Here is a 144,179-nt window from a genome sequence, read left to right as displayed (position 1 = left end):
CTGGCGGAGTAGAAGATATTTTTGGGGCCTTACGCTCAAAATGGGGTTAGTGCAGAAACCCACCTTGCAGTCCTACTGGACGACTCACACGGTTTGGGCAACTCCCATCTTCGCACCATACATGAGCAGAGATCGTTTTTGCTACTGCAGTGCATGCTGCATTTCAATGACAATTCTGCTGCATTGCCCCGGGACCATCCAGACCATGACAGGTTGTTCAAAATTCGGCCTGTCGTGGAACATTTGTCTGCCAGGTTTCCAGAGATCTATACTCCTGGAAAGAATATAGCAGTCGATGAGTCCTTGATCCTGTACAAAGGACGGCTGCTTTTCAGACAGTACATTGCGAGCAAAAGAGCTTGCTATGGCATAAAGCTGTGCATGCTGTGTGAGAGCTCTTCTGGCTATGTGTACAGCTTGAGAGAGTATACAGGGAAGGATTCTACCCTAAAACCTGTAGGTTGCCCTCCCGCGTTAGGGGTCACAGGTAAGATTGTATGGGAACTTGTCCAGCCACTTCTTTACAAAGGTCATAACCTTTATGTGGACAATTTCTATACAGGAGTAGAGCTGTTCAGTGAGCTCTACAAAGCTGGCACTGTGGCCTGTGGTACAGTTTGTTGTAACCGCAAAGAATTCCCGCAGGAGCTTGTTTGCAAGAAGCCCCAGAAATCAGAGAGTACTGCATTGCGTTCTAACGAACTGCTCGCAGTCAAGTTCTTAGATAGGCGTGATGTATACGTGCTCACTACAATTCATGATGAGAGCACTTCTCCCATCACGGTTTGGGGTCCGATGGCCGAAGTCCACAAGCCCATCTGTATACTTGATTATAATAAGTACATGGGCGGAGTGGACAAGAACGACCAGGTTCTTCAACCATACAATGCATGTCATAAAACTAGCACTTGGTAAAAGAAACTGTTTACCCACCTGATTCAGATGGCAACAAATAATGTGTATGTTGTTTACCGTCAGACAACCACAGGAAAACTCATGACTTTCCTTGACTTCCAGTTGTCTGTAATTGAAAGCCTCACTTCTGTTACAGAAGCAACAGCAGCCTCCACCTCATATGTTTTGGAGGATGTGGCAAGGCTGCAGGAGCGACACTTTGCTGATCGCATTCCTAAAACACCCAAAAAGGATCATCCATGTCGACTGAGGTTGAGCTGCTGTTGTGTAATCCTTTGTGGCAGTGCATGGATACCAAACGTCCATGGGCCACTGCTTCGTTAGGCAAGGAGCCACAGAATTTTCCTTCATCATGGACTTCCTTTCGAACTGCTTGAGAGCTAAATCCACCGTCAGAACGTGGTCGGTGTTCTGTTCAATTAACATGCATTATATTCCCCCTAATGCATATACTAGTGGACAGAACATATGCTACATTGTCACGGAGTACCCTTTCTTCACCAGCATGTCTACCTTACTTTCAACGGTAGATATGCTCTCTCAGTTCGAGGAATCACTTTGTACGGCATACTTGGAAACCCCCAACTTGCATCCACAAACTAGTGTAGGTTCACTTGGCAATTATACAGGATTAGCCAGGACTCTGATGAGAACAGAGACATGAATGGGTAAGGAAAGCTTATGGTAGGTGTGCCTTCACAGGGTTATTGCACAGGTAGAAGGCAGATAGTAAAGGTAGTACAGATGTACATTATCTACACCTATGGATTCAAACCCATTGGTGCCATCCCAGCACTGAAGGAGAATGACTTGTATAGGTCAGTGTTTGACCTGCTTTTCATGTTCATCCTCCATCAGAACTTAGTAGATGTTCAGTTTGCTGTATAAGTGCATTACAGTCACATCACTGCACATAATGTTGGCTGGGACATATGCTACGTTCTCATGGGCTCCCCTATGTACCAAACACTACCCTTTTTCATAGCCTATGACCTTCTCTTTAGGGAACATCATGAGAAATCCCCAGCATGTCTCCCTTAGTTTCAAAGGTAGATAAGCTCACTCAGTTTGAGGAATCGCTTTGTACTACATACTCGGACACCCCCAACTTGCATCCACAAACTGGAAGGAGTTGGATTTAGCACAGAGAGTGCGTTAAAGGCGCATGATAAACATGTCTTCCTGAGCCTCAGGTGGCTGTCACAGGAGTCATTAGTAAAGGTTCGTTATGCATGCATTTGGTAATGTTAAGGAAGAAGGAGGCAGTTACTTGACAGGTGGTAAAATGTAGTCAAACTTATTCCGTTCTGTGGCGTGTGTGTATGTGATGGGCCCTTGTCTGGCAGTGGTAAGTTAATGTGAGTGCAGTGATTGGTTGGAGTGGGCCCGTGGCTGGCGATATGAAAGGGTTGTTTTGTTGTGCGTGAATGGCGTGTGAATGGACCATAAAAAGGTTGGTGCGTGGACGCGGCTTTATGGCCCACCTTCAGAAGGCTTGGTTTCAATATTCAGATAATTTGATAAGTATTCATGCTTTGAAACAATAATTTCTGGAGGTTCTAAAACCAACCAGTGTGAGTGGTGGGTTAACTTTAACAAACTAGTACCAGGGGAGTCCAAGGGTGCAGGACTTCCGTGGCTCTCACCAGTTTTCCTTCGCCCAGAATCCCCTTGAAATCACAAAATGTGCTTAAAAAACACATTTGCCTTGCATTCCAATGAGCAGAAGTCCAGGGATCTGCAGGCAGCCATTAAAATTACCTACCACAAAACAGCCTCATTTTTTAAGACAGTCACCTAAGTATTTGGACCTGGGCTCGGCAGCCATATAGGGAAACCTACCAAACGCAGACATTTCTGAAAACTAGACACCCAAGGCAGCCCACGTAAATGTGGTGTGTTTGGATTTAACAAACTTTTCTTACCCAAAATACCCTGCAAAAGTGAAACGTTGATAAAAACCACTATTTTTCCTTTCTTTTTTATCACAGAAACTACAGGAATGTGCAGGGATCCTCAAAATTCCTACCACCCAGTATTTCCCCACTTGTCCTGATAAAAACACAACACCGCTTGTGTGCCTGCGCCTAGTGCCTGCTTCAGGAATGAATCACTCCAGGGTTAACAGTAGCCCTCATGCAAGGACTACCATTGACCATTGTGTGATCCATTCCTGTTGCGGGCACTAGGCCTACCCACACAAGTGAGGTACCATTTTTATCGGGAGACTTGGGGGAATGCTTGCTGGAAGGAAATTTGTGGCTCCTCTCAGATTCCAGAACTTTCTGTCACCGAAATATGAGGAAAATTTATATTTTTAGCCACATTTTGAGGTTTGCAAAGGATTCTGGGTAACAGAACCAGGTCAGAGACTCACAAGTCACCGTATCTTGGATTCCCGTAGGTCTCTACTTTTCAAAAATGCACAGGTCCGGTAGGTTTCCCCAGGTGCCGGCTGAGCTAGAGGCCAAAATCTAAAGGTAGGTACTTTGCAAAAAACAGCTCTGTTTTCTGTCAAAAATGGTATGTGTCCACGTTGTGTTTTGTGTCATTTCCTGTCGCAGGCGCTAGGCCTACCCACACAAGTGAGGTATCATTGTTATTGGGAGACTTGGGGGAACGTTGGCTGGAAGGAAATTTGTGGCTCCTCTCATATTTCAGAACTTTCTGTCACCAAAATGTGAGGAAAACGCGTTTTGAGGTTTGCAAAGGATTCTGGGTAACAGAACCTGGTCAGAGCCCCACAAGTCACCCCATCTTGGATTCCCCTAGGTCTCTTGTTTTAAAAAATGCACAGGTTTGGTAGGTTTCCCTACGTGCCGGCTGAGCTAGAGGCCAAAATCTACAGGTAGGCACTTTGCAAAAAACAGCTCTGTTTTCTTTCAAAAAATGGGATGTGTCCACGTTGTGTTTTGGGGCATTTCCTGTCGCGGGCGCTAGGCCTACCCACACAAGTGAGGTATCATTTTTATCGGGAGACTTGGGGGAACATTGGGTTGAAGGAAATTTGTGTCTCCTCTCAGATTCCAAAACTTTCTATCACCGAAATTTAAGGAAAACCTGTTTTTTTAGCCACATTTTGAGGTTTGCAAAGGATTCTGTATAACAGAACCTGGTCAGAGCCCCACAGGTTACCCCATCTTGGATTCCCCTAGGTCTCTATTTAAAAAATGCACAGGTTTGGTAGGTTTCCCTACGTGCCGGCTTAGCTAGAGGCCAAAATCTACAGGTAGGCACTTTGCAAAAAACAGCTCTGTTTTCTTTCAAAAAATGGGATGTGTCCAAGTTGTGTTTTGGGTCATTTCCTGTCACGGGCGCTAGGCCTACCCACACAAGTGAGGTATCATTTGTATCAGGAGACTTGGGGGGATGCTGGGTGGAAGGAAATTTGTGGTTTCTCTCAGATTCTAGAACTTTCTGTCACTGAAATGTGAGGAAAACATGTATTTTTAGCCACATTTTGAGGTTTGCAAACGATTCTGGGTAACAGAACCTGGTCAGAGCCCCATAAAGTCACCACATCTTGGATTCCCCTAGGTCTCTAGTTTTCAAAAATGCACAGGTTTGGTAGGTTTCTCTAGGTGCCGGCTGAGCTAGAGGCCAAAATCTACAGGTAGGCACTTTGCAAAAAACAGCTCAGTTTTCAGTCAAAAAATGGGATGTGTCCACGTTGTGTTTTGGGGCATTTCCTGTCGCAGGCGCTAGGCCTACCCACACAAGTGAGGTATCATTTTTATCGGGAGACTTGGAGGAACGCTGGATGGAAGGAAATTTGTGGCTCCTCTCAGATTCCAGAATTTTCTGTCACCGAAATGTGAGGAAAACTAGTTTTTTTAGCCACATTTTGAGGTTTGCAAAGGATTATGGGTAACAGAACCTGGTCAGAGCCCCACATGTCACCCCATCTTGGATTCCCTTAGGTCTCTATTTAAAAAATGCACAGGTTTGGTAGGTTTCCCTAGGTGCCGGCTGAGCTAGAGGCCAAAATCTACAGGTAGGCACTTTGCAAAAAACAGCTCTGTTTTCTGTCCAAAAATGGGATGTGTCCACGTTGTGTTTTGGGGCATTTCCTGTCGCAGGCGCTGGCCTACCCACACAAGTGAGGTATAATTTTTATCGGGAGACTTGGAGGAACGCTGGATGGAAGGAAATTTGTGGCTCCTCTCAGATTCCAGAATTTTCTGTCACCGAAATGTGAGGAAAACACGTTTTTTTAGCCACATTTTGAGGTTTGCAAATGATTCTGGGTAACAGAACCTGGTCAGAGCCCCAAAGGTCACCCCATCTTGGATTCCCCTAGGTCTCTATTTAAAAAATGCACAGGTTTGGTAGGTTTCCATAAGTGCCGGCTGAGCTAGAGGCCAAAATCTACAGGTAGGCACTTTACAAAAAACTAGTCTGTTTTCTGTCAAAAAATGGGATGTGTCCACGTTGTGTTTTGGGGCATTTCCTGTCGCGGGCGCAAGACCTGCCCACACAAGTGAGGTATCATTTTTATCGGGAGACTTGGGGGAATGCCGGGTGGAAGGAAATTTGTGGTTTCTCTCAGATTCTAGAACTTTCTGTCACTGAAATGTGAGGAAAACATGTATTTTTAGCCACATTTTGAGGTTTGCAAAGGATTCTGGGTAACAGAACCTGGTCAGAGCCCCACAAGTCACCCCATCTTGGATTCCCCTACGTCTCTAGTTTTAAAAAATGCACAGGTTTGGTAGGTTTCTCTAGGTGCCGGCTGAGCTAGAGGCCAAAATCTACAGGTAGGCACTTTGCAAAAAACAGCTCTGTTTTCTGTCAAAAAATGGGATGTGTCCACGTTGTGTTTTGGGGCATTTCCTGTCGCAGGCGCTAGGCCTACCCACACAAGTGAGGTATCATTTTTATCGGGAGACTTGGAGGAACGCTGGATGGAAGGAAATTTGTGGCTCCTCTCACATTCCAGAATTTTCTGTCACCGAAATGTGAGGAAAACACGTTTTTTTAGCCACATTTTGAGGTTTGCAAAGGATTCTGGGTAACAGAACCTGGTCAGAGCCCCACAAGTCACCCCATCTTGGATTCCCCTATGTCTCTATTTCAAAAATGCACAGGTTTGGTAGGTTTCCCTAGGTGCCGGCTGAGCTAGAGGCCAAAATCTACAGGTAGGCACTTTGCAAAAAACAGCTCTGTTTTCTGTCAAAAAATGGGATGTGTCCACGTTGTGTTTTGGGGCATTTCCTGTTGCAGGCGCTAGGCCTACCCACACAAGTGAGGTATCATTTTTATCGGGAGACTTGGAGGAACGTTGTATGGAAGGAAATTTGTGGCTCCTCTCAGATTCCAGAATTTTCTGTCACCGAAATGTGAGGAAAACATTTTTTTTTAGCCACATTTTGAGGTTTGCAAAGGATTCTGGGTAACAGAACCTGGTCAGAGCCCCACAAGTCACCCCATCTTGGATTCCCCTAGGTCTCTATTTCAAAAATGCACAGGTTTGGTAGGTTTCCCTAGGTGCCGGCTGAGGTAGAGGCCAAAATCTACAGGTATGCACTTTGCAAAAAACAGCTCAGTTTTCTGTCAAAAAATGGGATGTGTCCACGTTGTGTTTTGGGGCATTTCCTGTTGCGGGCGCTAGGCCTACCCACACAAGTGAGGTATCAATTTTATCGGGAGACTTGGGGGAATGCTGGGTGGAAGGAAATTTGTGGTTTCTCTCAGATTCTAGAACTTTCTGTCACTGAAATGTGAGGAAAACATATATTTTTAGCCACATTTTGAGGTTTGCAAACGATTCTGGGTAACAGAACCTGGTCAGAGCCCCAAAGGTCACCCCATCTTGGATTCCCCTAGGTCTCTATTTAAGAAATGCACAGGTTTGGTAGGTTTCCATAGGTGCCGGCTGAGCTAGAGGCCAAAATCTACAGGTAGGCACTTTACAAAAAACAGCTCTGTTTTCTGTCAAAAAATGGGTTGTGTCCACGTTGTGTTTTGGGTCATTTCCTGTCACGGGCGCTAGGCATACCCACACAAGTGAGGTAGCATTTGTATCGGGAGACTTGGGGGAATGATGGGTGGAAGGAAATTTGTGGTTTCTCTCAGATTCTAGAACTTTCTGTCACCGAAATGTGAGGAAAACATGTATTTTTAGCCACATTTTGAGGTTTGGAAACGATTTTAGGTAACAGAACCTGGTCAGAGCCCCACAAGTCACCCCATCCTGGATTCCCGTAGGTCTCTAGTTTTAAAAAATGCACAGGTTTGGTAGGTTTCCCTACGTGCCTGCTGAGCTAGAGGCCAAAATCTACAGGTAGGCACTTTGCAAAAAACAGCTCTGTTTTCTTTCAAAAAATGGGATGTGTCTACGTTGTGTTTTGGGGCATTTCCTGTCGCGGGCGCTAGGCCTACCCACACAAGTGAGGTATCATTTTTATCGGGAGACTTGGGGGAACACTGGGTGGAAGGAAATTTGTGTCTCCTCTCAGATTCCAGAACTTTCTATCACCGAAATTATAGGAAAATCTGTTTTTTTAGCCACATTTTGAGGTTTGCAAAGTATTCTGGGTAACAGAACCTGGTCAGAGCCCCACAAGTCACCCCATCTTGGATTCCCCTAGGTCTCTTGTTTTAAAAAATGCACAGGTTTGGTAGGTTTCCCTACGTGCCGGCTGAGCTAGAGGCCAAAATCTACAGGTAGGCACTTTGCAAAAAACAGCTCTGTTTTCTTTCAAAAAATGGGATGTGTCCACGTTGTGTTTTGGGGCATTTCCTGTCGCGGGCGCTAGGCCTACCCACACAAGTGAGGTATCATTTTTATCGGGAGACTTGGGGGAACACTGGGTTGAAGGAAATTGGTGTCTCCTCTCAGATTCCAAAACTTTCTATCACCGAAATTATAGGAAAACCTGTTTTTTTAGCCACATTTTGAGGTTTGCAAAGGATTCTGTATAACAGAACCTGGTCAGAGCCCCACAGGTTACCCCATCTTGGATTCCCCTAGGTCTCTATTTAAAAAATGCACAGGTTTGGTAGGTTTCCCTACGTGCCGGCTTAGCTAGAGGCCAAAATCTACAGGTAGGCACTTTGCAAAAAACAGCTCTGTTTTCTTTCAAAAAATGGGATGTGTCCAAGTTGTGTTTTGGGTCATTTCCTGTCACGGGCGCTAGGCCTACCCACACAAGTGAGGTATCATTTGTATCAGGAGACTTGGGGGGATGCTGGGTGGAAGGAAATTTGTGGTTTCTCTCAGATTCTAGAACTTTCTGTCACTGAAATGTGAGGAAAACATGTATTTTTAGCCACATTTTGAGGTTTGCAAACGATTCTGGGTAACAGAACCTGGTCAGAGCCCCATAAAGTCACCACATCTTGGATTCCCCTAGGTCTCTAGTTTTCAAAAATGCACAGGTTTGGTAGGTTTCTCTAGGTGCCGGCTGAGCTAGAGGCCAAAATCTACAGGTAGGCACTTTGCAAAAAACAGCTCAGTTTTCAGTCAAAAAATGGGATGTGTCCACGTTGTGTTTTGGGGCATTTCCTGTCGCAGGCGCTAGGCCTACCCACACAAGTGAGGTATCATTTTTATCGGGAGACTTGGAGGAACGCTGGATGGAAGGAAATTTGTGGCTCCTCTCAGATTCCAGAATTTTCTGTCACCGAAATGTGAGGAAAACTAGTTTTTTTAGCCACATTTTGAGGTTTGCAAAGGATTATGGGTAACAGAACCTGGTCAGAGCCCCACAAGTCACCCCATCTTGGATTCCCTTAGGTCTCTATTTAAAAAATGCACAGGTTTGGTAGGTTTCCCTAGGTGCCGGCTGAGCTAGAGGCCAAAATCTACAGGTAGGCACTTTGCAAAAAACAGCTCTGTTTTCTGTCCAAAAATGGGATGTGTCCACGTTGTGTTTTGGGGCATTTCCTGTCGCAGGCGCTGGCCTACCCACACAAGTGAGGTATAATTTTTATCGGGAGACTTGGAGGAACGCTGGATGGAAGGAAATTTGTGGCTCCTCTCAGATTCCAGAATTTTCTGTCACCGAAATGTGAGGAAAACACGTTTTTTTAGCCACATTTTGAGGTTTGCAAATGATTCTGGGTAACATAACATGGTCAGAGCCCCAAAGGTCACCACATCTTGGATTCCCCTAGGTCTCTATTTAAAAAATGCACAGGTTTGGTAGGTTTCCATAAGTGCCGGCTGAGCTAGAGGCCAAAATCTACAGGTAGGCACTTTACAAAAAACTAGTCTGTTTTCTGTCAAAAAATGGGATGTGTCCACGTTGTGTTTTGGGGCATTTCCTGTCGCGGGCGCAAGACCTGCCCACACAAGTGAGGTATCATTTTTATCGGGAGACTTGGGGGAATGCCGGGTGGAAGGAAATTTGTGGTTTCTCTCAGATTCTAGAACTTTCTGTCACTGAAATGTGAGGAAAACATGTATTTTTAGCCACATTTTGAGGTTTGCAAAGGATTCTGGGTAACAGAACCTGGTCAGAGCCCCACAAGTCACCCCATCTTGGATTCCCCTACGTCTCTAGTTTTAAAAAATGCACAGGTTTGGTAGGTTTCTCTAGGTGCCGGCTGAGCTAGAGGCCAAAATCTACAGGTAGGCACTTTGCAAAAAACAGCTCTGTTTTCTGTCAAAAAATGGGATGTGTCCACGTTGTGTTTTGGGGCATTTCCTGTCGCAGGCGCTAGGCCTACCCACACAAGTGAGGTATCATTTTTATCGGGAGACTTGGAGGAACGCTGGATGGAAGGAAATTTGTGGCTCCTCTCACATTCCAGAATTTTCTGTCACCGAAATGTGAGGAAAACACGTTTTTTTAGCCACATTTTGAGGTTTGCAAAGGATTCTGGGTAACAGAACCTGGTCAGAGCCCCACAAGTCACCCCATCTTGGATTCCCCTATGTCTCTATTTCAAAAATGCACAGGTTTGGTAGGTTTCCCTAGGTGCCGGCTGAGCTAGAGGCCAAAATCTACAGGTAGGCACTTTGCAAAAAACAGCTCTGTTTTCTGTCAAAAAATGGGATGTGTCCACGTTGTGTTTTGGGGCATTTCCTGTTGCAGGCGCTAGGCCTACCCACACAAGTGAGGTATCATTTTTATCGGGAGACTTGGAGGAACGTTGTATGGAAGGAAATTTGTGGCTCCTCTCAGATTCCAGAATTTTCTGTCACCGAAATGTGAGGAAAACATTTTTTTTTAGCCACATTTTGAGGTTTGCAAAGGATTCTGGGTAACAGAACCTGGTCAGAGCCCCACAAGTCACCCCATCTTGGATTCCCCTAGGTCTCTATTTCAAAAATGCACAGGTTTGGTAGGTTTCCCTAGGTGCCGGCTGAGGTAGAGGCCAAAATCTACAGGTATGCACTTTGCAAAAAACAGCTCAGTTTTCTGTCAAAAAATGGGATGTGTCCACGTTGTGTTTTGGGGCATTTCCTGTTGCGGGCGCTAGGCCTACCCACACAAGTGAGGTATCAATTTTATCGGGAGACTTGGGGGAATGCTGGGTGGAAGGAAATTTGTGGTTTCTCTCAGATTCTAGAACTTTCTGTCACTGAAATGTGAGGAAAACATGTATTTTTAGCCACATTTTGAGGTTTGCAAACGATTCTGGGTAACAGAACCTGGTCAGAGCCCCAAAGGTCACCCCATCTTGGATTCCCCTAGGTCTCTATTTAAGAAATGCACAGGTTTGGTAGGTTTCCATAGGTGCCGGCTGAGCTAGAGGCCAAAATCTACAGGTAGGCACTTTACAAAAAACAGCTCTGTTTTCTGTCAAAAAATGGGTTGTGTCCACGTTGTGTTTTGGGTCATTTCCTGTCACGGGCGCTAGGCATACCCACACAAGTGAGGTAGCATTTGTATCGGGAGACTTGGGGGAATGATGGGTGGAAGGAAATTTGTGGTTTCTCTCAGATTCTAGAACTTTCTGTCACCGAAATGTGAGGAAAACATGTATTTTTAGCCACATTTTGAGGTTTGGAAACGATTTTAGGTAACAGAACCTGGTCAGAGCCCCACAAGTCACCCCATCCTGGATTCCCGTAGGTCTCTAGTTTTAAAAAATGCACAGGTTTGGTAGGTTTCCCTACGTGCCTGCTGAGCTAGAGGCCAAAATCTACAGGTAGGCACTTTGCAAAAAACAGCTCTGTTTTCTTTCAAAAAATGGGATGTGTCTACGTTGTGTTTTGGGGCATTTCCTGTCGCGGGCGCTAGGCCTACCCACACAAGTGAGGTATCATTTTTATCGGGAGACTTGGGGGAACACTGGGTGGAAGGAAATTTGTGTCTCCTCTCAGATTCCAGAACTTTCTATCACCGAAATTATAGGAAAATCTGTTTTTTTAGCCACATTTTGAGGTTTGCAAAGTATTCTGGGTAACAGAACCTGGTCAGAGCCCCACAAGTCACCCCATCTTGGATTCCCCTAGGTCTCTAGTTTTCAAAAATGCAAAGATTTGGTAAGTTTCTCTAGGTGCCGGCTGAGCTAGAGGCCAAAATCTACAGGTAGGCACTTTGCAAAAAACAGCTCTGTTTTCTGTCAAAAAATTGGATATGTCCATGTTGTGTTTTGGGGCATTTCCTGTCGCAGGCGCTAGGCCTACCCACACAAGTGAGGTATCATTTTTATCGGGAGACTTGGAGGAACGCTGGATGGAAGGAAATTTGTGGCTCCTCTCAGATTCCAGAATTTTCTGTCACCGAAATGTGAGGAAAACGCGTTTTTTAGCCACATTTTGAGGTTTGCAAAGGATTCTGGGTAACAGAACCTGGTCAGAGCCCCACAAGTCACCCCAGCTTGGATTCCCCTAGGTCTCTATTTAAAAAATTTACAGGTTTGGTAGGTTTCCCTAGGTGCCGGCTGAGCTAGAGGCCAAAATCTACAGGTAGGCACTTTGCAAAAAACAGCTCAGTTTTCTGTCAAAAAATGGGATGTGTCCACGTTGTGTTTTGGGGCATTTCCTGTTGCGGGCGCTAGGCCTACCCACACAAGTGAGGTATCAATTTTATCGGGAGACTTGGGGGAACGCTGGGTGGAAGGAAATTTGTGGCTCCTCTCAGATTCCACGATTTTCTGTCACCGAAATGTGAGGAAAACACGTTTTTTTAGCCACATTTTGAGGTTTGCAAACGATTCTGGGTAACAGAACCTGGTCAGAGCCCCAAAGGTCACCCCATCTTGGATTCCCCTAGGTCTCTATTTAAGAAATGCACAGGTTTGGTAGGTTTCCATAGGTGCCGGCTGAGCTAGAGGCCAAAATCTACAGGTAGGCACTTTACAAAAAACAGCTCTATTTTCTGTCAAAAAATGGGTTGTGTCCACGTTGTGTTTTGGGTCATTTCCTGTCACGGGCGCTAGGCATACCCACACAAGTGAGGTAGCATTTGTATCGGGAGACTTGGGGGAATGCTGGGTGGAAGGAAATTTGTGGTTTCTCTCAGATTCTAGAACTTTCTGTCACCGAAATGTGAGAAAAACATGTATTTTTAGCCACATTTTGAGGATTGCAAACGATTTTGGGTAACAGAACCTGGTCAGAGCCCCACAAGTCACCCCATCCTGGATTCCCGTAGGTCTCTAGTTTTAAAAAATGCACAGGTTTGGTAGGTTTCCCTACGTGCCTGCTGAGCTAGAGGCCAAAATCTACAGGTAGGCACTTTGCAAAAAACAGCTCTGTTTTCTTTCAAAAAATGGGATGTGTCTACGTTGTGTTTTGGGGCATTTCCTGTCGCAGGCGCTAGGCCTACCCACACAAGTGAGGTATCATTTTTATCGGGAGACTTGGGGGAACACTGGGTGAAAGGAAATTTGTGTCTCCTCTCAGATTCCAGAACTTTCTATCACCGAAATGATAGGAAAACCTGTTTTTGTAGCCACATTTTGAGGTTTGCAAAGTATTCTGGGTAACAGAACCTGGTCAGAGCCCCACAAGTCACCCCATCTTGGATTCCCCTAGGTCTCTAGTTTTCGAAAATGCAAAGGTTTGGTAAGTTTCTCTAGGTGCCGGCTGAGCTAGACGCCAAAATCTACAGGTAGGCACTTTGCAAAAAACAGCTCTGTTTTCTGTCAAAAAATGGGATGTGTCCACGTTGTGTTTTGGGGCATTTCCTGTCGCAGGCGCTAGGCCTACCCACACAAGTGAGGTATCATTTTTATCGGGAGACTTGGTGGAACGCTGGATGGAAGGAAATTTGTGGCTCCTCTCAGATTCCAGAATTTTCTGTCACCGAAATGTGAGGAAAACGCGTTTTTTAGCCACATTTTGAGGTTTGCAAAGGATTCTGGGTAACAGAACCTGGTCAGAGCTCCACAAGTCACCCCATCTTAGATTCCCCTAGGTCTTTAGTTTTAAGAAATGCACAGGTTTGGTAGGTTTCCCTAGGTGCCGGCTGAGCTAGAGGCCAAAATCTACAGGTAGGCACTTTTCAAAAAACAGCTCTATTTTCTGTCAAAAAATGGGATGTGTCCACGTTGTGTTTTGGGGCATTTCCTGTTGCAGGCGCTAGGCCTACCCACACAAGTGAGGTATCATTTTTATCGGGAGACTTGGAGGAACGCTGGATGGAAGGAAATTTGTGGCTCCTCTCAGATTCCAGAATTTTCTGTCACCGAAATGTGAGGAAAACATGTTTTTTTTAGCCACATTTTGAGGTTTGCAAAGGATTCTGGGTAACAGAACCTGGTCAGAGCCCCACAAGTCACCCCATCTTGGATTCCCCTAGGTCTCTATTTCAAAAATGCACAGGTTTGGTAGGTTTCCCTAGGTGCCGGCTGAGCTAGAGGCCAAAATCTACAGGTAGGCACTTTGCAAAAAACAGCTCTGTTTTCTGTCAAAAAATGGGATGTGTCCACGTTGTGTTTTGGGGCATTTCCTGTTGCGGGCGCTAGGCCTACCCACACAAGTGAGGTATCAATTTTATTGGGAGACTTGGGGGAACGCTGGGTGGAAGGAAATTTGTGGCTCCTCTCAGATTCCAGGATTTTCTGTCACCGAAATGTGAGGAAAACACGTTTTTTTAGCCACATTTTGAGGTTTGCAAACGATTCTGGGTAACAGAACCTGGTCAGAGCCCCAAAGGTCACCCCATCTTGGATTCCCCTAGGTCTCTATTTAAGAAATGCACAGGTTTGGTAGGTTTCCATAGGTGCCGGCTGAGCTAGAGGCCAAAATCTACAGGTATGCACTTTACAAAAAACAGGTCTGTTTTCTCTCATAAAATGAGATGTGTCCACGTTGTGTTTTGGGGCATTTCCTGTCGCGGGCGCTAGGCCTGCCCACACAAGTGAGGTATCATTTTTATCGGGAGAATTGGGGGAATGCTAGGTGGAAGGAAATTTGTGGCTCCTCTCAGATTCCAGAAATTTCTGTCACCGAAATGTGAGGAAAACATGTTTTTTTAGCCACATTTTGAGGTTTGCAAAGGATTCTGGGTAACAGAACCTGGTCAGAGCCCCACAAGTCACCCCATCTTGGATTCCCCTAGGTCTCTATTTAAAAAATGCACAGGTTTGGTAGGTTTCCCTAGGTGCCGGCTGAGCTACAGGCCAAAATCTACAGGTAGGCACTTTGCAAAAAACAGCTCAGTTTTCTGTCAAAAAATGGGATGTGTCCACGTTGTGTTTTGGGGCATTTCCTGTTGCGGGCGCTAGGCCTACCTACACAAGTGAGGTATCAATTTTATCGGGAGACTTGGGGGAATGCTGGGTGGAAGGAAATTTGTGGTTTCTCTCAGATTCTAGAACTTTCTGTCACTGAAATGTGAGGAAAACATGTATTTTTAGCCACATTTTGAGGTTTGCAAACGATTCTGGGTAACAGAACCTGGTCAGAGCCCCAAAGGTCACCCCATCTTGGATTCCCCTAGGTCTCTATTTAAGAAATGCACAGGTTTGGTAGGTTTCCATAGGTGCCGGCTGAGCTAGAGGCCAAAATCTACAGGTAGGCACTTTACAAAAAACAGCTCTGTTTTCTGTCAAAAAATGGGTTGTGTCCACGTTGTGTTTTGGGTCATTTCCTGTCACGGGCGCTAGGCATACCCACACAAGTGAGGTAGCATTTGTATCGGGAGACTTGGGGGAATGCTGGGTGGAAGGAAATTTGTGGTTTCTCTCAGATTCTAGAACTTTCTGTCACCGAAATGTGAGGAAAACATGTATTTTTAGCCACATTTTGAGGTTTGCAAACGATTTTGGGTAACAGAACCTGGTCAGAGCCCCACAAGTCACCCCATCCTGGATTCCCGTAGGTCTCTAGTTTTAAAAAATGCACAGGTTTGGTAGGTTTCCCTACGTGGCTGCTGAGCTAGAGGCCAAAATCTACAGGTAGGCACTTTGCAAAAAACAGCTCTGTTTTCTTTCAAAAAATGGGATGTGTCCACGTTGTGTTTTGGGGCATTTCCTGTCGCAGGCGCTAGGCCTACCCACACAAGAGGTATCATTTTTATCGGGAGACTTGGGGGAACACTGGGTGGAAGTAAATTTGTGTCTCCTCTCAGATTCCAGAACTTTCTATCACCGAAATGATAGGAAAACCTGTTTTTTTAGCCACATTTTGAGGTTTGCAAAGTATTCTGGGTAACAGAACCTGGTCAGAGCCCCACAAGTCACCCCATCTTGGATTCCCCTAGGTCTCTAGTTTTCAAAAATGCAAAGGTTTGGTAAGTTTCTCTAGGTGCCGGCTGAGCTAGAGGCCAAAATCTACAGGTAGGCACTTTGCAAAAAACAGCTCTGTTTTCTGTCAAAAAATGGGATGTGTCCACGTTGTGTTTTGGGGCATTTCCTGTCGCAGGCGCTAGGCCTACCCACACAAGTGAGGTATCATTTTTATCGGGAGACTTGGAGGAACACTGGATGGAAGGAAATTTGTGGCTCCTCTCAGATTCCAGAATTTTCTGTCACCGAAATGTGAGGAAAACACGTTTTTTAGCCACATTTTGAGGTTTGCAAAGGATTCTGGGTAACAGAACCTGGTCAGAGCCCCACAAGTCACCCCATCTTAGATTCCCCTAGGTCTTTAGTTTTAAGAAATGCACAGGTTTGGTACGTTTCCCTAGGTGCCGGCTGAGCTAGAGGCCAAAATCTACAGGTAGGCACTTTTCAAAAAACATCTCTATTTTCTGTCAAAAAATGGGATGTGTCCACGTTGTGTTTTGGGGCATTTCCTGTTGCAGGCGCTAGGCCTACCCACACAAGTGAGGTATCATTTTTATCGGGAGACTTGGAGGAACGCTGGATGGAAGGAAATTTGTGGCTCCTCTCAGATTCCAGAATTTTCTGTCACCGAAATGTGAGGAAAACATGTTTTTTTAGCCACATTTTGAGGTTTGCAAAGGATTCTGGGTAACAGAACCTGGTCAGAGCCCCACAAGTCACCCCATCTTGGATTCCCCTAGGTCTCTATTTAAAAAATGCACAGGTTTGGTAGGTTTCCCTAGGTGCCGGCTGAGCTAGAGGCCAAAATCTACAGGTAGGCACTTTGCAAAAAACAGCTCAGTTTTCTGTCAAAAAATGGGATGTGTCCACGTTGTGTTTTGGGGCATTTCCTGTTGCGGGCGCTAGGCCTACCCACACAAGTGAGGTATCAATTTTATCAGGAGACTTGGGGGAACGCTGGGTGGAAGGAAATTTGTGGCTCCTCTCAGATTCCAGGATTTTCTGTCACCGAAATGTGAGGAAAACACGTTTTTTTAGCCACATTTTGAGGTTTGCAAACGATTCTGGGTAACAGAACCTGGTCAGAGCCCCAAAGGTCACCCCATCTTGGATTCCCCTAGGTCTCTATTTAAGAAATGCACAGGTTTGGTAGGTTTCCATAGGTGCCGGCTGAGCTAGAGACCAAAATCTACAGGTATGCACTTTACAAAAAACAGGTCTGTTTTCTGTCATAAAATGAGATGTGTCCACGTTGTGTTTTGGGGCATTTCCTGTCGCGGGCGCTAGGCCTGCCCACACAAGTGAGGTATCATTTTCATCGGGAGAATTGGGGGAATGCTAGGTGGAAGGAAATTTGTGGCTCCTCTCAGATTCCAGAACTTTCTGTCACCGAAATATGAGGAAAATGTGTATTTTTAGCCACATTTTGAGGTTTGCAAAGGATTCTGGGTAACAGAACCTGGTCAGAGACTCACAAGTCACCCCATCTTGGATTCCCGTAGGTCTCTAGTTTTCACAAATGCACAGGTCCGGTAGTTTTCCCTAGGTGCCGGCTGAGCTAGAGGCCAAAAAATACAGGTAGGTACTTTGCAAAAAACAGCTCTGTTTTCTTTTAAGAAATGGGATGTGTCCACGTTGTGTTTTGGGGCATTTCCTGTCGCGGGCGCTAGGCATACCCACACAAGTGAGGTATCATTTTTATCGGGAGACTTGGGGGAACACTGGGTGGAAGGAAATTTGTGTCTCCTCTCAGATTCCAGAACTTTCTATCACCGAAATGATAGGAAAACCTGTTTTTTTAGCCACATTTTGAGGTTTGCAAAGTATTCTGGGTAACAGAATCTGGTCAGAGCCCCACAAGTCACCCCATCTTGGATTCCCCTAGGTCTCTAGTTTTCAAAAATGCAAAGGTTTGGTGAGTTTCACTAGGTGCCGGCTGAGCTAGAGGCCAAAATCTACAGGTAGGCACTTTGCAAAAAACAGCTCTGTTTTCTGTCAAAAAATGGGATGTGTCCACGTTGTGTTTTGGGGCATTTCCTGTCGCAGGCGCTAGGCCTACCCACACAAGTGAGGTATCATTTTTATCGGGAGACTTGGAGGAACGCTGGATGGAAGGAAATTTGTGGCTTCTCTCAGATTCCAGAATTTTCTGTCATCGAAATGTGAGGAAAACGCGTTTTTTTAGCCACATTTTGAGGTTTGCAAAGGATTCTGGGTAACAGAACCTGGTCAGAGCCCCACAAGTCACCCCATCTTGGATTCCCCTAGGTCTCTAGTTTTAAGAAATGCACAGGTTTGGTAGGTTTCCCTAGGTGCCGGCTGAGCTAGAGGACAAAATCCACAGGTAGGCACTTTACAAAAAACACCTCTGTTTTCTTTGGGAAAATGTGATGTGTCCACGTTGTGTTTTGGGGCATTTCCTGTCGCAGGCGCCTGGCCTACCCACACAAGTGAGGTACCATTTTTATCGGGAGACTTGGGGGAATATAGAATAGCAAAACAAGTGTTATTGCCCCTTGTCTTTCTCTACATTTTTTCCTTCCAATTATAAGAGAGTGTGTAAAAAGGATGTCTATTTGAGAAATGCCCTGCAATTCACATGCTAGTATGGGCACCCCGGAATTCAGAGATGTGCAAATAACCACTGCTCCTCAACACCTTATCTTGAGCCCATTTTGGAAATTCAAAGGTTTTCTTGATACCTATTTTTCACTCTTCATATTTCAGCAAATGAATTGCTTGATACCCAGTATAGAATAAAAACCAACTGCAGGGTGCATCTCATTTATTGGCTCTGGGTACCTAGGGTTCTTGATGAACCTACAAGCCCTATATATCCCTGCAACCAGAAGAGTCCAGCAGACATAACGGTATATTGCTTTAAAAAATCTGACATCGCAGGAAAAAGTTACAGAGTAAAACATAAAGAAAAATGGCTGTTGTTTTCAGCTCAATTTCAATATTGTTTTTATTTTAGCTGTTATTTTTTGTGGGAAAACCTTGTAGGATCTACACAAATGAACCTTTGCTGAATTCAGAATTTTGTTCATTTTTCAAAAATAGTTAGCTTTCCGGGATCCAGCATTAGTTTCACACCTATTTCTGTCACTAACTGGAAGGAGGCTTAAAGCACAAAAAAATTATAAAAATTGGGTATGTCTCAGAAAAATGCAAAAATTGTGTTGAAAAATGTGGTTTTCTTATTGAAGTCTGCATTTTCCTGAAAGCTGGGAAGGTGGTGATTTTTGCACTGCAAACCCTTTGTTGATGCCATTTTCAGGTGAAAAACCACAGGCCTTCTTCGGCAGCCCTTTTTTCCAATTTGTTTGAAAAAAACAAAATGTTTGCTCTATTTTGGCTAATTTATTCGTCTCCTCCAGGGGAAACCACATATTCTGAGTCCCTTTAGAATCCCTAGGATGTTGGAACAAAAGGACGCAAATTTGGCATGGATATCTTACGTGGACAAAAAGTTATGAAGGCCTAAGCGTGAACTACCCCAAATAGCCAAAAAAGGGCTCAGCACTGGGGGTGGAAACGGCTCAGCAGCTAAAGAGGTTAATGACCCATGTTTCTTGGCAACAAATAATGTCAAATGTTTGGGCAAAAACACCCAATTCTCATTTGAAAGTTTGTCCCGAGCCCCAGCGATGTTCCGAGAAAGGAACTTCAAACCCTGGGCAAGATCAGCATTGGTATTATCACAAATTTCAATACACAGTGATCGAAGGGGGATGTTAGGTGAAATTTCTATGACAGTATTCCTACTAGCTTTAACTTGGACTACTAATGGCTCTTGTTTGTTAGCTCAAACAAGGCTTCACAGCGATTTGGGTGAGCAGGAAAAGTTGGGGCAATGCCCTCTGTGGCCTCTGAGAGAGTCTATAAATCCTACCATATGAGAAATCAGCAGCCTGATCCAGCGGGGAGGATAAAAGAAGCCTAAAGGGTGTACCTTTATTTTCTCAATATTACTACTCATAAAGCTAGCTTGGGATAACAGCAAGCGCACACAGTCCGGATTTTTAAAAGTCAAAGCCACACAATCTCCTTTCAAGGATTTCACTGTGGGGCCAACCCAATAATACCCATGTGCCATAATAATTTTATCAATTACAGTTTGATGGTATCCCAAGTTATTCTTACACCAAAAGACAGCTTTATTTATGAGGCTCTGACAACTCTCATGCACACCTTCTGCCACGGGTAGAACATTCACAAAAAACAATGTATGTGGGGTGCTCTTAGGGCGGAAAGTGGAGTGAATCTGGGGCCCCTTTTGGATGGACAGATACGGGAGGTAGTGACTGTTTTACAGAGTTCTTAACCCGAGAGAAATGGTTACATTGGAGCCCTTGACTTGTTCCCAGAGGGTTAATATCCCTGCCCCCTGCTATAGTGATAGTTGATGCAGTACAATTTGTTGAAGCTAAGGGGTCTTAGGCGAATACACCTTCGGGAGCCAACCTTCAATTCCTAAAGGCTGATTACAGACTTGCATTGCAGACCCCACCTGGGGAAGAATTGTTTGTTGGCCCTTATTAACAATACTTGCCAGTACCTCTAAATGAACCTCAGTATTCCCCAACCAGATTATTATTGGTTTTAAAACATTAATTATATTAATATATAATAATACGACAATAGCATTCCTCTGTTAAATTCACTGCCCTCCCTTTATCCAAATCAGCACTCAATATGCTTTCCTCCTGACTAAGATTCTGATTAAGAATACTTTTTTGAGTTCCCAGCCTCTGCTTTTTAGCTTTCGTGTCCATCTAAGTTATCAAAGTCAGGCCTACAAGCATATACATGCAAGCAGTCACTTGAGAAAGCTGAATTATAGTTTGCAAGGCCCGTTCAGTCTCTGCCTCCCGTGGTTCAAGGTCCTAACTTGCATTGTTGTCAATGAGTGGGGGGGAGATAAAGACAATCTCCATTCAGCCAGTTCAATTTCCTTTTTTATAATACCTACTGAATGCTGCAGGAACCCAATCTAAGGTAGTGCACGCTGCTGATAACCTAGGGATAGGTGTTTTGCGTTTACCCATGTCTCCTCAAATAACAGTTACGGTCAGGCCAAAGGTTAAACCCAAAGGAACACACTCTGACGAGCAATATGGGGGGCCTTTCAGTCAACTTTTACAGGACCTTATAAGATTCAATAGCCTCCTAGTGAGCAGGGCAAGGAGGGGTGGCCCAACCTCATCTGGCTGCAGACAGGCACAGATGGGCCCGCTCTCATCCCGGTCTTTACCCGGACGCACGCCCGGGAGCATCCTGTGCGCGTCCTGTGCAGCAGGAGTCCCTGCTGCAATATATGTGCCTCTGGGCGAGAAGAGTAGTGGGCGGGACCTCCAGATGCCGCAATGATGGCCGAGGCTGAAGTTGGGCTTGGTGAAGCTGTTGGACATTAAGAGATTGATTTTACTGTTCCCAGTCCAACCTAAACCAATTTGTGGAAGGAATTGGACATAAAAATAATGCCATTTAGTTTTCCCCCTCCAACTTAACCATGCTGTTGGAAGGCATAAGTCACTAAAGGGGTAACATTTACTATTTCCACTCCAATCTAACAATATTGGAGAAAACTTTTGGATACTAAATGGAGTGACATTTACTATTCCCACTCCAATCTAACCATATTGGAGGAAAGTGTTGGGCACTTGAAGGGTGACATTTAATATTGCCACTCCATTCTAAACCAATTTGGTAAAGGTATTGATCACTAAAGGTGTGTCATTTACTTTTCCTACTCCAGTCTAACTATAATGGGGGAAATTTTTGCACATTAAGGTCCTCATTATGAGTCTGGCGGTCTTCAGACGGGCCGACGGTGTGGACCGCCAAATCACAAGTGTGGTGGTTTGGCCTGTGCCAAACCGCCACTTTCCCGTGTTTACCCCCAGGGCGGTCAGACCGGTGGGCCAGAGATACGCATCTCCAAACCACCGGCGGTGTTACGAGTCCCCTTTCCGCCAGGGATTTTGTGGCAGTAGAACAGCCACAAAATCCCTGGCGGAACGGCTACAACCAACACTAATTTGCATTCCTGTGTCCTGTAGATGACTCCCTCACCCCCATCTACCAAAAGACCCCACCCCCCTTTCCTTACAACATTTCCACCTCCTCGAACCCCCTAGTAACTCCTTCACCCTCGCATACACAGTTACTCGCCACCCCCGATCCCCATACTTACCCCCGCATATATGCACGTACCCACACACACCCACAGACATGCAGACCCTGACACTCACAACACCCTTATACTCATGCGCACACACACGCAACACTCCATTGACATGCATACATACTCCATCTCCCCACCCCGTCCTTTCCTCGACATACATCTTAAAGTATTTTTTAAATACTTTAATGGTTTAATTTTTTTAATAATTAACCTTTTAAAATAGTTTTAAAACACCATTAATATTTATTTTATGCAATATTTAGTAAAAATATTTTTAAATTGTAAGATTCATTATTTATAATATTAAAAATTATTACGCAGAAAGTTTATAAAATGTTGAACCTCAACATAAAATAATTTCCACTTATTTTACTTTATTAAAAGACATTTTTAAATTTTTTTTTTAAAATACTTTAATAATTTAGTTTGTAATTAGTATATATATATATATATATATATATATATATATATATATATATATATATTTGGTTAATATTAAATTAGCATGTATTAACCATATTAATGTAACAAAATACGAAATTATAAAATCATAATTAGCATATAATTAAAATTATTACTAGAACATTTACTTTAAAATATACACTTGATAAAAACTTCCCCACCCTTATCCCCTAAAACCGCAATATACTGGTGCTAAAAAAATATATAAAACCATTATTAACATACATTAACACAATTAAAACTACCAATTTTAACAATTTCATAACCAATAATTTATCTTAATAAAAACACACATAAACCAAATTAATAAACATATACAATCAAACACACAACAATAGGTTGCACACTGATTAACACTTCCAAATGATATTACATACAACAATTTTTTCTACATCAATATTATTTAGAACAATATTAAAAACAACACTAAAAACAATATTTTTACCTATGATATTCCTCTCAATGAATTTTCTGACACCCCAATGAGCTTGACACAAAATGTTTGAATCACAATCTTTCTTCTGATATTTTGTCTAAACACCATCAATAGTATTCGATATGAAGAGGTTTTAAGAACAGGTCATAAGTATTTTGATAACAGGAATTTGAAAGCAGAATGAAATGTCATGCAAAACAAACTCAAACCAAAAGGTTATTCCTCTAGGACAAAATATGTTGAAGATGCTAGAGTCATGTATTGTTTCCAGATGCACCTTGTTGGCAATGAAAACAAAACCTAAAAAGGATACCAAATTTAGGGCCTCATTATGAATTTGGCAGTTGGACTGTCAGTTTGCATTTTGGCAGTCCTGAAAAGACCACCATATGGTAGTCTTTCTGATGCCCTATTACAAATCATATAGGTAGGACCGCTGACCACCAAATACAAAAGGCAGAACGCCAGTGGCACAGCGGCCTGGATGTAGGTGGTCCAACCTCCAGCGCAGAAAGCACTGTGACCAACCACCAACCTTATTACAAGCATACAGTCCTCGTGGAGGACCCTCCATGGTGGTCAGCCAATGACGGTCTGAACCACAGCGGGTCAAGGTCAGCAAAGTAATAGATAATGGTACATTGGATGAATTTGAAAACAACACAGCTGACACGTATTGCCACAGTGGAAACACCTGCAAAGGATACTCTAATACACACCCCTTCACACACCACAATCCTTTGCATTATCAGCACCAAACACTGAAGCCAGAGCACCTCATTTCCAAAACACTGCATTGATTAGGCATCCCTTTTTTCACCATGCCATAGACCATCCTGCACACATTTTTCTACATTCACACCTTTGGCACATTCCCCTGTTTAGTAAGTTACTGCTACACATCCATCCAAATCCCCATTTTTCAGAAGATGAGTTGAGTCATGGCGGATGAAATCACAGGAGTAGAGCTACAATTGTTTGAAACACAAATCCAGCATACGCCTTACAGTAGGAAAATTGAAAAGTGGCACAGGATTGTTGTAGGAGGCTGTCCTGATTTGTAGTGGGTACCTAAGGTACTTACACCTTATACCGGGTCAAGTTGTCCCTTATTAGTGAAATATAGACAGTGTTCTAGCAGATCAGGCTGTCTAGAGGAAGCTGAAGCTGAGCAGCTTAGGCTGAACTAGGAGACATTCCCAGAGGCCAGGAGAGGCTACTCCTCTCAGGCCCTAAACACCTATTTCCAAAGGGAGAGGGTGTAACACCCTCTTTCAGAGGAAATCTTTTGTTCTGCCTTCCTGGGACTTGGCTGCCCAGACCCCAGGAGGGAAGAAACCTGTCTGTGGGTTAGCAGCAGCAGTAGCTGCAGTGAAAACCCCAGAGAGCTAGTTTGGCAGTACCCGGGGTCCATGCTGGAGCCCCGGGAATGCATGGGATTGGCACCCCAATGCCAGATTTGTCATGGGGGGACAACTCCATGATCTTAGACATGTTACATGGCCATTTTCGGAGTTACCATTGTGTAGCTACATATAGGTATTGACGTGTGTAACGGTGTCCCCTCACTCACAAAGTCCAGGGAAATTGCCCTGAACTATGTGGGGGCACCTTGGCTAGTGCAAGGGTGCCCTCACACTTAGTAACTTTGCACCGAACCTTCACTAAGTGAGGATTAGACATATAGGTGACTTATAAGTTACTTAAGTGCAGTGTAAAATGGCTGTGAAATAATGTGGACGTTATTTCAATCAGGCTGCAGTGGCAGTCCTGTGTAAGAATTGTATGAGCTCCCTATGAGTGGCCAAAGAAATGCTGCAGCCCATAGGGATCTCCTGGAACCCCAATACCCTGGGTACCTAGGTACCATATACCAGGGAATTGTAAGGGTGTTCCAGTGTGCCAATCAGAATTGGTAAAAATGGTCACTAGCCTGCAGTGACAATTTTAAAAGCAGAGAGAACATAGGCACTGAGGTTCTGATTAGCAGAGCCGCCTCAGTGACACAGTTAGGCACCACACAGGGAACACATTCAGGCCACAAACTATGAGCACTGGGGTCCTGGCTAGTAGTCATGTCACTCCCTCTACTTCACACACTTGATACATGTTATCCCCCAGGTGAGCTTCATTTGTGAGCTCCCAAACAAGGGAATTTGGAGAAGAGAACACTGGACTGGTGGCTGGAGTGACAGTAACAGAGCCTCATGGGTGTTGCAGTCATGTAACTACATGTACTACACACACTGTACAAATACTAACCCCCCAGATGATTATACTTCATGTGTGAGTTACCAAACAGGGGACTTTTGAGAAAAGGACACTGGGCTGGTGGGTAGAATACAAGTATCACAGCCTCCTTGCCTTAGAAGCCATGTCACTCCCTGTACTACACACACTATACAAATGGTATCCCCCTAGGTAAGGTTACTTCATTTGGGAGTTGACAAACAGGGGTATATGTGCAAGTGACCTCTGGTCTGGTGTTTGGAGTTACAGATGTAGGGCCTGCTGGGAGTTTCAGTCATGTCACTCTTATCTACTACTCACACTATGCAAATGTTATCCCCTAGGTGAGTCCACTACAATTTATAATTGTGAAACAGTTGTATTAAGGCATGTGCCCAGTGTGCTGGTGGTTGGAGTTATAGCAACAGGGCCTCCTGTGAGTTGTAGTCAGATCACTCTCTCTACTACACACACTATAGAAATGCTATCCCCCAGGTGAGTCCACTTCAATTGATAAGTGTGAAACAGATGTATTAAGGCATGTGGCCACTGTGCTAGTGGTTGGAGTTACAGTAACAGGGCCTCCTGTGAGTTGCAGTCCAATCACTCTCTCTATTAGACACACTTGACCAAATGCTCTCCCTCTTGGTGATTGTACTTCAAGTGAGAGTTCACAAACAGATCTTTTGTAGTATGTGACTACTGTGCTAGTGTTTGTAGTTACAGGAATAGTGCAAACTGGGAGTTGTAGTCATGTCAGTGCCTGTACTACACACACATGACAAATGTTATCTTCCCATGTGAGTACCCTTAAATTGATAGATAACAAACAGGGTTATTTGGCCAAGTGAACACTGGACTGTTTGCATTTGTAGAAATAGATTTAGGAGTTGCAGTCATGTCAGTCCCTATACTCCACACACTAAACAAATGTCATCTCCTCAGATGAGTATGCTTCATTTGAGAGTTGCCAAATAAAGGTCTTTGGACAGGTGAACAATGAGCTAGTGAGTGCATTAACAGTAAAAGTGGCAAAAGGTGAGCTATGAGCATGCATGACATTGCATTTTGGTGAAATTTTTTGTGTTGTGACTTAATAGACTCCATTACAGCTGCTGCCACCTCACAGACAGGGCCCTTGAGCAGCTCAGTCCCTGAAAGGCAGAACAATGCATTTCCTTTGAAAGGAGGGTGTTACACCCTCTCCCTTTGGAAATAGGTATTACAGGCTTGGGAGGGGTAGCCCCCCAGAGCCTCTGGAAATGCTTTGAAGGGCACAGATGGTGCCCTCCATGCATAAACCAGTCTACACCGGTTCAGAGATCCCGCAGCCCCTGCTCTGGCGCGAAACTGGCCAAAGGAAAGGGGAGTGACCACTCCCCTGTCCATCACCACCCCAGGGGTGTTGCCCAGAGCCCCTCCAGTGTGTCCCAGACCTCTGCCATCTTGAATGCAGAGGTGTGAGGGCACAATGGAGGCCCCTGAGTGGCCAGTGCCAGCAGGTGACATCAGAGACCCCTCCTGATAGGGGCTTACCTGGTTAGGTGGCCAATCTTCATCGGAGGGCTAATTAGGGTCTCTCCTGTGGGTTTCTCATCAGATAACGAATGCAAGAGCTCACCTGAGTTTCTCTGCATCTCTCTCTTTGACTTCTGTCAAGGATCGACCGCTGACTGCTCCAAGACGCCTGCAAAACCGCAACAAAGTAGCAAGAAGAATACCAGCAACATTGTAGCGCCTAATCCTGCTGGCGTTCTCGACTGTTTCCTGGTGGTGCATGCTCTGAGGGATGTCTGCCTTCACCCTGCACTGGAAGCCACGAAGAAATCTCCCGTGGGTCGACGGAATCTTCCCCCTGCTAACGCAGGCACCAAATTTATGCATCACCGGTCCTCTGGGTCCCCTCTCATCTCAATGAGTGTGGTCCCTGGAACACATGAGCTGGATCCAAGTGACCCCGACAGTCCAGTGGTCCATCTGTCCACATTTTGTGAAGCTAAGTCCTTGCCTCCACACACCAGACAGTAATCCTGTGTACTGCGTGAACTGCAGCTGCTAGGGCTTCTGTGCACTTTTGCAAGGAATCCTTTGTGCACAGCACAGCCCAGGGTCCCCAGCACTCCATCCTGCATTGCTCAACTCGCTGAGTTGACCACCGGCTTCGTGGGACTCTCCTTTGTAGTGTTGAAATGACCGCAGTGCTCAGTTCTCTTGAATCCCTGTTCAAGTGCTTCTGCGGGTGCTGCCTGTTTCTGCGTGGGTTCTCTCTGCTGCTGAGTGTCCCCTCTGTCTCCTCCTCCAAGGGGCGACCTCCTGGTCCTTCCTGGGCCCAGGCAGCACCAATTTTCTTTAACCACAACCTTTGCAGCTAACAAGACTTGTTTGTGGTCTTTCTGTGTGGAAACAACTCAGCATCCTCCAGCACGCCGTGGGGCATCTTCTGTGCAAAGGAAAAGTTCCTGGCATCTAACGTTGTTACAGAATCTTCAGCTTCTTCCACCCGGAGGCAGCCATTTTGCACCTTCATCCGGGGTTTAGTGGGCTCCTGCCCCCCCTGGACACTTTCGTGACTCTTGGACTTGGTCTCCATCCTTTGCAGGTTCTCAGGTCCAGGAATCTGTCTTCAGTGCTTTGCAGTCTGTTGTGGTCTTTGCAGAATCTCCTATCTTGACATTAGTGTGTTTCTGGGGAAGTAGGGTCACTTTACTCCTACTTTTCAGGGTCTTGGGGTGGGGTATCTTGGACACCCTTGGTGTATTCTTACACTCCAAGCGACCCTCTACACACTACACCAGGCCTGGGGTCCCTAAATGGTTCGCATTCCACTTTCTTAGTATATGGTTTGTGTTGTCCCTAAGCCTATTGCATCCTATTCTATTCTACAGTGTTTGCACTACTTTTCTGTTTACTTACCTGATTTTGGTTTGTGTGTATATTTGTGTATTTTACTTACCTCTTAAGGAAGTATATCCTCTGAGATATTTTTAGCACATTGTCACTAAAATAAAGTACCTTTATTTTTGGTAACTCTGAGTATTGTCTTTCTTATGATATAGTACCTATAGGATATACGTGGTATAGTAGGAGATTTGCATGTCTTCTAGTTCAGCCTAAGCTTCTCTGCCATAGCTACCTCTATCAACGTAAGCTGCTAGAACACTACTGATCTACTAAAAGTGATAACTGGACCTGGCACAAGGTGTAAGTACCATCAAGTACCAACTATAAGCCAGGCCAGCCTCCGAGAGTACCCACAAAAGTATCCCTGTAAACATGCCTCAGACCTGCTACCGCAGTGTCTGTGTGTTCAGTTTTTAAGTGCCAATTCGACTTGGCAAGTGTACACACTTGCCAGGCCTAAACCTTCCCTTTTTACACATGTAAGGCAGCCCTAAGGTAGGCCCAAGGTAGCCCTCATGGGCAGGGTGCAGTGTATGTTTAAGGTGGGACATGTACTTATGTGTTTTACATGTCCTGACAGTGAAATAGTGTCAAATTTGGCTTTCACTGTTGCAAGGCCTGTCTCTCTCATAGGTTAAAATGGGGGCTGCCTTTAAATATTATTAAAGTGCAGATTCCCTTTTGGAGCACATAGGAATGTGGAGATTAGGATCTCTGAGCCCACAATTAAAAAATACATCTTTTAATGAAGTTGTTTTTTCAATTGTTTGTTTTAAAGTGCCACTTTTAGAAAGTAGGCATTTTCTTGCTTAAACCATTCTGTGACTCTGCTTGTTTGTGGATTCCCTGTCTGGGTCAGTTTGACAGTTGGGCTGTTTGCACCTCTCTCTAGACAGTGACACAAAAGGAGCTCAGGTGTATCCTGCATATCCTGATGAGCCATCTGTGCTGGGAGGGAGGATAGGAGTGGTCACTCACACCTGAAAGGGCTGGGCCTGCCCTCATACAATGCAGTCTCCAACCCCCTGGTATGTGTCTGAGGCTTTATCTGGGCAAGGCAGGAACTTGAAAACAACAGAGACTTCTATTTGAAGTAGGCCTCCTTCAAAGGCAGAAAGGGGTATAAGAAGGGCACCCAAAACCCCTGAAGATGAGATCACTTTTGAAACCAAGAGGAACCTCTGCCAAGAGAAGTGCTGCCCCTCCTTCTGACTGTACTTTGTTGGGCTATCCTACAGTTGCTGATTTTGCCTGTGAAAGGGGACAAAGACTGGACTTTGTTGTGCATTCCTGCATGAGAAGAATCTCCAAGGGTTGAACTGAGCTTGCCTCCTGTTGTTGAAGTCCCAGGGCCATCGAAGACTGCCCCTACCAGCACCTGGACTCTCTGCTGAGACTCCTGCCCTGCCAAGTGGTACCCTATCCAGTTCCTGGGCCTTTGAAAGGTGAAGTTGGCAGAGAAGAACTACAAATTCAGGTACAATCCACCGTGCAGGGACATTTTTATTGCACCTTCCATGAAGTGGCTCATAAACGACGCACCGCCGGCTTTGTGGCTGAAATCAATGCCCCACCTGCATCGCGCTGGAAGATCGATGCAATGTGGCTGGAGAAACGACACACAACACCTGCTAACGATTTTTTAAGTCGACCTGTTGGACCTTGCCCTTTTTGCAGGGTCATCCCCAAACTTTTGCCTCCTTCCTCCTATTTTTCCTGACCTGTTTTTGTTGGCTTTATAACTCTGAGCACTTTACCACTGCAGTGTGTGCAGTTTTAAACTGTAAATTCGACTTGGCAAGTGTCCCCACTTGCCAGGCCTAACCCTTCCCTTTTCATACATATAAGACACCCCTAAGGTAGGCCATAGGTAGCCCCATGGGCAGGGTGCAGTGTATGGTTAAGGTAGGACATACATTAATGTGTTTTAAATGTCCTGACAGTGAAATACTGCCAAAATTGTTTATCACTATTGCAAGGCCTATCTCTCTCATAGGTTAACCTGGGGGCGGCCTTTAAACATGATTAAAGCATAGATTCCCTTTGGGAGCAAATAGGCATGAGGAGTTTGGGACCTTTGAACTCACAATTTAAAAATACATCCTTTAGTAAAGTTGATTTTAAGATTGTGTGTTTGAAAATGCTACTTTTAGAGAGTGGGCATTTTCTTGCTTAAACCATTTTTGTGACTCTACCTGCTGGGGAATTCTCTGTCTGGGTTAGTTTGACAGTTGGGCTGCTTGCACCTCTCACCAGACAGTGACACAAAGGGGGCTGGGGTGTAGCCTGCATATTCTGATGAGCCATCTGTGCTAGGAGGCAGGGAGTAGTGGTCACTCCACCTGAGAGGGCTGTACCTGCCCGCACACAATGTAGTCTCCAAACTCCTGGTATGTGTCTGAGGCTTTACCTGGGCAAGGCAGGATTTCACAAATAAGTGAGACTTTTCCTTTTAAGTAGCCTACTTCAAAGGCCAAAATGGGTATAAGAAGAACACCCAAAACCACAGCCTTCAGACACTTCTTGGGGTAGACACTCTACCTCACAGACACTTCCTGGAGAAGAAACTTGAACCAGAACCTACATCCTGCCAAGATGATCTGCCTGGCTGCCCAAAGGACTCACCTGTCTGCTTTCTGTGAAGAACTGCTGCCTTGCTGCTCTCTGGCTGTGGTGAAGAAGTGCTCTCCAAGGGCTTGGATAGAGCTTGCCACCTGTTCCCTGAAGTCTCAGGACCAAAAAGACTTCATCTCTACAAGAAGGACTCCTTGTGCGGCGAAATTTGATGCACAGCCTGCCAGAAACGATGCACAGCCTGCACCACGGTGAAAATGTCACCGCACGTCAAACCGGACCGACGCAGCCTGACTTCGCAACGAGAAGATTGACACAGCGCCAGCGTAGCGACTGGAAATTCAACGCACGGCCCACCGGATCGATGCAGAGCCAAGCCGTAACAATGCAGCCCGATTTCCAGAGAGAAATCGACACAGCGCCTGCCGTGCGGTAGAAGATTTGACGAAACGCCCACCAAATCGACGCAGCACCTGTGACTTCGTCCTGCCAACGCAGGAAATCCTCGCATCATCCCCGGGGTGTCTGAAAACCCCGTAACCCGAAGGGGATCTACAACTGAGCGCTGGAAATTGATGTACAGCCATCCCTGCATGAAAACTAGGTGACGCATCGCCGTGTGTGGCCCAAGAAATCGATGCACACCGCTTTGTTTCCACCACGCATCTCCTCCTCTGCCGTTCTTTGTGGAGATTTTTCACGCTAACCAGGTACTTTGTGCTTGAAAGAGACTTTGTTTGATTTTAAAAGACTTAAAACACTTTGGGGGTCATTACGAAAAAATTTACGGTGGAAAAAAAATGGAATTATGACCACGACGATAACCGATATGGCGGTGAAGACCGCTGGGCTGGAGATTGCGGTCTCCAGCCCGTTGGTCATCACTAAACCGCCAACGGTATCAGGACCCTGCATACCGCCATGGATCTTGGGTAGTTGGGAACACCCATGAGATCCATGGCGGTCGGCACTATCTGTGCCAAGGAATTCCTTCCCTGGCACTGATAGGGGTCTCCCCCACCCCGCTACCCCCACGAATCCTCCCCCCTCACCACCCACACCCCTGCCACCCCCCCAAAGGTGGCACAACCCCCCTCCCAACCCCAACTCCGAACATGCACATATACACACCCCTACACACACACACCCCCAACATGCACATATACACACCCCTACACGCACACATACACCCCGACAACACATTCCCACACACATACAAACAGACATGCACACCGTCCGACCTGCACACATTTCCCATACACACAGCACCCCCTGCAAGTATATACTCACTCACTCACCCCCTCTACACTCTCACATGCACACCCCATGCACGCACACAACACACAACATCCCCCACCCCCTTCCCTAACGGACGATCAACTTACCTTGTCCGTTGATCCTCCGGGAGGGGACGGGATCCATGGGGGCAGCTCCGCCACCAGCACACCGTCACCAGAACACCGCCACACCGAATCATGGGACGTGATTCAGTGGGCGGTGTTCTGTTGATGTGGCGGTGGAGGTTGAGCAACTTCCACTTTCCCGCCGTCCACCAGTATGGCTGCTGGCGGCTTTCCGTACGGAAAAGGACGGCGGCCTGCCAGTGGTCATAATGCGCGGTGTGGAAGACCGCCATCATTGGTGGTCTTCAGCACGGCGGTACCTCGGCGAAAAGACCGCCGAGGTCATAATGACCCCCTTCATATTACTTTTACAGTGTATCTGAACATATACTTATTGCATTTTAATCGTTTTGACCTGCATCTTATCAGATAAATATTATATACTTTTCTAAACACTGGGTGGTGTATTTTTGTGGTGCTATATTGTGTTGGTGTATGATTTATTGAACAAATACTTTACACATTGCTTTCTAAGTTAAGCCTGACTGCTCAGTGCCAAACTACCAGAGGGTGTGTACAGGATCATTTGGATTGTGTTTGACTTATCCTGACTAGAGTGAGGGTCTTTGCTTGGACAGGGGGTAACCTGACTTCCAACCAAAGACCCCATTTCTAACACAACCCGACTCTGCGTGGTTCCGAGGTGCCCCATCTGGAAATTGACACATCACTCTCCTACGGGAGAAAAATGACGCATCGCTGACCCGACCGGAGAAGGAAATGACGCACGGTCTCATTTGCGAGTAAGACATGGATGCATCACTACCCTTTTCCGACGCACGCTCACCCGTGTAGCTTTATTTTTTATGCTAACCATGTACTTTGTGTAACAATAGCATTGTCACTGTTTTCTAAAGATTAAGGCCCTCATTACAACCCTGGCGGTCGGTGTTAAAGCGGTGGTAATACCGCCAACAGGGCGACAGTAAAAAAATTGAATTATGACCACGGCGGAAACTGCCCACACAGACAGCCACTTTAGCATACTGACAGCCATGGAGGTAGCAACAAGCACCGTGGACTGGGTGGCTGAGGTGCTCGCCTGGGTTCTGACCACCCTGGCCCGATGTGAAGGACTGGGGGGGAGGGGTAGGGAAGAGGTCGACGGTGGAGAGGAAAAGCTTCTTAGGGACACTGAGGCAGGAAGAGGAAGAAGGTTTGGGAGTGGAGGAAGAGGGAGTGGTTGTAGGAGGTGTCTGTCTGCTGTGTTTAGGTGCAGGTGCATGGACTGGATGCTGTTGTGAGGTGGATGGCTGATGGGTGTCTGAGTGCTTGTGTTTATGTACTTTTGGAGGAGGGAGCACAGACAGTGGGAGAGGACACAGGGGACGTGTGCATGGATGTGGGGGTGGTAACTGCCAGTGGGGAGTGTGTAGTGAAAGGCGTGATGGTGATGGTGATGGAGGTAGTGGGTGAGGATGTAGTGCATGCAGGTGTGAGTGGAGACGCTACTGGGAGGGTGGTGGATGGCGACGAGGAGGAGGCCACAGTGGAGGCAGTGGATGTTGGTATGTCTGCATCTGGATGGTGTTTGTGTGAGTGCCTGTGGGATGATGTGTGGTGCTTGTGTTTTCCTGAGCCACTCCTGTGTGTCTTGGGTGCATGCTGGTCTGAATGTGTGCTTGGGATAGGTTGAGGGGAACAGGACAGAGTAGAGGAAGTTGGAGGGGGGAGACTAGAAACAGGGACATTGGCTGCCATCTGGGAGGAGGCCAGAGCCTGGATTGATCTCTGTTGAGCCCCCATGCCAGAATGAATGCCCTCCAAGAATGCATTTATTTGTTGCAAATGGGCTGCCAGCCCAGGGTTGGCATTTACTATGGTTGACTGCCCAACATAGATGGATTGCAGGAGGTCAATAGGCTCCTCACTCAGTGCAGCAGGGCTAACTGGGGTAGGGCCTGAGGTGCCTGGGGCGAAGGAGATGTCCACCCTCCTGGGTGTGCGGGCATGGGAAACACGCTGAGGGGCTGCTGGGAGGATGGTGCTGTTATGGGGATGGCTGCTGGACCTGTAGTTGGGGTGGCCACAGAGGTGTCCGCCACCACCAGGGAGCTTTCATCAGAGGAGGTATCACTGTCAGAACTGTCCCCTTCTGTCTCCGCCATGGTGCCCCCATCGCCCTCCGTCCCACTGGTGCTCTCACTGTCTGTAAATCCGGCCTCCTGGGCCCTGGGGGATGCAGCTCCCTCCGTTGACGGTGACTCTGCTCCTCCGCCAGATGATGCTAATGCACATAAGGACATGGTGACAAAACAAAAAGGGGGGAGAGACAAAGAATACACTAGGTCAATGGCAGCAACAACACCACCATTGGCGTACATGACACACACACACACACACAGGGAACAGCCCTACGCACTAGGCAAAGCACTACCAGTCACAATGCTATTCACCAGGCCATGGACAGGAATACCTAACATCAGTAGAAGCATACCTGAGACCCACAGACCCCTGCCCAGTACTGGATGCCTACTAGCTTGGTAGGAGGTGGTGTTTATCAGCCCCTGCCCAACATGGGACCTACCCTGCAATGTGCGGCCTGGCTTAGGGCCACCCACAGGCCCACATCCCACACCCAGTGCCCACCCCACCATGCGCAATTAGTATATTGGGAAACTGTACTCACCCCCTTGTGTCTGCTGTGATGCCCTCAGAACCCATCTAGCTCCGGATAGGCCACAACTAGTATGTGGGCCATCAGGTGGTAAGGGTTCGACAGGCACCCCTTCCTCGTTGGGAGGCCATCCCCAGCTGGGTCTCCTCCGTCTTTCCTGCCCAGCGTCTCAGGTCCTGCCACCGTTTGCAACAGTGGGTGCTCCGCTTGCCGTAGACCCCCAGGGTCCACACGTCCTTGGTGATGGAACACCATATACCCTTTTTCTGATGGGCGCATATCTGCAGAAAAAGAAACATATCAGTCATACCGTCCGGCCTGTTACTCACATCCCCTTATGCACAGACAGTACCCACCATACATGCAGCATGCTACCCGGAACCCTTCTACCAACCTCCCACCCTACACGAGGCCCTCCATGCATTCATGGCCCTTGCATCGTGCTCACAGTGTACTCACCTATTGGTCTGGAGGCCCATACAGTATTCAGTACTGGGACAGGTCCCCATCCACCAGTCTCTCTAACTCCACAGCGTGGAAGGCAGGGGCCCTTTCCCCAGTCACACAAGCCATGGTCGGTTCCAGATACAGGTCACAGTAGCACTTGCAGTGTAGGTCCTCTCCTGTTGAAGGTCAGATAGCAAGTGAGTGAACAGATAGGAAATGGTGGTCACATCTGCAGCAGTGCGTACCGTCACCGCCGGCGTACATCATCATTGGCCACTGTAACTCATTGGGCCCAATGACAACCAATGAGGAGTTGCACAACGGTACTCGACCGCCTCCCGCAACAGCACACGTCAGCAGCATTACCTCATCTCCACATGTCCATCCACAAAGGACAGGCGGACGCCATATCGGGGGGGGGGGCGGCCATGGCACCTAACTGCATCACAGTACACCTAGCACCATTTAAGCCTATCCAACAACATACTGTTACAGTCACAACATGCAATGCAGTGTACTGTTTGGAAATGTGGAATACTGGCCAGCTGCTCACCGTTTTTCCCCCTTCTCTAATGTGCATGCTTTAGTGATGGGTGTCCATGCAGGATTGTGAGTGATGTCCATGCATTCGTGGTGCATGCAGGGCTTGATGTTGGGATGGGTGGGTTGTGATGTGGGGTGTATGTGAGGTGGTGGGGTGGTGGGTGTGAGGGTAGGGGTGGGGGTATGTGATGGCATGCAGGTAGGGGGAGTGAAAGAAGTAAAGAGATGACTTACCAGAGTCCAGTCCTCCTGCTACTCCTGCCAGGCCTTCAGGATGCAGTATTACCAAGACTTGCTCCTTCCATGTTGTTAGTTGTGGGGGAGGAGGTGGGGGTCCACCGCCAGTCCTCTGTACCTCCATCAGGTGTCTTCCTACCACAGAACATACCTTTCCCCCGTAGGTTGTTCTACCTCTTCCTGATGTTATCCCTTGTTCTGGGGCGCTGTTTCACGGCGTTGACCCTGTCCACGATCCTCCGCCATAGCTCCATCTTCCTAGCAACGGATGTCTGCTGCACCTGTGATCCAAATAGCTCTGGCTCTACTCGGATGATTTCCTCCACCATGACCCTTAGCTCCTCCTCAGAGAACCTGGGCTGTCTTTGTGGTGCCATGGGTGTAGTCTGTGTGGTGTGTGCGGGTGTGTGAGGTGATGTGTTGGGGTGGATGCTGTATGGTGTATGGGTGATGGTGTTCTGTGCTTCTGGTTCTGTGGGTGCTCTTGGTGTCTCTCTCTCTCTGTTGTCAATTATTTGGGTCATAAAGGGATGTGGGTAATGTGTGTGTGTGTTTTATAGTAGTGTGGGTGTGTGGGTGTGGTGTGTCTATGTGTGTCAGGTGTGTGTAGTTTGAATTGTCCAATGTGATGTTGTTTTGTTTGAGTATGTGTATTTTGAGCGCGTTGATGACTGCCGCAGTGATTCGAGGGTCATAATGCTGTGGACGTAGTTCTGTTGGCATAACGGTGTGGGTTTATCACTGACCTTTGGGCTGGTGGACTTGCGTGTGTGGCTGTATAGTGACGGATTGCTATGTGTGGGTCATAATATGGGTAGCGGTAAACAGCTGCGGCAGCCGTATGTTAGCGGCAGTCGGCATGGCGGTAAGCAGAACTTACCGCAAATGTCATAATGAGGGCCTAAGACTCCTATTCTTTTGAAAATTCATATCTTTATTTGTTTTTGTTGGATTTTTGTCATTTTGGTCTTGTTTGATTTAGATAAATATTATCTATTTGTCCAAACATATGTGGTGTCCATTTTGTAGTGTTTTCACTGTATTACTGTGTGTGTTGGTACAAATTCTTTACACATTGCTTCTGAAGTTAAGCCTGCCTGCTCGTGCCAGGCTACCAAGGGGGTGCACGGGGCTAACTGAGTGTGATTCTTCTTTACCCTGACTAGAGTGAGGGACCTTGCTTGGACAGGGGGTAACATGACTGCCAACCAAAGACCCCATTTCTAACACATACCTTGAGTCAGTTGAAATACTGATTGATGACATCTGCCCTGATGTCTCCGTCTTCATCCTCATCATGCTCATCCTCACTTGGAATATCTGCATTTCCACCCACGGGTTCTACTGGCTTCCCCTCTTCTGGTATGAATGGTATCTGACGTCTCAGGGCAAGGTTGTGGAGCATGCAGCAGGCAACAATTATTTGAAATACCTTGTAGGGTGAGTAGAGGTGGGCTCCTCCAGATTTGTCTATGCAGTGAAACCTTGCCTTCAGGAGCCCAAAAGTCCACTCCACAACATGCCTTGTCCTTCCTTGGGCCTCACTGAAGTGGACTTCCCCTGGCGTGATTGGTTACCTCAGTGGTGTCAATAACCAATGACTGTTTGGGTAGCCAGAGTCCTCTGTAAGGTATAGTGACACCAATCCAAACTTTAATCTTATGGTAGCCAGAAAACGCAGTGGGCTATTACTGTTCTGCATGATGAAGTAATCATGGACTGATCCTGGATACCTTGTACAAACTTGTGAAATGTAGAAGTCGGCCAAACAGACCACTTGGGCGTTTATGGAGTGGAAGCTTTTCTTCTTCCTAAATACTTGTTTATTTGTACTTGGTGGAACCAAGGCTACATGTGGAATGTGTCCCAAAGCATAGAAATGGGCCTTCACATGGGCAAAATCCTTACGTTGAGGAAATCTGATGTAGTTGTCAAGGTGTTTTAACAATGTAGACAGTACAGCCTTCAAAACCAGACTGAACATGGACTGAGATATCCCTGCAGTTAGGGCCACTGTATTCTAAAAGGACCCAGTGGTCAGGAAGTGCAGCACTGACCTGACTTGAACGTTGGGAGGTATGCTATTGGGATTGCAAATGGCAGGCATCAGATCTGGCTCAAAATGATGACTTAGGTGGTTATCATGACATTGGCAGTGAGTGACAAAGTGGCGGAAATACTGCCAACAGGCCGACGGTAATTACCGCCAAAGTACTGCCCACCATATCACAACACAGTAAACCACCACAATTTCCGGGGCGTAACCAATGCCATCAAAAGCCTGGCGGAAACACTGCACAGAAGACGAAAGACTCACCATCAGAGACACAGAGTAGGACAAAACTGTCATGGAACCTGAACTGCAAGTCTTCCCGATGCTCATCTACGCCATGCTCCACCTGACGAAGACGACGACGGTGAGTATAACTGCCTAGCACACAAGGGAGGAAGGGAGGAAAAGGAGAGTGACAAACACACGCACAAAACACACCAGACACACACACACCTTACACACAAACAGCTGCAGATGAAAAACAATGATATTCAACACACAGCGTAATAATGCAAGGACAGCAAGAAGGCAGTAATGAGAATGTATTGAATGGAAGAGCCACCAAATGAACCAATTGGATAAAAAAAGAGATATGTACAAATGTCCACAAAGGGCCAATGCCCAGTCCAAAGTACAAAGGGCCCACATGCCCACAGGACACAGTGTAAGTTCCAACTTGTTTCCTGACATCATCCGCACAGAGGTCTGTAGGGGCATCAGTTTGCAAGTGGGCAGGGACCTCAGGGGGATGGGGGTGGGGGACACCTCAGCCGAAGTCTGGAACTTGCCCACTGGTTCTGGAGGGGGGTTCATGCCCATTTCTCTGTGCTGGGGAGTGCAAGGTCACAGTCTCTCAGGTGGGTGACTTGCCCACTGGTTCTGGAGGAGGCTGCATGCCCATTTCTCTGTCCTGGGGAGTGCAAGGTCACAGTCTGTCATGTGGGTGACTTGCCCACTGGTTCTGGAGGGGGCTCCATGCCCATTTCTCTGTGCTGGGGAGTGCAAGGTCACAGTCTCTCAGGTGGGTAGCTTGCCCACTGGTTCTGGAGGAGGCACCATGCCCATGTCTCTGTGCTGGGGAGTGCAAGGTCACTTTCTCTCAGGTGGGTGACTTGCCCACTGGTTCTGGAGGGGGATCCTTCTACAGCAGTCCCAGGAGGGTGGCCTACATGCCCTTTGCTGGAGATGAGGGCTGCAATGTTTCATCTGGAGGTGAGGGCTGCACTGTCTCATCTGGGGGTGAGGGCTACACTGTGTCAGCAGGTGAAGGTACCTCCTGGGCACCCTCTGCTGGAGGTGAGGGCTGCACTGTCTCAGCAGGTGAAGGTGCAGCCTCTGCAGGAGGAGTGGGCTGCACTGCCTCAGCTGGAGGTGAGGGCTCCGTGACCACTGGCGGTGGTGGTGGTAGTGTCCCCCTGCCAGCCTCTGCTGGATTTGAGGGCTTCTTCCCCTTCATGACAGGAGTTGAGGGCTTCTTCCCCTTCATGACAGGAGTTGAGTGCTTCTTCCCCTTCATGGCAGGGGTTGTGGGATCCTTATCCTTCCTGGCTGGTGGAGTGGGATCCATCACTGTTTTGCCTCCAAAATGAGGAGGTGCCTCCACTGTTCATGTGGACTGTTTAGCTGAGGTGCTGGGATGGGTCATTGGGACCCTGCTCTTATGGGCAGGATGGGAGGAGGGGGAGGGAAGAGATCAAGTTGGCAAGGTAAAGCTTCTTGGGGACTGTGGGGCGGGAAGAGGGAGGAGGGATGGGAGTGGAGGTTGAGGGAGTGTTTGCTCGAGATGTATGTCTGCTGAACTAGGATGCAGGTTCATGGGCAGTGTGTGTGTGAGGTGGATGGCTGTTGGGTGTCTGAGTGCTTGCAATTATGTCCTTTAAGGGGGGGACAGACAGGGTGGGAGAGGACACGGGGACACATGCATGGATGTTGTGGAGGTGTCTGTTAGTGAGGTGTGTGTGCTGCTTGTTGTGGTGATGCTGGTGGTGGATATTGATGCAGTGCATGCAGGAGTGAGTGTGGACGTGACTGTGAGGGAAATGGAGGAAAAGGAGGAGGAGGAGGAGGAGGAGGGGGAAACAGTGCAGGCTTTGGATGTGGTTGTGTCTGCAACTGTTTTGTGTTTGCTTGAATGCTTGTGTTCTGAAGTGTGGTGCCTGTGTTTGACTGTACCACTCTTGTATGATGTCTTGTGTGCATGCTCATCTGTTTGTATGCATGGGATGGGTTGGGGTTCAGGAGATTGGGACTGGGAAATGGTAATTGGAGGGGAGACGGTAGGTAGAGGGACAATGGCTGCCATCAGAGAGGAGGCCAGAGCCTGAATCGATCTCTGTTGGGCCGCCAATCCACTGTGGATGCCCACCAGGAATGCATTGCATTGCTGCATCTGGGATGCCAGCCCTTGGATAGCATTCACAATGGTTGACTGCCCTACAGAGATGGATCTCAGGAGGTCAATAGCCTTCTCACTCAGGGCAGCAGGGCTCACTGGGGCAGGGCCTGAGGTGCCTGGGGCGAAGGAGATGCCCATCCTTCTGGGTGAACGGGCACAGGCACCTCGCTGAGGGGCTACTGGGAGGGCGGTGCTGGTAAGGGGGGTGGCGACTGTACCTGCAGCTGGGGTGGCCACAGAGGTGTCTGCCATCACCAGGGAGCTTCTATCGGAGGAGGTATCTCAGTCAGTGTTGTCACCTCCTGTCTCAGCTGTGGTGCTCCCCTCATCCTCCATCCCACTGGTTCCCTCGGCGTCGGTGGACTCTGCCTACTGGGTCCCATGGGATGCAGCTCCCTCTGTGACCAGTGCCCCTGCTCCTCCTACAGATGATGCTAATGCACACATGGCCAGGATGACAGAAGAAAAAAGTGGTGGGGGGGTGGAGCACTAGGTCAAATACTGCACCAACACCACAGAAATCATACACAGTATCGTCACACACAGAGATCAGGATTGGGCACTATGCATTGCACTGTCAAATAATTGGCTATATGAGACAGCAAGATGAGGACCAACCACCACCAACTGCACCCCTCCTGGGACTCACTAAGCCCTGTCTGACAAGTCCAGAGTTACTGTCATCACTGGGGGAATCTTCTGTTGGGGGACTGGATAGTCATAGCACCTCCTCTCCGCTGAGATTGGCTGGGGCACCTGTGGGGATGTAAGTGATGTATTATGTTTCATGCCACTGATATATTGTACTTCCCTATCTTCCCCTCTATCGTTGCTGTTGCCATGCCACCTTTGAATGTGTATGTTGATGTATTGTGGGATTGTTAGTACTCCTATGCTGTGCATGCTTTGGTGATGGGTGTCCATGCAGGGCTTGGCATTGGGGTTAGTCATCTGCGTTGGTGCAGTGTGTGGGATGGAGTGGAGTGATGGGAGTGAGGGTGAGGGTGTGAAATGGCATGCAGGTATGGGGGTGATAAGTGGTAAATGATGACTTACCAGTGTCCAGTCCTGTGGCTACTACAGGGAGTCCCTCTGGATGCATAATGCCATGACTTGCTCCTCCCATGCTGTGAGCTGTGGAGGAGGTGGGCGTCCACCCCCAGTCCTCTGTATAGTGAGCTGGTACCTTGCTGCCACAGAACGTACCTTCCCCGTAGGTCATTCCACCTCCTCCTGATGTCGTCCCTTGTTCTTGGATGCTGTCCCACTTCGTTCACCTTGTCCAGATTCTCCGCCATAGCTCCATCTTCCTTGCAATGGATATCTGCTATGCATGTGCTCCAAACAGCTGTGGCTCTACCCTGACTATTTCCTCCACCATTACCCGCAACTCCTCATCTGTAAAACTGGGGTGCCTTTGTGGGACCATGGGTGTTGAGTGGTGTGTGTAAGTGTGTGGGTTTTGGGTAGTGTGATTGGGTGTGCGTAGTGGAGTGTGTGAAGGATGATGTGTGTGTAGTTGTCACAGTTGTCTTGATGTCTGTCTGGTGGCAATGATTAGTATTCTTAAAGGATTGTGGGTGTGTGTTTTTTAGTGGTGTGAGTGGGTATGTGTGGTGTGGTGTGGTGTGGTGTGTGTATAGGTGTCAGGTGAGTGTTGTTTGAATTAGCCAATGTTGTGTTGTTTAGTATTTGGGTGTCCATTCTGAGCGCCGCGGTGTGTACCGCCAATGATTTTCCGGCTGTTGAATGTCTGCTGTGGTGATTCGTGGGTCATGATGTGGTGGGTATTGTTTTGTTGGCGTAACTGTATGGTTGTTGGTACTGACAGTTTACCACTGACCTTTGGGCTGGCGGATTTGTGTATGTGGCTGTATTCTGTCGGTATGGTGTGTGTGTGTCATAATATGGCGAACGAATAGCAGCCTCAGCGGCAGTATGTTGGCAGCGGTCACTGTGGCGGTAAGCGGGATTGACTGCCAATCTCATAATGAGGGCCTTAGTTTCATTTTTGTATTCCTATCTAGGCGATATAGTTGGATTACATGTTGCGCCTCCATGGTATGCAGGTCTGCTAGTGGACCATACACTGGAGATTGTCTTGTTCTGCTCAGGCCAGGGTAACTATGTGGAACAACACTAGAATGTATGTGAATGACTCAATCCATACTCCATAAGTTTGATCATAACAACGTGATACAAATATCTAAATCATGTCACATGAAACAATTAATTTGTTGTATTCAGCACATACTGAGCCAAAATTTTAAAGTATACCGGATGAAAATCCACGAAACCCTTGCATTTACTATACATGGAGATACATGTCACTGATAGTGAAATTTACGTCTACCCTGTAGACATGTAGCACATATTTGTTGTACCTATACCATCTTTAGATTGTCATTAGTATGGTGACAACACTGTTTCATGTACATAACCAAAAGTACCTCATTTCACTTCCTCTACTAATGACCTGCACATTAATACTTGTAAACAGTAAGCCTGCACTTCACACATTGTCATAGATATGAGGTTTCAGTAAATGACGCAGCTTTCATTGGCACATCATACATATTTGAGCCCTAAAATGGCAACTGCCTGAGCTCCTGTACTGGACATCAGGAAGTGACCTGATCCGCTGGCGGATGTCATCATAGTGGCAGGTGGCTACAACCGCGGTGGACATTGCCATTGGAACATATTGCTGCCTTTGGCGGACCTGGGCCAATGGTGACACCCGACGGCAGTGATGGTCCTCTATGTGGCAGATGTGACTGCCATCTTCTGCACAATCCCTCACTTGACTCCTGATACTGCTGCCAGCAAGACCTCCACGACCTGAGCTGCTGTGTACTGCCTCTGGGAGCAATCATGCCACGTCCTGCAGGTGATATGGCCCCTGCTTTTTCTCCAGAGGAGCTGGACAAGCTTGTGGAGGAAGTCCTACCCCTGTATAGACAGCTATATGGTGCACCAGAGGAGCAGCTGAGTCTATTACAATACCAGTGGGTGAAAAGTAGAGTTTATGAAGAAGAAGATGAAACGTGCATGAATGAAGGATTGAGCTATCATGTCTGGGTAGATGATTATGTGCACATATGCATAGAAAGGCTGTTACCCCTATACATAGTAGGTAGTGTGTGATGTCTGTACCCTGATCCACATATGTACATTACAGCATTTACATCAATGTTGGTAAGACAAATAGTTGAGGAGATGTACCATTTTAAGGACACACTTGTGATCTGGTCCTATGCTTCTAGCCAAAACCTGGTACTTGGTATGCATGTTGTAGGCCTGACTCCACTTCACACATGGCCAGACTGCAGAGGGTGACTTGCAAAAGAGTTTGAGGTATGAGAAAGGGTATGTTTGGCTAACTGCACTAACTTTATTGTTCACCATACTTGTTTTGGGATGGTGCATGTGTACATGACCTTCTCCTCTTGTCTGTGTCATCCATGCAGGTCAACGCCCATTAGAAAAAGGAATCTGGCCTGCCATCACCAAGGAAGTGCAGAGCCTGGGGGTCCACAGCCAGTGGAGCACCCACTGTTGAAAGCGGAGGGAGGACCTTAGACGCTGGGCTCGTAAGACTGCTGAGGCCCACCTGGGGATGTCCTCCCAAGGACCTTGACCCTCCTATGGCCCACATATTTGTGGTGGCCACCCTGAGTCGGATGGGCATTTGAGGGAATCACAGCAGCAGGGTGAGTACTGACTAAACTCATTTGCATTCCTTTGCAAGATCAGTGTATGATGTGAAAGACTCTAAGCTGTGACAATGTGATAAGTGCAAAAGGTAAAATGCTTCCTATGAAAACCTAGATGTAGAGTCCTCAACATTGGTACATAGGTGGTATTGTATATAGGGGCATACACTCACCTATGTCATCCCTTCTGTACAGTAGCACATGATGATGCACATGTGACTGTGTCATATGTGTACCACTGTACTGCTCTCAGTACCCTTCTGGTTGTTCCTTGCCACGTAGGGACCCATACTCGCAATATCTTGATGGTAAGTTGTCCTGGTCTTTACCCTCTGTCATTCAAATGCCCCTTGATCCATTGCTATGTGCAATATTGAGTCTGACAAGTTGAGTACATGCCTACTATTCCTGAGGTTTCCAATGAGTGTCAAGCTATTGTGAGGCTATGATCTCAATCTGACATTTCACATGTCACACTTGCTACACTTACTCAGACCTGTTAAGAGGTGTCCCCATTGGTAAGTGAGGACTAAGCAGATAGATTGTTAGCTTCTGCCATATATCAACATTGTGATGCAACTTAAAAAACAGTGTTTTGCTACTGTGGATATGTTTTCAGGCTTTGGTTTGGGATCCTATTGTTTGTACAGACTTATTTGTGTTGCAGGTGTGGTAGTTCACCTTCACATGTTGTTGGAATGGTATGTGTAGTCAGTCATTTGACTTGCCTCAAAGTGTTTGTCTCTGTCATGTTAAGCTCAGAAGTTTGTTGTGGAATTGTGATGTTCATATACAGATTTAAGATTGCTAATGTCTGAAGTGTGAATGGTGATGTTGCCATTTGTATGATGGGCTATTGTTGTTGCCACTCATCATTACTAGTTGTACTATATGTGGCCATCATGCACATGACAGGTGTCCATTGAATTTAAGGTGCTGGTATGGTACTTGGGGTTGTCTTAGGGTTGTCTGTGGGTAAATCCTGTGAGCTAAGTAGTCTCTCATAAGTATACATGACTTTGTTTACAGGTGGAGAATGACTGAGATGAGTAGCTCCACAAAGTATGTCTCATCCTTTCCTACATGACTATTGGGACATGTGTTGGTGACATGCCTTTTACTCTATCATACTCCAATTTTTGGAAAGGCAAATATAGTTGTTGCATGTTTCCAAATGTCAATTGTGGACTCTGTGTTTGAAATGTTTTTGTCTTGTATGCAACATGCTGCCTTGTGTTTGGCATCTGATAGGGCTACTTTCCTGGTACATTACATCAGTCACAAATGTAGGTATGGGTGGATTTTGTGTATGTGATATGTTGAAATGATTGCACCATCATTTTTAATTGCTTGGTTGTTGGTTGACTATGTTGCTGTGGATAGGGACTCAGATTTATTACGGCAAGTAAGGTTGTGATGGAATGGTTATTGTGATAGCTCTACTGCTATGATGATATAGTAGGTGTGCGATAGGTGGCTTAGCTAGTGTGCAACATTGTTGTAATGCAGGGGTGTAGATGGTATCAAGTTGTGACATGATATTGGCACTAACCTGGTTCTACCTGGGGATGTGGTGCAAGTGGTTGTAATGTGATTGATGTGTACAGTGTGATGTTAGTGTTTGAAAAGATTTTTGCTAGAAATGGGGCATTTGGTTGACAGTCAGGTTACCCCCTGTCCAAGCAAAGACCCTCACTCTAGTCAGGGTAAGTCACACACAATCCAAATGATCCTGTGCCCACCCTCTGGTAGCTTAGCACTGAGCAATCAGGCATAACTTAGAAGGCAATGTGTAAAGTATTTGTGCAATAAATCATGCAATAACACAGTAGAACACGACAAAAATACACCTCACAGTGTTTAGAAAATATATAATATTTATCTGAAAACATGCAGGTCAAAACGATTAAAATGCAATATATATATTTTGGAATGTCACTGTAAAAATGATATAAAGTGTCTTTAGTCTCTTAAAAAAAATCAATGTCTCTTTCAAGCACAAAGTACCTGGTTTGCATTCAAAATCTCTGCAAAGAACCGCAGAGGAGGAGATGCGTGGAAAACCGGGGGGTGTGCGTCGATTTCTCAGGCCTCGCACAGCGATGCGTCATTTAGTTTTCACGCAGGGAAAGTTTTGCATCGATTTCCGGCACTCGTTCTTGGATCATCTTCGGATTGCAGGGTTTTTTGACCCCCCCCGGGGACGATGCGTGGACTTCCGGTGCTGACAGGACAAAGTCACAGGAGCTGCGTTGATCCGGTGGGTGTTGCGTGGAAATTTCTACTGCACGGCAGGCGCTGCGTCAATTCCTCTCTGGAAGTCGGGCTGCATTGTTCTAGCTCGGCTGTGTGTCAATCCAGTGGGCCATGGGTTGAATTTCCAGTTGCTACGCTGGATCTGCGTCAATCTTTTTGTTGCAAAGTCATGCTGCGTCATTCCGGTTTTGGCGTGCGGTGAATTTTTCATCGTAGTGCAGGCTGTGCGTTGTTTCTGGCAGGCTGTGCATCGATTTTCACCGCACAAGGAGTCCTTTTTGTAGAGATGAAGTCTTTTTGGTCCTGAGACTCCAGGGAACAGGAGGCAAACTCTATCCAAGCCCTTGGAGAGCACTTCTCAGCACAGCCATAGCGCAGCAAAGCAGCAGGGCAACAGCAAGGCAGCAGTCCTTCACAAAAAGCAGTCAGATAAGTACTTTGGTCAGCCAGGCAGTTCTTCTGAGCAGGTTGCAGATTCTGGATCAGGTTCTCTTTTCCAGGAAGTGTCTGAGTTGGTTGGGGCAGAGGCCTTGTTTAAATACCCAAATGTACCTTTGAAGTGGGGTAGACTTCTAAGAGTGACTTAGAAGGGTACAAGGTCCCCTTTCAGTTCAATCCTGTCTGCCAGGGTCCCAGTAGGGCGTGTGGCAGTCCTTTGTAGGAGGGCAGGCTACTGTCCTATGACATGAAAGTGTCAGGCCCTCCACCCTCGCAGCTCAGGAAGACCCATTCAAAATGCAGATGTATGCAAGTGAGGCTGAGTATCCCGTGTTTGGGGTGTGTCTGAGTGAATGCACAAGGGAGCTGTCACTGAACCCACCCAGACGTGGATTGTAAGGCACAGGAAGATTTAAGTGCAGAGAAATGGTAACTTTCTAAAAATGGCATTCCTAAAATAGTAATATTAAATCCAACTTCACCAGTCAGCAGGATTTTGTATCACCATTCTAGACATACTGAATATGACCTTCCTACTCCTTTCAGATCAGAAGCAACCACCCAAACAGTATATGAGGGTAGCTTCAATGTTAGCCTATGAAGGGAGCAGGCCTCACAGCAGTGTAAAAACAAATTTAGGAGTTTTACACTACCAGGACATGTAAACTACACAGGTACATGTCCTGCCTATTGCCTATACAGCACCCTGCCCTATGCATAACTTAGGGCATACCTTAGGGGTGACTTATATGTAGATAGAGGGGATTTTTAGGCTTTGGAAGTACTTTGAAAAGCCAAGTCGAATTGTCAGTGAAACTGCACACACACAGGCCTTGCAATGGCAGGCCTGAGACGTGGTTAAGGAGCTACTTGGGTGGGTGGAACAATCAGTGCTGCAGGCCAACTAGTAGCATTTGATATTCAGGCCCTGGAGGGCGAGGGGAGTGCCACAGGGGAGACCAGATCCACGTCTTCATCTTTGGGAATCCTCCTCCAGTGGACACTCCCTGGTGGTGGCAGAACCATCTAGGATCATCCCAGCACCATCTCTGACCACCACCCCCCTTTCCCCCACTGCCTTCCTTGTAGCTCCCCATCCAGTTGGCTGTTCCTGCTCACCCAAGATGGTGGGTGCTTCCTTTGCCTCCTGAGGTCGATCTCTGTGGGTCATTTGACCTTCGTGAATGCCATCCAGGGACTGGCGATTCAGATACAACAGAATCCTGGAGGGCATTCATGGTGCACTGTCTGGTCTACAGAGATCCACACTGTCGGCAGCCAGTCACCCTTTGTCTACCATCCCCCTTCCATCTTCCTCATCACATGCCTCTTCCAAGACCCAACCAAAGCACACAGACAAACAGGCATGCATTCACCTCAACATCCAAGGGTAGCTCAGACAGACATAAGCACCACAAGACACACCACCGGCATGCACACAAGCAACATTCAGATGCACACACAGCAACAGTCTCAGCTTGCCCTGACACCTCCACCACCTCCAGCATCACAGACAGCACACCTGACACACCTGCAGACACCACACCAACATTCACAGATCCAGGCACCACACCCATCCTACCCACAGACACCACCACAGCAGACCCTCAGACATACACCCCAGTCATCCCACCTGCAGACATCACAACCATTGACACTACATGCAGCACATCCACCATACCTCCAGTCACCAGCACAACAGACAGCCAAGCACACACCATGGCATCCTGCAGCACCTCCACCCCCTCATCCCAAGGCACATAAACTCCCTCACTCACCCACGCAACAGACACCCAGCACCAACAAGCGTACCTCTCACAAACTTGCATCCAAGCCACCCACACCAGCACCTCAGACAACCACTCCCTCACCCTCCGCACCCAAACTCTTTTGCTCTGACTGTCCCCATGTGTGCAAAAAAGCTTTCCTCCCAGAGTTTGGCCTTTTCCCTACTCCTTCCCCCCCCATGAGACTCCTAAACATTCTGTTTGCCTCCTTAAGTCCGTCCCTTCTACCTCAAAAGCCTCCCTTAACCACCTGTAATTACCCATGCCCCTCCCCCTGCCAAGAAGTCTACCCCTCCCAAAAAAGAGCCAACCCTCCCCTAAGCCTAAGCATAAACCCCCCTCCCAAGCCACATCCCAAAAGCCCCTATCCCAAACCTAAGCCCAAACCCTACCCACCACCATCCCACAGATAACTCCTGAGGTGCCTGCCTGTCCCCTTGATGCCCCTACCTGTGGAGGTTACATGGCAATCAGGATTGATGTTCAGGGCACACATATGTGCACTGCATATACTAACTTTTGAATTTGGGCTGGACTATGACCTTTGAGTTTGACTATTCTGAAATTCTTTAATACATAATTAAACTAACCTGTTGTTAATTTAGTGGTTACATCTTTGTCCTGTATTGTTTTCCTAGCATGTAGTTGTTTTTGGCTGACATTGGTTGTGTGTCCGTATTTGTATGTATGTGTGGTGCTTGTGCTAGCTGTATTGTTTTGGCAGTATGTGAGGTATATGCAGTGTTTTTGTTCCTCAGTGGTAGGGTGTGTGTTGTGTAATGGGCATGTGTCTTTTCAAAACATTTTATTGTCATGTTATTGAGTGGTGTTTGTCTTGACATTTTTATTGCTGTGTTGTGTGGCTTGGTGTGTTTTGACAGTTTGTGTGTTTAGTGCATGGTATCATAGATACAATGTGCTGTGTGTGATGTTTATGTAAATTGGTAAGTTGTATGTTTGTGTATTTGTATGTGTTTGTTGCCTGTTGGTTGTAGGTTGTGTTGTGTATGCGATGTGTCCTTGGACAGTGTCTTTTGTGAGTCCTAGCCAATATATTGACTGGTGTGGTTGTGGTGTTATTGTGGTGTTGTGTTTTGATATGACTGGGCCTGTGCTGTGTTTCTGTGCTGCAGAGTGTGTTTTTGACATGTCTGTGTGTTGGCCATAGTGTGTGTGGCTGTACGTGAGTGTGTGTGTCAGTGTGTAGTAGCCTGTGGTTATCACCCTTACACCCCCTTCCCAAATATATATATATTGTGTCTGTACATACACTGACAATGACAATATACCACAGTAACAGGTAAGTGTGTATGTACTTACGGTTGCTGTTATTGTCGTCGTCGGTGAAGATTGCGAAGTCTTTGGGCGAGTAGAAGCAGTAGAATGATGTGTAGTTCTGGTTCCAAAGAGGCTCCAGACGAGTATGGCTTCCTCAAGGTGACTGTCTCCTTTTTTGCAGTTAGTTTCTGCCTGGGTTTCCGTGGTGGTGTGGCAGTGGGGAAAACCTTGGCAGTTTGCTGCCTTGTAATCTGTCCGAGAGAAACATGGTCTCCGTCGGCCTGTAGGTACCTTCAGTCGTCCGTTGCGGTCTGACCGCTGTGGCGGTGCCGGCGGTGCTTTGGCTGCATTCTGTTGGGAATACCGCCTTGGTCATAATTTGGCAGTCTTCTCCACCAGCCTGCTGGTGGTACAACCGCCACTGCCAACATGGCGGTCCTGAGACTGCCAAACTCAAAATAAGGCCCTTTGTGTACCCACCGTGCCAGCCTCTTGATTGTCACCCAAATGTAATGGTTAAGTTTGTACTATGGCAGATGCTTCTAGGGACTATAAGCAGTGAGTCAATCTCACAAAGTGTGAATGTGTTGGTCCATTCAAGCATAATGAGTTTACCCTTCAGAAGCCACATAGGTTGTAGTGTTTCATTGTGGCTCACATCACAGTAGAGGTTGCTGGAGCAGGGGCTACCTGATGGCAGTAAGCTTGCTTAGTCATTGTAGGCCCTGAGCAGGGTAGTGGGTTAATCTACCGATGGAAATACATATGTATTTATTCATGACCCTGTACTTATTGGCTTGTGTGTTTCTTGTGGAGTGGAGTGTAAACAAATTAAAAAGTTCTAGCTTAGTGTTTCTGACATGTATGTGACTCAAACATTTGTGCCAAAACTTGTGATTGGAAACTCTTGATTTGTCTTTTGCATCCATGCTGGTCAATGCCCATCCGAAGAAGGTGCTATGGAGAGCCATTTCCCGAATGGTGCGGACCCTGGGGGTCCACAGCCGGTAAAGTGCCCACTGTTGGAAGAGGTGGGAGGACGTGAGATGCTGGGCCCTGAAGATCGCAGAGGTCCAGCTGGGGATGTCCTCCCAAAGTGGCCTGGGTGTACATCAGATCATGACCCCCTGAATGCCTCGCATTCTGGGGGTGGCCTACCCACACCTCGATGGGAATTTGAAGACAGCACAGCAGACACAAGGGGGTGAGTACAGAACACATTCCTGCACGTCAGATTGCCATGTGGATATGGTAGGCTCTGACAGCTCCCCCTGATAATTAGGCATGATTCATGTGTAAACAGTAGATGGGTGACTGTGTAGGCATACTGATGTGCTTTGCCTATTGGCCCAGGGACATAGGAGACAACTGTGTAAAACCCACAAACAATTTGCTCTCCAGAGACAACACAGGGCTGTGTACATTGATCAATCAAGTACTGTTTATTGTTGTAGTGGGTGTAGGGTGTATATTCAATGCAACAGACCATTACTCCTCAGTGTTACAGGCCAAAAAAAAGTTGGTGATGGATCACTGTCCTCAACCATATGTCTGGTGAAATGAGTATATTTGCCTCTGCCACCAAGAGGATATTTGTCTTCAGCGTATGATGGGTGCCGGTGCTGCACTACTGCCTGTAATGTGAAGATGGCCATCATACATGTGCATACATCTTTTCTGGGGTGCAACTATAGATAAATACTTTCCCTTTGTAAATGGGGAATGTCCATTGACATGATTTATGTGCCATCACTGTTGCCAACATTCCTGTGCCTACATGTCAGCATGTGTCCCTTTCTCTTTTGAAAATCATTTGTAAGCTGTTGTTTCATGCATGGTCTACCTGTGTTGATGGGATGATTTCTGTACTTCCTCACATATATGTGCATGCCAACCTGTGTTTGGAATAGGACATTTACAATAGGGGTATGTCAGAAATGGGGTCTTTGGTTGGCAGTCAGGTTACCCCCGTTCAAGCGAGAACCCTCACTCTAGTCAGGGTAAAGGAGAATCACCCTCAGTTAACCCTTGCTCAGCTGCTTGGCGCAAGCAGGCAGGCTTAACTTCAGAAGCAAGGTGTAAAATATTTGTACCAACACATACAGTAACTCACTAAAAACAGTACAAAATGACACAACACCAGTTTAGAAACATAGATGAAATTTATCTAAACAAAAGACCAAAACAACAAAAATCCAACATACACAAATCAACTTATGAATTTTAAAAGCAAAAGAGTCTTAAATCCTTTAGAAAACAGTGAGAATGTTGTTGGCGTACAAAAGTACCTGGGTTGAGTGAAAATAATACCGCACGGGCATCGGAAAAGGCCAGTGATGCGTGAATTTCACTCTCGCAAGCGAGACCTGCCGTCCTTCCTCCTCTGGCCGGGTCGGCGTCCGTCGTTCATCCTCTACAACAAGAGAGCGATGCGTCGATCTGGTCACACACCTCGGGTCCGGGAAGGCTTTGCGCTGTTTTTCCGCACCCAGCGAGGTTGCATTGAAAATCCAGTCACACGGAATCACAAAACCGCGCTTCTTAGGGTTTGCGTCGTTATCAGCCTCCGTTATCGGGTGTTGCGTGTCATTTCTCCAGCCCCGTTGCATAGATCTTCCAGCCGCGATGCAGGTGGAGCATTAATTTCAGCTGCGAAGCCGACGGCTTATCTTTTCCCAGCCTCGTCATGGAAGGTGCATCAAAAATTTCCATGCACAGCGGTCTGTGCATGGATTTTCAGTCTTGGTCTGTAAGCTTTACCTTTCAAGGGCCCAGGAACTGGATAGGGCACCACTTTGAAGGGCAGGAGTCTCAGCAGAGCGTCCAGGTGCTGGTAGGGGAAGTCTTTGATGGGCCGGAGACTTCAACAACAGGAGGCAAGCTCAGTTCAAGCCCTTGGAGATTCTTCACAAGCAGGAATGCACAACAAAGTCCAGTCTTTGTCCCCTTTCACAGGCAGATTCGGCAACTGCAGGATAGCTCCTCAAAGCACACTTACAGGCAGGGCAGCTCTTCTCCTTGGCAGAGGTTCCTCTTGATTCAAGAAGTGATCTAATTTTCAGGGGTTTGGGTGCCCTTCTTATACCCACTTGTTTGTGAGATCCTGCCTTGCCCAGCCCAAGCCCCAGACACACACCATGAGGTTGGAGACTGCATTGTGTGAGGGCAGGCACAACCCTTTCAGGTGTGAGTGAGCACTGCTCCCCTCCCTCCTAGCACAGATGGCTCATCAGGATATGCAGGCTACACCCCAGCTCATTTTCTGTCACTGTCTAGGGAGAGGAGCAAACAGCCCAAATATCAAGTTAACCGAGACAGGGAATCCACAAACAGGCAGAGTCACAGAGGGGTTTAAGGAAGAAAATGCTTACTTTCTAAAAGTGGCATTTTCAAACACACTATCTCAAAACCAACTTTACTAAAAGATGTATTTTTAAATTGTGAGTTCTGAGACCCTTAACTATCTATCTCTATCTATCTGCTCCCAAAGAGAATCTAGGCTTTAATCAGATTTAAAGGCAGCCCCCATGTTAATCTTTGAGAGAGATAGCCCTTGCAACAATGAAAAACGAATCTGGCAGTATTTCAATGTCAGGACATATAAAAGACATTAGTATATGTCCTACCTTAAACGTACACTGCACCCTGCCCATGGGGCTACCTTGGGCCTACCTTAGGGGTGTCTTACAAGTAAGAAAAAGGAAGGTTTAGGCCTGGCAAGTGGGTACACTTGCCAAGTCGAATTGGCAGTTTAAAACTGGACACACAGACACTGCAGTGGCAGGTCTGAGCCATGTTTACAGAGTTACTAAAGTGGATGGCACAACCAGTGCTGCAGGTCCACAAGTAGCATTTGATTTACAGGCCCTGGGCACCTCTAGTCCACTGTACTAGGTACTTACCAGTAAATCAAATATGCCAATCATGGAAATCCAATTACGCATACAGTTTACATAGGAGCACTTGCACTTTACCACTGGATAGCAGTGGTAAAGTGTGCAGAGTAACAGAAACAGCAAAAACAGAGTCCAGCTCCCATCAACAACCTGGGAAACAGAGGCAAAAAGTTAGGGGAGACCACGCCAAGGATGCCAAGTCTAACAGGGTACATGTTCATGCTGGCGGTCTTTTCACAGACCGCCAGCCTCCTTGAGACCCAGTATAATATAGATCACTGCCTGTAAATTGGGAAGTGACCTGCGCGACAGAGCACTGCACGGGGGGCCCCGGAGCACCCCTTTTGCCAGCCTTGCCACAGGCGACCTTCCCTGTATTCATAATATGGTGGTATTTTCCGCCACCGCTGGCATGGAGGTCTGAACTGCCATGTTCGTAATGAGGGCCTTAATGTGGTGCCACAGGCAGGAGTGTCTCACCATTGATTATTGGCTGACACATACCCTCACCCGTCATAGCATGTCATTTGGCATGTACAAATGCAGTAGCAATGAGGGACACAACAGGTAGACCTAGAGTTTTTACTCACAATGTGCATTTCCATGCCATTGATGTACAATCATGAAGCAAAGTGCTTTGCACATGTGAAATGGGAAAGGTTTGTAACCTGACTGTTGGCAAGCATCATGGAGTGACTTGCAGTTATGTTGAAATCACATGAGGCTGGGTAGAAGCATTCATCCACAGACATCTGGGTTTGCATGATATGGAGACAATGATGTAGCTTCCCATTCAGCAACATGTTGAGGGCCTTCTACAAGGACTTTCAAATCTCTAGGCCTCATCAACATCCAAAGGGCTAATGGCGTCTATTGAGTATGTCATTGTAATTGCCAGACATCAGTGGTGATTTCCCTGAGACTTGCAGATTCATTGTGTTTTATCTGAGCAACATTAGTACTACCTCCATGACTCAACTGGGACAAATTTCACTTGGTGAAGTGTGCATTGTCGATATGTTTTCAGTGTGACATGAGTATTTCCACATCACCGTCTCCAGGCTATTGTACTGTTGTCAGCAACATGGCATTTTCAGGGAGCATCAGTTCTTATTGTTGTTTTATTGTGTATGTGACAAATAGATGTCTACATAAACGTGTGTGGGATTTGTGGAAATGCAGTTGGTCTTGGCCTGCTATTGTATGACAACAGGTAAGTGATGTATGCTCCATATGGCAAAGCATTGTAATATGGTCTCCTACTTGACCCTACTTGAGCCATGCAATTGTAGTTGTCTGAGACCCTGATTTTCCTGAGGGCGACTGTTGACAGTTCAGATGACATGCATGCATACGGTGCAATACATGTACAGGTCACTTAGGTGGAGTTTGTTGCTGGTGCCTACTTGACATCTTGGTAATGTTTGCAAATCACAACTGTTATTTAAGTGTTATCATGGACATGTGATGACCCTATTTCTCTTTGAATTTGCAGCACCAGCCCAGGGAAGTGAAGGATATGGGACAAAGCTGATTGTGAAGCATCTTGCCAGAGGCCTCTGGTCAAGATGCCACCAACACAGAGGGACCCAGTGGCCCGGAGGTTGAGGGGCGTGCCATTGGGGAGACTGGATCTACATCCTTGTCATCATAAGATTCTTCTTCCAGTGGCCATCCCCTAGTGGTGGCGGACACATTAGGACTTACTCATGTACCATCTTTCTCTACCACCTCCAGTTATATTGCCACTCCCTTGTTGCTCCCCACCCAGTTGGCTGTGCCCCTTCACCCAAGAGGGCTGACAACTCCTTTGTGAAGGCACCTGTGCCACAGACCCTGTTCCCCCTGCTGCCCTGAGTGAGGAGGCTATTGAGCTCCTGAGGAGTATCTCCTTGGGTCAGATTGCCATTGCGAATGCCATTCAGAGAGTTGCAAGCCAACTGCAGCAGACATTCCAAGAAGGCATTCATAGTGAAATGTCTGGTTTACAGAGGTCTTTTCAAGCTCTTGCCTCCTTGTTGTGGACAGCCATTCAACCCCTATCTTCCATCCTCCTTCACCTCCCTCTTCCCAATCCAAATCCCCCATTTTCCTACATATCCAAAGCACACAGACAGATCCGCATGCACCCACCTCAACATGCAGGAGCAGCAGACAAACACAATCACCACAAAACACACTGGCCTGCAAGCACTCAACAGACACCTACACACACAACATCAGCCACCACTTCCCCAGGTACCCCCACCACCCCATCATCCCACACAACACATGAAGCATACCTACAATCACCACCACACCAGTCACCGACAGACCCACCACATTCACCATACCCACAGACACCACCCCACCAGACACACAGACATCCAACAAATCTACCATACCCATAGACACCACCCCAACAGACACACACATCCACCACTCCATTAACCAGCACCTCCTCCTCGCAGCCCCCCAAGACAAGCAAACGCCCACACTCACACACGAAACAGATACCACCTACACATAAGCATACCTCACACACTTTAGACATCCACACCAACACAGCAGACATCCACTCTCTCGTCCTCCAAATCCCCATCCCCTTCTGACTGCCTGATGTTCCTAAGAAAGTTTTTCTGCTTGACCTTGTTCTTTCCCCTGTTCCCGCTACCCCATCCTATAAACAAGAGGCCTCAACCCACCTCTCAATCCATCCCTTCCACCGCCAAGTCTTCTTCTGTCACACCTGTCCCCTTGAAAGTACCCATATCCCTACCCCAGAAGAAGCCCACTCCTCTAAAGAAGCAATCCACTCCTCCCAAACCCACCCATCCCAAATCCAACCCCCACCCCCAAGGATGATCTCTGAGGTGGCTACTTTCCCCCTTAGAAGTTCCCTGGAAGCAATAGAAGTGAAGTGCTGACACAATACTATGCTATGATTGACTAACATATGGACTGGCCAATGGCCTTGGAGGACCATTATTGCGATCCTTAAACAACAATGCAACCCCTTGCAGCATTGAAAAAAACGATATATCATCTGTGCCACACCAAAAAATCTAATGCAACCTCTTTTTGTTCAACGCATCTCCTCCTCTGCAGTCTCTAAGTGTCATTATTTGTGATGCATCCAAGGTACTGTGCGTTACAAAGAAAGAGCTATTGATTTCTAAGGATTGAGACTCTTTTAAGCCTTTTAAAAGTGATATATCAAATTGAATATTATCTATTTTTCCAAACCTACTCAGTGTATTTTTATGGTGTTTTCACTATGTTATTGTATGATTTATTGCACCAATACTTTAAACATTGCCTTCTAAGTTAAGCGTGACTGCTTAGTTCCAAGCTACCTGAGGGTGTGCACAGGATAATTTGGATAGTGTTGTACTTTCCCTGACTAGGACTGTGGTCCTTAATTGGACAAGGGTGTATACCTCTGCCAAATACAGACCCCATTTCTAACATTGTTGATCAGCAGTAAGGATAGAACTTGTGCTTGTGCAGTTCCACAACATAGCTACATGTACACTACCATGGCTGCCCGGGAGGGAAGTCGAGGGAGTCTGGAGCCTGGAAGAATGGCCCAGACAGCTACCAAGAAGAGAGGCAAGGGATGTGTGAAACTCGTCCCAGAAGTTCCCACAGTGGAGGTTGACAGGGCCCCTGAGCCAACCTGGCAGGACATTCCAGCCCTAGGTGACCTACCTGAGCTTGCTGGCTTACAAGTGAAGGGTGGGCCCACCAGGGAGGAATTCTGCAACGTGCAGAAGGAGTGTCACACTCATGAGGGCGTGAGGCAACAGGCCTCAGCCCATGCAGCAGTTGAAGGCTCTGGGATCACTTAATTTACTAGGAGACTGATCTCCTAGTCAGTGAGCCTAAGACTCCAGGACCTGGGGCAGCATATGTGCTAGTGGTCCCTCAGTGTTACCAGGCCTTCCTAATAGGTTTGGCTCATAACATGGCTGCGTCCTGGCAGGACATTTAGGGCAAGGCATGACCTTTGCCAGGCTTGTCACCCACCTTTATTGGCCTGAATGAGGACAACCTCAGATACATTCTGTTGCCCTGTCCCACCTGCCAGGCCATTGGAAAGTCAGGGAAAAGGTGAAGGCTCCCCTGATCCCGGTTCCCATTGTTGGCACCCCTTTGAAAGGGTGGGCATCAATGTAATTGTTCCATTGGACCCTAAGACAGGCCTAGGAAACAGGTTCATCCACGTCTTGGTGGACCATGACACCCGCTACCCAGAGGCAATCCCTCTGAGGATGGAGACTGCACCGGTGGTGACCAGAACCTTGATTGGGATCTTTACCCTTGTGGGGTTCCCCAAAGAGATATTGTCTGACTGAGACACAAACTTCATGTCTGTGTGCATGAAATCCATATGGGATGAGTGTGGTGTAACCTACAGGTTCACCACACCCTGTCACCCTCAATCCAATGGTCTAGTTGGGAGGTTCAACAAGACCTTGAAGGTCATGATTGCAGGCCTACCTGAGGCCATGAGGCGTGAGTGGACGTCCTCTTGCCATGCCTTCTCTTTGCTTACATAGAGGTGCCCCAGAAGTGGGTAGGGTTTAGTCCCTTTGAGCTTCTCTCTGGACACCCTGTCAGGGGGTCCTTAAGCACTGTCAAGGTGGAGTGAGAGAAAGCTCCCAGGAAACACCCCATGATGTGCTCAGCTACATGTTGTCTCTCCGCAACCAGATGCACCACTTCTGGAAGAAGGCCAAAAGCAACCTTCAGGCCAGTCAAGAGGTAATGAAACACTGGTATGACTTAAAGGCCATTCTGGTGGAATTTTAACCTGGAGAAAAAAGTATGGGTTATGTAACTAGTAGAACTCAGAGCTCTATAGGATCTCCTAACTGAGATAAAGTAGCATAAGGGGGAGGCCACTTACTTGGTGGACCTCCAGACCCCTAGAAACCACCTAAGGGTGCTCTTTGTAAACAGACTGAAGCCTCACTGTGAGAAGTCTGAAGTCAGCATGCTGCGAGTGACAGATGAGGGTGTAGAGTAGGAGAGTGAATCTCTCCATGACCTCCTCTCTCCACAGGAAAGTGATGGGTCAGTGGATGGTGTCAACCTCTCTGACTCCCTGACCCTAGATCGACGAGGTGACTGTTACCAGTTACTGGAGTAGTTTTCCTACCAGTTTACCTCTCAACTCTGGACTCACATACCTGTGCATCCATGATATTGATACGGGATACAGTGCCCCTGTAAAGAACAACATTTACAGGCTGTCAGACAGAGTGAAGGCCAGCATCAAGGATGAAGTTGCTAAGATGCTAGCTTTAGGGGTGAATGAAACCTCTAGCAGTCCCTGGGCCAGCCCAGTGGTATTGGTACCAAAGGCTGCCCCACCGGGCAGCAAACCAAAACTTTGGTTCTGTGTAGGCTACTGAAGTCTCAACTCTGTCACAAAGCCTGGCATAGACCCCATCCCCAGAGCTGATGAGCTCATAGACAGACTAGGTGCTGCCAGATTCCTCAGTCCCTTTGATTTAACATCAGGGTACTGGTAGATTTCCTGGACTAAGGGGACAAAAGAGAGGTCATTATTCTCAACCCCTGAGGGACATTACCAGTTCCGGGTTATGCCCTTTGGCTTGAAGAATGCCCCTGCTCCCTTCCAACAGTTAGTTAACAGGGTCCTGACTGGTAAACAGGCATTCTGTGCTGCCTACTTAGAGAACATTGCCTTCTACAGTGCCAGCTGGGAGGAAAACCTGCATTACCGGCAAAAAGTGCTCCAGGCCCTGCAACAGGTAGGACTGACAATCAAGGCCAGTAAGTGCTAGACTTGGCAGGGTTTCATGGTGTACTTGAGACACCAAGTAGGTGGCGGCAAGGTGCACCCCCTCAAGGCCAAGATTGAAACAATCATGGCCTAGCAACCACCTAAAACTCAAACTGAAATTAGGGCCTTCCTAGGCCTCATTGGCTACTACCACAGATGTGTTAAGAGATACAGCATCATGGTGACCCCCTTAACTGAGCTGACTTCCAAAAAGCAGCCCAGGTTGCTGATCTGCACAGAGTCTTGTCTGAAAGTCTGTATTTCGCTAAAGGAAGCCATGTGCACAGGACCTGTGCTCAGGGCCCCTGATTATTCCAAGGAATTCACAGTGCAGATGGACGCTTCAGAGCATGGCATAGGTCAGTCCACAGGAACGGAAGTGGAGTGACATTGAAAGAGAAGCATTTGCAGTGACTTGGGCATTGAAGAAGATCACACCTTACCTGTTTGATACTCACTTCCTAGTTTAGACAGACCACAAGACCCTCATATGGCTCATGCAGATGAGGTGTGGAAATCTTAAACTCCCTAGAGGAAAGTAACTTTACGGTGGAGCATCGCCCGGGGACTGACCATGCCAATGCTGATGGTCTCTCCAGATTCTTCTGCCTTAGTGATAAGAGCTTGCAGGGGGTTGGGCAGATCTCCCCACTTCCAGCTGGGGGACACATGTTAGACCTGACAGCCATAGGGTGGTCATTCCCCAACCTTTTGCCTGCCTCCCTCCATTTTTCTGATACTGTTTTTGCTGGTTTTAGGACTCTGCACACTATCACTGCTGTCCAGGGCTAAAGTGAATAAAACCTCCCATAAACCTGGTAACATTGGTTCCTACCCAATTGACATATTTAATTTACCTGTAAGTCCCTAGTAAAGTGCACTACATGTGCCCAGGGCATGTAAATTAAATGCTACTAGTGGGCCTGCAACACTGATTGTACCACCCATATAAGTAGTCCCTTAACCAGGTCTCAGGCCTGCCATTGCAATGTCTGTGTGTGCAGTTTCGCTGCCACTTCAACTTGGCATTTAAAAACTACTTGCCAAGCATTAACCACCGCTTTATCTACATGTAAGTCACCCCCAAGGTAGGCCCTAGGTATCCAATAGGGAAGGGCGCCATGTAATTAAAAGGCAGAACATGTACATATGTGTTTTACATATCCTGGTAGTGAAAAACTCATAAATTTGTTTTACACTACTGTGAGGCCTGCTCCTCTCATAGACTAACATTAGAACTAGCCTGTAAGTGGTAGATTGTGATCTGGAAGGAATAGCCATGTCTTGTTTGGTATTGCCAGAATGGTAATAAAAGATCCTGCTTACTGGTGAACTTGGGTTTAATATTACTATTGTAGAACTGCACTCAGTCACATCTGTATTCATCTGCATACTGAATGGGTCTTCCTGGGCAGGAATGGTAGAGTGGCTCACACTTACATTTCAAAGGCCAGTGGCCTGCCCACACACAAAGGACTGATAACCCCTCACAGGGATCCTGGCAGACAGGAATTGGCTGAAAGGGAAACTTGTGCACTTCTAAACCACTCTTTGAAGTTTCCCCCAATTCAAAGACATTTTTGGACATATAAACTGGGTCTCTGACCCCACCAAATCAGACACTTCTGGCCCTACACCTGCACTCTGTCTCTGCCTGGGTGGCAAAGGACTCATCTGGACTGCTTTTCTGAAAAGAACTACTGCCTCTACTGGCCTCTGACTCTGCTGGAAGGACTATGCCTTCCCTCTTGAGTGCTCTACAAGGACTTGGATTGAGCTTTCCTCCTGTTTCTGAAGTCTCAGGGCCAACAAAGACTTCACCACTTCAAGAAAATCCTTGTGCGTCGAAAATCAATGCAACGCTTGCAGAAATCAACGTAAAGCCTGCATCGTGGCTGGAAAATTGCCACACCTGGAATGACGTAGCACTAATTTCTGAACAGAAAATTCAAAGCAGCACCTGCCTTCTGATGGAAAATTCGACACACTGCCTTCCCGATCGACGCAGTGCCTGCTCCTTCTACCAGCATGTCAAGGATTTTCAACGCATCGTTGCTGGGTGTCAAAATATCCCCGCTTCACAGCGAGGAACCAAGACCGTGTGTCTGAAAAACAACGCAACCTCTTGCAGCGTGGAAAGAAACAACGCATCGTCTGTGGTTCGCCGGAAAATCCAATGCAACACCTTATTTTTCCATGTATCTCCTCCTCTGCAGTCTCCGTGAATTGTTATTTTTGACACATCCCAGGTACTGTGTGTTACAAAGAAACAACTATTGATTTCTAAAGACTGAGACTCTTTTAAGCCTTTTAAAAGTGACATTTCAACTTGTGCTTATTGGATCTTTGTCGTTTTGAACTTATTTTAATCAGATAAATATTATCTATTTTTCAAAACCTGTGTAATGTATTTTTTTGGGTGTTTTCACTGTGTTAGTGCATGATTTATTGCACAGATAAATTACACATTGCCTTCTAAGTCAAGCCTGACTGCTCAGTGTCAAGCTACCAGAGGGTGGGCACAAGATAATTTGTATTGTGTTGTCACTTACCCTGACTAGGATTGTGGTCCCTATTTGGACAAGGGTGTATACCTCTGCCAACTTGAGACCCCATTTCTAACACAAACTTTAGGAGAATTAGTTATAAATTATGGCCCCCATTACAACATTGGCGGTAAAAGCCGCTTACCACAGTGCAGAGGACTGCCAACACAACGCCGCGGCCTCGGATTTCTGCCACAGCTATTATGACCCACAGCACAGAACCCGCCAAAATTCAGACACCCACACAAGTCCGCCACACCAAAGGTCAGTGATAAACTGGTGAAAACAAAACCTCCACCGTCACTCCAACAGAAATACGCCAACACTATCACGACATACTGATCCATGCGGCGGTCTTTCAACCGCAGTATTCCATTGACGGTACACACCACCGCGCTCAAAATACACAAACATTTACAAAACACAGCGACATTGGACAATTCGAAACACACACACCTGATACACATACACACACCACACCCACACACCCAATACAATATAAAACACACACCCACATCATCCACAAACCCCAACGACCTAAATCCCGAATGAAGGCCAGAGAGAGACACCACAAACAACTACCAAGCATCCACAGGCACACAATACCATCACCCACAGAACTTCCACGCACCTCAAACAACACACCACTAAATATCACCCCACTTATCACTACACACGCCACCCCACACATCACCCACACCACCCCATGGCATGGCAAAGACACCCAGGTTTTCTGAGGAGGAGGTCAGGGTCATGGTGGAGGAAATCGTCCGGGTAGAGCCACAGCTATTCGGATCACAGGTGCAGCACACCTCCATAGCTAGGAAGATGGAGCTATGGCGCAGAATAGTGGACAGGGTCAACGCAGTGGGACAGCACCAAAGAAATCGGGATGACATCAGGAAGAGGTGGAACGACCTACAGAGGAAGGTTCGTTCTGTGGTCTCAAGACACCACCTTGTGGTTCAGCGGACTGGCGGCGGACCACCACCTCCTCCCCCACATCTAACAACATGGGAGGAGCAGGTCTTGGCGATTCTGCATCCTGAGGGCCTCGCAGGAGTAGATTGAGGAATGGACTCTCGTAAGTCAAATCTTAACTATTACATCCCACACCCTACCTGCATGCCATCACATACCCCCACCCTCACCCTCACCCCCATCACTCCTACTCCTCACAAATGTCCCAGTATCACAACCCATCCAGCCCAGCACCAAGCCCTGCATGCAACAACAAAGCATGGACACCCATCACCAAAGCATGGCCACTGCACATACCCATACACCCCCCTAAACCACCATCACACAAGGTCCTACACAGGAATGCAAGCACTGGGGTACACGGACACCTACCCATTGCACACCATGACACACACAGATGTAATAAACATCCTTTTATACCCCTGCAGGACCCCAACCCAACGTCACCGGACAGGAGGGTCCACACATGCCCACACCACCAACAGAAGAGGCCCACAGTGATGAAAGCAGCTCTGTCCAACTGGATCTAGATGACCAGCCCGGCCCATCGGGGACCTCTGGGTAGTCGGTTCCCCTCACACAGTCACAGGCCACTACAGACCTTCCACCCTCTGGAAACACCAGCACAGCACCCACCCAGCGGGCCCATACCTCTTTCCCCAGGAAACGTCAAGCAGCAGTGTGTCCACCACTACAAGGAACCCAGGCTAACCCACCACCCCAACAACAACAGGGACCTGGGGGTAGTGGTAGTGGGCACACAGTCCAGGGGACGGAGGCCCAGGAACACAGGGGAACTGGGATGGCTGCTGTGCGACAGGGGGAGGACAGGCCAAGGGAACCCACTCTCCACGAGGCCCCCTCCTCCATCATGGGAGCCTACCACCACTCCCAGGGGACATGGCAATGGTACTGGCCAAGTTTCAGGAGACCCAGCGCCTGCAGGAGGAACAGTACTTGGGCTTCAGAGAGGAACTCAGAGACATCAATTCCACCCTGGGCACCATCGTAGGGGTGCTGAAGGAAGTACCCAACACCAGGAGGGACACTGTGGCACAACAAGGGGCCCCTGACACTAGCATGGAAGATGAACTGCCCACCACCTCCGCCGGTGCTAATGGACAGGAGGCACCGCCACAGGACCACCACACCAGCACCCCACCCCCTGCAGTCCCTTGAGGGGGGATTCCTGTGGGATGGCGGATAGCTGACATCAGGTCTGCCTTCAGCTGGGCACACAGTTCCTGGATTGTGGCACAGTCAAGCCTGTAGGTGATGATCACATGTCATTCCTCCATGGTCGACAGTTCCACCAGCGGTCTTTACACCGAAGGATGCCGCCATCTCCTCACATGTCCCAGCGGACCGTACCTATGAAGGACAACAGCGAGCACAGAGTCAAACAACTCAGAGGTACGTACCCACAGCTTACACAGAACACGAATCATAATCCGAAAATTGGCCTGTATGTGTGTTGAGGCTAGGCCTAGGTATGTGTGACCCAGTTAAAAATTAAGCATTGTGGGCCCCTGAAATGGCGGCTGCCTGACCTGTAAAGTGGGACAATTGGATGTGAGGTAACTGCACTGGCGTTGTACACCGCGTCGAAGACCGCGGCGCAATGCTGCTTGGTTAACATTTGACCCTATGGGTCCCAGGAGCCAATGACGAAGTACGGCAGCGGTGATGGTACGCACTGCCGCGGACGTGACTGCCATTTTCTATCTGTTCAATCACTCGATACCTGATCTTCAACAGGATAGTGATAGCAAGTGCTGCTGTGACCTCGGTCTGGAAGAGACAATGGCTTGTGCGACTGGGGAAAGGGCCCCTGCCTTCACATCGGAGGAGTGGGAGAAACTCGTGGATGGGGTCCTCCCCCAGTACACGCTACTCTACGGTCCTCCAGTCAAACAGGTAAATACACTGGGAGCATGCTGTATGGGCTATGCCTGTGTGGAGTTGGGTGGATGAAAGATGGGGGTGGAGATTGAGGCGTGCATGAAACGACAGTGAGTGCATGTGCATCAGGCAAGGGTAGGGATGGGGGCCAATGACTGTGACGGTGCATTTGGTAATAACTTTTCTTTTCCCCCTGTACAATTCATGTAGGTCAGCGTCCACCAGAAAAAGATATTTGGCGTACCATCGCCAAGGATGTCTGGACCCTGGAGGTCTACCACAGACGGATCACCCACTGCCGGAAAATATGGGAGGACATTCGCCGCTGGAGCAAGAAGACGGCGGAGGCCCAGCTGGGGATGGCCTCCCAACGTGGGAGGGGTGCCCGTCACACCATGACGCCCCTGATGTTCAGGATCCTGGAGGTGGCAAACCCGGAGTTGGATGGGCGCTTGGGGCATCACAGCAGCCACAAGGGGCTGAGTACACTCTCATTATGCTGATTTTGCGCACAGTGGAGGTGTCTGGGTGGGGGAGGTGGGCTGTGGGTTTCCCTAGGCCAGGGCGAGTTTAGGAGGCAAGGTCCCCTTGTTCTGGCAGAGCCTGTGGCACCCCACCCCACCCCACCCCACCTGTGTACAGTGCCAAGTACACCTAGTCAGGCTCCTGTGTCATCCATGTGCATAGATGTCGTCCAAAGCCTTGTAGGCCATGTCCCAGGGATTGAACAGTGGAGGCCAAGTGCGCGGCGTAGTGAAGGTGGCTTCTGTGTCTGTCGTGTCCGCCAACGGTAGCGGTAATGCATGCACTCAACATGTCTTTCTTCTGTCGTCCCCCCCTTTTTGTGGTCTCCCTGTTCTTGTGTGCATTAGTATCAGCAGGGGGAGGAGCAGTGGCAACGGAGCAGGAGGGAGCTGCATCCCACATGGCCCTGGAGGGCAAGACAACGGACTCGGAGTTCACCAGTGGGACGGAGGGCGAGGGGAGCTCCACGGCAGGGACAGGAGCTGACACCAGTGACACGGACTCGTCCTCTGATGGGAGCTCCCTTGTAGTGGCGGCAACATCTGTGCTCCCCGCATCTACAGGTACAGCCGCCACCCCCCCCTACCAGCACCGCCCTCCCAGCAGCCCCTGAGCCTTTGCCCCGTTCCCCCTCACCCAGGAGGGTGGGCATCACCTTCGCCCCAGGCACCTCAGGCCCTGCCCCAGTCACACCTGCTGCCCTCAGTGAGGAGGCCATTAACCTCTTCAAGTCCCTCACTGTTGGGCAGTATACCATTTTGAATGCCATCCAGGGTGTAGAAAGGCAGTTGCAACAAACAAATGCATTCCTGGAGGGCATTCAACAAGCTTTTCAGACTCTGGCCTCAGCACTGATGGCAGCCATTGTCCCTGTGTCTAGCCTCCCCCCTCCAACTTCCTCCACCCAGACCCAATCCCCTCTACCTCAGCCTATCAAAAGCACACCTTCAGACCAGCATGCACACACGTCAACACACAAGGGAAGCTCAGGCAAACATAAGCACCACACATCCCACAGGCACTCACGCAAGCATCACACACATGCAGACACACCAACATCCACTGCCTCCACTGTGTCCCCCTCCTCCTCGTCTCCCTCCTCCCTCCCAGTCTCGTCTCAACTCACACCTGCATGCACTACATCTACAGCCACTACTGCCATGACCAGCACACACACCACCACACCCCGCTCACGTGCAGTCACCACCCCCATTGCCATTCACACGTCCCCTGTGTCCTCTCCCAGTGTGTCTGTGACCCCACCTCCCAAGATACACAAACGCAGGCACACACCCACCCAACAGCCATCCACCTCATGACAGCCTCCAGCGCATGCACCTTCACCCAAAGTCACCAAACTAACACCTCCTACAACCACAACCTCTTCATCCACTCCCAAACCCCCTCCAGCTACCCGTCCCAGTGTTTCCCAAAAACTTTTCCTGTCCAACCTTGACCGCTTTCCCACACCTCCCCCACCCCGTCTGTCTCCTAGGGCCCGACTCTCCAGGTCCCAACCTAGCACCTCAGCCACAACATCTCCGGGACCAGTGGTGCCTGTAGTCACCGGAATCTGGAGTGCACCGGCCACCAGGGCAGCCAGTGTGGCACGGAGCCACAGCGCGGACAGTCCTCCACCTGTGAAGCATCAAAAGTTGGCCAGTGCCTGGAGGGAGAGGGGAAGACTCCTGCCACCAAAGCTGCTCCCATGGGTACAGGTGGGAGTGTGGAGTCAGCTGCGACAAGAAAGTCAGCAGGTCTGGGAAGAGCAGCACAGCCGAGAAGACCGCCATCATCCCCCTTCCCAGGAGCCCACCGCCATCATCCCCGCTGCCCAAGAGGCCACCTCCAGCACCTGCCCTGATGCCCAAGAGGCCACCGCCAGCACCTGCCCTTCTGCCCAAGAGGCCACTGCCAGCACCAGGCCCACTGGGCCAGACAGGACTGCCAGCACCAGCCCTACTGGGCCAGGCAGGACCGCCAGCACCAGCCCCGCTGGGCCAGAAAGGACCGCCAGCACCAGTGCCGCTGGGCCAGACAGGACCGCCAGCACCAGCCCACTGGGCCAGAGAGGACCGCCAGAGCCAACCCCGCTGGGCCATGAAGGACCGCCAGCAGCTGAGTCACTGCAAAGTACACCACTGCCACAAGCACCGCTGAACAGGGCACCGCCGCCACATGCACCGCTGAACAGGGCACCGCTGCCACAAGCACCGCTGAACAGGGCACCGCCACCACAAGCACCGCTGCACAGGGCACTGGCCCATGAGCGCCAAGGGCACTGACACTACTGAGTCCATCACGAGCAGGATGAGACCTCCAGAACCAGTGGAGAGATCCATCCACTACCTCAGTCCTTGGCAGGATGAAGCACTCTGGGCACCATGCCCGCTCCAGAACCAATGGAGAGATCCATCCACTTGAGAGACTGTGGCTTTGCACTCCCCAGATTGAACAGTGGGCAAACCACCCACTGTAGAGACGTGAGAGACTGTGGCTTTGCACTCCCCAGGATTGAACAGTGGGCAAACCACCCACTGTAGAGACTTAAGAGGCTGTGGCTTTGCACTCCCCAGGATTGAACAGTGGGCAAACCACCCACTTGAGAGACTTGAGAGACTGTGGCTTTGCACTCCCCAGGATTCAACAGTGGGCATGTGGCCCCCTTGTGGATTTGGTGTCGTGCACTCAACCGGCTGAGGTGCCCCCTCTTTCCCTCCCCCTGAGGTGCCTGTTTTATTGCTATCTGATGCCCCTGCAGTGTTCTCTCCGTCATGGTCGGCGATCTTGTGTTGGCCTCGCCCATACCGTGTGGGCCCAGTGTTCCACGGACTTCAATGGAGCACTACCTGGACTACTATTTTTGGTGTATATTTTGTTTATAGTGTATATATATATTTTTGCGTACTGCATTTTAATATATTACAATGGTTACACTCATTTTCTTTCGTCTTTGCATTCTTCCGGCAGGGTTGGGGGGTGTAACTATAACGTATCATGATGTATTATTGTGTGTGTTGTCGTGGGTGAGGGTGGGGGTGGGGGTGTTGCGTGTTGCGTGTCCCTGTTTTTTCCCTCCCCTGTGTCGTAGGTGCAGTACTCACTGTGGTCTTCGCCGCCGGCGTTCGTGCTCGTGGTAGAGCAGCAAGAAGATAAAGGCTGGCAGGATCTGCAGTTCTGGTTCCATGGCATCCTGGTTCCTCATGGGGTGTGTAGAGGTGAGCGTTTTCCCTTCAAAGTCCTGTTTCCGCCGTGTTTTTGTCCGCGGTGAGTCCGCCCCAGAAAAGGTGTCGGATTGGTAGGTTGTGATACTGTGGGCGGTACTTTGTCCTCCACCTGTCTGTTGGCGGTGACCGCCAAGCTGCTTGTTTGTATCGCTGTGGCGGTCGGAGTGTTAAAGTGGCTGTCTTTGTTGGCGGTTTCCGCCACGGTCGTAATTCCATGTTTTTTACCACCGGCCTGTTGGCAGTCTTACCGCCGCTTTAACACCGTCTGCCAGGGTTGTAATGACCCCCTATATATTTTATTGGAAATACGTGATCTTTAGCCACTTTTCTTGCAAAAATGAATCACCCTCCGTAAGTATTAAACCTACAGGATTTGTCACATGCATGAAATGTAAAGTCTGCTTGCATTGTATAAAGAGATGCATATGAGTTAAGAATGCACATCGTAAAAAGTTCCTTGAGATAAAATCTATGATACTGCTTAGCATATTATAATGTTTGCACTCTGATATTTCCTTGAAAGTACATATGCATAGGGAGCACAGTAAGAACATTAAAATTAAGGTTACTAGAGCACATTTGTGTGACTGAACACAGTGATTTCTCTTTTCCAGTAGCAGTGTACATTTCTGAAAAACATGGAGGTCACCCCTCCAATGAAGGTTGATTTTAGGAATATATAAACAACATCAAATATTAGAGGAGGTGATAGGGTACACATGCCAGAAAGAATAGAAGTTAGAATGATGCTAAAATTGCAAACTAAGGCCGGGGTTTACGTACACTTTGCCTCGGGCTTGTGTCGCGCTTAGTGTTTGTTTGGTATTTACAATCCAACACAAATTAGGATTTGGATTAGATTGTCACCCAAAGTAATGCTGTGTATTGCCTTGTGTTGTTTTGTGATAAAGAGGTCAATCAATCAACACAAGCTTTATTCGTTCATAAATAACCATCAAAGCATAAAATCACGACAATCCAAAGATTACATACTTGAATAATAAAAGAATGAATATGAAAAGTTAAAAAGACGTCAATCAACAATTATAAAAGAGTAAAACTCTCATTCCATAACCTTGCCGCATACATATTTACAAATTACAGTATTTTAAAAAACGAGTACATGTATGTCATGCGGTGTGGCGGGGTCTTTTTCCCGAGTCGAGGGAATACTGGAAGAAGGTGACAGACGCAGCACTTAAGGGGGTAGAAGGTTTATTTTCTTGCTCGTTTGGGATTTATAACACTGACTTGTCCGCCAAACTGTTATATTCCAAGTCCAAAATAAAATAATTCCCTTTTCTTTTCAGGGCTCTTTGGTGTTCTTGGGACGGCCTGGTCCGGTTCGGAGGGAGAGGTCTTGTTCACCCGGTATTCATGGCCCAGGATTTCCCAAAACAAAAGAAGGAAAAAAGGAACAGGTAAGTGGGGCAAATTATTTATACACGGTTTAATAAGGGTTAGTAAGGAGTGAAAGGGAGGGGGTTCTGTGGAGGTGGAGGAATGTGGGGTTACTTTTCTTTTTCGTGCCTTCCTTTTGTTGTGTCCTCTCTGTGACCCCCTTACTCTTTTATTCACTGGTCTGGGTACGGAGGGTGTGGTTATTCTTGATTTACCGGTATTCCTACTCAGATGGGCTCCCCTTCCTTGCAGGACCTCAGCCCTCCCTCCTTAACCCCCTTAAACCCAGCCAACCACCCAGAACCCCAGCCCCAGTCCCGGTACGCTCGTACCTGATTTGGCCACGCCCCTCCAGGGACGTGGCCGGCTTGCAGGGGATCTCCCGACTTCGCCTCGGCAGGGGCGGGAGGCGCCCAAGGCTTTCCGCTCTCCTCGCGTTGATCCTCGTCTACGGCGGGGCTTCCTTTCCCTCTCGGCGATCCGTGGCGTTCCTCTCTCCGGCTCTGCTTGACGTCGGCTTCTCTTTCTCGGTCGAGTTCCGCTTGCCTCTCGTCGGCTGTTCTTGTCTGACGGATGACGTGGGACGTCATCACGTCAGGAATCCCTCGGGTGCCCCCGGGGTATCCCTTGGCGATCGTTTTCTTCGACGGGGAAGCGGCGTCCGGAGGCGCCCGGTTACATGCGGCCACAAGGAACCTGCTAACAGCACAAATTAAGGCAGGTGAAGTATCACTCTTCAAGATCCTTAGGGCGATACTGCATTGTCTTATGTCCATATTCCGGCAAACTGGATGAATCCATTTACGCCGGAAGAGGGCATATGCTGGACAGAAAAACATAAAATGTTAAACAGATTCAGAAACATCATTACAGCCAGGACATAAATCAGATATTGATAGTGGTCTCCAGTTACCGGTTAAGTGTATTAGCGGTAAACACCCGAATCGAAAGCGAGCGTACAAGCTCTTGCCAATCAATCAGGAATTAAATCTAAATAAAATTCAAACTCGGGATATCGCTTAAAACCAAGAAATTGAGTGGTCAGTCGTCCATATGATGTGCAAAGAAAATAGTTATTTCTAACAAAAGACCAATAGGCAGATTTCATAAGTTGTTTCTGGGCCTTTCCTAAATTCTGAAGGTTCTCCCAATAGTTCCCAAGACCCAGGGTGCGAAACCATTTTGACACATACCTGAGCTATGGAATGGAAGCTGCATTAGGTCTTTTTAGAATGTCAAACAGGGAGTCCCTGTAAATGGTGAGCTCTGGAGTGGTCCAAATCCTTACCCAAAAGAGTAAGGGTCTTAAAGCTGTCACATCAGAGATGTGATTAAGCCCAAGATTCAGAAAGACCGGAATCAAGGGTGTACTACGTGGACACGCAAGTAAGGCTCTGGCGAAGTTATTTTCAGCCACAGACAATTTGTAAGTATTACAGAAACCTCACACCTCAGCACTATAGGCAGCAGCACTCTGCGCTTTTGCCAAGTAGATCTAAATAGCTGGAGAAACAGCTTTCGTGGCAGTGCTTTTATAAAAGCGCAGAATGGCGCCAGACCTGTGTTGAAGAAGTGATACACTTTTACTGATCTGATCCTCCGAATGTAAGTTGTTTGTAATTCTCACTCCCAAATAATCTATTGAGCTGACCTTGCTTAAGGGGGCCACTTCTAAGGTAATGGTACATCTCCTAACTGGTCCTAGACTAAGCACCATCAGTTTAGTTTTACTAATGTTGAGTTCCATGCCATAGTCTACACAGAAAGCATTGAACCTGTCAACAAGAATCTGAAGACCCATTGGGGTTTTAGAGATGAGGAGGGAGTCATCTGCAAAGAGTAATATAGGAATTTTCTGTGCATTAAGGGAAGGGGTGTCATTTCGGAAAGAGGACACAGCATGCACCACGTCATTTATAAATAAAGTAAATAGAGTTGGTGCAAGAACACATCCTTGGTGAACCCCCGCTGAATGGCTATATATATGATCATATATGTGTTCTCATGTAACCGTTGTAGTAAATAAATTATGTTGGCAGGGGTACCTACTCCGTGCAGAACATCCCATAGCTTTTCTCTGGGGACCATGTCGAAGGCAGACAGAAGATCCACAAAAACAACATATAAGTTTTGCTTCGCCAGGACTACATATTTCCAATATAGGAGGGTCAGCCTAAAGACCTGGTCCACCGTAATGGTTTTCGGTTGAAAGCCCGCCTGAAGTGGGAATAGCTCCTGTTGATCTTGTACCCAGTCCAGAAGCCTATCCGAAAGTTGTTTGGTGAAAATGTTCTGGAGGTTGTCAATAAGGCTAAATGGTCTGTAGTTGGCAGGGGAGCTCATGTCACCCTTATTGTAAATGGGGATTATTTCAGCCCCTTTCCAGGTGTTAGGAATTGGGCCTCCTGCAGCTATGGCATTTGAGATCATATTTATGTACCAGGGCCAAATTACTGGTTCAGATTTAAAAAGATCCCCCGGTATCTTGTCAGGGCCTGGTGTTTTAGCAGATTTTAAAATTAATAGAAGCTGTGTTTTTTCCCCAGTGTAAAAACAATAAAATCACCATGACTGAATATGTTCATTCCTTGATTGTCAGGCAGATAGCACATTTTAACCGGCTGCTAGGGGGGGGGGGGAACGTCCGGTGTCACAGAAATACTAGGTAGGGCATAAAGTTTGGAAAAACTGTTCCACCCAACTTTCTGGTTGAATATAAGTGCGGATTATACCCTTACCCCCTCTATGTCTATTGGACAATAGCTTCCAGAATGTCACATTATCTTTGTATTTAATTGTATCAAGCAGTTTCGGGCAAGTTATGTCTTCCCAACTTTTTGTTGCCTGTGTTTTGGTTTTATTATAGGCGAGTCCAGCTGATCTAATCGCCCCCTGTGAGTGAGTCATAATGGCTGATTTTAGAGCTGATTTGGCATTAGAACAATCCTTATTAAACCACTCTCTAGTTTGGTAATTATCAGCAGATTGCTTAGTAGTAGTCTTCCTATAGAAAATATCTTGTAGGTTCCTCATCATTTCTTCATGAATGCTGAGGATTGGAATGTCACTGACCTAACGCTCCTCATAATCAGCCAAGACATCAATAAACAGTTGATAAATGTTCTTGATCAAATAAGGATTAGACATTACTTTTAGCCAGCTGACACGAGTAAGACTATTGTCCAAAAGAGGCCGTGGAACCACAGTGAGATGGATGTTCTGCGATCTCCTAAATATGTTACTGTATAGAGTGAGAAGCAGGGGATTATGGTCACTCTCATGGTGAAAATCCACCTTCATGTCTAATAATAATGACCAAAGCCTGACATCCACTGAAAAATAGCCTATAACACTAAAGAACAGCCCTCGCTTAAAAGTAGGAGCAATATTCAAATCGGAACAAGTGCGTCCATTACAGGCCCTAAGTCCATATTTAAAACACAGGGATGTCAACTGTAAGGCAGCACGTGAACGAGTACACTGTGGCTTGTTCGTCAGTTGGTGGATACCCCAAAATTCATCCTCTTCGGCCGTCAGATTGCTACTTAAGCAGAGAGGTTCAGAAGTGCAATTCATATCCCCTGTGACCACTAGTTTGGTTGAAGAATGCAGGGTATCCATATATTCAGACAACTGAGCCAGTGTCTGAGACTTTAAATCACCGAGAGACAGACCTGGCATATGTTAATTATAGTCATCTTAAAATCGTAGTCAAATACAAGCTGGACACCCAATTTATTGAGGGAGTCTATATTTAATACAAAATGGTCACACTGTAATTTCTTATTTAACCTTATCAGGAGACCCCCCTTAGCACATCCGAAGCCCCCCAGTGCTGGCTGGGCCGGGAAAAAGTATGACAGAAACCCATCCAGGAAAACTGGGTCCTCGACCCAAGTTTCCTGGAATAGGCATATATCCTCCTCATTTATGTAATTGACCCACTCAGGACCTCCAAACTTCCTACCTAACCCAGCCAGATTCCAAGACATAATGGAGAGTTCCGGAATAGTTATCAAAACACTAGGCCTGGAACACTGGGCTTCCCTATAATTTCCAGTCCCCTCTCCGAATCTAGTCTTAGGACTCACAGTTGGGGATATTAGGTGGGGATCAATGAATAGTCAGTTGACTTCTGATAGTGTGTGGAGATGATTTGCTAACAGTACCAGAGCACACTTTTGACCAGGATCACAATTCCCACCCGCTGGACCATCACATAGAATAGGTGACCTACCAGAGGGCGGGGAAAGTTTGAGTCTAATACCAGCCCCTCTGGGGTTCCTAAGATAGCGAAGTTCAAAATCAATAAGATTATCCACCAGCAACCTGTCTACAAGACAAATGGAGATTGAACCAAGCTGACTATGTCTGCCCACCTCAAGAATACCTGCACGGTTAACAGAGAGGCAATTTCACTGGACTCGTAACCAACAGATAAACTTATTTATCAGGGAATCCTGGGTTTCCAGAGAACCAGCGGGCAACTTCGGTGCCCCAACCATATAAATAGTGCCTCCTTTGCTCCACAAACCTTGACCCTGTTTCTGAACAACAGGTCGACTCATTCCAACCAGATGTGAAGCATCATCAGAGAGCATGGCAAGACAAGCAGAGGAGGTAGTTGTTTCAGCAAGCATCTGGGTGCCAGTAGCCCCCGAGGGCCCTTAACATAATCTGCAGGCTGGGCTTTATACTGCCTCTCTGGTCCACATGTATTCCTATCCTTAATACCAGAATAATACTTTCGGCATAGAGTTGCTGGCACAATCGGGAGACCCTCTGCACAGGGTACAGTAGACTTTCAGGAGGGGGGATAATAGCCGGCCCCCGGGGAAGCTTTTCCACTCGGGTCCTAGATTTAGGCACAAAAAGAGCAGTGGAAAAGCCCCCCAGGAGCAGGCAAAGTCCTACCCCCGTTTACCCTCAAACATTTGCATGTGCACTTTTGTCCCAGATCTCCCGTAAATTTTCCCCATCATCAACAACACCAAACTCTTTACTTGTCTAATTTCTGAAGAATGAAGGCCAGATCAGGTTTCCCACATGGCCATGATCGTCTGCCCAAATCCAAGGGCAAACTCGTCACAGTGTTATCATCAGCACAGGCTTCTGAATGTAAATTTAAGTTGCAATCATAAGAACCCCCAATCTCTGCCAGAGACCCATACTGATTAAAACATAGGATATTAGAAGTCACCAAGACCTTAGGACTTAAAGGAGGGCGGGGAGCCTTTTCCCCCATAGGTGAACCACCTGCGGAGGCCAGATCACTGCACAGGAAAGTGCTTGACACGGGTGGAGAATTAGATCTTGAAGCTTGAGGTGTCATGTTTGATTCATCCTCTATGGGGGGATTGGACGGTTGTCACTTTTTCTCAAATATATCAGGAATCTTTTTAACAGAGGTAGCATAAGTACTACATTTTGTGGATGGTATGTTGGAGTTACTCTTCAAATAATACATCAATGTCTTCTGAGGGATTACTTCCTTTGTTAGACAGGCAGCTCACTTTACTATTAAGCCGAGTTGTAATTTTTTTTGTTCCACTAGGGTGTGCAGGTACATCCACAGCCTATGTTTCCCCATATCTGTTCAGTTGATGATATAATCAGAAACAGTGTGCATAATCAAAAGACAACTCAGAGAAAACAAACCTTACTTCCCAGGGGTTAGATGGGTGCACCCAGCCTAGCCTCTGTCGGGCGATGACCAGGCGCATGCCTGGGTGCGTCCCGCGCTGCGCGAGTCTGGAGTGCTTATGAGTGCCTGAAGGAGTGGTGAAGCCTGGGGGATGAGGTCCCACCCCAGGCACTAAAGCCGAAAGAGTGCCCAGTAACAGACAGTGGGGTTATTCTAACTTTGGAGGAGGTGTTAATCCGTCCCAAAAGTGACGGAAAAGTCACGGATTTACCACCAGCCGTATTACGAGTCCATTATATCCTATGGAACTCGTAATACGGCTGGTGGTATATCCGTCACTTTACCGTCACTTTTGGGACGGATTAACACTCCTCCAAAGTTAGAATAACCCCCAGTGTGTCCCGCGCTGCGCAAGTCTGGAGCACTTATGACCACCTGAAGAACATGGAGGAGCCTGGGCTCTTATGAGCGCCTGAAGGAGTGGAGGAGCCTGGGGGATAAGGTCTTACCCCAGGCAGTGCAGCCGAAAAAGTGCCCAGTAGCAAACAGTGCATCCCCTGATAAAGAGGTGTTTCATGGGTGACGAATGGGTGTTCCCGTGCATCCACCCATGGATTTTGATGCAAATCCATGTGGGCATATTTACCAACTATTCAACTAATGCAGTACAGCAAGGGAAGTTGCTGTGCTGTGTTGCGTGAAGGGGAGAGGGCAGAACTACACAATACTTATAAAGACATAGGTGGTCATTCTGACCTCGGCGGTAAAAGGCGCCTACCGCCGGTCAGAAATCCTCCATAATTCCGCCGCGGTCGCGGTAACCCGCCACGGTCATTCCGACCCGCAGCAGCCAAACCTCCGAAAATCCGACAGCCACAACAGACCGCCAGACCAGCGGTCGGCGGAAAAGTGGAGGTGACCAAACCTCCACCGTCACGCCAACAGAAATACGCCCATGCCATTACGACCCACGAATCCACGCGGCGGTCTTTCAAACGCGGTTTTCCATTGGCGGTACACACCGCCGCGGTCAGAATACACACAAACGAACAAAACTCAGCCACATTGGCCGATTTGAATTCCACACACCTGATACACATAGACACACCACTCCCACACACACAATACAATATAAAACACACACCCACATCACCCACAAACCCCTACGACCAAAAATTCAGAAAGAAGCACTGAGAGACACATCAGCGATCACAGAATACCATCACACAGAGGCACACTACACCATCACCCACACAATATCCACACACAAAACAACACACACCACCACACTCAACACACTTAACTACACATACTCCACCCCACACATCATACACACCACTCCATGGCACCCCAAAGACACCCCCGCTTCTCAGACGAAGAACTCAGGGTCATGGTGGAGGAAATCGTTCGGGTAGAGCCCCAGCTCTTCGGCACACAGGTCCAATACACCAGCATTGCCCGGAGGACGGAGCTATGGCAGAGGATTGTCGACAGGGTCAACGCTGTGGGACAGCACCCCAGAAATCGGGAAGACATCAGGAAGCGATGGAACGACCTACGGGGGAAGGTGCGTTCCATGGTATCCAGGCACAACATCGCCGTGCAGAAGACTGGCGGAGGACCCCCACCTCAACCCCCACAATTTACAACATGGGAGGAGGAAGTCTTGAACATCCTGCATCCTGACAGCCTCGCAGGAGTCGGCGGAGGAATGGATACTGGTAAGTTGAAGCTTCACTACTGCTTCCCCCCCACCTGCATGCCAAATCATACCCCAACCCTCACCCCCATCCTCGAACCCCACCCTCACCCCCACCCCCATCCTCACCCCCACCCTCACCCCAACCACCATCCTCACCCCCACCACCATCCTCACCCCCACCACCATCCTCACCCCCACCCCCAGCACACCTATTCCCTGCCAATGTCTCACCATCACAACCCACACATCCCAAAACCTAGGCCTGCATGCGTCCACTAAGCATGGACACCCATCACCAAAGCATGCCCAATGCATATACACATCCCCCCCACAAGCCACCCTCACCAAAGCCCCCACACACGAATGCCAGCACTTGGGGACACGGGAACCCACAGATACACCCATATGCCACACATTGAAACTATAACCATACCTCTATACCCCTGCAGGACCTGACCGTCAACACACCGCCACGGAGGGCCCAGAATTCTCCACACCCCCCACCCAAGAGGCCGTCAGCGATGACAGCAGCTCTGTCGACCTGGACACTGATGACCAGCCCGGACCATCGGGGACCTCTGGACAGTCGGTTCCCCTCACACAGGCACAGGCCACTACAGACCCAAATCCCTCTGGGAACACCAGCACAGCTCCCACCCAGCGGGCCCATGCCTCTGTCTCCAGGGCGCGTCAATCTGCGGTGTGTCTACCACTACAGGGCACCCAGGATAACCCACCACCCCAACAACAACAGGGACCTGGGGGCAGTGGTAGTGGGCACACCGGCCAGGGGGCAGAGGCCCAGGGAAACAGGGCAACTCGGAGGGCAGCTGTGCGACAGGGGGGGGACGGGCCCAGGGAACCCACTCTCCACGAGGCCCTCACCACCATCATGGGAGCATACAACCGCTCCCAGGAGACGATGGCGACGGTACTGGCCCGGTTCCAGGAGATCCAGGTACTGCAGGAGGAACACTATCGGGGGTACAGGGAGGACATCAGAGCCCTCACCTCCACCCTGGTTACCATGGTAGGGCTGCTGCAGGACCTCATCAACACCAGGACGGACACTCAACAACAACAAAGGGCCCCTGCCACTAGCCTGGACCAAGAACAGCCAACCACCTCCGCCGGCGCTAGTGGACAGGAGGCCCCCGCACAACAGCAGCCCACCAGACCCCCACCTCCTGCAGGAGAAGAACCACCCCGCAAGAGGGCCATGAGATCTCGCAAGAAGACAGAGTAGGATGTCAAGACCCCCGCCAGCAAAGGATACCACCTGATGTCATACCACTGTCCCACATTGTCACCCTGTCCATCCTTGAACTGCCCATGCTCCATCTCTCCACAGGCCTCTGGACAATGCACCTGTGTGACTGTTACTCTGGACTCTGCCATGGACATTCCTTCACCATAGCCCCCACCCACTTGAAACCACCCATCCCATTTTGAGCACTGAAATAAACACCTATTTTGCACAAAACTATCTGGAGTCTGGCTGTGATTTCAAAATATTGTAATTGACATGACAGTGCAAATATGTCCTTGTACATAGTGAAGTCAACAAACAGCTGCCACAAAGCTGTAGTCCATGGGGAAACGAAGCACAGGACTCGTAGTGGGGACCCCACATCTGAAATAGGGAGGGAAAAGCCACAACTCAGTCATCATACACTGGGGCAAATAGACAGGCAGCAGAGATGCAGGAGAGTAGTTCACATTTACTAAATTATGTTTGAATTGTTACCTGTGTCCTATTGGAAGTACTGTTCAATGATTCTGTCCCTGTTGTCTGTTTCAGCCCCGTCGTCTTCCTCCTCGTCACTCTCCACAGGTTCCACAGCTGCCACAACACCACCGTCTCGACCATCCTCCTGCAGGAAAGGCACCTGGCGGCGCAAAGCCAGGTTGTGAAGCATGCAGCAGGCCACGTTGATGTGAAACACCTTCTTAGGTGAGTACATTAGGGATCCACCTGTCATATGCAGGCACCGAAACCTGGCCTTTAGGAGGCCAAAGGTGCGTTCGATCACCCTCCTAGTACGCCCATGGGCCTCATTGTACCATTCCTCTGCCCTGGTCCGGGGATTCCTTACTGGGGTCAGTAGCCACAACAGGTTGGGGTACCCAGAGTCCCCCAATAGCCATACACGGTGTCTCTCTAGCTGTTCCATCACGTAAGGGATGCTGCTATTCCTCAGGATGTAGGCGTCATGCACTGACCCTGGGAATTTGGCATTTACATGCGAGATGTACTGGTCAGCCAAACACACCACCTGGATGTTCATGGAATGGTAACTTTTTCTGTTCCTGTACACCTGCTCCCTGTCTCTTGGGGGAACCAAAGCCACATGGGTCCCATCAATAGCACCAATGACGTTGGGAATATGTCCAAGGGCGTAGAAATCACCCTTCACTGTAGCCAATTCGCCCACCTCAGGGAAAATGATGTAGCTCCTCACGTATTTCATCAGGGCAGACAACACTCTGGATAACACCTTCGAAAACATGGGCTGAGACATCCCAGAAGCAATTCCCACTGTTGTCTGAAATGACCCACTTGCCAAGAAATGGAGTACTGACAGGACCTGCACCAGAGGCGGAATCCCTGTGGGTTGGCGGATGGGGGACATCAGGTCGGGCTCCAGCTGGGCACACAGTTCATGTATAGTGGCACGGTCAAGCCGGTAGGTCAGGATAATGTGGCGTTCTTCCATTGTCGACAGGTCCACCAGCGGTCGGTACACGCGAGGATTCATCCGTCTCCTCGCCAAACCCAGCGGACGGTGCCTAGGAAGGACAACATGGAGCACAGAGTCAAGCAACCCACGGGTACGTACTCACAGCTTGCACAGTAAACGATTCTCTATGCAGTGAATGGCGTGTCTGAGTGGCTATGCAAGGCCTAGGCCTGTGTGACGCAGTTGAAATTGAGCCATGTGGACCCTCGAAATGGCGGCTGCCTGACCTGTGAAGTGTGACAATGGGATGTGAGGTCAATGCGCTGGCGTGGCACACCGCGGCGGTCGAAGACCGCGGCGCGAAGCCGCATTGGTTAACATTGAAGCCTATGGGTTTCAGGAGCCAATGGCGAAGGGCGCCGGCGGTGGCAGTACGCACCGCCGCGGTACGCACCACCGCGGACGTGACCGCCATTTCCTATCTACTTATCCACTTGCGACTTGAACTTTCACAGGAGAGGACCTATACTGCAAGTGTTGCTGTGACCTCGGTCTGGAAGGGACAATGGCTGCTGCGACTGGGGAAAGGGCCCCTGCCTTCACTGGAGAGGAGTTGGAGAAACTTGTGGATGGGGTCCTCCCCCAGTATGCGCTACTCTACGGTCCTCCAGACCAACAAGTGAGTTTAATTCAATATGGATTTGGGGCCACTGGCTGGCTTGGGGGCCTGGCGGGGATGGGGGGCATGTTGGGGCTGGCGGGGGGCCTGGCGGGGATGGGGGGCATGTTGGGCCTGGCGGGGGGCCTGGCGGGGGGGCCTGGCGGGGATGGGGGGCATGTTGGGGGGCCTGGCAGGGGGCCTGGCGGGGATGGGGGGCATGTTGGGCCTGGCGGGGGGCCTGGCGGGGGGCCTGGCGGGGATGGGGGGCATGTTGGGCCTGGCGGGGGGCCTGGCGGGGATGGGGGGCATGTTGGGGCTGGCGGGGGGCCTGGTGGGGATGGGGGGCATGTTGGGCCTGGTGGGGGGCCTGGCGGGGGGCCTGGCGGGGATGGGGGGCATGTTGGGCCTGGTGGGGGCCTGGCGGGGATGGGGGGCATGTTGGGCCTGGCGGGGGCCTGGCGGGGGGCCTGGCGGGGGGCCTGGCGGGGATGGGGGGCATGTTGGGCCTGGCGGGGGGCCTGGCGGGGATGGGGGGCATGTTGGGCCTGGCGGGGGGCCTGGCGGGGATGGGGGGCATGTTGGGCCTGGCGGGGGGCCTGGCGGGGGGCCTGGTGGGGATGGGGGGCGTTGGGCCACTGGCAACGAAAATGCAGACAAACTTGAACGTGGTATTTCTCCCTCCCTGTACGTGTCACTTAGGTCCGTGCCCATGAGAAGATCGGGATTTGGCGTGCCATCGCCAAGGAAGTCCGGACCCTGGGGGTCCACCATCGACGGGGCACCCACTGCCGCAAGAGGTGGGAGGACATCCGCCGCGGGACCAAGAAGACCGCCGAGTCTCTGCTGGGGATGGCCTCCCAACGTAGGCGGGGTGCCTGCCGTCAACTGACCCCCCTGATGTTCCGGATCCTGGCGGTGGCCTACCCTGATTTGGATGGGCGCGTGAGGGCAGCACAGCAGACACAAGGGGGTGAGTACAAGCATTATCTACTCTGTTGTCGCGCAGTGGAGGTGTCTGGGTGGGGGAGGAGGGCTGTGGGTCCCCCTAGGCCAGGGCGATATCTGTAGGCTGGGCACCTCCGTAAGCCCCTGTGTCCCCAGCCACCACCCTCAGTAGTGTGTCAGTACAGCCATCCCTGGGCCGTGTCATCCATGGGTGCAGTTGTCAACTCTAGGCGTGTAGGGCATGTTCCACGGAATGCGTAGCGGACCCCAAGTGCGCAACTTAGTGCAGGGGGCATCTGTGTCTGTCATGTCCGCTAACTGTACCGGTGATCCATGTACTCAAAATCTCTTTATTTCTCTCTCCCCCCCCCTTTTTGTTTGTCTTTCTGTGCTTGTGTGCATCAGCATCATCAGGCGGAGGAGAAGTGGCATCGGGGCAGGAGGGAGCTGCATCTCACATGCCACAGAGTCTGACTGGACCAGTGAGATGGAGGGCGAGGGGAGCTCCACAACGGGGACGACTGGACCCTGCAGCGACACGGACACGTCCTCGGAAGGGAGCTCCCTTGCGGGGGTGGCACCATCCGTGCCCCCCGCCATTACAGGTACAGCCGCCACCCAGCGCACCATCTCCGCCCTCCCAGCAGCCCCTCAGCGTTCGCCCCGTGCCCGCTCTGCCAGGAAGCCGGGCATCTCCTTCGCCCCAGGCACCTCAGGCCCTGCGCCTGTTACCCCCGCTGCCCTCAGTGAGGAGGTCATTGACCTCCTCCGAACGCTCATTGTTGGGCAGACTACCCTTTTGAATGCCATCCAGGGGGTGGAGAGGGAGGTTCATCGCAGCAATGCGTACCTGGAGGGCATTCATTCGGGTCAGGCTGCCCATCAGCGATCGTTCCAGGCTCTGGCCTCAGCACTGACGGCAGCCATTGTCCCTGTCTCCTGCCTCCCTCTACTAACTCCCTCCTCCCAGTCTCCTGTTCCTCTGCCTGTCCCACCCACACCATCAGACCAGCCTGCACACACCTCAACACCCAAGGGCAGCTCATCCAAACATAAGCACCACAGATCACGCAGACATTCACACAAGCAACATTCCGATGCAGACATGCCAACAGTCACTACCACCTCTGTGACCCCCACCTCCTCGTCTCCCTCCTCCCTCCCTGTGACGTCTACACTCACACCTTCATTCACCTCACCATCAGCCAGTGTTTCCATCACCAGCATACCCTCCACTACAGTCCGCACACGTGCAGTCACCACCCCCACTGCCATTTACACGTCCCCTGTGTCCTCTCCCACTGTGTCTGTCACCCCCTCTTCCACACCACACAAACGCAGCCACCCACCCACCCAACAGCCATCCACCTCACGACAGCCTCCCGCTCCTGCACCTGCACCCAAAGACAGCAAACTTGTCTCGCCTACAACCACATCCTCTCCCTCCACTCCCATACCCACTGTACCTACCACTCTCCATTGTCCCAAGAAAATCTATCTCTCTACTGCTACCTTCTTTCCTGACCCTGAGCCCCCCCCTCCTTCTCGTCGGGGTAAAAAGAGCACCTCAGCCACCACCAGCCCTGCAGCCCCCTTGACAAGGGTGCAGGGGTATTGGAGCCCACCAGCCCGCAGGTCTGGATCTTCGCCCAGCAGCAAGGGGACAGCCAGCCCACCCCCTGGGAAGAGGAGCAGAAGGCGGAAGGGCCGCCGCCGGAGCCCGATTCGATATCCCCCCAGGACACTAGCCAGCCACCGTCAACAGCCACAGCTCCAAAGGGAGGAAAGGGCCACAGACTCCCGACTAAGGAGGGCAAGGGCAGCAAGGCGGAGAAGTCAGGCAGCAGGCCTGCTGCCCATGGAGGACCCGTCACAGCTGCCCAGGAGGAGCCCGCAACCCCCATAGCCGCTGCCCTGGGAGGAACCGGCACAGCTGCCCCGGGAGAGCCCACCACCCCCATAGCCGCTGCCCAGGGAGGACCCAGCCCAGCTGGCCAGGAGGGCCCCACCACCCACAGCCCAGGTGGGCATTGAAGGAGCACCATCCCCGCTGCCCAGGAGGGCACCACCAGGCAATGAGCAGTTGGCCATAGAATGGCCGCCGTCTCCAGCACCGCTCCGCTGGGGACCGCCGTCTCAAGAACCGCTGAACTGGGCCCTTCAAGGCAAGAACCGCTGAACTGGGCCCTTCAAGGCAAGAACCGCTGAACTGGGCCCTTCAAGGCAAGAACCGCTGAACTGGGCCCCGCCGTCTCCAGCACCGCTCCGCTGGGGACCGCCGTCTCAAGAACCGCTGAACTGGGCCCTTCAAGGCAAGAACCTCTGAACTGGGCCCTTCAAGGCAAGAACCGCTGAACTGGGCCCTTCAAGGCAAGAACCGCTGAACTGGGCCCCGCCGTCTCCAGCACCGCTCCGCTGGGGACCGCCGTCTCAAGAACCGCTGAACTGGGCCCTTCAAGGCAAGAACCGCTGAACTGGGCCCCGCCGTCTCCAGCACCGCTCCGCTGGGGACCGCCGTCTCAAGAACCGCTGAACTGGGCCCTTCAAGGCAAGAACCGCTGAACTGGGCCCCGCCGTCTCCAGCACCGCTCCGCTGGGGACCGCCGTCTCAAGAACCGCTGAACTGGGCCCTTCAAGGCAAGAACCGCTGAACTGGGCCCCGCCGTCTCCAGCACCGCTCTGCTGGGGACCGCCGTCTCAAGAACCGCTGAACTGGGCCCTTCAAGGCAAGAACCGCTGAACTGGGCCCTTCAAGGCAAGAACCGCTGAACTGGGCCCCGCCGTCTCCAGCACCGCTCCGCTGGGGACCGCCGTCTCAAGAACCGCTGAACTTGGCCCTTCAAGGCAAGAACCGCTGAACTGGGCCCTTCAAGGCAAGAACCGCTGAACTGGGCCCGCCGTCTCCAGCACCGCTCCGCTGGGGACCGCCGTCTCAAGAACCGCTGAACTGGGCCCTTCCAGGCAGGAACCGCTGGCCCTTTGGCAGACGTGGCAGGGCAGGATCTGTCTCGGGCAGGGCTGCGGGATGTCCTCTGGCCAACATGCCTCCTCCAGTGGCAGTGGAGTCTGTTATGGACTGTTTGGACTGTGGCTTTGCTCTCTCCAGGATGGCCCAGTGGGCAGGCCACCCACTGTATGGACTGTTTGGACTGTGGCTTTGCTCTCCCCAGGATGGCCCAGTGGGCAGGCCACCCACTGTATGGACTGTTTGGACTGTGGCTTTGCTCTCCCCAGGATGGGCCAGTGGTCATGGAGTCCCCTCGTGGATCTGGCGTCGTGTACTCAAGTGGCTGAGGTGCCCCCCCTTCCCTTCCCCCTGAGGTGCCTGTCCTTTTTTCTTTCTGATGCCCCTGCAGTGTTCTCTCCGTGGAGTTCTTGTCGTGGGACTGGGCCTTGCCCCTTTGCTCAGGACCCCTGTGGTCCACGGACAGTGGTTGGACTACATTTAGTAGCTGTATATATTTTGTACATAGTTTATTTATTTATTTGGATTACTGCTGTCCATTTTTCAATATATCTGCCCGTTTGAGATCTCTTCTTTTGGTCTTTGCATTATTTCGGAAGGGGGGGGTTTGTGGGTTGTGACAGTGATCTGTGGGAATGCATTGATGTGTGTGTTGTAGTGGGTGTGGGTGGGTGGGTGTGTGCCGGTAATCTTTTCCCTCCCCTGTGTCGTAGGTGCAGTACTCACCGATGTCTTCCGCACCGCCGGGCGTGCTCCTGGTACAGGAGCAGGTATAGGAGTGCGGGGATGACCTGCAACTCGGGTTCCATACTGCCGGAATCTCGCGTGGTGTATGTGGAGGTGAGCGTTTTCCCGTTCGTAGTCTGTTTCCGCCGTGTTTTTATCGGCGGTGCTCCCGCCCCGGAAAAGGTGGCGGATTGGTGGGTCGTGATAGGGTGGGCGGTACATTGTCTGCCGCCTGGCTGTTGGCGGGGACCGCCGCGCTGTTTGTTTGTTCCGCCGTGGCGGGCGGAGTGTTAATGCGGCGGGCTGTGTTGGCGGTTCCCGCCAGGGTCAGAATTGCATATTTTGGACCGCCGGCCTGTTGGCGGGTTGGCCGCCGCTTTATCACCGACCGCCAGGGTCAGAATGAGGGCCATAGTGCAGCTGTGCTCTCTCCTAGTGTGGGTGCAGTTGTGACTCCCTAGTGCCAACGCAAGCACCCTTGCATCATGTCCCAAGGGTGTCTGGATTGCAATCAGGATAGTTCCTGCAAACAAAAAACTATCCTTTTGAAGCTACTTCCTTCCGTATGAATGCTGCAGTATGCACCACATATGCAAGGAAGAAACACAATACGGATAAATAAAGATATCTCTTCTTGTTATGGCAGACTCAGTGAGACACACATTTTTGTCTAAACTATGTTTACAACTCTTTGTAAATATGGGCTTACATAAAAATATAGGGGTGGATGCACAGGAACACCTGTACTCCATGTATGTAATGCCTACCTGCTGCAAAGTATGACAAGACAGCGCTATGTGCTAGGATGCATAACTTGGTTTTTACAAAGCCAAGCAAGGCCATGCAAATCAAACTTTGTGTGGCTTTTTAAATACCAAAATAGATTTTGGATTAAGCAGTGCCTAGAAGTGGATGAATCATGGATTTGCACCACAATACTGCACCTCCCAGTGCAGCTTGGAGTAATAGTAGCATACCTCATGCCTTTTCTGGTGATTAGCCCTCCTCGAGAGCACTGGTAAACTACTGAAAACAGATGAGGATCCATGTTTTCCCTAGGGTTTCTGGACTTATTTTTATTTTTATTTCGTACCCAACGTGATCTCGCTGGGCAGAAATCGAGTACTTTTCATGACTACGAGTTTCATTCTATTGTTTATCCAAGCACTCCATTTTGAATTCAAGGTTATACACAGCGCAATCTCGCTCGTTTTTTCAAATTTTTTGTAAAAAAATGTTTTGTAATTTTTCACCATCCCTACGCTCACCCCTGCCTGCCCTTCCCCTCATTTACAGGTACTAAAGTTCTGCAGGGAGAGGGGCCATAGTAGTTCACAACGCTAATAGCTTTAGCTCGTTATATTGCTGCAGTACAGCTTAGCAATTTGTTCATGAAGGCAAGCCGAGCAGAAAGATGTGCATTTTAGAAGGCTTTATTTTAAAGTAGAACGAGGTCAAATGAGTTACGTGTGAAAGACACCGAGACTGCAGCAAGAGTTTTTCATGCCTTTAAAATGTAAATTGAATGACAATCAATCTGCAGTTCAAGACTTTGATAACTCTTACCCGATGTAGCTAAAGGTAAAAATCATTTGTGGCAGCTTCCTATCAGCTAACATAAGAGCAAAAAAGCGGTATATTGATTTTTTACCTAGAAACCTTCAAATGTCTTGAAAAATGTCTGTATGAAAATGAATTAATATTGCCAGAGCAAACATTTTGGGCCTGATTACGACTTCGGTGGAGGGGATTACTCCGTCCCAAATGTGACAGATATCCCACCCGCAATATTACAAGTTCCAAAGGAAATAATCCCCTCCGCCGAAGTTGTAATCAGCCCCTTAATTTTTTTACAAAATGTGTAAAATATATATTTGATTGTCTTTGTTCTCTTTATAAAGTACAGATATATTTCCTATGAATTTAAGATGTTTTTATTCTTTTATTCATTTACCTTTCTGCTATCCCATCTATTAAGGTATTTTGATCAAATGAGGCAACCTTGAACCAGTATATATATATGCATGACATTAATGCATGGATAACCACCATTGCACCCTACTGGCATCAACTTCATAGTAAATATATTTTATTATTTACTTTGTGTAGATGGATTTTTTAGTGTTGCTTCAGTCTGATTACATTTGGGACCTCATTATGAGTTTGGTGGACGGAAAAGGCCACCCGCCAAACTCCTGTGTTCAGGAGACCACCAGTGTGGTCTCCTTCCCGCTGGCCTTATTATGAGTTTCCTGCTGGGTCAGCGGGGGGAAACACAGGTTCCACCCTTTGGCCTAGCGGGAAATGCACAACAACATTGACACTGGCTTGTCATACGGCCAGCACCAATGCTGTTGTGCATCGGGTTCATCAGCACCCATCTCACAAATCACTGTCTGCAAAGCATTGTCACTGCCCATGCCCTGCACCCCGTCTCCATCAGCATTTACATGCCAGTGCAACTGCCATGTAAACGCCGGCAGAAAGAGGGGTTGTAATCCCCAGGGCAGTGCTGCTTCCAGCACTGCCCTGGCGGATTGAGACCACTGGCACCGCCAGACCATCGACCGGTGGAAAAGAGGTGGTGCAGACGGTCTGACAGTGGGGCGTTTGCCACAGTCGTAATGTCGCAGTCGGGTCCAACTGCGACAGCAAAGTTGGCGGTCTGAAATCTGCCATCCTCGTAATAAGGGCCTTGGTTTGGCTTAGTGATGTTCTGTATTTGATTTTTTTTATGAATTATGATGAGCAGTCACACTGAACACTGTCAAGTAAGTGTGCTCTTTGATCTCTAATGCTAAATAGCATTACGATTTTTTTAAGTAAGTCCTAGGGAGGCCCGATCAGGCCCAATACAACATCCATAAAATCAACCTGAAGGCTCAGATCCATGGTCTGCAATATGCAAAGTAGCTGTTTCAGATTTGAGCTTTATACTAAATGTTATTTCGATGGATGTTTATTTTGTTTCTGAAATTTGTTTACTATGCTTCCAAATTGTCCAGGTCATGTTTAAACATCATCCATAAGTTCTTTTTCTATAGGGCGTTTTACATTTTCTGAAATTTGTGCCTTATCTTACTATAATTGTGTCAATACTCTGGTATGTGATAATTCAACATTCTTGTGTTCTAATTCGTAGAGCAGGGTGCAATATAATGTGTTATAGGCTAACAAAGCCTGTTTTTTTTTTGCACTGGAATTAAATAGCGGCATCCACATGCTGTACAATGTTAATGTGTGATTGTTTTTTGAGTAACCTTGCTTGAAGTAGGACATCTGTTTTTTAGGTCTTGCCTAAACCCTGCTACCGGGTCACCTACATGTACACATTTAAGTGGTATCCCAGCCATAGTTTATTTTTAATTTAGGTTTGAAAATGGAGCACTAAATTAATGATGTAGTGTAACATAAAATACTATCAAGACGGCCTTGATGCATGAGCATGGCCATCTTGCACTAATTTTTTTAGGTCAAGCATAGAAGCGCGCCAACGCTGCTTTTCCGATGTGTTTTTATCTATTTGGGCTTTTAACCACACCCACCTCACACCCATCGCTATTGCTGGTTCATGGTCTTGTACTTCAAAAATCCTTTGTTATCATTAGTAAATGTTTTACATGTGTCCCTCCTTGGGGCGGTTTGCTTACCGCCTTGTCCATCGAGCCTGTTACATTGATAATTGCATTTTTGCCAATACGTTTGACCGAGAGCGAACGTCTTTTTCCTTTTGTGTGTCTCCTTCATGCTCATGCCGTGGGGCTTTGAATCTGCTCACTTATGTGAAACTATTTTACTTTTCATTTTCTATTTATGTTGCAAGAAAAGTCAGGTGAGGAGTTTACAGCGCTAATAGCTCTAGCTCAAGCAAATGTGAGACCCATTGCAGTGCAAATGCTTGTTCCACTAGGAGTCAGAAATCCTTGAGTCCATCTCTGTAGTAGGAGTTAGGAGCCATTGAGTCTCTTTTGGGAGGAAACAGGTGTCTTATCTATTTCAGCAAGGCAGAACATATTAATGGTTTTCACAAAGTCACAGAATGTTCTCAAAAGTCTCTCCCTTGTGCAGAGGGTTTTAATGGGGATGGAAAATTGCAGATGGAGGATACCTCTTCCGAAGCCTAGGAGGAGAAATCATCATTCCATCCTTTTCCCAAGCCTCCTACTCAGCATTTGAAGCATAGCAGCTTCAAGTGGTCTATTGAAAGACATTCTATAACTGCCAAAACTGCCTGTTCCATTCCTTTTGAAAATTTTGAAGAACAGCCCCTCTTATAACTGTCTCCTTCCATCTGGCTACCTTAGTTGTTTCATTGGGGTTGGGGCTGTGGGTGTTGTGTGAAATGTAATTAGACCCTTCACATCCGATCTCCATCCTCGCCTCTCCAAGGAGCAGACCTAATCACTGGCGACTGGCCTTAATGTGTAGGGTGGCCATTGTTCCTTCAGCTGGCCAACAAAGTAATAAAATTGACTCAGCATGGTAATTCAAAGGCCTAAATCTAATTAGGAGCTGAGTCAGAGAAAAATGGTAAATATTGAAATGCCAGAAGGAGTGCAGATATGTGGAAATTAATATTGGGTCTGCATTTAGGATCCTGATTTACCATAGGATCCCTGTTTTTAGTGAGCCATTGTGTGAAAAGGGTTCCAACCGATTTAGCTCCCCCACCCCTGTATTTATTTTTTTATACTTCTGGGTTGTTTGACTTCTGCTGTGAGTGACTCTCAGAACCAATACACACCACAGGACACACACTGGATCCCATCTACACCACAAGCGTCAGCATCAAATGGAACTCCACTATACTGCTACAATGGACCGACCACTCCATCATGCACTTCTAACTCACAACACCTCAAGTCAACACCGCTACCAGGTTCAGCATTCCAAGCCACAGCTGGAGCAAAATAACAGAAGCAGACTAGTTCAGTGCCCTCAGCACTGATTAACCTAGCCCCACAGGCAACCTTGACAAGGGCATCAACAACTTCAACAAATGGATCAAGAACTGCGCAGACTCCTTGTCCTCATCAAACCCAACAAACATAGTAGATCAGACAAGCAGTCCAGAAGACCTCCAAAAGTCTAAACAACACTTTAAATAGCTAGAAGATAAATGGTGAGCCAACTAACAGAACTAACTACATGGCTGCACTCAGACTTTATCACCAGTAAATGAGAGACACCAAGAAAAAAATCACTAGTGGACTACATCAAAGGAAGCTCTAACCGCTGTAAGGAGATCTTCTCGATCATCAAGGATTTCACCTTAGCCATTGTCAACAACATTGCTGCCTCACTACAACTCTGTGACAACCTATCCAACTTCTTCCACAGCAAAATCACAAACATGTACAGCAATTCTGTACACCAAACAAAGCCCATAGAACTTATCGCTAACCCACCCATCACCAAGCAAGATGGCCACCTGACCAAATGGACAACCCTCACCAGAAATAACACAGTGGCAGTAATGCAGACCATTGTAGGAAAGTGCCCTCTTTCTTGGCATGCATACCCCCTTTTTGCCTGATCTCAGTGTGTTTGACTGTGTTCAGTAGGATCCTGCTAACCAGGACCCTAGTGATTATGCTCTTTCTCCAAAAAGCCTGTATTTCACCCACAGTTGGCACACTGGTGCGCCATTATAAGTCCCTAGTATATGGTACCAAGGTACCCAGGGCATTGGGGTTCCAGGGATCCCTATAGGTGGCAGCATATCTTTTGCCACCCATAGGGAGCCTAAGCAAAGGGTTCTGCAGGACTGCCATTGCAGCCTCAGTGAAGAGGTGCAAGCACCCTTTCACTGCCACTTTTCACTACACCAGGTCACTTATACGTCACCCCCACACCAGGCCTATTGAGTCCTAAGGCAGGGTGCTGTATATTAAAAAACAGGACATGCTGTTTTTATGTCCTAACAGTAGGTGACCAATCCCCATTTCAGGCCTATTTAGGGTCTCTCCTTTGGGTGGTTCCTCAGATTAGGATTGCAAGGCTTCACCAGGATTCCTCTGCACCCTCCACTTTGACTTCTGACTGAAAAAAACTGCTTCTGGACTCTTCAGGACCCTACAAGCTGCAACAAAAAAGCAAGACGCCTTCTGCAACACTGTATCCATGGCTCCTTCCAGCAACTGCAACATTTCCCCAGTCATGCATCCTCTAAGGACAGCCATCTTCAGCCTGCATCAGAAGGAAGAAGGAAACTCCCTTGGGTTGAAGGAGTCACTCCCCTGCTTCTGCAGGCACCAACTGCGATGACAACGGGCTGCGTGGATCCCCTCTCCTGCAGATCTGCGTGGATCCTGCATCATAGGTGGTGGACTGAAGCAGTCCCAATGGTCCTCTCTTCCAACTGTCCAATTTTGGTGGAGGTAAGCCCTTGCCTCCAGACTCAAGACAGTACCCCCATGCACTGCATCCTTTGCAGCTGCCAAGGCTTGTTGGCATCCTTTCCTCTACATCTTCAGGCTTCCTGAAGCTCCAGCCCCCAGGACTTCATCCTGCGACACATAGCTCCCTGAGTAGTTCTCTGGTGGAGTGGGAGCCTTTTTTTGCAATGCTGTTTGGGCCTCTTCTTCTACTTCTGTGTCCCCGTCCTGTGGGACTCCTGTCGGCACTGCCTGGTCTCTTCAGGACCCTACAAGCTGCAACAAAAAAGCAAGACGCCTTCTGCAACACTGTATCCATGGCTCCTTCCAGCAACTGCAACATTTCCCCAGTCATGCATCCTCTAAGGACAGCCATCTTCAGCCTGCATCAGAAGGAAGAAGGAAACTCCCTTGGGTTGAAGGAGTCACTCCCCTGCTTCTGCAGGCACCAACTGCGATGACAACGGGCTGCGTGGATCCCCTCTCCTGCAGATCTGCGTGGATCCTGCATCATAGGTGGTGGACTGAAGCAGTCCCAATGGTCCTCTCTTCCAACTGTCCAATTTTGGTGGAGTTAAGCCCTTGCCTCCAGACTCAAGACAGTACCCCCATGCACTGCATCCTTTGCAGCTGCCAAGGCTTGTTGGCATCCTTTCCTCTACATCTTCAGGCTTCCTGAAGCTCCAGCCCCCAGGACTTCATCCTGCGACACATAGCTCCCTGAGTAGTTCTCTGGTGGAGTGGGAGCCTTTTTTTGCAATGCTGTTTGGGCCTCTTCTTCTACTTCTGTGTCCCCGTCCTGTGGGACTCCTGTCGGCACTGCCTGGTCTTCTCTGGGCTTGCTGTGTTGCTGAGGGCCCCGTTTTACCCCCCGTCCTGGGTAGAGTCCACCTGGTCCTTCCTGGTTCTGGCAGTGCCATTTTCCACTAATCGCGAGCTTTGTGTGTGCCAAGGCTTGTTGGCGGACTCCGACGATGCAAAGCCGACTACAATCCTCCTTCCGGCATGGGACATCACCTGCATCTTCCAGAAACTCCACTTCATCTTCTTGGATGCAGGGCTGACACTTCTTCACCAGTGGTTCACTTCGTACACCTTCATCCTGATGGGTAGGCGCTCCTGCCCTTCCTGGACTCTGCTGTGCTTCTTCGACTTGATCCCCTTCTTCCGCAGGTCTTCCTGTCTAGGAATCCACTGTTGGTGTCTTGCAGTCTATTCTGGGTTATGCAATATTCTTCTTTACTTCTCTGTGTGTGTTCTGGGAAAAATACTGTGATTTACTCCTGTTTTCCTGTTCACTGGGGTGGGTTGTAGTACTTACCTTTGAGCTTTCCTAGTACACTTGCTTAGGTGGGGGACCGACTTTTGCATTCCACTTTCTTAGTATATGGTTTTTGCTTCCCCTAGGCCCATTTCTAACTATTGTGATTTTCACTAATTGCACTGGTTCCTAACTGTTTTAATGCCTATTACTGCATACTAGTGTATATAATTTGTGTATTACTTACCTCCTAAGGGATTATAGTCTCTATGGTATTTTTGGTATTTGTGTCACCAAAATAAAGTACCTTAATTTTTGTAACACTGACAGTTTTCTTTCATTTTTGTAAGTACTAAGTATGACTACAGTGGTATTGCATAAGCTTTGCATGTCCCCTGGATGAGCCTTGGCTACTCATCCACAGCTACCGCTAGAGAGTCTGGCTTCTAGACACTGACTACACTAAAAAGGGAAACCTGGACCTGGTATAAGGTGTGAGTACCATAGGTACCCACCACCCACCAGGCCAGCCTCCTACAACCATCCATTCAGGGACCACAACAAACCCATGCCCCACCACATCTACAACCTGGGAATATCACCAATCAGCACTACCCTGACCCACATAATCAACAGCTCCATCATGTCCTTCACTTTACCAGATGAATGGGAACTTGCAGAAATTAACATCATTCTCAAGTAGGTCACAGCTGTCCTGATTCAACTGAGCAGCTTGTGACCAATCTTCCTGGACCCCTAGCCAAACAAAGTTGTTGGGAGGGATGCCCTGCTAGCCCTAGAGGTAGCTGACCAGATGAGCTATGCCGACATGAAAGCAGTTCTTATGACCAAGTTTGAAAGTGTTCAAGAGAAGTACTGCTTGAGGTTCAGGATCAGTCACAAACTGTCTAACCAGTCTTGGGTGGATTTTGTAGGCTACTTCAGAAAGGCACTGAATGGTTATTTGAGGGGCAGCAATGTTAGTGATGTTGATGGTGACATAATGTAATATTAGGTGAACACATGCTTAGCAATTGCTTTACAGAGTTGTCCCAAAATCTGATAGATGCCATGCTCAATGTACCCTGGGATCTTGCAAAGGAGGCTGACATCTGGATCAGCACCTCAATGTCAAAGAAGGTATCTGGGGGGATTGCCAATAGGGTGGACAGGATCTCCAACAAAAGCAGGAGGAGGAGAAGCAGGATAAACCTGAAGAGCTCTCTAAAGCCCTCTTAAGGAGTGCTCAGAGGAAGGATTCACAGTCTCATCCTGAACAAAAGAAAGGTGTTTTTATGGGAAAACATCATTAAGCCATGTCAAGCCCCAGTGCCATGAGTGCTACGAATATGAGCACTTTATGAAGGATACGAGTCTTAGTTGCAAGTGCTGGAAGCAGCCTGCCTATTGGTGAGAGGACCCTGAGATGGGGAGTGTACTACTTTGGAAAGAGGTTGCCCCAGTTAGTGTTGGGAGAAGTGGAGAGGTTACCCTAGTGTCCCTGGGTGACAGAGAGATGGTGCCAAAAGGCTTGCATGCCTGACAATCCAAAGAAGTACAGGCATTGGTTCACCATCAATGGGCAGAGGATGAGGCTCTGAAAGACATAGGAACCAGTATGACTTCCATCTAAAACACTGAGTGACACCTCAAGTAATTTCCATCAGAAAAGCAATTCTGGGTACCACAAAATTGTTTGGGTTTTCTCTTGTGTTGTGTTTTCACTTTTTACTGTTTGAGTTCTGCATAAATACTTTTCACAATGTCTCTATGTTGAGCTTGGTTGCTTTGCGCCAAGATACCAGAGTGTTAAGCACAGGTTTATTTAGTGATTTTTGTAGTTTTCCCTGACAAGGATTGTGCTAATTACTTAAGTGGGGCTCTCACCCCCCTTCAACTAATAACTCAATTTATTACAGTCCTAAAGTCATGGAATGCTCCACAACTCCTGGAAATATATGGAACAGACCACGTTCAGAGGTTACTAGGTCATATAATATATCCTCATGTTAGTGTGTTGCAGAATAAAGCCCTCATCAGAGCTATGTGCAGTTATGAAGACCATTGTAAGATTATACCACTAGACTTGAAGCAAGCTTTGCAAGTTGTTTTGTTTATGTATGTAAGATGGCTTATCTCTATAGAATCAAAGTGTTATGAAAAATACCTATTACTTGGGATATGTATTTCTGTAGGAGGTATTTAATATTGGGCCTATGCTATTACTCAATTATTTATAATACGATTTGGTAGTGATGTAATATTAAATTGAGCTAACTTGTATTCCTATTATAGCTCCTTAAAGTGCAATACGTTTTGTAAGCATCATGTTAATTACATCCTCTGGGTACAAACGACTGGTGTATAAACAATGTAAAAGTACATTTATTTATACATATCCATAAACAGTGAGCTAGCCTGCCAATTAGATGGGAAGATGAAGAGTGGACAACTGAACAGAATACCTTGCTATACTGTCCCTACTAAAGTAATAGGACTGCTTATTAGGATGACAGAACTTCAGAATGTGGGGACAGAGTCCTTCCGCACCATCAGATGCTGTTGGCCCAAGTCCTGGCTTGCTCAAAGTGCCTCATCTGAACCCCTACCCTTACTGGGGTGAAAGGTGAGTATGGCAACCTGAACATGACACACTGATCCCCAAGGGAAAGATGAAAACATTTCTTACCCCTTTTGTTGCTTTACTCATGCATGCCCAGGCAAGAACACAAGAGTGATGCAAGAAAAGTTTGCATTACACTAATTGAAACAATTGTGTTTTTGCACAGAGAGAATGAGTTGCGAAAATTAAGCCAATGAAACAAATCAATGTTATCAGCATTACAAACATGGCAAAGAGAATAAGCAGTGTAACCATGGCAAATGATTTCTATATATTCCTACTGGTCACTAATCCTATACTGAGAGAATAGTGAATGTACCCTCTATCTTTGTCCAACCTAAGAGTATATGCTTTGCCCCCATAGCTGAAGAAATGATCTAGGAATTGGCCTGTAGTGTGAATGGCAATCCTTTCTGCAAACTGAAAGATCAACCTCAGCAGAGCTGCATGTTGAACACACTATTCATCCGAGATGGTCCCCGGCCAAGTGCCCCTCTGCCCCTTCTGAGTCAGTACATCTTTTATATAATCAAACCAACACTATGTTAGAGTAACAGCTCTGATCCAATGATATGTCTGGGTGATAGAGGCTGTCTCCAAATGGGCAATGCAAGCACTAAGATATATTGTACTTAGTTCCTAGCCTTGCACAGAATGTACTGATTATATGCAGAGAAGGCTAATTAAAACAAGCAACGTGTTCAATGTATTCCAAGAATAATATTGTGCAAGTCTGTGTGTGGATAATGTCACTGCTAAAAGTGATGTCAGCTAAAATGTATAAAATGTAAAATATAAAATGAAGCTAAAATAGAGAACCGACCTAGGTCCATAAGGGCCTCACTGCAATCTATTAATAGTATAGTGGTACAGAGAAAAAAGCTAAACCAAAAAGGAATATGTACAGCAATAACATAGAATAATAAAACAAAATAATGAAGAGGATGTGGTCCAGTAGTATGGTAGTTCACCTTCAAAGCTGGAGTTCTGTTGTTTAATGGTGGTGACTCTGGGCCTTCATATATCATAAAGTGTAAACATAAACAAGTGTGATGTAAAACAAGGTGAGCAGTTTAATATTATCCCACTTAGCATTTGCCCCAGACCCCAGGCCTGATTCACAGGTAAACTTAGACCAAAAGTTTAAGTTTAGACCAAAAGAGTAAACTTAGACCAAAAGTCAAAACTTAGACCAAAAGACTAACTTTACTTGAAGTAAAGTTAGACTTTTGGTCTAAGTTTAGACTTTTGGTCTAAACGTAGAATTTTTGTCTACGTGTTCCTTTGTGAATCGAGCCCCATGGTTTCTTTGAAAAATGTCCCTTTATTCATGGCTACCCCAATTTTTGCTGACTTTTATTTGTGGTTTTTAGACTGTGCACACTGAGGCACTGCTGTCCAGTGCACATGTTCTGATCCCTAAAACATGTAAATTAGTTGAATCCTTAATTGCATGTTTAGTTCTACTGTAAGGTCTTTGTATGTAGTGTAGAAACTTCACTCATGGCATGGAAGGTTAAATGTCACCAACTGAATGCAGCTCTTATTGTGCCATCCACTAACATGACAAGCAAAACATTGATAGACACCTACCAGTATAGCCTAACTGTTGCAGTTTACAATTGCATGCTGACCTAAAAAATAACTCTTTTTGTCAGGGAAAATCCCCCTTTTCCATATTGATACGTCACCTCATCTCTAGGTATGTCTTGCAGCCCACAAGGTTGGGTGCATAGAATTTAAAAGTGAAACAGGCAGAAATGTAATGTTATCATGTCACACCAGTGATAATGTCTGACCAATAAGGAAAAGTAGAGTACAGCATAATATGTAAATTCTGCTCTCTTGGATTTGACGCAGGCTAGGAAAACAGTCCAACCACTATTTGTAATATTTATTAAAAATTGAATTCTGTTGTGCAGTTAGATTTTTTATTAATATTTTGCAAAAGTAACTTTTAGAAAGTTGATGTTTTCATGCCTGAAGTTCATGAAGGCTCATTTTTATTAGCCTTCTAACAACGACCCTATAAATGCTTGACCTTAATGAGGTGTGAAAACTGTTCCCAGTGCAGAGACAATGACCATGGCCTTGCTGTGCCGAGACATTTTTCTTGCATAAAGAGCAGTTATGGTGGACCCAGGACTTCCTTAACCTGTAAAGAGTCTGCCCATTCACAAGTAAATGTAAGACGCGACCTAGATAAGATAAACCTTCGTTCCCCAACGAGGGTGACTCCAATTCCTTTGGGATGGAAACTAACCTCAGAATCAATTTTGAATATCCACAAAGGAGGGGTCTACTCATTTTCCTTCTAGGGTTGGCCGTAGGAACGTGTATGATACTGGCTGGGGAAGAGCCAGGAGTCACCCCCACCCACTGGCTAATGTTAACCATAAGTGGACATCCCAATGCACCTATCTCAAAACACTTTCTGGACCTGCGGAACAAAAGAAGAAGGAATGCACCTGATGTTTGAGAAATGCGAGGAAGCCTGGAGGTCTGTACCCACTCCTAATTGTGCCCAGGAAAATGAAGTGTACTCCATGAATCAGTTGGTTGACCTCCTGTATGTAGCTACAGGGTCACCACAAGTTACAAGAGGTATTTTTCCTTAAGTGCCCACCTGACCAGTTGCACATAGACTAGGACTGGACCCTGCTGGAGGAAGTCCTGACCCTTAAGCTGCCTTTGAGGCCCTGGCACCTTTGGCTATACTTAAATAGGTTTCTCCTACAATCTCTCAAGAGCTGTGGGAGTTTGAAAAGTTATGACTTCCAGTAACAGAGGTCTGAGACAAACCACCTGAGCCAATTACACCAAAGTTCCACTTTGCTGGGCTGAAGAAACTGGTTTCTCCTGCTTGGAGTGTCTCTGCAGCAGCAAATCTGTTTCAGTGTGCCCTTACCAAGAATGTATCCAGCTTCATTGCACAATCTGCACCCTTGTGCCCGTGGAGAGTTCTGAGCTAAAGACTATGGGCCAGATGTACAAAGCCCTTTTGCATTTCCTAATGGTCCAAATAGGTATTTCGGGCCATTAAGAAATGGAAAACTTGCTTTTATTATGTACAAAGGCCATTAAGGAATCACAAATTGCTATTTCTACCTTGTAGCAATTGCAATTTGTGATTTCGAGAATAGGAAATCGCAAATAGGAATTCCCTATTTGCAATTCATATGCTCATGTACAAGGCATTTCCTAAATGCGATTTAGGCATTTAGGAGATGCAATTACCACCCACTTGAAGTTTGTGATAACCAGTCCCATTTTAAAAAAACACACCTCAAAGTGTTTTTTTTTAATTGCATTGGATCACACACATGCTGCTTAGGCATATGTGTGCTCTACAGGTGCACCCCTATTTTTGGGGCCTTTTGCCCCTTGCCATCCTTAATTTCACATTTCCTAAACAGTGATTTCTTAGTAAGAAATCACTATTAAGGACATGCAAAATCAGCCCATTGACTAAAATGCAATTGGATTTCTTAATACTGATTTCCTAATAGTGATTTCTACTTTGTAGGAATTTCTATTAGGAAATCAGTATCTCTGTGCTTGTAATATGGCAGATGGATCATCCGTCACATTTGTGACTCAGTAACCCTTCTAACAAACTCAAAAACATGCCCTAAATTTGAACTTAGAAATCTGGACTGGGCAAAGGACGAAAAGCTTCCGACCAAAGAAATTCCCTGGGCGTGAAATTTGAACTTTTCTTGCTCTGAGCTTTTCTGGCCAAAATAAATGGGTGCAGCAGGACCTCACATAACAGCCATCCAGTTTTGAGAAGATATCCCTGGATACAGGCAGCAACCTTGTCTCGTTGGAGGCCCCAATGATTCTGCTTGGCATATCTGACCTGTGCTCCATTGCTGTTAGCTTGAAATTGCACCTAAGTTCGGGTCACCCATGAACAGTAATTACTGATTGACACTGTACATTTTCTTGGTACATTTAGCCTTACATCTTTCATATTTCTGGTTCTCCTTAATGGGTTTTGCAGTGTTGGTGTCATTTTCTTTTTATTGTACCCTTTATTATAAACTGGGACATTTTTTTGTGGTGTGTTTTTAACTGTTTTGTTTCTTCTAAATGGGTTTAACATTTGTGTTAACGTAAGTCTCTCTGCTCTGTGCCAGGGGTTGAGGACTTAACAGGTAAGTATGTTTTTTAAGCTATATCTTGTGGTTCTCTACCACCCACTCCAATTAATAATCCACTTTTTACTGGTCCTCCTCAAACACACCACTCTGCTGTTCGAAATCAGGTTTGAGATGCTCTGGCGGCAATAAATATTTGCACTGAGCAGCGTCAAATGACTAAATTAACTAAGTAAGCATAAAATTATATGCACGGAACGAATGCGGATGTTTTAGAAAGAAACAACTGAAAAAATACTTGTTTCCCAAGCATGTGAGTAAAGAATGCGCTGGATCTACCCATAACATCACCCTAAACATTGCTGTTGCTTCGTAGATTTGCAATCATGGCACTTGTATTTCAAACATGAGCCATTTAGGAACCAGTGACAAAAGATGAATACATTATATTTAATGTGTTCAGGTGTCTTTTCTACATTGTTTAGAATACGAGCTCACAAAAACTTCAGCATTTTTAAGGTAGTGTTTCATGTGGAACTCTGTTATCGAAATATATTTTAAAGAATTTTTAACCTCTGAAAAGGAAGCCTATAAATGTGGTCCATAGAATTGCCTTTCTCCCCTCCAGAGGGCTGCCTTTAGGAGGTGCACTGGAAGTATGCCACCTTTCTGTGTTGTACTTTCAGTCTAGCTTCTAAGGGCATGTTTGCCTCAGCACCCACATCCATAATATGGCACTGGCGCAGAGACAATGTGATTCTCTCATTTGCATGGGCCCATACCCAAATGCAAATGAGGAAATGGCTTCTCTTGATAGCACTGGCACTATATGTGCACCAGAGCTATCAGTATTACAAATGGAGATGCACAAGCATCTGCTGCTCCCCCTGTAATACCACTGTGCCCTGGTGGTACACAAAGTGGGCAAATGCCTGTTGCGCCCCCAGTGCACAATGTATATTACCACCCCTGATCTAGAGCTTGGTGGAACGGTACAAGATTCGAAATGCATAAGGAGTGGAAAATACTAAGGAAAGGTCGTTCGATAAATGACGCCATTGAAGTATGTTTTGTGTTATCTTTTGTCTATATTTGGATTGGAATGAGACAATTGGTTAGACTGTAAAAAACGTTGATATAATGGAGAGTGGATCTTTAAATTATACCTACTTTACGCAAGGCTAAATAAAAAGAGATACATATTCAGTTTGCAAGTGGTGTTTGTAATGTGGGAGAGAAGTTCTTGAATTATAGTTGCTATGGAAACCTAATAGGAAGAAATGGCTTGCTAAATAGCTGGCGAACCATTTTTAAATTCCTTGGCAAAGTCTGACTTTATTCTACAAACTCTGCAACTGCAGAGAAGCATACACAAGGTCAGCTACACAATCCACAAATGTGCCTGAATCTGTCGGATTCAGAGACACTTCGAAAATTATGTAAATGGGAAAAAATGAAATAAACAGCTGTAGGATTCATAGAGAAGCCAGTCATGGCAACATCAACACTGAGAAATTAGAGGAAAGAACACTTTTATAAAATCATATATTTTGAATAGTTAGGTTGTGCTGGTGTTTTTGCATCTGGGCACTAGGAATCCGTAACCCAGCCTCCGAGTGCACATCGTTACTCTTTTGCATTGGAGGCAAAAGGTTGGCTGACCCCAATTGGCTTGTGGACGTTTTTGGTAAGGTCCTATTACAACAGCGGCAGCTCCTCCGCTATGGTGGCGAAGCCTTGCCCCCCCACCCACCAGCAGCAGTGGCTGCAAAACTTTCACAACATAATAAACATAGTTTATTATAATTTTGTTGGTAAAGTGGTGTGGCCATGGGGGGGCGAAGGGGATGTGGGGGAGTGTATAGTGCATTCCCCTCAGTGCACATGTGTGTTTAGCCGACCGTCTTGGGCCGGCTAAACACACATGTGCTCTGTGCTCTCTTTAGCCTGGCACTGTGTTGCCGGGCTGGAGAGAAAAGACACAGGCTTGTAGTCTGCCTGGGATCGCCCTGGCTGGGCACTCCGTCCAAACCTAATGCTGCTTTGAGCCATATCGGGATTGACCGCAGGGCAGGCCGGGAGCCTGGGCTGCCCGCTGAGGAGAAGGAGGAGCGGCACTGTGCGGTGCAGAAGTATATTTTTTCATTTTTATTTTATTATTATTCCCATCCGCCCATCCCCCGCCCCTTTTAACCCCCGCGAGCTGTGACTGCATTACAATAGTGCAGCAACAACATCCGTTCCATGAAAGCTGAAAGTCAAATGTGCACTGAAGTGTAGATATACATCACCCACATGAGTGACTTTAAATGCATTACACAGACTGACACCACATTAATGAGTGACTTTAAAAGCATGACAGCAGGCTTGCAGGTGCACCAGTCAAACTTCTGTAAGCAAAAGTGTCCCAGGCCCATGTCAAAGAAAATAATTTTGATATGTTTTACATCTGTTTTTCCATTAGCCCAGTGATCTATAACTAGTGCATTGAAACTGACAACTCTAGAGTGACTACTGTGGAATGCTAAGGGATGTCTAATATTTAGATTGGAATGTTCCTGCAGTAAGGATACAAAAAATATTGTTTGACATATGCTGTAGTAGCCCCTCATACAGTAAAAGCTTACTTGTAGGCAAAAGCCCTATTTGTCTAAAGTCAAATTAGGAATTACCAACAGAAATCATTTAAACACCTGTGCAATACTTATCAAACAACAATTTAAATTGTGAACTTAAATGTTTGTTAAATATACTACAAAGATGACTTCATAAAACCTGTTAGTCTCTGCCTGAAGGCGTAGGCAGTAATTAATTCACTGTTATTTAGCCCTCCCTCCATCAGTGCAGTAGTTAATGGGCCTTGGACTAATTCAAATTGGGAAGGCGGATCTGGTAACAGGGTTCACTGAGTTGGCACACCCATACTCGTCCATTGGCTGGATCGATATTGAGAATGAATTGTCACCAGTGGGGACATTTTGAAACCTGGCAAACCCTTGTGGGTGGGGTGACACTCTGACCTAAGCAGGTTAGAAGACTGCATTTGCTGACTGGCATCAATGGCCTGCAGGGTCCGAGCCTTCCACTGGGGGGATTACAAGAGTTGTTCAGCGTGCAGGAGCCCAAGACTCTTCCCTGGTACAACTCCACCCTGGATAGGATAGAGAAGGTGGTCCTGTCTGGTGTCTGCAGCCCTAGCCTGTGGATAGCAGGACTCTGAGGTGAAAGCCATGGTTTAGCCTGCCTCGCATGGGGGATTGTAGGAGCTGTTAAGCCACAGGAGCCCAGGCTCCACCCATTCCCATGCCCCCCTGCCCTGGGAACTGCTTGGGCCTTCACACTGGGTCCTGTCTCAACTCCACACCCCAGAGGGACACAAGCATCTTTCCCAAGCTGCAACTACAATGTCATGGGTAGGGACAATCTCCCCAGTCTGTTGGCTAAGGGTGTCCCAGGTCCAGTGACTTCTACCTTCCCGATGCCTGAGCCTGGGGAGCTAAGGAGAGTTAAGTCCCCGGCCAAACCCCCTTTCTCCTTGTGCCTACCTTAAAAGCCATTTTTCCTCGACTATTAAGTCCCCTTGAAGTGGGGGCCTACAGAACCGGGGGGAGGGGGGAGATACAAGTCTGACCTAGCTGTGCCAGCTAGCCCGCTGGTCATCGAGGCAGCCAGGCACCAGCAGGTCAGGAGAAACATCCTTCACAACACTGTTTTTACTATGCAGTGCTGTTACCATGCATACAGTTGCTTGTGCCTTTACCACGTATACCTTTACCACAGATGGTAAGTATAGTTAACATATATATATATATTTATTTATATATATATATATATATATATATATATATATATATATATATATATATATATATATATATATATATATATATATGTATATTTCAAGGGCCTTAGGCAACAGGACAAAGACCAGGCATCTGGCGCTGAGCCCAAGACTCACCTGATCCAGTAGGAGAATCATCTCCTGTATAGCGAGCCTAAGGCTGCTGAGCCTAGAGCAGCCCATGTGCTGGTGGTACCCCAGCGCTTCAGAACCCTCCTACTGGGTTTGGCTCATGATGTGCCTCTGGCAGGACATTTAGGGCAGGGCAAGACCTTTGACAAGCTTGTCACCCACTTCTACTGGCCCCAAATGAGAAAAAATACTGATGCTTTTTACAGGTCCTGCCAAACTTGCTAAGTGAGTGGCAAGAGTGGAGGGAAATGTAAAGCCCCCCCTAATACTTCCCTGTCATGAGCACCCCTTTCGAGTGGGTGGGCATTGACATAGTAGGGCCTCTGGACCCCAAGATAGCCCTGGGCAACAGGTCATCCTGGTCTTGGTGGACTATGCCACTCAGTACCCAGCGGCTATTCATCTGAGGACAGTTACGGTGCCTGTCTTGGCCCGGGCACTGATATGGATCTTTACCCTAGTAGGTTTCCACAGGGAGGTGGTACCTGATGGGGTACCACCTCTATGTCCCTGTACATAGAGGCCGTGTGGAATGAGTGTGGAGTCAACAACAAGTTCACCACTCCTTACTACCCCAAAAGTAACTGGTTGGTGGAGAGATTCAACTGAACTCAAAGGGCATGATTGGGGGTTTGTCAGACTCCATAAGGCGTGAGTGGGATGTCTTCTTGCCATGCCTTCACTTTGCCTACAGGGAAGTACCACAGAAAGGGGTTGGCTTTAGCCCCTTTGAGCTGTTGTATGGGCACCCTGTCAGAGAATATCTAAGTCTAGTTAAAGAGGACTGGGGGCAAGTGTAGGAGGCTGGCCTGGTTTGTAGTGGGTACCTTGGGTACTTACACCTTATATCTGGTTCAGTTATCCCTTATTAGTGAAATGTATCAGTGCTCTAGCAGCTTAGGCTGATAGAGGTAGCTATAGTAGAGCAACTTAGGCTGAACTAGGAGACATGCAAAGCTCATGCAATATCACTTATAGTTACACAGTACTTATACACAAGTAAAGACAATACTCAGTGTTACCAAAGATAAAGGTATTTATTTGGGTGACACCGCACAAACATCTCTTAGAGACAATACTCCTTCTGGACTTAAGTATGATACACAATATATACACTAGACACCAAAATTAGACAAGTAATTAGCCATAGGACAGTGCAAACAATAGGAAATGCTATAGAATGCAAAGGGAGTAAATAGGTCTAGGGGCAACACAAACCATATACTAAGAAAGTGGAATGCGAATCACAAATTCCCCCCTAGACAAGTGTAGTGTATGCAGAATCACGGGGAGATTAAGAAAACAGTAAAGGTAAGTAAATTACCCCACCCCTGAGCCCAGAAAAGCAGGAGTAAAGCACTGCAAGTTTCCTTAGGACACAATATACCTTGTGATTGGGATTTTGCAGCAACCAACCAAGGGCCAGATGTAGGAAACTGTTTGCGACTCGCAAACGGCAAAATTTGCCGTTTGCGAGTCGCAAAACGCAGTTTCCTATGCAGAAATGCATTTTGCGAGTCGGAACCGACTCGCAAAATGCATTTCCGACTCGCAAATAGGAAAGGGTGTTCCCTTCCTATTTGCGACTCGCAGTGGGATGCAATACCATTTGCGACCGCGTACGCGGTCGCAAATGGCATCGCAGTTACCATCCACTTCAAGTGGATGGTAACCCTCTCGCAAATTGGAAGGGGTCCCCATGGGACCCCTTCCAGTTTGTGACTGGACCCAAAAATATTTTTTCAGGGCAGGGAGTGGTCCAAGGGACCACTCCCTGCCCTGAAAAAATACTGAAACTAAAGGTTTCGGGTTTTTTTTAAGTGCAGCTCGTTCTCCTGTAAGGAAAACGGGCTACACTTAAAAAAAAAAAAACTGCTTTATTTAAAAGCAGTCACGAACATGGAGGTCTGCTGATGACAGCAGGCCTCCATGTTTGCGAGTGCCTATACTCGCTATGGGGCCGCAATTTGCGACCCACCTCATGAATATTCATGAAGTGGGTCATTGCGACCCCATAGCGAGTCGCAGTCGGTGTCTGAGACACCGTACTGCATACCAAATTGCGAGTTGCAATTTGTGAGTCGGATGGACTCGCAAATTGCAACTCGCAATTTGGTTTGTTGCTACATCTGCCCCCAAGTCTGCAAACAACAACTGCTGAATTCCTGGACCTGAAGACCTGCAAAGGAAGGGGACCAAGTCCAGAAGTCGAAAGAAGTTCCAGGAAGGACAGGAGCCCCTGCCAACCCAGAAGAGGGTGCAAAAGAAGAGTCCCCAGTTAGTTGAAGACTGCAGGAATGCACCCTGGGAAGATGCCAGCAGGTTCCTGCCTGATGCAAAGTATGTCACACGACGTGAAGATCGTTGCAGATGTGATTTAGTGTTGGAAGTCACCAACAATCCTTGGCTACGACAAAAGTGCATTTTGCATCAAAATAGCACTGATGGGCCAGGGAGGGATCTGGTGGCCTCAACTCAGTGTGAGGAGGAAGAGGGGGCTCTCAGCCCTTTAGAGATCCCTCAGAATGCCAGCCAGCACCACTGGAGGTCTGAGGACATGGGGACAAAGGAGATGCAAAACGCAGTTGATGCAGCACAACAAAAAAAGGTCCCAGGCAGTCGGAGAACAATTCAGCGAGTTGAGCGTCGCAGGATGGAGTGCTGGGGACCTGGGCCAGGCTGTGCACAAAGGAATTTAGCAAATAGTGCACAGAGGCCTCAGGAGGTAAAGAGGATGCAATACACAGGGGTATGGTCGCTCTCAGGAAAGGCAAGGTCTGACCTCCTCCAAATTGCGTCAGCAGGACCTCAGGACAGTCTATGTCGGTGATGTCCACCCTCTGTGTCCTTAGGAGCATGCTCGTCGCTGTGAGAGGAGTCCAGGTTGTACCGGTCGTCATTTTGGAAGGTGCCTGCTTGGAGCATGGGAGTGACTCCATCACTCCACAGGAGATTTCTTCGGCCCTTCTGGTGCAGGATGAAGACAGGGAGTCCCCGGAGCGAGCACACTGTGAAAACTGTTGCAGTTGCATACTTGGAGCTGAGGTTGCAGAAGAAAAGTATCTCTTGTGGATACTTTGTTGCAGTTACAGCGTTTCTTGGAGAAGGCTGCGGTTAATCCAAAGTCAGAGGATGCTGAAGTGGTTGCAGAGGATTCCTGAAGGAAACTTGCAAGCAGAATCTGAAGAGAGCCCACAGGAGAGACCCTAAATAGCCCTGAGAGGGGGAGTGACTACCTTATCAGGTATGGACCTATGAGGAGGGGTCTCTGATGTCACCTGCTGGCACTGGCCACTCAGAGCCCTCCAGAGTGCCCCCACGCCTTGCAAAGCAAGATGGCTGAAGTCTGGGACACACTGGAGGAGCTCTGGGCACCACCCCTAGGGTGGTGATGGACAGGGGAGTGGTCACTCCCATTTCCTTTGTCCAGTTTTGTTCCAGAGCAGGGGAGAGGGGTTCCCTGAACTGGTATAGACTGGCTTATGCAAGGAGGGCACCATCTGTGCCCTTCAAAGCATTTCCAGAGGCTGGGGGAGGCTGCCCCTCCCCAGCCTGTAACACCTATTTCCAAAGGGAGAGGGTGTAACACCCTGCTTTCAGAGGAAATGCTTTGTTCTGCCTTCCTGGGACTGGGCTGCCCAGACCCCAGGAGGGCAGATCCATGTCTGTAGGTGGCAGCAGCTGTAGCTGCAGTGCAAGCCTAAGAGAGCTGGTTTGGCAGTAATGGGGGTCCATGGTGGAACCCCAAGATGCATGGAATTGGCTCCCCAATAAAAGATTTGGAATGTGAGAACAATTCTATGATCTTAGACATGTTACATGGCCATATTGGGAGTTATCATTGTGAAGCTACATATAGGTATTGACCTATATGTAGTGAACGTGTGTAATGGTGTCCCTGCACTCACAAAGTCCGGGGAAATGGCCCTGAACTATATGGGGGCACCTTTTCTAGTGCAAGGGTGCCCTCACACTTAGCACCTTTGCGCCTAAGCTTCCGCAAGTGAAGGTTAGACATAAAGGTGACTTATAAGTGAAGTGGAAATGGCTGTGAAATAACGTGTGCGTTATTTCACGCAGGCTGCAATGGCAGGCCTGTGCAAGGGTTTGTCTGAGCTTCCTATGGGTGGCAAAAGAAATGCTGCAGACCATATGGATCTCTTGGAACCCCAATGCCCTAGTGTACTAGGGACTTATAAGGGTGGTCCAGTGTGCCAATTGAAATTGGTAAATAAAGTCACTAGCCTAAAGTGACAAACTTAAAAGCAAAGAGAGCATAAGAACTGAGGGTCTGATTAGCAGAGCCTCAGTGACACAGTTAAGCACTACACAGACACACATATTAGGCCATAAACTATGAGCACTGGGGTCCTGACCAACAGGATCTCAGTGAGACAGGCAAAAACATACTGACATACAGGTAAAAATGGGGGTAACATGCCATGGAAGACGGTACTTTCCTACAGCAAGCTCCTAGGAAGTTACCCCAGGGTGTATTTAGTTACATGCTGGCCTTCAGAAACCAGACTGCCCTCTTCAGGAAGCTCACTCTGAAGAACCTGGAGGCAAGCCAGGAGGATATGAAACACTTGTACAATCAGAATAGCACTCTGGTTGAGTTTCATCCTGTCCAGAAAGTGTGGGTCATGTCCCCAGTAGAGCCCTGTGCTCTACAGGACAAGTGGACAGGGCCAATTGAGGTAAAGAAACTCAAGTATGATATCACCTATTTGGTGGACTTGCAGATTCCTAAGAACCCCTTGAGGGTCCTACACGTGAACCTCCTCAAACCCCACTTTGAGAGGTCAGAGCTAACCGTGCTTCTGGCTACAGATGATGAGTTGAAAGAGGAGAGTGAGCCTCTCCCCAACCTCCTGTCTGCCAGAGAGCAGGATGGGTCAGTAGAAGGTGTAATCCTCTCTATTTCTCTGACTCTAGAACAACAGAGTGACTGTTGCCAGTTACTGGGACAATTTTCAACTCTGTTCTCACTCACTTCAGGTGTCTATGCATGCATGATGTGGACATGGGGGGCAGCCTGACTATAAAACACAAAGTTTACAGGTTAGCTGAAAGAGTGAAGGCCAGCAGGATGACATATCCAAGATGTTCAGTGCCACCTATCTTGAAAACATTGCTGTTTTCATCTCTAGTTGACAGGACCACTTGCACCACCTCTGGGAAGTGTTGAAGGTGCTGCAAGCTGCAGGCCTCACTATCAAGGCCAGTAAGTGCCAGATAGGGCAGGGGCCAGTGGTGTACTTGGGACATCAGGTAGGAAGCTGCCAGGTGTTGCCCCTTTGACCCAAGATTGATACCATTCGGGCTTGGGCACCACCAAGACCTAGACCAAGGTGAGAACCTTCTTAGGCCTCACCAAATACTACAGGAGATTTGTCAAGTGTTATGGCACCTATATGATGCTGGCCTGGTGTGTGGTGGACATCTATGGTGTGGACACTTTATACCAGGTCCAGGCAACCCCTATTAGTGAATGAAGACAATGTCTAGGAAACCAGGGCTCTCTAGAGGTAACTGTGGGTATGCAGCCAAGGCTTATCTGGGAGGAGTGTAAAACACTTGCAATGCCACAGCAGTCACACAGAAGCTTATCACATGTGAAAGAACCACAGTGTTGCAAAAATAAAGGTACTTTAAAATGATAACACTGAACTAGATTACTTATAGGCTATCCCCCAACTGGAGGTAAGTGCACACTTTATATACACACAATAACAATTAGGAATTAGCACAAGAAACAACAAGCATTGTTAAGAATTAGTGAAGAACAGTGTGGGCTCTAAGGGAGTGCCAAACCATATACTAAATATAGTGGAATGTGAAGTGAAGTCCCCCACCCAAGGGTATGTAGTAGTTAGAGGGAAGCTGGAAGAACTCAGGACCCCAAGAGATGAGTACCTAAGTGGCTTCCAATGACCAGGAGAATGGAGATAAGTACCAGGTCTGCCCAAGGACTAACAGGAGGACTTAGAAAATGGATTGTGCAAGAACAGGAGCAGAATAGGGAAACCCAAAGGCTGATTCTGGAAGAAGTAGATGTGCAAAAGAAGGGGACAGAGTCCAGTCTACGATGGACTGTCTGGACAGGGCAGGAGCCACTACCCACCCTTATGTGTATGAAGATCAGGATTGACAGGGAGATATGAAGATCAGCTGTGGAGTCCAGGAGCTGCAGAGACATTCTTGGAGCAATGCATATAATGCCCCACGTCAATCGCTGGGTCGCAGCTGGTCAGTCGTTAGGAGAACAGCCAATAAGCCTTGGCATATGCCAGAGGAGGCAAAAGAATATTTGAAAGCAAGGTCCAGGGGACTCGACCCTTGGAGGGGAGTCTGGGCTGACCCTCGGCGGTCCGGAGAGCCAGTAGAAGCAGTTGCAGCCCCCACAGGCAACACACTGGCACAGTAAGTTGCAGTGAGGCACAATCAGCACACCTGGAGTGGAGCCTCACGTTGCTGAAGCAGCAGAGAAGAGACTGTCCTTGGATGGATGTAGTGTTGGAGGCCAGGGCTACTCAGAGCCTGAAGATCCCTTGGAGAAGAAACAACAAGCCTTTGGTTGCTGCAAGAGTTACGGTGCAAAGGGTGTAGGAAGGTAGCCTCTTTTTAGTCTTGTTACGCCCACTTTTGGCATGTTTGTGAGTAGATGTCATGGTGTTTTTATTGTCTCACTGGGATCCTGCTAGCCAGGGCCCAGTGCTCATAGTGAAAACCCTATGTTGTCAGTGTGTTTGATATGTGTCACTGGGGTCCTGCTAGCCAGGACGCCAGTGCTCATAAGTTTGTGGCCTGTATGTGTGTATTCTACTTACCTCCTAAGGGAGTATTCCTCTGAGATACTTTTGGCATATTGTCACTAAAATAAAGTACCTTTATTTTTAGTAACTCTGAGTATTGTGCTTTCTTGTGATATAGTGCTATATGATATAAGTGGTATAGTAGGAGCTTTGCATGTCTCCTAGTTCAGCCTAAGCTGCCCTGCTATAGCTACCTTTATCAGCCTAAACTGCTAGAACACTACTAATCTACTAATAAGGGATAACTGGACCTGGCACAAAGTGTAAGTACCATCAGGTACCCACTATAAGCCAGACCAGCCTCCTACATTGGTGGTGCAGCGGTGGGATAAGTACTTGTAACTGCTTTACCACTTTGTCGTTGGTGCTTTTCATAAGAAAAACATATACCAAATACTTCAGAATATACACAGTAACCTAAACAGTTTAACTGTCCTTCTCTAAAACTTTCTAAAACTTTCTGAAATCTTTCAAAAGTTTTCAAAAGTTTTTCTCTGTTCTTTTAAAAGTTTCAAAAACTTTTTTCTCTCTCTATCCTAACCCTTTTCTGTCATGTCTACAGTAGAGCTTACTCCCACAGTTGTCCAGGCAACATATGGGAATCTAAACTTTAAAAGTTTGGGGGGTCTCTGCATTGAAAGAGGTTTAGCAATTGTTAAGAATCCTACAAAAGATATACTCCTTAGCCTTCTCCTAGAAAGTGACCAGAACCAGTCTGGCCCATCCCAGGATCAGGAGGTAGAGGAGGGGGGTACCCAGCCATACTCAGAGGAGTCCCCTGAGGATTCTGGGGAGGGTTCTTCCAAGGACCTGACAGCTAACAGGCCATCTAGTGACACTGGTAGTTGGAAGGGATCAGGGGAACCTTTCACTCACAAAGGGCAGGTTACTGGAGTCCAGTCAGTTAGGGACAGGTCCAACTCTGCCAATTCCCACATTACTTCTGTGTCTCACAATTCCCAAGCTTCCAACCCTGAGGATAACTTAATGGAAATGGAACTCAGAAAGCTGAGGTTGGAAGAGGCTAGGCTGAAGCTTAAACAGCAGCAGCTGGCCTTAGACAGGGAATCTCTGGATGTGGAAAGGGAAAGACAGAGGTTTGGGTTAGTTCCCAATGGTGACAGCAGCAGTGTTTTTGATAGTAATCCAGTTAGAGAGCAAGATTCCAGAAACCTGAATAAGATAGCCCCCCCTTACAAGGAGGGGGTGACATTAACAAGTGGTTTGCTGCACTTGAGAGGGCCTGTATGGTACAGTTGGTCCCTCAAAGGCAGTGGGCTGCTATCTTGTGGCTATCTTTCACTGGTAAGGGTAGGGATAGGCTCCTTACTGTCAGAGAAAGTGATACTAACAATTACAAAGTTTTGAAGGATGTACTGTTGGATGGATTTGGCTTAACCACTGAACAATACAGAATTAAGTTCAGAGACACCAGAAAACAGTCCTCTCAAGACTGGACAGACTTTGTAGACTATTCAGTGAAGGCCTTGGAGGGTTAGTTACATGGCAGTAAGGTGACTGACTATGAAAGCCTGTATAATCTAATCCTGAGAGAGCAAATTTTGAACAATTGTGTGTTTGATTTGTTGCACGAGTACTTGGTAGACTCAGATCTGACCTCTCCCCAAGAATTGGGAAAGAAGGTAGACAAATGGGTCAGAACAAGAGTGATCAGAAAAGTTCATGCAGGAGGTGCCAAGGATGGCAAGAAGAAAGATGGTGAGAAATCTCAGGATAGGCATGGGGATAAGGGTAAAACTAAAGATCCTTCTTCAAATCCTAAACACTCTTCAGGGGGTGGGGATAAATCAACTTCTTCCTCTTCTTCTTAATCCACACACATTAAAACGCCTTGGTGCTATGTGTGCAAAATTAAAGGTCATAGGCAAGGGTATAAGTCCTGTCCAGGTAAACCCCCTGAGCCTACCACCACTAATACATCAAGCTCTAGTGCCCCTAGCAGTAGTGGTAATAGTGGTAGGACTGCTGGCAACAGTCAAAATTAGGGTGTAGTTTGGTTCACTTATGGGTGCATCATAGAAACTGGGATAGTCAGTCCCAAGACAGCTTCTGTCACACCTGGTGGCACTGGCCTTGCCACACTGGCTGCTTGTCCCCTTACAATGGGTAAGTACAGGCAGACAGTTTCAATAAATGGTGTTGAGGCTCAGGCCTACAGGGACACAGGTGCCAGTATCACTTTGGTGACTGAAAACCTAGTGTCTCCTGTACAACACATCATTGGACAACAATACAAGATTAGTGATGTCCATAACTCCACTAAGTTTCTTCCCTTAGCTATAATTCAGTTTAGTTGGGGTGAACTTACTGGCCCTAAGCAGGTGGTAGTATCACCTAGCTTACTTGTAGACTGTCTCTTAAGGAAATGGCCTAGAGACCTCAGGTTGGGCTGAGGTAGCATTTAACACCCATGCAGCCATGCTGTGTATCCCTGAGGAATTGCTTCCTCTCATTTCAGCTGAAATGAAAAAGCAAAGGAGAGAAAAAAGCCTGAAAACTCAGGATCATTCTCCAACAACGGGTAAAAAGGGCATCATAGTATACCCTACCCACCCTGCCATTAAGGATATCATTCCTGTGGTGGCAGAAACCTCTCCTAGAGTGGAACCGTGCCAAGGGAACCATCAGCTAGCACAGCTGTACTCCCTGAGGTAGAAGTACCTCTCTATGGGATAACTAATCTTGGTGAGAAAAAGTGCACCATTTTAGTTAACATGGAGTATCCCTCCAACCCTCCCAGAAAAAATTTAGTGCAGCAACCCTGCACTGCCTCACAACACTTAGGACAGCAGCCCTGCTCTAGTGTGGAGCTAATAGGACAGCAGCCCTGCCCTGCTCCAACTCAAGAGAAACAGCAAACCTGTTCTCTCTTACAGCCATATGGACAAAGTTTTTGCCCAGCTATGGCTTTACTGAGACAGCATCCCTGTCTGGCATTCTCATCCTTTGATATAGGTCCAGTGGACAATTCCCACTGCTCTAAACTTAAACATACTAATAGGAACTCTGAGAATATAACTTCACATTGTTGGCTAGCTAAAAACTTCAAACAGGGTGGTTCACATCCCCACAGGGAGGCAACCATATAGTGGATGATAAAGGGAGTAACCAATCTATTGGAGAGCTACTCTCGACTTATCACCACTTAGTCAATAAAGACTCAACTGGCCAAGGTTAGCCTTATTGTCCTTCGTTTGGGGGGTTGTGTAGGAAGGTAGCCTCTTTCTAGCCTTGTTACCCCCACTTTTGGCCTGTTTGTGAGTATATGTCAGGGTGTTTTTACTGTCTCACTGGGATCCTGCTAGCCAGGGCCTAGTGCTCATAGTGAAAACCCTATGTTGTCAGTGTGTTTGATATGTGTCACTGGGATCCTGCTAGCCAGGACCCCAGTGCTCATAAGTTTGTGGCCTGTATGTGTTCCCTGTATGGTGCCTAACTGTATCACTGATGCTCTGCTAACCAGAACCTCAGTGTTTATGCTCTCTCTGCTTTTAAAATTGTCACTGATTGCCACACTGGAACACCCTTATAATTCCCTAGTATATGGTACCTAGGTACCCAGGGTATTGGGGTTCCAGGAGATCCCTATGGGCTGCAGAATTTCTTTTGCCATCCATAGGGAGCTCAGACAATTCTTACACAGGACTGCCACTGCACTCTGAGTGAAATAACGTCCACGTTATTTCACAGCCATTTTACACTGCACTTAAGAAACTTATGTCACCTATATGTCTAACCCTCACTTAGTGAAGGTAAGGTGCAAAGTTACTTAGGGCCATATTTATACTCTGTTTGCGCCGGAATTGCGTCTTTTTTTTGACGCAATTCCGACACAAAACTAACTCCATATTTATACTTTGGCGTTAGACGCGTCTAGCGCCAAAGTCCATGGAGTTTGCGTCATTTTTTAGCGTGGACACCTACTTTGCGTTAATGATATGCAAGGTAGGCGTTCCCGTAAAAAAAATTTACTCCGAGGCATGTGCGCCGTATTTACACTCCCGGGCAAAATTCACGCCCGGGAGTGGGCGGGTCAAAAAAAATGACGTCCAGCCGCTTTTGCGTCGTTTTTTAGCGCCTGGTCAGGGCAGGCGTTAAGGGACCTGTGGGCTCGGAAGGAGCCCACAGGTGCCCTCCCATACCCCCAGGGACACCCCCTGTCACCCTTGCCCACCCCAGGAGGACACCTAAGGCTGGAGGGACCCATCCCAGGGACATTAAGGTAAGTTCAGGTAAGTTTTTATTTTTTATTTTTGTGTGGCATAGGGGGGCCTGCTTTGTGCCCCCCTACATGCCACTATGCCCAATGACCATGCCCAGGGGACAGAAGTCCCCTGGGCATGGCCATTGGGCAAGGGGGCATGACTCCTGTCTTTGCTAAGACAGGAGTCATTTCAATGGGGGTTGGGAGTCGAAACAAATGGCGCAAATCGGGTTGAGGCGAAAAATTTGCCTCAGCCTGACTTGCCCCATTTTTTGGCGCCCAAGCTCCATATTCCCCTACGCCGGCGCTGCCTGGTGTATGTCATTTTTTTTCACGCACACCAGGCAGCGCCGGCGACTAACGCCAGCTAACGTCATTGAATAAATATGGCACCCGCATGGCGCTTCAGAATGGCGTTAGCCGGCGCTAATTTTTTTGACGCAAAACTGTGTTAGCGCAGTTTTGCGTCAAAAAGTATAAATATGGCCCTTAGTGTGAGGGCACCCTGGCTCTAGCCAAGGTGCTCTCACATTGTTCAGGGCAATTTCCCCGGACTTTCTAAGTGCGGGGACACCATTACACGCGTGCACTACATAGAGGTCAATAGCTATATGTAGCGTCACCATGGTAACTCCGAACATGGCCATGTAACATGTCTAGGATCATGGAATTGTGACCCCAATACCATTCTGGTATTGGGGGGACAATTCCATGCATCCCTGGGGCTCCAGCATAGAGCCCGGGTACTGCCAAACTTACTCTCTGGGGTTTTCTCTGAAGCTACCGCTGCCGCCAACCCTCAGACAGGTTTCTGCCCCCCTGGGGCCTGGGCAGCCCAGTCCCAGGAAAGCAAAACAAAGGATTTCCTCTGAGAGAGGGTGTTACACCCTCTCCCTTTGGAAATAGGTGTTAAGAGCCTGAGAGGAGTAGCCTCTCCTGGCCTCTGGAAATGCTTTGAAGGGAACAGATGGTGCCCTCCTTGCATAAGCCAGTCTACTGCTCTGGTGCAAAACTGGACAAAGAAAAGGGGAGTGACTACTCCCCTGACCAGCACCTCCCCAGGGGAGGTGTCCAGAGCTCCTCCAGTGTGTCCCAGACCTCTGGCATCTTGAATGCAGAGGTGTGAGGGCACAATGGAGACCTCTGAGTGGCCAGTGCCAGCAGTTGATGTCAGAGACCCCTCCTGATATGTGCTTACCTCTCTCTGTAGCCAATCCTCCTCTGAGGGCTATTTAGGGTCTCTCCTGCGGGTTTCTCATCAGATAATGAATGTAAGAGCTCACCAGAGTTTCTCTGCACTTCTCTCTTTGACTTCTGCCAAGGATCGACCGCTGACTGCTCCAGGACGCCTGCAAAACCGGAACAAAGTAGCAAGATGACTACCAGCAATATTGTAGTGCCTCATCCTGCCGGCTTTCTCAACTGTTTCCTGATGGTGCATGCTCTGAGGGCTGTCTGCCTTCACCCTGCACTGGAAGCCAAGAAGAAATCTCCTGTGGGTCGACGGAATCTTCCCCCTGCCAACGCAGGCACCAAACCTCTGCATTACCGGTCCTCTGTGTCCCCTCTCATCTTGATGAGCGTGGTTCCTGGAGCACAGGAGCTGGATCCAAGTGTCCCTGACAGTCCAGTGGCCCTTCTGTCCAAACTTGGTGGAGGCAAGTCCTTGCCTCCCCACGCCCGACAGTAATCCTGTGTACTGCGTGAACTGCAGCTGCTAGGGCTTCTGTTCACTTTTGCAAGACTTCCTTTGTGCACACCCTAGCCCAGGTCCCCAACACTCTGTCCTGCATTGCCCAACTTGCTGAGTAGGACTCCGACTTCGTGGGACCCTCTTTTGTTGTGCTGAGACAACCGCCGTGCTCAGATCTTCTGAACGCCTGTTCAGGTACTTCTGCGGGTGCTGCCTGCTTCTGCGTGGGTTCTCTATGTTGCTGAGCGCCCCCTCTGTCTCCTCCTCCAAGAGGTCACCTCCCGGTCCTTCCTGGGCCCTGGCAGCACCCAAAACTTTTAACCGCGACTCTTGCAGCTAGCAAGGCTTTTTTGCAGTCTTTCTGCGTGGAAACATCTCTGCATCCTCCAGCACGCCATGGGACATCTTCTGATCAAAGGAGAAGTTTCTGGCACCTTCCGTTGTTGCAGAATCTTTGGCTTTTTCCACCCAAAGGCAGCTCTTTTGCACCTTCCTTCGGGGATTAGTGGGCTCCTGCCCCCCCAGACACTTGTGTGACTCTTTGACTGGGTCCCCTTCTTTTGCAGGTCCTCAGGTCCAGGAATCCATCTTCAGTGCTTTGCAGTCAGTTGTTGTCTTTGCAGAATCCCCTATCTCAACTTTACTGTCTTTCTGTGGTAGTAGGGTAACTTTACTCCTATTTTTCAGGGTCTTGGGGTGGGGTATCTTGGACACCCTTAGTGTTTTCTTACACTCCCAGTGACCCTCTACACACTACACTAGGTCTGGGGTCCATTTGTGGTTCGCATTCCACTTTTGGAGTATATGGTTTGTGTTGCCCCTAGGCCTGTTGTCTCCTATTGCATTCTATTGTGTTCTACATTGTTTGCACTACTTTTCTGACTGTTTAGTCACCTTATTTTTGGTTTGTGTGTATATTTTGTGTATTCTACTTACCTCCTAAGGGAGTATATCCTCTGAGATACTTTTGGCATATTGTCACTATAATAAAGTACCTTTATTTTTTAGTAACTCTGAGTATTGTGTTTTCTTGTGATACAGTGCTATATTATATGAGTGGTATAGTAGGAGCTTTGCATGTCTCCTATTTCAACCTAAGCTGCTCTGCTATAGCTACCTCTATCAGTCTAAGCTGCTAGAACACTACTAATATACTAATAAGGGATAACTGGACCTGGCACAAGGTGTAAGTACCATCAGGTACCCTCTATAAGCCAAGCCAGCCTCCAACACAAGGTTACTGTCCTGCAAGGAGAGGCAAGGACTGACCATCTCCCAAAGTGGACGGAGGGCAGAAAGGTCCAAGGGAACCGCTCAAGACCACCACCTGTGTTGCAAGATCCATGCAGTTCCGGAGGGAAGCAGATTCAGTCAACCATTTGTGGTTGCTGTAGGTGCCTGCAGATGCAGGGGAGTGACTCCTTCACTCCAAGGGAGATTTCTTCTTGCTTCCTAGTGCAGCTGAAGTCTTGCTGACCCCAGAGGATGCACAGCTGGGGAAATGTTGCAGTTGCTAGAAGGAGCAGGGGAAACAATGTTGTAAGGCGAGGTCATCTTGGGAGTTGCTGTCTTGTCAGTTCCTGAAGTGTTCAGTTGCGTTACCAGTAGCCAGGAGCAGAAGTAGATGATGCAAATGAGTCCTTGAGGAGCCTTGCATGCTGATTCTGGGGACCCACCCACAAGGGATTCCCTAAATAGCCCTAAAAGGGAGGTTGACCACTCTGCAGGGTGACCACCTATCAGAGGGTGTCACTGACAACACTTGCCTGGCCTGGCCATTCATATGCTCCCAGGGGCCTCTGCACATTTTATTTTCAAGATGACAGAATTCAATGGCCACCTGGAGGAGCTCTGGGCACCACCCCTGGGGTGGTGATGGACAGAGGAGTGGTCACTCCCCTTTTCTTTGTCCAGTTTCACACCAGAGCAGGGACCAGAGGTCCCTGGGCTGGTGCAAACCGGTTTATGCAAGGAGAGCACCAAATGTGTCCTTCAAAGCAAATTGGTGGCCGTGGGAAGCTACCCCTCTCAAGCCTTGTAACACCTATTTCCAAAGGAGAGGGTGTTGCCTCCTGCTCCAACAGGAAATCCTTTATTTTGCCTTTACCTGCCTGAGCTGGTCAAGCAGAAGGAGGACAGAAACCTGTCTGAGGGGCTGCAGCAGCCTGGCTGCCCACAAAACCCTGAAGACTGGTAGTAGGATCACTGAGGGTTCCTCTAAGGAGTCCCCATTGTGCATTGGATCATACAACCAACCCCGGTATTAGAATTGGGGTATGATTCTAACATGTTGGATACCAAACATTCCCGGGTTTGGAGTTACTGTTATGTAGCTGGACACAGGTGACTGTGTCCGGTACATGGGTAAAACGGCTTCCCTGCACTTACAAAGTCCAGTGCAATGGAACTAGAGTTTGTAGGGGCCCCTCTGCTCATGCAGGAGTGCCCTCACAAACATGGACCTGCACCCTGCCCTTTGGGCTAGAAGGGCCTACCATAGGGGTGACTTACATTGTCCTGGTGTAGTGACCTGTGGTGAGAAGGTGCATGCACCTTCTCAGGCAGGCTGCAATGGCAGGCCTGCAGATACATTTTGCATGGGCTCTCATGGGTGGCATAATACATGCTGCAGCCCATGGGGGACCCCGCCGTCTTAATGCCCTGGTTTCCTAACTACCATATGCTTGGGACTTAGAAGGGGACACCAGTATGCCAACTGTGGTGTGCGCAAAAGTCCAAGGTAGCCTAATTTGGAGGGAGAGAACCCAATCACTTGGGTCCTGGTTAGCAGGATCCCAGTGGAAACTGTCTAAGCACACTGATAGTAGGCAAAAAGTGGGGGTAACCATGCCAAAAAAGAAGGTACTTTCCTGCAAAACCTGTACTCCCCCAAACGAACAACAGTAAGCCTAACCTTGCCCAGTTGAGTCTTCATTGTCTAAGTGGAAATATCTGGAGAGTCCATCTGCATTGGAGTGGTTACTCCCAGGTCTATGTTCTACTACATAGGCAATTCCCTGTAGAGAAATGGACCAATTCAACAATTTGGGATTCTCACCTTTCATTTTCTTAAGCCATTAGATGGGCTTGTGGTCTGTCTGAACAACCAAGTGAGTGCCAAGCAAGTATGGCCTCCTTCTTTAGGGCCCAGACCACAACAAAGGACTCACTCTCAATGGCTGACCAACGCTTTCTCTGGGGGTCAACCATCTGCTTATAAACACAAATGGTTGACCCTGGACCTCATCATTTATTTGAGGATGTACTGCCCCATCCGTACCTCAGAAGCATCTGTTTGTGCAATAAATTGTTTGAAGTAATCAGGGCTTGTTAGTATGGGAGCAGACCACATGGCCTATTTGAGATCATCAAAGGCCTTCTGGCAGCTAGCTGTCCAGAGAACTTTTCTGGGCATCCTATCAGGTGTGAGGTCAATAGGGTGCTACAATGGACCTCTATTTCTTAATGAACCTCCTATAGTACCCAGTCACGCCTAGGAAGGCTCTGACTTGGGTCTGAGTAGTAGGTTCAACCCAATCCAAGATTGTTTGATTTTGCCTGGGATGGCTAGATCTGGGCTCCACCTACCAGGTGGCCTAGATAAACCACTTTACCCTGTTCTATATAGCATTGTGATGCCTTGATAGTGAAACCTGTTTTTTTGCAAAGCCTCTAATATATTTCCAAGGTTGACCAGGTGATCCTCCCAGGTGGAGCTAAAGACAGCTATGTCATCCAGATAAGCTGCACTAAAGCTTTCCAGGCCTTGGAGAACTTTGTTCACCAACCTTTGAAATGTGACAGTAGCAATCTTGAACCCAAAGGGCTCACTGTGAAGTGACAATGCCCACTAGGTGTTGGGAATGCTGTTTTGGGTTTTCATCCTCTGATAACTTGATCTGCCAGTAGCCAGCATTTAAATCAAATATGCTTAGATACTTGCCAGAAGCCAGAGTATCTATCAGCTCATCTGCCCTAGAGATTGGATGAGCATCAGTCTTTGTGACGGTATTGAGGCTTCTGTAGTCCACACAGAACCTCATCTCTTTTTTGCCATTCTAAGACTTGGGGTTTAGTACTAAGACTGCAGGACTAGCCCAAGAGCTGTCTGAAGGCTCAATAATATCTAGGTCAAGCATATTTTGCACCTCTGCTTTGATGCATTACCTGACATGATCAAGCGGCCTGTTTACTTTGCTTTCAACTGTGTCAATGGTGTGTTCATACTATGTTGTTTGACCGGGGGTCAAGGAGAACAGTTCAGGGAACTGACCCAGGAGATTTCGGCAGCCATTTTTCTGTTGGTCAGGGAGGCAGTCAGCAAGAATAACTCCCTCTACTGAACCATCTATTGTGTTGTGCGAGAGGAGGTCAGGGAGAGTGTCCCTCTCTTCTTCCTGACCTTCATCAGTGGACATGAGTAGAGTCATGTCAGCCCTGTCATAGTAAGGCTTTAGGTGATTCACATAAAGCACCCTGTGGGGGCTTCTGGGAGTGCCTAGGTCAACCAGGTCACACAATAGTGTGGGGGCAATTCGACTTATCTTGGATTGCCCTGGAAGCCACCGGCTCCAGGACCCACACTTTCTGTCCTGACTGGTAAACAGTCAGTACAGCCTTCAGGTCTGCCACTGCCTCTGCAGTTCCTCTCTGGCTGAAGATTTTTAGATGCCCTCTTCATGTATTCAGCCATTCTGCATCTTAGACATAATCCACTATGTCTTGTTTGAGTGACTTGAGATGTTGCTCCCAGCCTTCCTTTACAAAGGCAAGTGGACCCCTGACTGGATGCCCAACCAAAAGTTAAAAAGGGCTGTAGCCCACTCCCTTTGTGGGAACCTCCCTATAGATGAAGAGGAGGCAAGGCAATAGGATATCCTAACTCCTTCTGAGTTTTTATGAGAGTCCCATGATCATGCCTTTGAATCTCTCAAACTAACCCATTTGTTTGCAGATGATAAGGAGTGGTATGTCACCCCACACTCCTTCCACATGGATTTCAGGTAGGCAGACATGAAGTTTGCAGCTCCGTCTGATACCACCTCTCTAGGAAAATCAACCTTGGATAAGATTCCCAGGAGGGCCTTGGTCACTGCAGGGACTGTAGTAGTCCTAAGAGGAATTGCTTATGGGTACCTGGTGGCATGGTCAACCACCACCAGGATAAACTCATTCCCAGAGGCTGTTGAAGAGTCCAGGGGGCCAACAATATCTCTCCCTACTCTTTCAAAGGGTACCCAAACCACTGGTAGTGGGATTAAGGGGGCCTTTGGCGTGCCACTCGTTTTGCCACTGACTTGACAGGTTACACAGGAGCAACAAAACTCCTTGGTGTCTTCGGACATATGGGGCCAGGGAAAGCGAGGGACAAGCCTGACCCAAGTTTTGCTTTGCCCAAGGTGTCCTGCAAGGGGAATGTCATTGGATAAAGCAAGAACTCTCTAAACGTCTGAGGAATGACCAACCTCCTGGTGGCACCAGGTTTGGGGTCCCTTACCTAAGAATAGAGGAGGATGTTATCCCAGTAGACCCTATGGGTCCCATTGATATCCCCTGCTTCCTGAGCTGCAGCTTGCTGCCTCAGACTTTCCAAAGTGGGACAGGATTGCTGTTCTAAGCTGCGTGCCTCCCTAGTGTGCCCTCCTGCATCTAAGAGCTCAGCTGTACCAGCTTTAAGCTTCTCTGATGTAGGTTCCACCCAAGGAGTAGATTCCCCTCCCTCAGGAGTGGGATCCCCAATGGAAATTTAATCAGGGGTAACTTTTTATCCTGCCTGCCTCCGTTCTCAAGAGCCCCCTGGGCCATTGTTGCAGGCTCTAGTCCTCTGTGCTCCCTTTGCCTTTTAGCTTGTGCCCTGGTTAAAGTAAAGATGTGCCCAGGATTGCTGCATGGGCCTCCAACTACACTTCAGCCCAAGCTGAAGTCTCCAAATCTATACCTAACAGACACTCTCCAGGGAGATCAGTGGACAATACAACTTTCTTTGGGCCAGTAACCCTTCCCCCAGCTAAAGTCAACAACTGCCATGGGATGGCACTGAGCTTTGTTATGAGCATCAGTCACCTCATACTTATGACCAAGTAGGTGTTTTTCAGATGATACCAGTTTTACAGTCCCCATTGCAAAACCGGCACCTGTGTCTCTTTAGGCCTCAGCCTCAACACCATTTATTAAGGGATGCTGCGTGTACTTATCCATGTTAAGGGGACAAGCAGCTAGGGTGGAAAGGTAAATACCATCCTCAGAGACCAAAACTACCTCAGTGGTCTCCCTGGTTAGCCTAGAGCATGCTATAGTCCCCAAGATGAGCCCAGCTACACTTTGGACTGACTATTGTTACCACCAATGTTGCTACTGCCAGGAGCACTATGGGTAGAAGTGGTAGGAGTAGTGGTAGTAGGCTTGGTGCTCTTTTTAGGACAGGTGATGTCACCTGCCCTATGGCATTTCTGTCTACAAATATAGCATCAAGGTTTCTTGTGGGAAGAGGAAGAGGTCTTAGACCCACCCCCAGAAGACGTGTGTGGGCCTGAGGAAGACTCTTTTTTCTGTTTGTCCTCACACTTGTCCTAATTCTTGGCAGAATCCTTCTTGTGGCCACCCCCTGTGGGAGCGTTCTACCCTCCCTGATGTGGACCCATTTGTTTGCCTTCTTTCCCAATTCTTGGGGAGAGGCCAGATCAGAGTCCATCAGGTACTAATGCAGCTGATCAGGACTGCAATTGTTAAGAATGTGCTCTCTTAAAATAAGATGATAATCACTTACTTTGCTTCCATACAACCAGCCTTCCAGTGCTTTAACAGGGCAATTCACAAAACCTACCCAATCCTGGGAAGGCTCCTTTTTGGTCTCCCTGGACATGATTCTATATTGTTCTGTGGTTAGCCCAAATCCATTTAAGAGTGCATTATTTAAGGCCCGATAGTCATCTGCATCTGCATCTTCCTCCCTGGCAGTGAGGAGATTGTCTCTGCCTTTGTCCGAGAAGGAGAGCAACAAGATTGCGGCCCACTGTCTTTGAGGGACCCTTTGTACTTTACAGACCCACTCCAAGGCAGTGAACCACTTGTGGATATCACCTCCCACCTTGTAAGGTGGGACTATTTTACTCAGTTTCCTGGAGTCATAATAGTCTTCCCTGACTTTGGTGTTCCTAAAGTTTATTGCTGCCAACATAGGGAGTTAACTCCAAATTCTGTTGTTCCCTCTCCACTGCTAGGGTCTCCCTTTCTAGAGTTAACTGTTGGTGCTGCAGCCTCAATTTGGTCTGGTCTAACTTCAGTCTCTGGGATTCCCTATCTAGCCCCCCCCCCGAGTTAGAGTGGTCTGTCTCAGTGGAGGTCCTTGAGACATGGGTTTGGTCTGTCTGAACCCCTCAAATTGTTAATGCAGATGAGGGGTAAGAACCCAAAACTGTTGAGGTGGTCCATTTTCACACAGAGGATGAATTTTACTGTAGAACACCATCTTGACACAGAACATGCAAGAGCTGATGGTCCAGGTTCTTCCGCCTTAGTAAGGAGAACTCCTAAGGGGTTGGGTAGTACTCCCTACTCTCAGCTGGAGGGCAAAGGTGTTAGACCTGACATCTTTACATCTTTTGGAATGTTTACCCTGACTTTTTGCCTTCTGACTCTCCTGTTTTTATGGTATGCTGGGCTCTGTTTTGCTGGTTTATTGTCTCTGAGCCCTTTACCACGGGAAACATCCTAAACAACTAGGTCTAAAACACTACTTCCCTGAACCACTACTGCTAAACAACTAAAAAGTCTCTACAACTAAACACTGAACAACTACTGTCTAAACAACAATTGTGCCTGAATAACAATTGCCTGAACAACGAATTTTAAGGTAAGGTTTTCTTTTTGGTTTTTATGGTTTATTAGTTGTTTAGAATATATATTAAAATTAGTTGTTCAGTCAATTGGTATTCAGGCACAATTGTTGTTTAGACAGTAGTTGTTCAGTACTTAGTTGTAGAGACTTTTTAGTTGTTTAGCAGTAGTGGTTTAGGCTATAGTTGTTTAGAACCTAGTTGTTCTGTCACATATTCCTTTACCACTGCTGATCAGTGCTAAAGTGCAAGTGCTCCTTGTGTAAAATATATTGGTGATTGGTTTATCCATGATTGGCATATCTGATTTACTAGTAAAGTACACTATGTGTGCCCAGGGCCTGTAAATCAAATGCTACTACTGGGCCTGCAGCACCGATTGTGCCACCCACATGAGTAGCCCTGTGAACATATCTCAGACCTGCCGCTGCAGTTTCTGTGTGTGCAGTTTTAAACTGCCAATTCGACCTGGCAAGTGTACCCACTTGCCAGGCCCAAACCTTCCCATTGCCTACATGTAAGTCACCACTAAGATGGGCCCTAGGTAGCCCCATGGGCAGCGTGCAGTGTATTCAAAAGGTAGGACATTGTAGGAGGCTGGCCTGGCTTATGGTGGGCACCTTGTGGTACTTACACCTTGTGCCAGGTCCAGTTATCCCTTATTAGTAGATTAGTAGTGTTCTAGCAGCTTAGGCTGATAGAGGTAGCTATAACAGAGCAGCTTAGGCTGAACTAGGAGACATGCAAAGCTCCTACTATACCACTTATATCATATAGCACTATATCATAAGAAACACAATACTCAGAGTTACTAAAAAGAAAGGTACTTTATTTCAGTGACAATATGCCAAAAGTTTCTCAGAGGATATACTCCCTTAGGTTGTAAGTAAAATACACAAAATATACACGCAAACCAGAATCAGGTAAGTAAACACTTAGAAAAGTAGTGCAAATACTGAAGAACACAATAGAATGCAATAGGAGACAATAGGCCTGGGGCAACACAAACCATATACTCCAAAAGTGAAATACGAACCACGAATGGACCCCAGGCCTATAGAGGGAGTGTAAGAAAACACTAAGGGTGTCCAAGATACCCCACCCCAAGACCCTGAAAAGTAGAAGTAAAGTTACCCTACTACCCCAGAAAGACAGTAAAGTCGAGATAGGGGATTCTGCAAAGGCAACAACTAACTGCAAAGCACTGAAGATGGATTCCAGGACTGGAGGACCTGCAAAGGAAGGGTACCAAGTCCAAGAGTCATGCAAGTGTCCAGGAGTGGCAGGAGCCCACTAAACCCCGGGTGAAGGTGCAAAAGGGCTGCCTCCGTGTGGAAGAAGCTGAAGATTCTCCAACAACGGAATGTGCCAGGAACATTTCCTTTGGTCAGAAGATATCCCACGGCGTGTTGTAGGATGCAGAGTTGTTTCCACACAGAAGGACTGCAAATAAGCCTTGCTAGCAGCAAGAGTCGCGGTTGATGATAATGGGTGCTGGCAGGGCCCAGGACGGACCAGGAGATCGCCCCTTGGAGGAGGAGACAGTGGGGGCTCTCAGCAACAGAGAGAGCCCACGCAGAAGCAGGCAGCACCCGCAGAAGCACTTGAACAGGCAGCGAGTTGAGCAATGTAGGACGGAGTGCTGGGGACCTGGGCTGTGCTGTGCACGAAGGAATCCTTGCAAAAGTGCACAGAAGCCCAGAAGCCCTAGCAGCTGTATATCACGCAGTACACAGGATTACCATCTGGCGTGGGGAGGCAAGGACTTACCTCCACCTAATTTAGACAGAAGGACCACTGGACTGTCGGGGTCACTTGGATCCAGCTCCTGTGTTCCAGGGACCACGCTCGTCAAGATGAGAGGGGACCAGGAGGTTTAGTGCCTTGTATAGCAGGGGGAAGATTTTGTCGACCCACAGGAGATTTCTTCTTGACTTCCAGTGCAGGGTGAAGGCAGACAGCCCTCAGAGCATGCACCATCAGGAAACAGTTGAGAAAGGCAGCAGGATTAGGCGCTACAATGTTGATGGTAGTCATCTTGCTACTTTGTTGCGGTTTTGCAGGCGTCCTGGAGCAGTCAGCAGTCGATCCTTGGCTGAAGTTGAAGAGAGAGATGCAGAGGAACTCTGGTGAGCTCTTGCTTTCGTTATCTTACAAGAAACCCACAGGAGAGACCCTAAATAGCCCTCAGAGGTGGATTGGCTACCTAACCAGGTAAGAGTCTATCAGGAGGGGTCTTTGACGTTGCCTGCTGACACTGGCCACTCAGAGGTCTCCATTGTACCCTCACACCTCTGCATTCAAGATGGCAGAGGTCTGGGACACACTGGAGGAGCTCTGGGCACCTCCCCTGGGGTGGTGATGGACAGGGGTGTGGTCACTCCCCTTTCCTTTGTCCAGTTTCACGCCAGAGCAGGGGCTGGGGGCTCCCTGAACCGGTGTAGACTGGCTTATGCAAGGACGGCACCACCTGTGTCCTTCAAAGCGTTTCCAGAGGCTGAGGGAGGCTACTCCTCCCCAGCCTTTAACACCTATTTCTAAAGGGAGAGGGTGTAACACCCTCTCTCAGAGGTAATCCTTTGTTTTGCATTCCTGGGACTGGGCTGCCCAGACCCCAGGAGGGCAGAAACCTGTCTGAGCGTTGGCAGCAGTGGTAGCTGCAGAGAAAACCCCAGAGAGTTAATTAGCATGGAATTGTCACCCCAATACCAGATTTGGCTTGGGGGGACAATTCCATAATCTTAGACATGTTACATGGCCATGTTCGGAGTTACCATTGTGAAACTACATATAGGTATTGACCTATATGTAGTTCACGCGTGTAATGGTGTCCCTTCACTCACAAAGTCCGGGTAAATTGCTGTGAACAAAGTTGGGGGCACTTTGGCTAGTGCCAGGGTGCCCTCACACTTAGTAACTTTGCACCTAACCTTCACTAAGTGAGGGTTAGACATATAGGTGACTTATAAGTTACTTAAGTGCAGTGTATAATGGCTGTGAAATAACGTGGACGTTATTTCACTCAGGCTGCAGTGGCAGTCCTGTGTAAGAATTGTCTGAGCTCCCTATGGGTGGCAAAAGAAATGCTGCAGCCCATAGGGATCTTCCTGGAACCCCAACACCCTGGGTACCTAGGTACCACATATTAGGGAATTATAAGGGTGTTCCAGTGTGCCAATTAAAATTGGTGAAAATGGTCACTAGCCTGCAGTGACAGTTCTAAAAGCAGAGAGAGCATAAACACTGAGGTTCTGGTTAGCAGAGCCTCAGTGATGCAGTTAGGCACCACACAGGGAACACATAGAGGCCACAAACTATGAACACTAGGGTCCTGGCTAGCAGGATCCCAGTGACACAGGCAAAAACAAACTGACACACAAGTAAAAATTGTGGTAACATGCCAGGCAAGATGGTACTTTCCTCCAGACATGTACTGGTGTGTTTTACATGTTCTGATAGTAAAATAATGTCAAATCTGTTTTTCACTATTGCAAGGCCTTTTTTCTCCCATAGGTTAACATGGGGTTTGCATCTAAATGCTGCTTAAATGTAATTTTGCATTGGGAACAGATAGATTTATGGAGTTTGAGGTCTCTGAACACAATTTAAAAATACATCTTTTGGGAAAGTTGTTTTTTAGATTGTCTGTTTGAATATGCCACTTTTAGAAAGTGGACATTTTCTTACCTAACCACTCAGAGCCTCTGCCTGTCTGTGGAATCCATGTATGGATCAGACCGACATTTGGGCTGTTTGTAAATTCCCTCTAGACAGTAACACAATGGGAGTGGACATGTGGCCTGCATATCCTGGTGAGTGGGCTAGAGTGAGGAGGGAGGAGCTGACACCTGCACCTGAAAGGGCTGTGTCTGTCCTCACACAATGCAGTCTTTAACCCCCTGGAGTGTGTCTGAGGCACGGCCTGGGCAATGGCAGGATCTGGTGAAAAAGAGAGACTTTCCTCTGAAGTTCGCCTACTTCAAAGTAGAGGACCTAAAACCTCAGACTTTAAGAACACTTCTGGATCAAAAGGAACCTCTGCTAAAGGGAAGAGCTGAAGAGCTGGAGGAGTAGTATTGCTCCTTTGCTGTGTGTGCTTTGCTGTGTTGGCCTGCAGTTGCTGCTTCTGCCTTACAGAGGACAAATGCTGGACTTTGCTGTGTATCCGGTCTGTAAAGTTTCTCCAAGGGCTTGAAGTAGAGCTTGCCTCCTGTTGGGAGTCTCAGGGATATCAAAGACCTCAGGTTCATCTCAAGACTTATTACATAACTAACGCCCTACTATGGACAGTCTTTACCTGTATCAAACCCCTGCTAGTCACTGAACCTATGCTAAGAAATGAAGTAGATATGAGTGGAAAAGGGGGTGCTGTTAACCCTCTATGAAGAGAGATAGCTATGTACCACAAGGTTTGCAGTCATTGAAACTCTCATAAGAAATACACCACAGAGTATCTACTTAAATGGTATCCGCTTCACACAAAACTTGTCGAAAATGTGACTTTTCAATTAAAATAACCAAGGTCTGAAGATGCTACAGGTAATACTACCTGCAGCCTTCATACTGTGGTATAATCGTTACAGACAGCAAATCTTTTGAAGCAAAACAAGCACATATACATAGGTTAATACCTGCAGTACACAGGCTTCTATGTTATTTAGAAATTGTCATACTGAGAGAATTCTGTCTAATAGCTCAAATCTTCTTACAATACTTAGGCCCTCATTATGAGATTGGCGACAAATGCCACCTACCGCCACAGCGACGGCCACCAACATACCGTCGCCATGGCTACCGACCATCCATGCCATTATGACCGTAGACGGAATCCCGCCAGAGGCTGGCGGAATTCAGTCTACGGTCATGGCGACGGACGGCGGTAAGGTGGTGCTACTGCCAGCAGCAGTGCCACACCAGCAAAACAACACCTACTGTATCATGTTCCATGATACGGTCTGGCAGTGTTTTGCTGACAGATGCTGCTGCTGGCAGCAGCGCCGCATCCTGTCTGCTGCTTGAGGACCCCCTGCCTGCAGGTAAGTCTGGTTCTCCGATAGGAGAGGGGGTGGGGGGTGTTGTGTGCATGTGTGGGAGTGTGTGTGACTGCGTGTGAATGAGTGCATGCGTGTGTAACGCGTGTGTGCACGAGTGGGTGTGAGTGGAGGGGCATGTTGTCGTGAGATTGCGTGTGTGCTGGATGCATGTTTGTGAGTTTTGCTGTGAGTGTGTATGAATGTATGAATGCGTGGGTGAATGTGTGTATGCGTGTGTGTATGTATGTGCGTGTATGTGTGTAAATGGACTGGGGTCGGAAGAGGGAGGGGAAGGGTGGGGCAGGACTCTGGGGAGGGGGCGGGGGAGACCTCCCCTGGCACTGATAGTGCTAACCACCATGGTTTCAGTGGCGATACAGAAACACTGAAACCATTGCGGTGGGCGAGGTCAAAATGCCATGGGCAGACTAGTGACGGCCACTGTGGCGGTCAGTGTGGTACCGCCGTGGCGGTCGGTGTGGTACACTGGCAGTTTGGCTTTGGCCAAACCACCAAGGTCATAATAGTGGAGGTAGGTACCGCCAGCTTGTTGGCAGTAATACCTCCTCTACCGCCGGGGTAGTAATAACTCCCTTAATGTTTTTTACATACAATATTTGCCCTTTTGAAAGCTTTTTCTACAGGGCCAAAAAACATGTGCGGAACGGAACACAGCATCATCTGTCTCCTGCACACAGAGTTAGTATTCAATACAAAGATTGCTAATGTGTTTCCTACTTTTCCACACCTAAGATGCAATACGAATACAAACATTTTGTAAACACTTTTACTCAATAGCTAGAAACAGGCTCTACAGAATTAGGTAGAACCGTAATATGGTAGTTACCTGTCACTATGTAAGTTATAAAAAAAAAATATTGGATGATGTCATCAATGATGTCATTTGAGATTCCACTTGAGATGTCATCAGTGATGTCACAAATTATGTCACAAAACATGTCATGAGTGATGTAATATTTGAGGTCATAAGCAGTGCATGTGGAGATGCAAGATATAGGGCCTGATTTAGAACTCGGAGGACAGGAATACTCTGTCACAAACATGATAGATATCATGCATGCCGTATTACGATCCCATTATATTCAATTGGAATCGTAATATAGCAGACAGGCTATCCGCCACATTTGTGATACAGTATTGCATCCACCAAGTTCCAAATCAGGGCCATAGTCAGCTCTGCTAACTATAACTGCTGAAATTCTGTGTTTATTTAGTTCAAAACAATGCTGTCACCTCGCTGAGCCTGATAGTCACTTGTTTAATAAATGAAGCAATCAAGCTCCCAGGCTTGGATGGTTGGACTTCAAATGGCGCTGGACTCTGCAGGTGGGTTGTACTTATTCAAAAAGGAGACCGATGCAGCCTGTTCACTGAGAAAGGTGTCAGCAGCTGCGGGCCGGGGAACTTGATTGCTTTGTCTAATAAACAATTGACTATCAGACTCAGCGAGCTAATGGGAACTGTGATAAGTTTATACATACATGAGAGAACTGAAACTTACCATACGAATGAAACATTGTGGAAAGAGCAGGGAACAGACGAGTAGTAACAGTGCACAATGCTGAAACGTTATGACAAACATAAGAAATGCTTTTTTCGCTATATACAACTATGAGTGTGCGCAACTGATTTTTGAATTACTCCCATAATGCCTCAAGTCTATATAAAGTGACCTATTGAAAACCGCCGTGAACAAGACAGGAGACGAAACACGTAGGTGGTGATAAAAGGTGGAAATTAACCTCCCGGGAGTGCAGTGCAATGCAGTGCATATATATATATATATATATATATATATATATATATATATATATATATATATATCTACACACACACACACACACAGATATACAAATACATATATATATATATCTAAGTATATATACATATATACATATATCTATACTCACTAAAAAAACAAAAATTACAGGGACGTTATAGTTAGGTTCTGAATTTACTTATACAATATCATAGGACTTAAGCAACTATAGCTATAGTTCTTTCAAGTACCTATAATTCACTCCCTAGGGTAACTATAACTCACGCCCTTGCCATGCACAGTTTTCTTATCAATAATTGTACTGCAAATGTTGCAGTGATAATAGCAAAGATGCCATACAAGATCTCATCAATGATATAATATGTGGAGTAATTAGCTGTGTATGGCAAAGGCGCGAGTTATAGTTACCTTAGGGTGCAAGTTATAGTTTTTTTAAAGAACTATAACTATAACTGCTAAATTTCAATGGTTTAGTATGAGTAAATTCAGAACCTAACTATAACTCTGTAACCTTTGTTTTTTCAGTGAACTTCTATTTTTTTTATCGTAAGTAATTTTAATTACTGTACGTTATTCCATGCCCCGCCGCGTATGGCCTTCGGTCGTGCACGGTGGGAGTTGGTCGCAATGCCTGGCCTCCAGCTAGGCCTTGCAGCCAAGCCCTTATAACCACCCAACCCTTGTGCCACACACAGCCGTTGGCCATGCAGGTGTCCACAGGCCCTGTCTCTGTCAGTGAATCTGTGAGTAGGTACATGAGTGTCTGAGTGAGTCTGAAAGTGGGTGTGTGAATCTATAAGTGGGTCTGAGTGGGTGCATGAGTGTCTGAGTGGGTGTGTGAGTGGGCGCATGAGTCTCTGAATGCATGTATGAGTGAAAACATTAGTGTATGGATGAGTCTGTAGTGTTTCTTTCAATTTTTTTCACATTCATGAATATTTTGCGAATAATTCTAGAAAGTTTGCAAACTTTTTTGTGACTTTTCGAGAATATCACACATGGTGACGCAAAATCATTTTAAACTCATAATTTGCCCCTGAAACATACCTATATCACAACCCTGGCGTCAGAGTACCTTCACCCTGACCCCTTATGCCACTTTCAATTAGGATTTTCACCCCTGGGGACAGTGTCCTGTGAAATAAAATTGCAGCCACAACTTTCTAGTCAGGTTGCAGTCAGCCGATTACAGTGCTTTTTTTCTGCCCGCATGATAGTGAAAATTCATGATTATCCACAAAATATTCACAAAATAATTGAAAAGCCTCTACGGCCAGAGTTATACAAATTTCCCTAAATTTCTTAAAAATTACTGAACAGATTTACACCAAATAAATAAAAGCACAATCAGCGTGCCAAAAGCTATATTTCTGCCAATTTGGTGTAATGCCATCCAGCGGTTTGGGCTGTAGTCGTGTCTAAAGGTTCTACAGGAACTAAAATGGGGATCACAACTTTTGTTACACCCCCTTTTCTCAGCCTCCACTTGATGGATCAACCAGAAAATTTCAATGTGCAACAGGGACCAGAATTAAGAAAAGTCGCGCTGCACTTTTCATGCATTGCTTAGCACCTTAGCGCCCCTTAGCGCCCACCTAATGCCACTAAGTGTGCGCCGTATCTAAGATATGGCGGTAGCTAGGGAACTAGCTTCAAAATTCTTGATGCTAGTTCAGACCTTTGCAGGGTTAACGTCAACATTTTTGGCGCTAACCCTGCAAAGGCCATTGAGGCCCATTGTAACGCCTGCTCTGAGCAGATGTTAAAAGTGCTGGAAAAAAATGATGCAAAGAAATTGCTTAGATTTGTTTGCGCCATTCTTTCAGACCCCCCAATGGCGGAAGGCCCCCTTTGCATACCTTATGTCTGGTGCAGGCATAATGTAGTACAAAGGGTTAGAAAGTGGCGCAATGCATGCATAGCACCACTTTATAAATATGGCATGGTGATTTTGGCCTCGTAGGGCCACATCAGCTTAAATAAATTGACACTAATGGGGTACAAGGAGGTGCTAGGGGCTCTTAAATCTACCCCATACGACCTTGGGGTCTGTATGCTCTAAAAGTAAGCAGCAAAATTTTAAAAAGAATCCTCTTATGAACAGACAACCAGTGGAGGGCTTCCAGGGCAGCTGACGCAGAGGAGCTTCGATGTAGTTTCAGCACAAGCCTGGTTGGGGCATTTTGTACTGCCTACGATCTCTGAATCGTTTGTTTGGTGGCCCCAGCATATAGGCTGTTGCAATAGTCAAGCCTAGGCATTATCATTGCACCGACAAGGTCTTTCTTGCTGATACAGGAAAAAAACAAAACATTTTTTACAAGATTTCATTAACTTAATACACGTTCCTCAGCAAGAGCTTGAGGACAAAAGGATAGGCATCGAATTTTATTCCAACGTTTTTCGCTACTTCAACTGTGTCAGGAGGAGGGGCAACAGAAATTGGCCACCAAAGCTGAGGGTTAAAAAGATTGCCATTCCCGAGTAACATAATCTCTGTCTTAGTATTGCATTTTAAATGATTATGCTGCATCCAATTTATAACTTTGGCTAGACATAATTTAAATTTGGATTCTGAGCTGGTAGAGGTTTTATCCAAGCACAAGATAATCTGCATGTCATCAGCATAAAATGTGGTTTTAATCCGAAAAGAGATAATCAACGAGATTAGCGGAACCATATAGATGCTAAATAAGATAGAGCTCAATGATGAGCCTTGAGGGACTCCTGAGGTAACTGTCTTTTTAGCTGATGAATTAGGACCTAATTGTTTGTGGTCTGAAATAAACGATTCGAGTCCTACCATGGCAAGATGAGAAATACCACAGTTCTGGGTACATTGCAGATGGATGTAATGAGAAACTGTGTGAATGCAGCCAACAGATCAAATAATATCAGTAGTGCATTCTTCCTGGCATCTAAAGTAAGCGCGTCAGCAACTTCTAGTAAAGTTGACTCCGTAGACTGGCTGGGCCATAAACCAGACCGACGAGGATGGAGAAAGTTTGCTTCCTCCAAATATGCTATCAATTGACTGTTTACAAGTTTTTCAATAATTTTGTTCAGAGCAGGAGGTGGCAAATTGATACTCAGATTTGAAAGAGTGGAGGGATATACTACCTGTTTTTTCTACAGGGGTTTGACAACAGCACCTTTCCAGTCTATTTGAAACTTGCCGGTAGGTAGGAGAAATTCAAAATTTCATTGATTACAGGATTAATGATATCTACCACTTCATGCAGAATAAATACAGGACAGGGGTCTAGAGGACAAGATTGCTTGGCGTGACTGAGCAAAGCTCGATTTTTGTAAATAACTGTAAGGCAGCCTTAGTCAGGGAAAGCAGCTTTTCTGAGTCTGGCATAGCTAGAACTAAAATCCCATTTGATAATAAACTTAGCTGTTACAGTTAGAGTTATCTCAAGTAACTATAACTCATGCCCTAAGGTAACTACTGTTGGAAAGTGGATTATTGGTAAGGGCAGGTAAGTACCTGTTCTTACCAATAGGCCACTAACCCCCACTAGGTTCAGTCAGGTCTCAATAAATGAATCCCCGCTCAACCCTCGGTAGCTTGGCAATGAGCAACAAGGCTTAATTTAGGCAATAGGTGTGTAAAGCATTTAAAAATCACAAAACAGTAAATAAGTAAAACACAAAACAAAATAATAATCCAACACCAATTTATAACAATAGAGTACATTTGTCTCTTTAAAATGGCACCAAAATGGTTGAAATCAGATAAGGGGAACCGGAGATATAAATTCTGAAAGAATTAATGTTTTCTAGCTCATAGCAACTAAAAGCAGACTTAGGTCCTCATTACAACCCTGGCGGTCAGTGATAAAGTGGCAGTAATACCGCCAACAGGCTGGTGGTAACTACTGCCAAATTATGACCATGGCGGAAAGAGCTCTGATAGACAGGCACTTTACCACACCGACCGCCAGGGCAGAAACAACAGCCACCACAGTGGTAGCTGCCTACAGCCAGGCGGAAGTCAATGTTCCGCCCACCGTATTATGACAATCCAATCTGCCACCTTTTCCGGGGTGGTACTAATGACATCAAAATCCTGGCGAAAACACTGCACAAAAGGGAAAGGACTCACCATTGGATTTCAGGGAAAAACCACAGCGCCATGGAGCCCGAGCTGCAGATTTTTCCTATGATCTTCTACATCCTGCTCCACCATGAACACCAACAACGGTGAAGATGACCACGGTGAGTACAGCCGCCTAGCACACAGGGGAGGGAGGGAGGAAAAAGAGAGTGACACACACACGCAACACACACACCACCCCACCCTCGGCACCATACACACAATCAGATGCAGTGAAAAAACATAGATATATATGTATATATATGTATATATATATATATATATATATATACATATATGCCACATACCTCTCAGGAATAATGCAAGGTCAACACGAATAGATGAAAGTGAGTGTAATAATATAAAAACATCAAAAATAAGTATATACATATGCACAAATCAAGGGATACTGCCCAGTCCTCAATGTGCGTGGGCCACAGGGCCACCTCACAAAGTCCAAGGCCCTACTTGTCTCCTGCAACACCATGGAGAGAACACTGCAGGGGCATCAGTTCGAAAATAGGCAGGCACCTCAGGGGGATGGGGAATGGGGGGGCACCTCAGCCGGCAGATGAAACAACACCACTGGTCCTGGAGGGGGCAACATGCCCTGTGGTTTGTCCTGGGGAGTGCAAGGCCACAGTATCTCAAGTGGGTGATTTGCCCACTGCTTGGAACTGGGGAGTGCAAGGTCACAGTCTCTCAAGTGGGTGATTTGCCCACTGCTTGGTCCTGGGGAGTGCAAGGCCACAGTCTCTTGGGTGGGGGCCATAACCACTGGTCCTGGAGGGGGCATTGCGCCCTGTGATCTTCATCCTAGGGAGGATGGGGTGAATGGGTGCCATACCCACTGGTTCTGGAGGGGCATCATGCCCTGTGATCTTCATCCTGGAGAGGATGGGTGAGTGGGTGTTTTCCCTACTGGTTCTGGAGGGGGCATCATGCCCTGTGATCTTCTTCATGGGGAGGATGGGCTGAGTTGGTGCCCTACCCACTGGTTCTGGAGGGGGCATCTAGCCCCGTGATGTAGAACTTGGGGAGTGCAAGGTCTCTGTCTTTCTGGTGGGTGTCATACCCCTGCGGTTTGCAGGGGGCAGGCCACACAACAGCCTATGGACGCAGGACTACAGACTGTCCGCCGGCGGTGACGGTTGCTCATTGGTGGTAGTGCTGATGCTGGTGGTGGTGGTGGGGGGAGGCTCAAGCCCATCCCCTGAAGCCTCGGATGGTTGCTCATTGGTAGTGGTGCTGCTGCTGCTGGTGGTGGTGGTGGTGGGAGGAGGCTCCAGCCCATCCCCTGCAGCCTTGGATGGCTGCTCAGTGGTGGTGCTGCTGCTGCTGCTGCTGGTGGTGGTGGTGGTGGGGGAGGCTCCATCTCATCCCCTGCAGCCTCTGACGGCTGCACCACTATGGTTGGTGGTGGGGTCTCTAACTGAGTCCCAGCACCAGGGCCCTTGTCCTTCCTGAGTGCTGGTGCAGGCCCCTTGCCCTTCCTGGCTGCAGTTGGGGATGGTTCCTTGCTCTTCAGGGCAGCTGCTGGTGCAGGCCCCTTGCCCTTCCTGGCAGAATCTGGGGATGACTCCTTGCCCTTACTGGCAGCAGCTGGTGATGGCTCCTTGCCATTCCGGCAGCACTTGGGGCAGGCACCCTTTCCTTGAGGCTGCCTGGTGCCCTGGAGCCTTTCCCACCACAAGTTGCTGTGGACACTACTGGGCCCGTGGACTGCGTGGCTGAGGTGCTTGCCTGGGTTTTACCCACCCTGGACAGACATGAAGGAAGGGGGGAGGGATAGGGAATAGGTCAATGGTGGAGAGGAAAAACTTGTTAGGAACATTGGGGTGGGGAGAGGGAGAAGGTTTGCGAGTGGAGGAAGAGGGAGTGGTTGAAGGAGGTGCCTGTCTGCTGTGTTTGGGTGCAGGTGCATGGGCTGGATGCTGTTGTGAGGTGGATGGCTGTTGGGTGTCTGAGTGCTTGTGTTTGTGTACTTTAGGAGGGGGCACAGACACAGTGGGAGAGGACACAGGGGATGTGTGCATGGCTTTTGGGGTGGTGTCTACCAGTGAGGTGTGTGTTCTGATAGATGTGCTGGTGAAGGTGCTAGTGGAGGAGGATGTAGTGCATGCAGGTGTGAGTGTAGATGCAACTGGGAGGGAGGTGGAGGAGGAGGGGGACACAGTGGAGGCAGTGGATTTTGGTATGTCTGCATCTGGATGGTGTTTGTTTGAGTCCTGGTGGGATGATGTGTGGTGCTAATGTTTGCCTGTGCCACTGTTGTGTGTTGTCTTGTGTGCATGCTTGTCTGCCTGTGTGCTTGGGATAGGTTGGGGTTGAGGGGAATGGGACTGGGAAGAGGAAGTGGAGGGGGGGGGGAAATAGGGACAATGGCTGCCATCAGAGACAAGGCCAGGGCCTGGATTGATCTCTGTTGGGCTGCCAAGCTAGTGTGAATGCCCTCCAGAAATGCATTGGAGGTCAATAGCCTCCTCATTCAGGGCAGTAGGGCTAACTGGGGCATTGCCTGAGGTGCCTGGGGCGAAGGAGATTCTCACTCTCCTGAGTGAGCGGGCATGGGCAACTCACTGACGGGCTGCTGGGAGGGTGGTGCTGGTACAGGGTGGCGGCTGTACCTGTAGCTGGGATGGGCACAGAGGTGTCCGCCACCACCAGGGAGCTTCCATTGGAGGAGGTATCTGTGTCTGAACTGTCCCCTCCAGCCTCCGCTGTGGTGCTCCCCTGGCCTCCGTTCCACTGGTGTCCTCACCGTCGGTGGACTCTGCCTCCTGGGTCCTGTGGGATGCAGCTCCTTTCTTCGCCGGTGCCTATGCTCCTCTGCCAGATGATGCTAATGCACATAAGAACAGGATGAAAAAACAAAAAGGGGGGGAAGAGACAAAGGAAACACTTGGTCAATGGCTGCACCAACACCACCGTTGGTGTACACAGCACCCTCACACACAGGGAACAGTCCGATGCACCATGCAATGGACTACCAGTAACAATGCTAGTCACCAGGGCATGGGGAGGGACACATAGCGCCAACTGCAGCATACCTGGGATCCATACAGCCCTGCCCATTAGTGGATGCCTACTAGCTAGGTAAGATGAATATAAAATCAGGGCTGTGCCCAACATGGGACCTACTCTTCAATGTCAGGCCTGGTCTAGAGGCACCCACACACACGCATCCCCCACCCAGATACCTCCCCACCAGGGGTAAGTTGTAACAATGGGCACTGTACTCATCCCCTTGTGGCTGCTGTGATGCCCTCAAGCGCCCATCCAGCTCCGGACAGGCCACCACCAGTGTGCAGGCCATCATGGGGGGTCAGAGTTCGACTGGCACCCCATCCTCGTTGAGAGGCCACCCCCAGCTGGGCCTCCGCCATCTTCCGTGCCCAGCGTCTCAGGTCCTCCCACCGCTTGCCACAGTGAGTGCTCCACCTGCCGTAGACCCCCAGGGTCTGCACGTATATGGCACGCCATATACCCTTGTTTTGATGGGCGCTCACCTGCAGAGGAAATACACACAGGGAAAGGTATTAGTCAGACGGACCTGCCTGTTACACTCATGGCCCACCTAACCCCTTCCCATTCCAATTTGCACAGACATGGCCCACCACACAAGCTGCATGCCGCCCAGGGGACATCCACCAACCCCCCCCACACGAGGCCTTCACACACACCACTCATGCATTCATGCCCCATGCATCGTGCTCAAAGTGTACTCACCTGTTGGTCTGGAGGCTCATACAGCAGTCCGAACTGGGGTAGGACCCCATCCACCAGTCGCTTCAACTCCGCAGAGATGAAGGCAGGGGCCCTTTCCCCAGTTACACGGGCCATGGTAGGTTTCAGACACAGGTCACAGCAGCACATACAGTGTAGGTCCTATACTGTTGAAGGTCAGGTAGCAAGTAAGTGAACAGATAGAAAATGGTGGTGATGTCCGTGGTGGTGCATACCGTCACCGCCGGTGTACGTGTACATCACCATTGGCCACTGTACCCCATAGGGGCCAGTATTATCCAATGAGGTGTTGCACGGCCATTCCCGACCGCCTCCCGCAACAGCGCACAACGTCAGGGGAATTACTTCACTTCCACCTGTCCCTCCACACAGGACAGGCAGACGCCATTTCAGGGGCTGGGGGTAAGGCCCTGGATTATAACTGCGTCACAGTTCACAATTGTACATACATGACAAATGCCACTTTTACATCTCAATTTCACATCATGCATTGTACTGTTGTGGCAACAATGTACATTTATGACTGGCTCCTCACTCTTTTGCCCCATAGATTGCAACCGCTGCTGATGAATAGGAGATGGATACATACCCCTGTGTACAGACCCCCGGTAGACTTGGCAACAATGGAGGACAGGCACTTTGTCCTCACCTACAGACTTGAGAGGGCCACAATCACGGAGCCGTGTGCCCATCTGGAGCCTGACCTGATATCTGATATCCGTCACCCCACTGGGATCCCCCCTCTTATGCAAGTCCTATCTGTGCTCTATTTCTTGGCAAGTGGCTTTTTCCAAGTGACAGTGGGTTTGGCAGCAGGAATGTCACAGCCAATGTTCTCAAAAGTGATTAAACACATGTGCAGCTACATTGTTTTCCCCCAGGTGGAGGATTTAGACACAGTGAAGGGTAACTTCCATGCAATGGGACATATCCCCAACATCATTGGGGTGATTGATGGAACACATATTGCATTTGTCCCCCATGGCAAAATGAACAAGTCTTTAGAAATTGAAAGAGCTTTCATTCAATGAATGTCCAGATGGTCCAGATGGTGTGCCTTGCGGACCAGTACATCTCCCACATCAATGCGAACTATCCTGGGTCGGTGCATAATGCCTTTATCCTGAGGAATAGCAGCATCCCAAATGTGATGGCCCAACTACAGAGGCACAGGATGTGCCTAATAGGTGAGCCCTGGTTCCCACCCAGTGGATGTTGGTGTATGGGTATGGTGTGGGCCATATGGGATACTGTGTGGCTAAAGGTTGTCCCTTCATATTTGCAGGTGACTCTGGTTACCTCAACCTATCACGGCTACTGACCCATGTAAGGAATCCCAGGACAAGGGCTGAGGAACGTTACAAAGAGGCACATGGGTGAACAAGAAGGGTCATTGAATGTACCTTTGGCCTCCTGAAGGCCAGGTTTTGGTGCCTCCATCTAACAGGTGGATCCCTGTGCTACTCACCCAAGAAGGTCTGCCAGATAGTAGTGGCATGCTGCATGTTGCATAACCTGGCCCTCAGCCGCCATGTCCCATTTCTGCAGGAAGAGGAGGCTGGAGATGGCTGTGTGGCAGCAGTGGACCCTGTGGACAGTGAAGATGAGAGGCAGAGGATGAGGATGAGGACAACAGAACTGAGGTGATTAGACAATACTTCCAATGACACACAGGTAAGACAGTGAAACTTCACTCATTTAATTGTAATGTTTTTGTTTAACATTTTCACTGCTATGCCCACTCACTCTATCCTTTGGCAACTCTTTTTGTAGATGTTGGTGCCCCACTATCACTCCTAGTGTGCTCACTGCAGCCAACTACAGGTCTTTCCTATATGAACATTACTGTACAGTTGAATTGCAATGTTTAAACCTTGTTCAACGAATAAATACTTAAATCATTCGACATTCTCCATACTTGTATTTTTTTTTAAAGTGTGTTTATTGCAGTGCTAAGTCGAAAAGAGGGAAGTGCGATGGGCTGGGGTGATGATGGAGGAAAATCCAGGGTACTGTTCCAGTCTATTTGTAGCACAGGTGCATTGTCCAAGGTGGTATAGGAAGGGGAGCAATGGCAGTTCCAGGTGGACAGGGTGACAGAGTGGGACACAAGGGTGACAATTAGGAGAGTCTAATTTCCTGGGGGGGGTTCTTGGCAATAGTCTTTGGCTTCTGCTTGAATCGCAGAGAACGTTTGTTGGGTGGATCTCCTTCTGCAGGTGGAGGGGTGCTGGTGGCCTATTGGTCCTGTGGCGCGGCCTCCTGTCCACTAGCGGCAGCAGAGGTGGAAGGCTGTTCAGTAGTGTGGCTAGTGGCAGGGGCCCTCTTTTGTAAGACTGGCACACAGCAGTCCTCCCAGCTTCCCAGTTGTCCTGTGCCTCTGAACCATGTGCCCACTGTCACTGACCCTAGGTCCCTGATTGTCTTGGGTGCGAGGTGTTCCCTGGGGTCCATGTAGAGGTGGACACACTGCTGACTGACGTGTCCTGGGGACAGAGGTATGGGTCCGCAGGGTGGGTGCTGTGGTGGTGTTTCCTGAGGGGGGAGGCTCTGTGGTGGTGTGTGACTGTGCCTGGGTAACCGACTGTCCGAAGGTCCCTGATGTGGCAGGTTGGTCATCCAGATCCAGGCTACCAGACTCGCTGTCATCACTGTGGGCCTCTTCTGTGGGGGGACTGGATATTGCTGGCACCTCTTCTCCGGTGACATTGGCTGGGATACCTGTGGGGATGTAAATGCAGTGTTATTGTTTCTTTGTGTGACATTTGTGCATGTGTGGGTTTTCCTCTTTGTTTGTATTTACCCTGGCAGCTTTAACTTGTGTGAGTTTGTATGTGTTGGGCTAGCTGATTCTCTCTAGTGTGCATGCTTTAGTAATAGGAGTTGATGGAGGTCTGTGTGTGGTGTCCATGCATTGGTATGGCAGGCAGGGCTTGGCATTGGGATGAGTGGGTTGTGATGGTGGGGTGTGTAGGATGGAGTGGAGTGAGGGGAATGAGGGTAGGAGCATGTGATGGCATGCAGGTAGAGGGGTGAAAGTAGTAAATAGTTGACTTACCAGAGTCCAATCCTCCTCCTACTCCGACCCGACCCTCAGGATGCATGATTGCCAAGACTTGCTCCTCCCATGTTGTTAGTTGTGGGGGAGGAGGTTGAGGTCCACCGCCAGTCCTCTGTACAGCGAGCTGGTGCTGCAATGGAACATACCTTCCCCCTTTCCGATGTTATCCCTTGTTCTTGGGTGCTGTCCCACGGCGTTGACCCTGTCCACAATCCTGTGCCATAGCTCCATCTTCCTAGCACCCATTATCAACAATGCCTGACCTGTGTCTGTAGCTTTAAACGTTATGCTCAGTATGACACCACCACACATCACAGACAAAAAACCAATGCAAAATCACAAATCAGAACTATTGCATTATTCTGAATGCCGAATATATGTGGATACAGTGCTGTCACACATGCATATATATGCACGACGTGCAACAATTTGCATGAGGTTGACTCTGTAACACACATGTTGGTGGAACAGACCAATCACACCCCAATCACATTGTTGCATGGACTATCACATGTAACACCCTTCAGCACAGCCCATGTCATATGTATGTTGATTCAGGGTGAATCTAAGGACAATGCAAAAAATTACACAATCAGGAACTGAGTCAAAAAACATGACACAAATGAGTCTAAAACATTCGCAAACTCAAAGTAAATGACACATGGGCCCTTAGTGTGAATTCCACCTCTGCACTCCTCTCAATGCTTCCTTCAGTGAAATTGTGCATTATGCGTCTAAAAAAATCTACGCAAATGTTCAATGTGTCAAATAAATACATGCATAACTGAAAAACGTGATGCACTGGGACAGGAAGTGATGTAATAGTAAATCCTATCTAAAAGCATGGTAGAGTGGGTGTAGTTTCACTTTCTCTTTACAGTCTGTGCCTTTCTGACTGTGTGGTTCTGTTTTGGAGCTGGTGGCTGTGTCTTGGTTGTGTATTGAATTTTGTGGTGTCACTCCTGTCGTGCCCTGTTATATATTGTGTGCATTTTGTCCCAGTAGTTTTCTGTGTTTTTTGTCTATATTTGTATTTGTACTGTGGGGTGGCGGTCCGGGGTAGTTACGCATTTGGGATAGTTGGGATTAGTTAGTGGGGTTATGTTTCCATTTATTTTTATTTTTTTCTTGGCATTTTGGGTCAACTTTGATTGTTTACAACATTTCTTGTAGGGTGAGGCTGACGGGATGTCAGAGGATGAGCTATGTGGATTTGTGTGGCTGGTATGCCACTACCTGCCTATGATGCTAGAGATGGGTGGCAGGGTCATCCAGGCATACTGGGCAGAGGCCAGGCACTGTGGTGGGGCATGGTGCTCCACCGCCTGAAGAGAGTGTACAGGAGCGGCAGGAATGAGCACCAGCTCAAGCATTGCTTGGCAGATCTGGTGAACAGGGAGCAGGATCTGCTTGATCAACTTGGTGTTGAGATGAGCAGACTAGTTGGTGAGTCTCCCATTGGCGTACTATTTTCTGTTCACTGCTCTTGAATGACAGTAGCAGATGAGTTGGAGAGCTGCATGCAATGCTTGTGGACAGGTTGTATGCAACCAGAATGATGTGTGTCTGTGCCGGTCTAGGCCTGAAGAATACATGTCCAACCATGATACCAATGCAGGTCAGATGTCTGGTGAGTCCTGCACAACTATCACATAGGCAGACATTTCAGAGGCCATGGTGACACCTGTGCCCCAGCATAGTGTCATGTAAAAAAAGCCAAGGCACCGCCAGCCTACCATATTTTCCCTAGATTGTGTCAACAAAGTATGGCAATGCATATATAGGGCAACTTTGTCATCATTTCATGCACATGACCCCCTGCCATTATGTTAGCAAAGGGGGCTTACCCACCTTAGGGGGCGATGTATATGGGGCATTTGATACCATTAGACAACTTTGCTACATCAGTCATGGATTAATCAATGCATGATCATTGTAGACTTAAAATTGAGCAGCATGTCTATCACAAAGCGCCTCTGGGGGCCTTTCAGGACAAGCTTGAGTACCTGAGTCACATGTCTTGCAAAGCGTCAGGGTGGTGTCATGTTTTTTTATACAACTCCCCTTTATACCATGTTGTTCCGTCTTCTATAGGTGGCCCATATATGGTTGTTGCAGGGTGCAGCACTATGTGAGTCTCTGGACCAGGGTCAGTGTTCAGACGTGTGGCTCTAACTTACCTGAGTGTCTGTGTCATTGTGTGATCGTAGTGGTGTCTGTTGCGCTGTTTTCCACCAGGATAACTAGCTCACTCCTCTCAACTAGTTCACACTGAAATTTGTTGTCCACTCGCAGTGACTGTGATATGACACTAAGCATTGTTTTCCATTCATGTCTTACAGGAGGATCTGCCCCCTTCACGGTCAGCGAAATGGCATGATTTGAGGACCCAGATATATCCAGTAAGTGTGATAATGTGTGTC

This window comes from Pleurodeles waltl, chromosome 1_2 (assembly GCF_031143425.1).
Source record: "Pleurodeles waltl isolate 20211129_DDA chromosome 1_2, aPleWal1.hap1.20221129, whole genome shotgun sequence".
Classification (NCBI taxonomy): Eukaryota; Metazoa; Chordata; class Amphibia; order Caudata; family Salamandridae; genus Pleurodeles; species Pleurodeles waltl.
Note: the sequence above shows the minus strand (reverse complement) of the source record.